The following is a 121,896-nucleotide window of genomic DNA, read 5'->3' on the forward strand; positions in this document are numbered from 1 at the left end:
TGCCTGAAAGGAGGTTGTAGGGAGGTGGGTGTTGGGCTCTTCTCCAAGTGAGTAATGACAGGACCAGAGGAAATGGCCTGAAGCTGTGCCAGGGGAGGTTCACATTGGATATTAGGAAGAATTTCTTTACCCAAAGAGTGGTCAGGCACTGGAATGGCTGCCCAAGGAGGTGGTGAAGTCACCATCCTTGGAGGTATTCAAGATACATGTAGATGTGGCACTTCAGGACATGCTCTAGTGGCCAAGGTTGTGGGCGTTTTGTGGGTGTTTTCTGGTGGAGTGTGTATGGTTGTTCATGTTTGTTTGGGGTTTTGTTGTGTTGATGATCTTGTCAATCTTGGAGGTCCTTTCCAACCATGATGATTCTGTGATTCTGTAATGTTCTGTATTTCAGTTTATGTCTGTTGTCCTGGCACTGGGCACCACTGGAAAGAGTCTGGCTCTTCTCCTTACACCCAGCTTCAATTATTTAGATACATAAATAAGATCCCTCAGGAGTCTTCTCTTATTCAGGCTGAACAGCCCCAACTCTCTCAGCCTCCCCTCAGAGGAGATATGTTCCTGTTTCTCCATCACCTTCATGGCTGCTGGTGTACCTGTTGCCTTCTTTGTTGCCCTTCATGTCCCTTGCCAGACTCAACTCTAGGTGGACCTTGACTTTCCTGATCCCGTCTCAGCACACATGGACAGTGTCTTTGCATTCCCCCTGCACTGTCCTCCCTGCTTCCACCTCTAACACACATCCTCTTCATACCTGGGTTTTGTTGGCCATGCCTTGTCCAAGCCCCCTGTTGCCTCTTCTTGATTCTCTGCTTATCAGAGTGGCCTAGAGGAGCATGTTTCCTGGACAACTTTTCTCACTAAGGCTGCATCCTGTGAGACTCTTCTAAGCAGATCCCTCAAGAGGCCTAAGTCTGCTCTCCTAAGCCCAGGTTTGTGATACTTGCTTCGTGCCTTTGATTTAAGGGTCCTAGTGGTTAAGGGGTTTATAATATTAGGGAACCTATTGATTAAGGTATTTTTAATGTTAGGAGTCTATGGATTAAGGGTTAACATTGTCTATTGATTAAGGGCTAATATTTTAAGATTAATATAATCTTAGAGAGTAGAATCTACTAATATTAATGTTTAATAGAGACATTGTACAGGAGCAGAATATCTTTCACCTGAGCCCATGAAACAGGATCCAGATGAGGCTGTGTCTGTCCGTGCCTATCCCTGCCTGCTTCATCAGTCAATATGCCAGAATGATGGACTCAACCTGCCAGAGTGATGGATTACACGGCCTAAGGTGAAAAGTGCACAGCAAGGAAGACTGTGAGCCTTCCTCCAAGAGACCACTGCCCACAACCACTGAGAGGCAGTGTGCATGTGGGAATGGGTGTTACTTTATGTTAATGATTTTGGGGAAACAATTTAAATATTATAATGAATTTTTGGAACTAGTATGTTTAATCCTGCCTATTTCTTTGTTAGGTATTACATATGTATATTTTTAAGGAAATAAATATGTACTGTCCTTGTCTGTTGATGTGTGTGTTTGGAAGAGTGATCCCCCATGCACCCAGCACTGCAGTAAAGAATACCTGCTTTATAGCTTCACAGGGCTATAGAGTCTATTTGTTTGCTTCACCTTCTTTCCCTTCTCTCAGGACTCTGAACCCCATCATGTCTCACTCTCTGCAGCCAAGGCTGCCCTCATCCTTCACATCCCCGATCAATTCTTGCCTGTTTATAGGTATCAGATCCATCAGAATGTCTTCCCACGTTGCCTCCTTGATCACCTGTGCTAGGAACTTGTTGCCAGAACTCTAGATGGCTCAAGTCCTGCTGTGCTGTCCCTCCAGCAGATACTGCAGAAGTTAAAGACTCCCATAAGGACCAACACCTCCCAGCTCCAGCACTGAACCTTACTGCCTTGCTGTCTCCATTTGGGCTTGTGACTGCATTTCACATTGAGAAGGAAACAGCTCTGACAGCTTATGTCTGGCTCTCCCTTTCTCTCACATATGCCTCTGTTTACTCTCTTTCTCTGGATTCTCATTCATGTCTTATATGTAACTCTTCCCTTGTTTCCTGGCAGTTTTGGTAGCTGCTCAAACATGGTTGCATTCCAAATGTTACATCTGCTTGTGTATTGCTTGTAATTTCCTGTTAGGTTCTGCCTTCTCTGAGCAGGACACAGCTTCATGCAGAGGGTACAGCTCTGCTCTGCTTCCAGTGTCACAGCTGGGGAGGTGACTATGGCCCAGGCTGGCCTTCCCCAGGCACATCCATCCCCTGCCTTGGGTAAGTGCTCTAGGGAGAGAAAGACCCATATGATTTTTTCCCTCAGGATGTGGCCTGTGAATGTGCAAAGTTTACACAGCTCAGACTTGATGCTTTCCATTGGTATTTTAAAATCAAGGTGAAGTTATGGTTCCTGTTCTGCTTTACTGGTGGAGAGACCAGTGCACAACCACTGTCAGTGGTTTCAGCCCCAGGCAGACCCCATTACAGCCTCGTTTTTACAGTCAGTAGATCACAGAACCACAGAATCATTCTGGTTGGAAAAGATGTTTAAGATCATGGAGTGCAACCATGACCTAACTCTACCATGATTAACCTAACTCTACCAAATCCAGTGCTTAAACTGTGTCCCTCAGCACCACATCTACGTATCTTTTAAACACGTCCAGGGATGATGATTCAACCACCTCCCTGGGCAGCCTGTTCCAGTGTTTAATTACCCTTTCAGTGAAGAAATTCCTTTTAATATCCAATCTAAACCTCCCCTGGTGCAACTTGAGCCCTTTCCTCTTGTCCTATCACTTGTTACTTGGGTGAAGAGACTGACCCCCACCTCACTACAGCCTCCTGTCAGACAGTTGTAGAGAGTGAGAAGGTCTCCCCTCAGGCTCTTGTTCTCCAGTCTGAACACCCCCAGCTCCTTCAGATGTTCCTCATGGCTCCTGTGCTCCAGACCCTTCCGCAGATTTGGTGCCCTTCTCTGGACTTGCCCCAGCACCTTGATGCTGTTCTTGTCATGAGGGGCAATGCTGCAGCATCAAGTCTCTTGCCTGGAACACAAGGATCTTTGTGCAGTCACACTCTCCAGAGTCACTGGAGAACAAATGCAAGGAACGGGCTGTGGGGACAGGTGCTTCTAACTCTTTTGCTCACCCAGACACCACTGGTGCAGGAACCTGCACCTCCTGCCCTGCTTAGCTCTCCCAAGGGTTCTGTTCCTATCAGCTTTCCATGGCCAGATTGTGTGTTTTGCTGTTTCCTTCACACCACCTGCACTGCTGGCTCTTCCCTGGCTCCAATGGTGGCACATGCAATGGTGGGTGAGCGGTGGCTCTGAGGCCTTCACAAAAGGAGGGAGGGACAACCAGGCTCACAGAGGCCACTGGCTCCTCAGCCCCACAGTGTGTGCAGAACCACATCCCTATGGGCATGGTGGGTTTGAGTGGCTCTGGACAGCAGTGGGAGGGCAGAAGAAATTATGCTAAGGTACCCTGGGTTGCACGGGGGAGCTCAGAAAGACACCCAGGCAGGTCACCCTGGGACACAGGAGCTGCTGATCTTGTCCAGCTGCTGCAAGAACACAGGCTCTGGGAAATGAACATGTATGTACACGTAAACGTGAGGAAAAACTCCTTTCCTGTTAGGGTGACAGAGACTTGGGACAGGCTGCTCAGGGAGGGTGTGGAATCTCCTTCTCTGGAGACATTCCAGACTCTCTGGACACATTCCTGGGTGATGTACTCTAGGTGACCCTGCTCTGGCAGGGGGGTTGGACTAGATGATCTTCTGAGGTCCCTTCCAACCCCTAAGATTCTGTGATTTTATTATTTATTGGCCAAGGACTCTGTAGCCCTGTGGGCATTTATAAACTTACCATCCATGGCAAAGTAGGGAGTAACGCCCAGCCCTGCTGCTGGAGTGGCTATATGAGCTGGGGCTTCTCCCCTGGGCTTTGGGAAGGGTTTTTTGAGTGTAGCAGCCAAGTTACTGAAATTATGAACATGATGTAGTAGCTATTTAAAGGTCATAGATGAAGTCACACCTTTTAAATGCTCTGCAGAGCAGCAAGGATATGGAATCCATGGGACACAGTCACACAGTCTAAGTGCTTGGTCTAGAGCTCAGGAACCAGGATCTGTCCCTGCCTGTGCTGCTGATGTGTGAACTGATCCTGGGCTTCCTGTTCAGGATCCCCAGTTGGGATGTCCCAGTTGGAATGTCATGCCCAGACACTGCTCAGACTTGTAGGATCTGCTGGGGTACAAATGAGGAATGACAAAGACAGGCTGCTGTTCCCTGCCAGTTATTACAAGCTCTCATTCTGCTGGTAGTGTGAGGGGCAGGGGCAGAGGGCAGGGTGGCCAGGGGGGCTGTGGCCTCTCACCATCCTCACCATTAGCCAGGGGCATTGGCCACTCCAGGCTATGGAGAGTTTTCTGCATTGAGCTGAGAGCTTAGTGTGAGAAATTCAGCCCTGGGGACAGAAACAGTCTCCTGTCATGGGCATTCACAGGAGAAAAGGAACCAGACTGTCTCCCAGACATGGAGTGAGCTGTGCCGAGGCCATCCTGGGCTCCCTGGAGTTGCATGGACAAAGGCCACCAGCTATCAAACTGTGGGACTGCGGCCAACTTGTCCCTGGTAATGAGCATCCTCCAGCGATAAGGGCATGTTCAAGATGATTCATCTACCAACTGCAGCCCACCAGGGACCCCAGACCAGAGCTTCCCAGGAGGTGTCACCCACTCCACAGACTAGGCAGCCTGCATGGCTGGGCTCGCACAGCTGCCTGACCCACAGTGGGAGCCTTATCTTTCTTGGCCTCTCCCTCCTTGCCCACCAACAATATCTCCCCAGCTCACAGGAGGTGGGTACAGCTTAGTGAGCACTAAGGAGGTGCTTTGCAGGGTCTGCTCTGTGCATGATCCAGACTGGGCAGCACTAAACCACTGCTGGAACTGGGGGTGCTCATAGCCTACAGCTCCCACTGCATGGTGGAGGGGCCATAGGACACTGCCTGAGGCTCCAGGTGGCCCTTCGACCAGCCTCCCTCCCGACCTGCCCTCAGCACCCATGAGTGATGGAGCATTATGGTAGCAGAGCTCCGGGTTTCGCCGTGAGCTGTGGTCCTCCTTACCCCCATGGAGATGTTTCACTGCCTTAGTTGCCTCTTTCTCCTGGCTCAGCCTGGTGCTGAGGGAGGAGTGCCCACCCAAGCAGAGTGAGATCCAACCCAAAAGGAGAAGAAACTGTATTTCCCATGACATCTGCTGGGGGATGTCAAGACAAGCTGGTTTGGGGTGTTCCTCATCTGTCACCAGCCCAATACTTTTTTTGCTCTCTCTTACTGATCAAGGTATCTCAAACAAGTTTCTAAGCATGTGAGAGTAATCACATACTGCAGACTCTGTCTTGCTCCTCCAATCAGGTAAGTATTCAGCCCAGCTTTTGCTGGACTTTACAAAAGGCTCCTGCACATTTCTACCCTCATGTACCATGACCTGTGTGTCACAGGAATGCTTTGATTTCCTAAAAGCAGGCTCCACCTGTGCTGTTGCAGGGACCAGCGTGAGAAGAGAAGGTGACAGTGAGAGGAGGAGGTAGTTCCTTTTTCCACACGAGGAACCTTGGAGAGAAGGTCCTGCACCTGGATCTGCAAAGGGGCCTGGGGGAGGAAGTGGAACATACAGAGTGAAAAGCAGAGGGTCCTCAGGATGCTGGTATTTCCAGATACTTGTAGCTCCCTACCACTGCACTCAGAAAGGGCTGGTGGCTGCAGGTCCTGGATCTCACGAAGCCTGCAGGGGGAAGCTCAGCCCTGCAGCTGAGACCCCCGGCTGGGGGTGTTTGCTGGCAGGAGCCAGCAGCAGGTGTGGAGACTTTGGTGGCTGTGGCTCTGGAAGGACACCAAGAGCCAGCACTGTCTGAGGATGTTGCATCCAGATTTCCAAGGAAGGAGTTTTAGAAAAATCATCTTTGATTCAAGAGCAAGGCTGATACTTACCTTTTTTTCTCTGCCCTCAGCTATCAGCTTAGGTGAAAACTGGTGACAGGAAAACCAGACAACCAGAGAGGAAAGGGATGAGCAGAAAACTGGAGCAGGAGCAAGAAAGCAGGCAATGAGGAGAGATATGCTGGAGGCTGGTAAAGAAGGAAAGCAGAATAGGACCTGAGAATGGAGGCCTCCAGCCAAGCCATCCACTGCTCCTCTCAGCTTTTCATGTATTGTAGCGTTTAGGTTTCTCTAAACCTAGAAAATACCCACATAAATAGTGTTTTAGCTCATCACCAAGACTGCTAAGTACAACCCAAACTAAGAGACACTACATAAGAGCAAATTCATAAACATTAAACCCACAGAATTCACAAGAAAATGCTGTATTTGTTATTTCTATATCCACCCCAGGAGGTCCAGTGATTATTTGAGGTAGCAGTGGAAAGGAACCAGCAGAAATCAAGAAGAACCTGGTAATCCTGGAAAAAAAGCCAGGAAGGAGAGCACAGCATGGGTACAGGACTCAGGAGAAAAGCAGATTCAGGTCCCTGCATCATCAGACACCCATGGACTTGCCAGTACTCACAGAAACAGAGTTCTGATTCTGCATCCTATTTACATATTTTATTTCAATCTAGGAATAGCTTTCTGTTTTTTCTAGCCTTAAAGGTTTAGTGTTGTTTGGTCATTTGCTGTGTGCTAAGTGCAATCCCTCTCTATTTACTGCTTTACTCCATGGCTCCCTGCATTTCCTCATGAACTGTATTCGAATACAACCAAAATCTGGTTTTCTTCCATGGATTTACTTTGCTGAGTGAGGAGGAGTTGCCATGTGGAAGGTGTCAGGGCAACTGGCATCCGCATCCAGAAGATCAGAAACCTGTGTGAGAGACACAGGTCCAGGCTCCAGGCTGCAAGCTGCCAGTCGCTTTGCAGTCTCCACCTGGTGGGAGCCATGGATTCTGGAAAACCTGATCTGTTCTACAGACACCAAATCCTTGGCCATGACCCTTTAGAAAGTTTGACCCAAGATGTCTCAACCTGAGTTTCTGAACTTGGCAGCAGACAATCTTTTGGGCAGATTCTTCCATCTTTACCCATTTTCATAACACTTCTCAGCCTGGTAGCTGGCACAACTCCCTTGGTAGGGCTCTGCTGTGGCATGCCTCCAGCTCCAGATCCTGCTGAGCCAGATGTGATGTGCAGCAGATGACATATCACCAGCCTGATCAGGCGATAATGTCTACTCACAGGAGCTCTCCAGGCTGGGAAGGGGCTGTGGTGCCAGTGTGGAGACACAGCCTCTGTGTCCCAAGAGCTGGTGGCAAAGTGGGATATGAAGGGTAAGGGATCACAGCTGGGGAGGTCTGACATGCTTCCTAATGTCTGCCATCCTGGCCATATCTGCACTGCCACCTCCCAGCGGATGTCTCATCTGCTGTGATGCCTGTCCTCACTCCTTGGGTGTCACAGCTGCCGGCAGTGGCTCTGGAGAGGAGCCTGCAGAAGGAATGACTCATTAGACACCCAACTGCAGAGCTAATTGCTTCCTCTTCTGGCTCATTCATTCGGGAAGAAGCCTGGAGCTGCAGAGCTCAGGTCCCCATCTAGCCATGAGTGTCTTCAAAATTCCAGAGCCAAGACCTGAGGATGTGCCACCCAGGCTGGACCAGTGAGCAGTTTTCTGGCATCACTCACCAGGTGCAGCTTTCCTGAGGGCCTGGTGGGGTCAATGTCCTTCCCCATTTCCTTGGGGAGATCTTTCCTCTTCAGTTCTGCCAGTGGCACCACAGCTATCAGCCATCCATGGTACCTGGCAAAGCTCAGCTCCTCCAGAGGGAAGGGAACTGCATGGGACCAGCATTTTTCAGCCTGCAGGAGCTCAGCTGATGAGTGGTACAGCAGAAATGGGTTTGCTGCTGTCCCATATCCCCCTGTTCATTTCCTGGGGAGCAGGAAATCATCCTACTGCATTGGACAGCATCCTTCCCTGTGCCCAGGTGCCAGAAGGTCTGGCCATGGTGGGGAGTCAGTCCTCAGTGCTGTATTGCTGGGCTGGTGTTATGGGCACAACAGCCTTTGCTCACCTGCCTGATGGACAGAAAAGCTGCCCTGGGGCCTTGCACCCACATACTTCTCTAGTTGCCAGACCTCATAGAATCATAGAATGGTTTGGGTTGGAAGAGACCTTAAAGATCAACTAGTTCCAACCCCCCTGCATGGGCAGGGACACTAAGCCAGGTTCCTCCCAAGCATCAGGCTCATCTCCATGCAGCTCAAGCCCATCTGCAATGAGGGGGTGGAGAGTCTGAAGCACAGGCAGGAAGCAGTGTCAAAAAAACCCTTGTCAGTGTTATTATGCTGGTGCAATCATGTCAAAACCAAAAAGGCATCAATCACCACCTGCAAAAGAGCAGGTACTGACTCTGACAGCCTTGGGGCAACCACCCACATCATGAGTCCTCCAAGGGACACAGGGATTTCTATCCTTCTGGATTTGTGCATGGAGCACATATTGCTCCTGGTGAGGTCAGGCCAGGTTTGAAGGGATGAAGTGCTTTGAAATCCAGCTGGCAGAGAGGAAGGTGAGCACCCCAACACACTCCCTGGGTGCCCCAGGCTGCTGGTGTTGTTGGGATACCCACTCTGCTGAGACAGTGCAGGGGGACCCACTCTGCAGGGACAGTGCAGCACTGCCAAACATCAAGGATATAGGTATAAACATTAATATAGAAGCAAACACAAACATGGAGAGAATAAATCAAGCAGACTAAGGCAGAAAATTAATTCTGACTGGATGTATAAGCCTAAAAAAAAATAATCTGTATGTTCAAGAAAGTTTAAGTTAAATAAATGGGATAAATAAGCAAATATCAGATGATATGTGAGATGGTTGAATTGTTTGATATGTTTTATGCTTTAAATATTTACAGAAGTGTTAACTGTGACCAGATTACTATTAGCAACCATAGGCTAGGAACAAGAACAGAAAAACAAGGTTGAAGACTGGGAATATTAAAATTATGAAGATCTGATAAAATTTCAGCGAGAAATTACTTGAAATTTATAAAAAGCAGCTCACTAAAGACCAGTGCAAACCAGGCAACCCTACAGAAACTCTGGCTGGAGAGCAGTACTCCTGCTGGGGATTTCTGCTTGGTGGTGGCTGGGCAGGCTGGGCAGCCACGGCATTACTCTCCATGGCCTTGGGACATTTCATCCAGAGGTCTGGGCTTGTGATTATAGGAGAAAGTCCAGAGGAGATGCTTTGATGGCTTGAAGTTTGAAGAATGTGAGTTGCAAGAAGAGAAAGAGCAAACTGAAACTGTCCAGGTATGAGAAGAGCTTTATAAAATGCTGAAAATCACTAGGAAGAGAAGTCTACCAAGAGGTATCCAAATCTACCAAGGATATTTTGTCCAGTAATCGGCTTTATTTGCATCTAGAGAGATTTAGGGTAGGGATTGGGATTGCAAGACTTTCCTTGGTCCAGAACAGCATGCAGGGGTACAGCATGCCAAGGAGCAGCTCCTTCCAGTCCCCTTTGTGGCTGCAAGGCATCCTGGAGGGACCTTGCTGGGCCAGGCACGCTGTGACTTCCCTGCTAAATCAGGGACAGGCAGGGACAGGGTTTGCAAAGCCACCTCCAAGGGGAGAGGGGAGACAGCAGCGGCTCTTGCTCCTGCTCCTGAGAAACTGCCTTCTTGACAGGAGAAGAAAAGGTCTTTGCCCAGAGGCAGAGGTGGGAACTGTTTTGGTGAGCTGCACCACTGAGCAGGAAAACCAGCTCCATGATGGTATGTCCAGTTCTCCCCTTTTTGATCTGTCCTGACACACTATCCTTTCCTCTCCTGCCTCTCCGTGCCTCTGCTTTGCATCTCCTCCTTCATGTCCCTGCTTCTGCACCCCTCCTGCTCTCCCTCCTGCATCCCTCCCTCTGTGCTCCTCCTCCTTCCTAGTCCTTCCCTCTTCATTCTCATTCCTTTTTACTCCAGCATTTTAATTCCAAAGTGTGACATTTCCATTCGAACCACTCACCTGTCTCCATCCAGGAGTGGAGCTGCGCCAGGGTGATGCCTCCTGCCCCAGCCCCATGTTCACACGTGTCACACGCAGCTGTCACCATGAAGCCTACACATCTGCTTGGTCCCTGCTCCCGCACCCTCCTCTGCAGGCAGTGCCCATCATGAGGGAGACACGGGGAGCAAAAGAGCAGCCACCGATTGCCAGGGGATCTGCTGGCTCTGCAGGCTGCTTTTCTGAGGGTACTAGACACACACCTACCCCAACTCTGTCCTTGAGAACAAGCCTGGGAGCCCCTTTACCAAATCATCAAAGCCTAGAATGGTTTTGGTTGGAGGGACCTTAAAGTTCATCCAGTTCCAAGCCCCTGCATGAGCAGGGACACCTCCCACCAGCCCAGGTTGCTCCAAGCCCCATCCAACCTGCCCTTCAACACTGCCAGGGATGAGGCAGCCACAGCTTCTCTGGGCAACCTGGGTCAGGGTCTCCCCACCCTCACAGGAAAGAATTTCTTCCTAAAGTCTAACTTAAGTCTTCCTTCTTTCAGTTTAAAACCATGCCCCCTTGTCCTCTCACTCCCTGCCCTTGTCCAAAATCCCTCCCCAGCTTTCCTGGAGCCCCTTCAGGCACTGGAAGGTGCTCTAAGATCGCCCCAGAGCCTTCTCTTTTCCAGGCTGAACACCCCAACTCTCACCCTGTCTCCAGAGCAGAGGTGCCTAATCAGGCACCATAACAGCAGAGGCAAGGATAGTGCAAGCTCAGGTGATCACATGTGGCTGGATGGGGCTGGGGGCTCAGCCCAGCCCCTTGGACACTCTCCCGGGGCAGGAACCTCCCTACTGACATCCAGCCAAGTCCATTCCTTCCCTAGGACCATCTCCACATGTTCCTGTTCATCTGGGTGCTGAGGGCACCGCTTTGTGTCAAAGTGGTTCTTCTCAAGGCCCTGTGAGCACAATCCTGTGGTCTGGGCACAGTGTCTGATTTTCTCCTGTTCTTCACAGCCATTGCCTTGTCCAGGCTGACACAGTGTGTGCACGTTTCCTGAGGAGCATGTCACGGAGCACCCTGCTCCCAGAGCCACCGTCTGCCCTTCAGTCACCCACCACAGTGGCTGTTTGTAGCCACCTCTGGTGAAACACCTGCCCCGACTGTCTCCATGGCTGGCACAGGATGCCACAGCCATAGGGGTTGGGGTTGCTCCACATTGCTCTGCTGTGTTTTCAGCCCCACCAGCACTCTGCCACAGCAGAGCCAGACTGTCTTGTCTCTCCCTCCTTCAGAGCTAGTCTCTCAGGCTGAGAGGTGCCCCCATGGCATTCTGCTGTCCCTCAAAACACACCTGTACCTCAAACACCCACTCACATACATGTGAATTCACTTACTGAACATCAACTCATGTGAACACTCATCAGGGACCAGGCCACATCGTGCAGGGACCATTGAACTGGACCTGGGACCCACTGTGGCAGCTAATTTGCCTCCCCTGCTTCTGAGGCTGCTGGCTTAGGCTGCCCAGTTCCTTCACCTGGAGGACAGAGAATGGGGAAATCCCATCCTCTGGGATGTGAGGAGCCCTGTTGTGGAAGACCCCAAGACCAGGTTCTGTCCCGAGGTGCATGTCCCCTGGGGTCCCTTGGGCTGGAAGGCAGTGCTGAGGTGGAGACCTGTGGAAACATGGCTGCCCACCCTCTCCACCTTGAAGTTCTCTTGAGGTTCATTTTGGTGCCCAATGGTGCAGAGGTCTACTGTCTCCCTTGTCATCTTGCAGTCTGCCTAAGCTAAATCAGATTTATTATCTCTCCAGCCCCAGGTGGACACATGGGCAAGTAGCTTCCAGCTTCGCAGGGTGTTTCTTTCCTTCTCTACCAGGTGCCAGTTAATGGTTAACTTTCAGGAGTTTTCCTCCTGGCAAACACAGAGTCATTCAACATTTTCTTTAACCTCTTGGTTAAAGAAAAGCCAAGAGCTGGTTTTTATCTGATGGATTTCTCTCCATGCCAGGTGAAACTGGTGCTCATTTTGCAGAGACCTCTGTGTGGGGCAACACGCCAGGCTGGCAAGGGCACCATGACACAGGAGAAGGTCCAGGGAGGCTTCAGTGTCACTTAGAGGATGTAGAACCTGGGCCTGATACAGCTGAGGTCAGGGGCTGTGTGCAGCAGGACCTGGCTGTCTGCAACCAGGAAAAGGGCTACAGTCCACCACTGAAACAACATCCCTCTCCAGGGGCACAGTGGGTGGGAACAGGGTTGAAGCTCTGGGGAGCCTCAAGCCCCCTGCCAGTGAATGCCCAAGGCACCCACAGCATGCAGGCAGTTGGAGCTGAGGCATCAGGTGCTGGGAGCTCCTCAACAGCTGTGGCCATGGGCTCCACCATCACAGGAGAAAAACTGGTGCCCGGGTTTCTGCTGGCTGCCTCTAAATCAGAGCTGTCACCCAGAAGTTCACCCGTTTGAAAGAGAGTCAGATTCTGCCAGTAACAGTGCAAAGGGGTAGAATATTTTGCAGTCTTTTTTGTGTTTCACTGAGGGCTGTTCCCTCACCAGGGACACATGGTGGCCCTGGGCCGATAGGGGCAGAGCAGCTGAGGATGCCCTTTGGGGCAGCAGAACTTCAACCCTGCACTTCTGGCAGGGGTGTTCACACAGCTCTTGATTTCCATCTGTCAGGATGAAAAAAGCAAACAGGCAAAAAGGCTTTGCACTTGGGTTATTAAATTTTCATGGCTACTTAGCAAGGCTGGTTGAGAGCAATTTTACAGCTTATTTCAGTTTCTTTGCACTGCTTCTGAGCTGCAAGGCCTGGGTGCAAATGGGACAGCTGGGAGCTGCTGGTTTGCATTTCAGGGTCTTGTCACAGAAAAAAGCTGCTCTGGGAAACACTGAAACATTTGATAAGAGATGATAATGCTAATTTTAGTCCTAAAATCTTTTCTTAATAGACATTATCAGCTCATATTTAGCCCAGCAGTTACAGGTCCAAAGAGCTCAGGCAGTTGGAGAATATCCACATTCTGCAGCAGAGAGCAGAGTCTATATGAGTTATGAGAGCTAATACTAAGGTGACTTTTTGAAGGAAATTATTTCTTTAGAGGATAAATCAGCACCTGGCTGTTAGAAATTGGTCCCTGTTCTCCCCTGGGACAGGATGTCCCACATCTGCCTAGGGGATGGATGTCTTGCCAGTCCCTCTAATGCATCTAAGGCTTTTGTCCTTGCAGGAACCAGGAGGTAGGACCTGGCTCTGCTCCAGTGACCAGTGTGCACTTGTGCTCAAGGTCTGACATCCTCAGTGGGAATTCTGAGCATGCCTGCAAGGAGCTTTTCCCAGAAAATATCCCTTCCAGGGCATCAGGCCTAGGTGGGCACATGCATCCCAGCCTACGCTTGAACCCTGAATCCTGAAGTGCAGCTATGTGCAGTGGGACCTGCTGAGGTGTCCACATACATGTCCCAGGGTGTGATTATTGCTTGCAGATATTGGCAGCCCACGTTTCTTATCTAGCATGTGTGCCCTGAAGGCTCAGCATGACACAAGACAGAGCACGTCTGGCTCCGCAGTTGGGATGCTGGAGCTTCTGCCAGTGAGCTTGTGTTTTGGGGGCACTTTGGAGCCTTTGCAGGGCACATCCTTACATTCTGCAGCAATGAGGAGAGATTTTTCCAGCCTGTTCCAGCCTTTGCAGCACTGCAAAGCACAGTCCTTGACTCAATGCAGCTCACAGACTGCTTTCTGTAGCACCAGCCACTAACCTTTCTCCTCTGCCCAAATAAAGTGTCTGTGCCCCCTTGGAGCTGGTGAGCACTGGTGGGTGGGCTGGGGCGGCAGAGTCAGGCAGTGCTGGGGGGGACTGCAGCAGCCTGGGCTGCCTGGGTCTCATCTGGCCCCTTGGTGATTTGACAGGCAGAAGGATCAGGGCTCTCCACCAGGCTGGGGCGCCTGCCCGACACGGGCCGTGGTGCTGGGCAGGGCTGGCACCAACACTTCTGCTACGTGGGCAGACAAAGAGACAAGGACTAAAAATGCATCTTGTGTGCAAGCAGCAAAGCTTAAGGGGACAGGGGAAAATCCCCAGTGTTGCCACAAGCCAGCCCAACTGGTTTAGGCCAAGAGGAAGTCTCAGGCATCTCTGTGTTGGTGCTCATGGCTGGTCCAGGTCTCATGTCAGCATGTTGTAGCTTCACAGGTCTTTCAGAAAAAGTGACTCTTGAGTGACTCCAGAAATCTGGACTTGTCCAGGTGAGCAACTTGAGTGTAAAGCCTGCCAGCACTGCCTGCTCACCAAGGCCAGAAACCCTCCTCTTGCTGTACCTGCTTCTGAAGGAAGGAAGCTGGTACCCACACTGGTCACCTCCAGCACATGTTGGGGATGATGTGGCCCTAAGCCAGGACCCTGCTAGGCTGAGTTACTTGCAGGGTCCATCCCAAGGGAGGAGGTGGGGACCTGCTGTTCTGCCTGACACCCATCAAACACTGGCTTTGCCAGGGTGATACACCAGGGGTGGAGTCAGTCCCCCTGGACCCAACTGGCCACTGGCACTGGGGATGCCCAGCCCTTCTCATTGTGAAAGACAAGAGCGTTTCCCCAAAAAGCACCTGGCTGTCAGATGTCAGCATCAGCTCGTGGTCCCTGTGTTACCCAGGCAGCTCTGATAGCCGCTGGGCTCCTCATCAGGCTCCAGCATCTGAGAGCAGCGCTCAGTGAGGGGCTGATCCAGACAAGTGCTGAATACTCCTGTCTGGCCCTCAAACTGACAGGAGCACATCCCTGAGCCCTCTGCAGCTGTCACCAGCACTGGGGTCCTCAGACTGTCACACAGGGCATGTGGAGCAGCACCAGGGAGCAGCAGAAGTTCCTCCTGCACTCTTCACCCTGCACAGTGCACCCTGCAGACCTGGCTCCTCTCCACCTGCCAGCACTGAACCTTGGAGGGGGACCAGTTGAAGTGTGGAGCCTCCATGCCCTGATCCTTCCCCACAGCCCCCTGCTCCCCACCCTGAGCCTGTGGGTGGCCACCAGCCCCCCTTCCTCCCCCCACTTCTGGTCCCATAAACCAGCATCAGCTGAAGCTGCAAGGGGGTTGGAGGGCTGAAAAAAAAACACTCCACTGTCAAGCCTGATCCTGTGCTGCTGGTAGAGGGCTCAGCTGGGTGCTGGATGCCCCTGGCAGGGGCTGGCTGTGCACAGATCTTTATTTCCCAAATATTATTTGTGACTCTGCATGTGATGAGCAATAGTAAGGCTGGGATCTCATTCTGTGCTGTTGCCAGGGTGCCTGGGCCAGGGAAATTGGCTGTGGAGGCATTTGAAGTGCTCCTGCAGTGTGTTGGGGGGCTGAGTCCCTGCACCACAGCAGGGGGGCTGCCTGCTGCTCTGTGCCCTTGGACATGCTGCAGTGGAGGTTGCTCAGAGTCCAGGGAGGCAGGAATCTGGGATAAAACAGGGTTTGAGGTTTGTTTCCCCAGCCATGACTTCTTTCAGCAGCTCAGCTGCAGGCTTGTGTTCCTATATCTCAGTGGAGTGGCATCCCCCAGGAAGATGCTCCCCTCATCCCACAGCATTTGAGGGCTGGAGGCCAAAGGTCTTGTGTTCCCCCTGGAGCCTTGCTGAAGACCTGGCAACCCCCTTCTTGTGCAGCTTGTGGGCCTGGGCCCCATGGGGAGAGCTCTCACCAGCCAGGGCTGCAGAGGAAGGCTCAGCAGTCCTTGGGGCATTGATGGCATCCTGCAGGGGGCTGAGGGGGGTGCAGGAAGGGATCCAGGGCCTTCTGGGGTCAACACTGCTGAGGGGCCACCTCCAGGCCAGGCTCAGGGATGCCCAGGATAGGTACCACGATGGGGAGGTGATGGCACAGCACTCTGCCAGCTCCAGGGGACCCTCTGGCTCAGGGGCTCCAAGAGGCTGCAGAGCTCCTTGCTGTGGGGGATCCACAGGCAGTGCCATGGTTCTGACTGGAAGCTGTGGGAATGAGGAGAGGGAGAAGGGAGAGGGAAGAGGGGAGGGGAGAGGTGCTTCCCAGGTTTGGCAGCAGTTTGGCCCCTGTGTTGCCCTCCCACACGTGGGCACAGACAGCACTGGTGGTACAGCCACAAGCCTGTCACAGGGGACTTGGCCACTAATCCTCTCTGGAAGGGATGGCTGTAATCTGGCAATATTGGCTCAGGCTTTTCTTATTAACTTCTCCCAGGCTTTCAGGTTCTTCTGGCCAGCACATCCAGCAGGGAGGGACTGTCCTCTCCACACCTTCCTGGGTATTTGGAGTGGGGAAGTGGGGTGAACCACACAGCCCTGGATGGGTGTCAGGTTAGTGGGATGATGCTGGGTGCAGTTTACAGGAGCCTCCCATCAGGGTTAGGGTTCTGATGACTAGCAGGGTGGTTGTGGCTGTTGGGAAAATATGGGAGGGTGGTGTCTTTTTATTCAGGGAAGTTTGGAGCACCCTCCAGCTACACTTGGAGCCCTGTGCTCTGCTTCTGATCAGTGTGACACCTGCAGGTGAATTTCTGGCCCATACTCTGGAATCTTTGTGAGGAGATAGGAACCATGTGTAACCTGCATCCAAACAGATGAGTACCTTGCCAACATCTAGACCTCACTCCAGAGTGTTTAGGATGACGTGTCTTTAGCAGAGGTTGTGCAAACTGTTCAGCCCTCCCCACATACTGATCCCAGGACTAGAGTGCTTCTGTAGTCCCTGGCAAGTCCTTGCAGCACAACCTTCACAAGCCCAGATGGGTTTATGTCATTGTACCAAGGGGAAAAGATTTTATGGCTTCCCTTCATTTGGAAGACATTCCAGGAAGACACTGTCAGTAATCATGAGGAGTGCTAATTGCTTTGAAGATACTAGAGGGCAGCCTCTGCTCCTTGTGATCCACATCTCTACAACTTCTGTGCCTCTCTGCATCAGCATGGAAGGGGGTTGTGCCCACCTCTTACCTAACTTCAGCCCAGGTCTGGAGCACAGACTTCTGGGGACATTTGGTAAAGAAAGTGTCATTCTTCCTACATCTCAAACCCTTCCTGGATGAAGCTGAGTCTCAAATGTGTATTAAAGCCACAAACATTCACTGGCATCGTGTATAAAGCTGCAAGCCCAGACAGGGTCAAAGGAACTTGCCTTGCAGCAGCAGACTGAAGAACTTTACCTCACTGGGTTTCTCCAGGAGAATGCCCAGAGGTGCACACAGGAGCTGAAGGCAAAGGTGTGGGGAGAGGCTTGTGCATAACAGTGCAGCCTGTACCCAGGTACCTGCAGCAAGACCTGGTGGCTGGTAGCTGGAGATACTTCAGTGATGGCTGTGGTGCTGCTCATCCAGAGGAGGTCATTAATTTCCTTAGGACCCAGCTCAGTTCACCATCACTCCTCAGCTGGGTGTCCATCCCACAGACACATTCCTGCTCAGCCACCAGTCCTGGGCCTCAAGGAAGGCTGTGGGGCTGGTTCTCCAGGATGTGCTGTGCAAGGCACCAAGCAGAATTACACTATTAGTCCTGCATGGCTTGGTGCCTTTTCCACCTAAAGAGATCTTTATGTCATTCTTGACCCTCTCTTGATTTCCTTTCAGCTGATTCAGACAATAGGTTTCACACTTTTCTGCTTTAGCTGTACCCAGAAGTGTTAGAAGCTGAGATTCTCACAGTCACCTGAGTCAATGAGCTAGGACACTGGTCTTGGAACTAGCAACTAGAACAGATGGCTTTTTTCTTTTTTCTTTTTTTCTTTTTTTTTTTTTTTTTTTTGTGTGTGTGTGTGTGTGTGTTCTCTTTATGCCCCTGATCCTTCAGAAAAAAAATCCATGCAGTCTCAAAAGGTTTGCACTGAGGAATAATCGCTTAGGCACTGCACCCTTCCCTGTGGCTCCCCAAGCAGAGCCATTCCAGAAAGGTGGGGTTAAGGACCATCCTTCTAATGAGGGCAGCTGAGCCTGAGGGAAGGGAAGCCATCCAGAGGGACCTGGACAAAACTGAGAGGTGGGCCTGAGCAAACCACATGAAGTTCAACAAGGCCAAGTGCAAGGTCTTGCACCTTTTAGGGCAATCCCCAACACAAACAGGCTGGTGAGAGAACGGGTTGAGAACAGCTCTGAGGAGAAAAACTTCGGGGTGTTGGTTGATGGGAAGCACAACAGGGAATTCTGTCCCTCTGTTCCACTCTCGTGAGACCCCTCTACGGGACGGCGTCCAACTCTGGGGTCCACAACACAAGAAGGACATGGAGCTGCTGGAGCAAGTCCAGAGGAGGCCACAAGGCTGGAGCAGCTCTGTTCTGGAAAGACTTGGGGCTGTTCAGCCTGGAGAAGAGAAGGCTCTGAGGAGACCTTAGAGCACCTTCTAGTGCCTGAAGGGGCCCATAAGAAAGATGGGATAGAGTTTTTACCAGGACCTGTAGTGATAGAACAAGGGTTGGTCGTTGTAAACTGAAAGAAAGTAGATTTAGACTAGATATTAGGAAGAGATTCTTTACACTGAGGGTGGTGAAACACTGGCCCAGGTTGCCCAGAGAGGTGGTAGAAGCCCCATCCCTGGAAAGATTCAAGATCAGGTTGGACAAAGCTTGGAGATCCTGATCTAGTTTCAGATGTCCCTGCTCTCTACAGGAGGACTGGACTAGATGACCCTTGAAGGTCCTTCCAACCTGAACCATTCTGTGATTCTAGGACTCTGTGAACCACGTGAGAGGACAAGATGCTTCGCTGGGGGATGCTGCCATCATCAACCTAATCTTTCGTGCTCAGAGCAGTGACATTAGCTGAATAGTTAGCAGAATGTGTTAAAGGACCAAATATAACTGTGTCTGCTCCCAGCTTTCCACCTTTTTCTTAATCTTTACCTGTTTTCTCTCTCTTTGGTGCCACAAGTGTCTGCTGGGAGTCTCAGCTGTTCTCAATGGGGCTGGTGTTACTAATTTTCCTTCAATCCCTACCATCTTCAAGCTGGCAGTTCATTAAGCTATCAGTCTTCCCTTTAATCAGAGCCTTCCCTTTAATCAGAGCACGTCAGACCCATGCTAGGGGCTCTGCTAAGGAGAACTGCACTTCCCTGGCAGCATTAGGATGGAATGACACAGGATATCCCATTGTTCTGCCTGTTGCAGAGCCTCAGACTTTTGATGGTTCATAAACAGGATGGGACAGATGCTCTCCAGGGACTGAAAGCCAAGTGTTGCATCAACTCCACCAGCTGGTGAGTGCAGAAAGCCCAGCTAGGGAAGGAGCAGCTCCACAGGAATCTCACCTACTTGGGGCAGGATGTGCAGTGTGGGCTGGGGCTGCATCTGGGAGCAGGACCTGTCTGGCCCTTTCTCCTTCCCCTCACAGCTCATGGTGGGAGCAATCCACTGCCAACACAATCACTCCCTTTGCTGGTGGCTCCTAACTCACTGGAGACCCTCTCTGGCCCACAGGTCTGCTGACATGGCCCTAGTGCAGGTGCTTTCCAAGGTTGCTTTGCACCTTGTTACAGATCTTTTGGGGGTCACTAGGCCACCCACATTCTGCCCCGTGGCTCAGGTTCCCCACCTGCAAAGTGGGAAAATATTCCTTCCTCCCTGTGTCACAGGGCTGCTGAAATTCTTTCCACTTCAATCCTCCTACCCATGCAAGCTGTCAAGGTGGGATGTGTGCTAACAGTTACACAGGTCATTAATCTCTACAAATTCAATAAAAACCTCTCATGTTTCCTACTCTTTTTAGCCCTAATTTTCCACCATGTGCCAATGATGTTATGCCTGTCTGAAGGTCAGTGGGCATAGATAGCATTTGGGCACTAGGTCCTGTTTCTTGCAAAGCAGCAGATTAAGGCAGTGGGAGGCCTGCTTGGCTTCAGGGTTCCAGACATGGAGGGATGATAAGGGCTCTGATGACATCTCAGTCTCAGGGACTTCTTTGAGCTTTGTATATTGTGCAAATAGCCTGGAGAAAGATGGCACCAGCAGCTGGAAATGTTTTCTTCACACGGCAACATTTGCTTGGAGGTCCTAGAGGTTAAGCAGCACAACCTCACCGCTGTCTTCCCATCATCCAGATTGTGTGAAGCGTGGAAAGTGCCCAGGAGCTCGAAGCCAGGAGCTGTGCTGTGGCTATTTCTGCCAGTCCTCCTCAGCCCCGCCATGCCCCCTGTGGGCACAGCTTTGCTGAGAGGGATGGAGCTGAGGAACACATAGGGAGCATCTCAGTAATCCCAGCTGGCAGCCAGCTCCCTGAGCTGCACAAAGGGCCTTTTCATGCTCTGCATAAACAAGCTAGAGGCATGAAAGGTTGTTATCACAGAGCATCAGCACTAGCAGCAGCTCAGGCGGGGATTCCCAAAATAGCCTTCTCCCAAAAACACACAGACGTGCACATCGTTTTTGCTGTGCTGCTTGGCTTGTGGAATAAAGGGTCTGGGTGCTCTCAGCTCCTCCACTGAAGCTTGCCCCTGAGAGCTGGCTCCCCAGCCCTGCCTGCCAGCGCCCCTGCAGGGTATGTGTCTGCACCCAGGTGCACCTCCACCTGGTGCTGGCAGGGTGGAAGAACACAATCATGCTTCAGCTTTTGCTGCATCCCTCTGCTTGTAAAGCCCGATGAAGAATACTTTGCAATACTTGTTAATAACTGGTGATGTGCTTCCCTGGCACTGGTACTGCAAGGGCTAATTAACAGTTTGCTCTAGGACTGGAAGGTGGAGTTCCAAGAGCTACAAGGTGCTCTTCCTTGGAGGGGGAAGCCACTTCATAGCTGCATCTATGAAGCTGGGCCCCTAGCTGCTCCACTGTCTCATCTGTCTTCTTCAAGGAGGAGCAGGTTTCCACTCTTCAGGGTCAATACTGGAGAACATGCTGGTCCATCCCATAAAGCCAGGCCAGAGTCACTGCAGAATTAAGTTGTAAGGGGAAAAATTGCTGGAAAAAAAAGAGCTTGGAGGCTCTCAAGAAGATCTGGCAAGAGCCAGGTGACTAAACCTGTCCTAACATTGAACCATGAACCATCTGCAAACCTTTGCAATTTCTGTCAGTCCTCATTTATCTGCACGAGTTTTTGTTTTTTTTTAACCTTGTTATTTCGAGTTGATTTTGCCAGACAATGGGAATCTGGCCAGGAGATCCTCACTTGGGTTGCAAAAATGACATGACTCTTGAGAACAGGTTTCCCATTAAGCTGCTGGCCAGCAGTGAGGTGGGCCTGCTGGCTCCTCTGGTGACTCTGGTGGTGTGGGAAGCTCCAAGGTTTTCCTTGTGCACTGCTCAGCAGCAAAGGTCTCCAGTGTCCAATGGGCAAAGGGAGAGGCATTTCCACCCAGCTGCCTAATGGTTGCTCTTGGTGTTTAAAACTACCAACTTTTCCAGAAATGTATTTGATTTCTCTGAAAAAATAACTGAACAAATGTCAGCTCTTTTAAACTTATTTAAATTATTTACATTTTCACTTAAGCTTCTGAAAACCTTGCAGAGTTTGCACTTCTTTAACATTTTCTGGGGAAAAAAGTCTCACTGTCCCCTCCCTGTCAATCCCTCTGTGATGTGTGGCTGGAACAGGTATTTCCATCACTGCCATCACTGCAGCAGCATGATGAAGGGACTGGAACATCTGTCATATGAGGAAAGGCTGAGAGACCTGGGGCTGTTTATTTAGTCTAGAGAAGAAAAGACTAAGAGGGGACCTGATTAATGTCTACAAGTATCAGATGGGTGGGTGTCAAGAATGGGCCAGTCTCTGTTCAGTGGTGCCTGTGATAGGATGAGGGGAAACGGCACCAAGTGACAGTACTGGAAGTTCCACCTCAACATGCAGAGAAAATTCTTTCCTGTGAGGGTGACAGAGCCCTGGAACAGGCTGCTTAGAAAGGTTGTGGAGTCTCCTTCTTTGGAGACTTTCAAGACCTGTCTGGATGTGTTCCTGTGTGATCTGCCCTGGGTGTTCCTGCTGCAGCAGGGTGGTTGGACTCAATGACTTCAGAGGTTCCTTCCAACCCCTGGGATTCTATGATTCTATGATCTGACAGGGATTCAGGAAAGCTCATGTATCTGTTATGAAGCAGAGGGTCCAGCAGATGTGGGGTGACCAGTAGCTCACAGGTGACTATTTTGCAAATTAAGCTCTTTCCCTCATTTCAGCAAGCAGAGGGCTGCAGGGCCAGGTATTGATTGCATTTTCCATGTCTTCAGGACCGTTGAAGAGTTTCAGGTTGTGGCTTGGTGGCAACTGGAAGATGGGTCAGGCTGGGCTGTTTGCACCAGGGTGAGAAGGGGAGTGAATGGTTCACTGGAGCAATTTCTTCTACACTATCCTCTTCTGGCTCCCTGGCTTCACGATGGGAACACTCCCTGCAGGGGGGTACTGGGAACTATACCAAAGATATTTGTGTTCATAACTGCAAATGTGGCCACTCACTGACTTATTTGACCCAAATTCACTTAAAAGTTAATTGAAAATTTAAATTTCCTAGATTTCCTTTTTAAGCATGACAGAACCCACTGAGCAGAAGTCACTATCCTTCCTTTGAATGATCTGAAAAATGAAAATTGACAGTCAGTGTCCTCAGGACACTGCACAGAACTACAATTGCACTTATTTTTGTAACAGTACGGTGTAAATGTACAAGTTCTCTAAAAATCCAGCGCAGCAAGACAGGCACATGATGTCACTCACAGCACAGCCACCCCCATGGTGAGGTAAAGCACCTCTTCAGCATCACGAGTGCTGCACAGCTGTGGAAGGCTGGAGGTGGAAACCATGCCTGAAAGGGAAGTGAGAGCAGCCAGTTGAAGTGTCTTTGGTAAATGAGTGCCCTCCCTCAGGCTTGGCTCCAATGTGCTGGGTATTTTTTTCCCAAGAGGTTTCTGCTATTTACCCAGCTTCGCAGCTGGGCTTCTCCAAGGCACAAAGAGGCAGGACCTGCCAGAGTTTGTACAGAGAGTCAACAGCTCAGCAGGGGATTAGAGCCCACAGTCCTGCTGGCATCGCTGCTTGGGCTTGAACCACTGGACCATGCAGCCTCATTTTGTTCCTGGAACTCCGGCTGGGATGTGGCTTATCAGGAGTAAAGCTTCAATGTGGCTACTAAAGGAGGCACTTTATAAAGCAGTGAAAAAAAACTGGCCTTGTTTTAGTGCTTCATCACAGCTGTGGTGGTGCAGGGGTCAGGCTCTCCTTGTGAGTGGGAATGGCAGGTTTCCCCTAGGCTGGTGGAGAGGAAGCTTAGGAGCAGCAGTCAGAGGAAGCTGGCACAGAGCCCTGGCACCCACAGCTGCCAGACAGGTGACCGTGTGCTGACACTGTGACCAGCTGCCCCAGGCCAGCCCTGCCTTGCAGAGGGCAAGCAGAGGCAGCCAGGTCAGACCTTCCCTGCTGGGAAGAAACCCCAGGCCTCCTCCTCACCACTGGAGACCTGCCTTTCCTGGGGTCACAGAATAATATCATAGAATCCTAGACTGGTTTGAGTTGGAAGGGACATTAAAGGTTATCTAGTTCTATGCCCCCTGCATGGGCAGGGACACCTCCCTCTAGACCAGGTTGCTCTAAGTCCCATCCAACCTGCCCTTGAACACTACCAGGGATGGGGCAGCCACAGCTTCTCTGGGCAACCTGGGTCAGGGTCTCACCACTCGCACAGTGCAGAATTTCCTCCTAATGTCCAATCTAAACCTCCTCTCTTCTGGTTTCACAGGACCAAGACAGTAATGATGGCAGATGCACTACTAGATAACAGAGCAAGGCAAAGGCCATGCCAGGAAGCCCAGAGGCACAACGTGCTGCTTGGAGCTCTGCATGATGCAGCAAGTGTCAGTGAGTGTTGGGTGCCAAGTCAGGACTAGCCACAGGCCCTAGGAATGAGGCCCAGCTCTAACCTGAGCATGACACGACCCCTCATGCTTCACTCCTCAGCACCTGCAAGGCAAAGAGAGCTGAGCAGGCAGCATACCTCTAGTATCAGTCTCCAGCTTCTAAGCACCCTGTGACTTCTCCAAAGCTCTCTCAGATGGCCATGGAGGCCACTGAAGCCATGCTGTGTATCCAGTGCATCCATGCACCTGGTGCATCCCTGCTGTGCATCCCTGCACCCAGTGCATCTTGTGCTGTGGGTGCTGGGGTGTGTGCTGGAGCAGACACCCTCATTTTCATCTGCATCTCCTGGAGGGGGCTGCCAGCCTTGGCACACCCAAAATACCCAGGTCATTGGATAACCTGGAGATCTCCTGGTACTGGCTATGGGAGTCCCACACAACCACAGCATGCTGCACACTGGGGCTGTGGGTGAGCAACCCTAGATACTGCAGGAATCATAGAATCATAGAATTATTAAGGTTGGAAGGGATCTTAAAGATCATCTAGTTCCAACACCCTGCCATAAGCATGGACCCCTACCACTAGACCGGGTCACAAAAAACCTCATCCAACCTGGCCTTAAAAACCTCCAGGGATGGGGCATCAACAGCCTCCCTGGGCAACCTATTCCAGTACCTCACCAGCCTTATAGTGAAAAATTTCTTCCTAATATCTAACCGAAATCTCCCCTCTCGCAGTTTAAGGAAGGGTCAGCTATCATTGGGGAGCTGCAAAACCTGCCGACATGTCCTGCCGAGGCAAAGCTCCTTCCTTGAGGGAGGAAACCTTGGCCCGGGGCTGCAGCTCTGGAAGAGGGGGGCGGCGGGAGGAGGCTCCGCAGGGCCGGGAGGGGAGAGCGGCCGGTGCAGCCGTGCGAGCCGAGCAGGGCAGGGAGCGAGGGGAGAGGAGACCGGGGCCCTGGGCACCTCTCGGGGTCCTGTCCGAGAGGGGGATCAGGCGGGAGGTGCGTGGGACCAGCCACGACGGCCCCGCCGCGCCCCCGGACACCCACCCGCGCCGGCCCGAGCCGCACCCGCAGCGCTGCCCGCCGCAATGCCGGGCTCCGCAGCCCCGGGGGGCCGGGGCGGGGCCGGGGCGGCCGCTCCCCCTGCGCAGCGGCCCGGCCCGCCCCGCGCGGCCGCCGCACGGCGGGCAGGAGCAGGCGGGCAGGAGCAGGCGGGGCGGGCAGCGCCGCTGCGGCTGGGGCCGCGCCCGGGAGGCGGCGGCGGCGCGGAGCGGAGCGGAGCGGGGCTGGCTGAGCCGAGCGGGGCTGGCTGAGCCGAGCCGAGCCGAGGTGAGGTGAGCGACCGGGCGAGCCGGGGATGAAGGGGGCGCGGGTCGGGCAGCGGCCCCAGGTGCGCTGCCTGCAGCCCTGCCTGCCTCCCTGTCCCTTGCAGGCAGCGCTGCAGGCGGGCTTGGCCCCGCTGCTAGGAAGGCTTTTCCAAGCCGGGCCTCCCCTTGGCGGCTGAGGTGGGAGGGGGCAGGGCAGGGCAGGGCGGGCAGCGCATCCCGCACCGTGTCCTGCCTCCTGCCCGCCGTGCGGGGCGGGGCAGCGCCCTGCGGGTCCGGCCGGGCCGAGGGGAAACCGCGATTCCCTCCCCTCGCGGAGCGCGGGGAAGCAGCCGGGCGGGTCGGGGCCCGGCCCGGCTCTGGGGGGAGCCCGCCCTGGGGAGCCGTAGCCCTCAGCGACGCGTGGCCGTGATAGCGTTTGACTGCCGGGCTGTGATTTCAGGGAGACGATTTACATTAGAGGGAGAATGTGGAGAGAGCCAGGAACAACTTGGAATGGATCCTCGCATATTTCTGTGGTTATTTTTGGAGTATCGTCATATGGCAGGAGGTGGGCTCTGGAGGTATCCATGAGCTCAGCATTTTCTCCATAGGCTGGTTACCCGGGAGATTGTACTAGGGGACCTGCGCGGCCCTTTGCTCGAGCAGTGGGTTCTGTGTGAGCCACTATTTCTCCCGCTGTTTCCACGGCGGTATTGTTTCCCTCCACATGCCTTCAGCATGTTACGGTGGGGACCCTCCTGTGGACAAATAATGGTCTGGGTATGCATGGTTGAGTATTCACAGTGTGTTGCAGGCGATGGAAAAGCTGTGTTTGATTCAACTGTAGATGGTGTGAGGTGACTCCTGATCAGCTCCTTTTCCATTGCTGTGGATGAGGTGTGGCTTCTCCAGCAACCCCAGACACTGGCCCATGCATCAGTCTCCTTCCTGTGCTTAACTGTCACATTACCTTCTGCTTTTTCATGGTAGGCTTATCCAAAGTGATTTTTGCTTCCAAACAATTCAAGATCTGCAAAGCATGTTGTTACCCAGGTTTGCTTCTTGGGGCTGCCTTGCAGATCTCGGCATCCTTTGTGGCCCACTGAAGGATTGTGTGTGTTTTATCCCTTTGACCATAGCTACACAGGCTGGAGAGCTGTTCTGGCAGCCTTCAGTTGCTTGCCTTTGTTTCTATGAAGCCAGTTTGGAGCTGAGGGAAGGCTGGGTTTGGGCAGTGATCTTACAAGAAGGGCTTACTCTTACTTGTATTTTTTATAGTCTGCTTTGGTGGGCATGGAGGCCTTCTTAGAGTGCTCAGAGCTGTGCTGTTGATGAGGACCTCAATCTCCACTGCATGCAGAGATGCAGGACATATTCTGGAAGCTGTGGCAGACCCTGGCTGTTGTAGTGTATGGCAAGTCCACACCACTCCCTTTCTGTGCTCCTCAAACAGGAGTAACCTTTGTGTTCTATCTCAAAGGACCATGGTGTACCCGGCCCTTGGGAGTGCGAGCCTGCAGTCTCTGCTCAGAGCAGATTGTTTACATCTTTCTTCTGTCTCTTCTCTTTGTGCCATCCTTGTGCTGTGTTGCTTTAGCTGCAACTTACTTAGTCATTAAACCGGACATCATCATAAGTGTCAGAGCTTTGGGTTGAGCTGCTGGGGTACAGGGTGTCTCAGAGGGCATCTCTGGTTTAGCTGCAGAAGCCATGTTTGTGCTGACAAGGGGCTGGCCTTGGCTGTAGGTGATGAGTTCTTCCCCTGCTGTTTTGATTGCTTGTTGATATTGTAGCTACAACCATCCAGGATTTTTAATTTTTATCAGTTTTAGAGAATTCAGCATTTTCCAAAACTGTCAGCGCAAGATGTTTTGTTTCGGAGGAAGCTTCTAAAAATTGTTTTTGAAGTCCAGTGTTGTATTTCTGGTCAAAAAGCATGAGTGTAGAAGAGAGTCTGTGTTCCTGGCATGTGGAGGGTGAAGGTTTTGGGATCTGTGCAGTGCAGGCATAGAGCTTGCTGGGCTCTTTTTCTTGGTTACCACCACAGAATCACAGAATGTTAGGGTTTGGAAGGGGCGCCTGGTGATCATTGAATAAGGCGGCCCTGCCACAGCAGGACCAGAATCTAGAGCAGGTCACACAGAAACGCATCCTGACAGGTCTTGAAATCCTCCAGAGAAGGAGACTCTACAACCTCTCTGGGCAGCCTGTCCCAGGGCTCTGTCACCCTCACAGTGAAGAAGTTCTTTCTCATGTTGAGGTGGAACTTCCTGTGCTCCAGTTTGAATCCATTGCCCCACGTCCTATCTGAGGGCATGACTGAAAGAGATTGGCCCCTCCTTCCTGACATCCACCCTGCAGATATTTATAGACATTAATCAGGTCCCCTCTCTGTCTTCTCTTCTCCAAGCTAAACAGTCCCAAGTCTCAGCCTTTTCTCATATGACAGATGTTTCAGTCACTTCATCATCCTTGTAGCCTCCATTGGACTCTATCAAGTCAATCCCTGTTCCTCTTGAATTGGGGAGCCCAGAACTGGATGGAGTACTCCAGGTGAGGTCTCACTAGGGCAGAGTAGAGGGGGAGGAGAACCTCCCTCAACTTTCTGTTCACTCTCCTCTTAATGCACCCCAGGATAACATTGGCCTTCTTGGCCACAAGGGCACATTGCTGCCCCATGGATAACTTCTTGTCTACCAGGACTCCAGGGTCTTTCTCCATGGAGCAGCTTTCTAGCAGGTCAGCTCCTAATCTGTACTGGTGCATGTTGTTGTTCCCTCCCAGGTGCAGGACTCTGCACTTATTCTTGTTGAACCTCATTTGCTTCCTCTTTGCCCAGCTCTCCAGTCTGTCCAAATCTTGCTGAATGGCCGCAGAGCCTTCAGGTGAATCAGCCAATCCTCCCAGTTTCCTACCATCAGCAAATTTGACCACCACTTCCAGGCTAAGTGTCTTCTGGCATGTATTTTATGGGGTGGCCAGGTCAGCTGAAGAAGTCACTACAGCGTAGAAAGGAGAAACTCTTAAAAATTTATTTTCTTCCCCCCCCAGGCAGTTGACCTCTCTTTTAGGCTCTGGGTGATGACCTTGGTCTTGATGAGGAGCTGGATGTCTCATTGATCTACAGAACAAACTCTCATGCTTCCTGCTGCAGCACTGAGGCCTTGTCCTGTGTGTTAACTCCAGCACTGTAGAACCACATTGCCTGCCTTCATCTCTCTAGAACTGCTGAGAACTTCTGCATTACTAGACATTTTTAGAGAGCCAGGCAGACCAGTCAGGTCCCTAAAAAAACAAATTCTTCCCATAGCTAATTAGGATTTCTACATGAGGAAGTCACAGAGAAAGGCCTGTTGGTTAAAGGTCGGGGGGTGGGCTGGGCCATCCCCGGGTTGCTCCAAGCTTCCTGCCCAAGGCTCACAGACATCATTTGAGTGTCCTTTGCCTTAATTTTATTTGGCTGTGCACCGGAGCTATTTCCCTATTTTCCTGCTGCCCTGGGGGCAGTGCTGCAGTGCCTGAGTGAGGGCTGGGTGGCGATGGGGAAGCAAGAGTGTGCAAGGAGATGGGCTGAGCACAGCCTGCAGCTTTGCAGCAGAGCAGTGTGGGTGACTCAAGGCCTGTGTTTAGCTGTGTAGTAGACTTTCATGCAGTGTCTGTCACTTGGAGGTCTGAACTGAGTCTGAAGCTCTGCTTTAAGCATAGATGCAAAAGAAGAAACACAAACCAGAAGAGGTTCCTGAGGCCTTTGTTGCTGGAAGCTCCTGTGCAAGGAAGACTTGTGCAGCTACAAAAACGTGACTACAGCATCTAAAAATGTGCTTGCACTGAGACTGTGACAGTGATGACTGTGTGGCTTATTGTTCTCATTAGAGCAGTCGGGTGGCTCTGAGTCAGCAGGTTTGGATTTGTCACAGCCAGGGCAATTGCACCCGGGAGACTTGTGAGGTTCTCTGGTGCCAGGCAGAGAGGCTGGTCCTGGCTGTCTGGTGTTGGGGTTGGAGCCTGGACTTGCACTCACTGACAGCTTCTGCTCTTACTTGAGCCTGGCAAGAATTATATGTATTTGTGGGTGCTGTAGGACAGTCTCCCTTGGGAGGTCCTTTCCAGCAGCTGCCCTGTGACATTTGGGTCTATCAAGTTGAGCATCACTACTTCTTTCTTATGCAACAGTCTTTGTCATGCACATCACCTTGTCTGGATTACAGGATATGGGAGGCATGGTGGGACAGACTGTCTTTCATGAGGACATGTTGCAATATTTCTTTATGGCTGCAGACCCATTTTTTCTTTCCTACCAGCCCTTGTGGGTCGTCCAGGACTTAAGAATGCTTTAAAGGGAAGAGGAGGAGATCTGAGCAGCCACATCTTCCACCATGGAGGCAGTGGCTGCTTTCTGCAGCAGCTCAACCATCTGCACAGTGCATCCCTGGTGCAGAGTGGGGTGTTGGGCCCAGGCCCTGTGGTTGTCTCTTGTCTGGGATGATAGTTGCTCCCTCTGCCCTGCCTTGCTCTGAGGAGCTGAACTGTTTGGGGGTGCACAGATGCATTTGTGCCAAGAGCTGCTGGGCTGAGCTTTTGTACAGCTGGGACAGGAGCCAAGGTTTGTTCTCCTTGTGCTAGACAGGGAGCTGTGGGACTGTGTGGAAAGGGGCAGTCATCCCAGATTTGGTACAAATACTTTGTCTGCTTCTCCCAGTATACAGCTGAGAGTATTCTGAATTTGAACTGAAAATTAGTCAGTGCCTTGCCTATCATTTGTGTGTGTCCATGTGCCTCCAGGTTTGCTGTCTGGGAGGGGGGGAGTAGCAGACAGAGCCTTAACATCTGGATAATACTGCACTGGAAGAGTATTTTCCTTCCATCTTTTGCCCTCCTAAGGGCAATACTAGCCCTCTTGGGGGCTTAGCAGTGGTCCCAGGCCTGGTCTGCCCTGGGCAGGAACTGGTGTGATCACAGAGTAGAGGAGACAGGGCTGACCTTATTGTGTTCAAAGCATGAGACAAATGAGGCTGAAGCTGCCAATCTACAGTTGCCAGCAGGTCAGCAGTTTTACTCGGGTACTTAGCCTCTTTGTCGAGGTGAAATGTGGTGGCAGTTCAGTATCTGCTCCAGCCCCTTTCAGAAACCAGCCCTCTGCCCACTGGTTCTGACTGGACCCTGCAGCCATCTTGCTGGGCTTTGCTGTCCCTGACTCCTTGGTCCCAAAGGCTCCTCTGCAAGGTCTTGGGGATGAGATGGAAACCAGGACCAAGTGCTGCTCTAGTGTGAAACACATCCTGCGTTTCAGGTGATGCTGGCTGAGGATTGGTGGCACAGCCCTGCTGCCAGGATCCACCCACCCACTTCTTCCTCCTGCTGCTCTTACTAACCCACTGCCTGGCAGCAGAGCCGAGATATGTGCTGGGATCCTTCCCCGAGCATCAGATGGAGAGGAAAACACAGGGTGGAGTCATCTCTCGCACAAAGGAAATATTGAGGTATCGTTTCTGCTTTTGGTGGATTTTTTTAGGTAGCTGAGGAGAGACTAAATAGGATTTTTGCACATTCACAATCCCCTTCCCACCTCATTTTCCTGTGAATCTTTTGCTGTAGTGTTATCTCTCAGAAGATATTTTTAGCTTTGCATTTTCTTTCCTCCCTCCCCCACCCCCTCCTCACCATATCAGAGAAACATGTTTCTATGGGAGAACAGAATGAGCCATTTCAGGAGACATTTTCTTATGGGCAGAAGGGCTGGGAAATCTGAGTGTGAGTTTTAAATGACACGTCCCCTTTGTAATCAGGTAATTGTACTTTCTGGGGTGAGTGCCAGCAGGAAGCTGTCCTGGCTGGGCCAGGGGCAGGCAGGTGCATTCCCTGGCAGCCTGCAGATGGGACCAGCTCTTCATGTCCTCTGCCTGCCCATCCACCCAGCACAGTGACAGCAAATGCTGGGCTGCAGTGCTGGGAGGGGTCTTGCAGGTTTTTCTCTTTAATGATCCTATTGGGGAAGAAGTACCCCTGTGTATGAGAGAAGCAATTAAATGTTCTAATTAGGTCCACTATTGATCTGGCAGTGTTTCTGCTGGCAGGAGCTCCTGTTGGGCATGGGATGGTGTGGCACCTGAGAAAGCTTTGGGTCTCTGCTTTGCTGGTGGGGAGAGGGATATGGCAAAAGGTCTCAGAGTGGGAGAGTGGTGCTGTGTCCAGGCCTAAGGGTGGTCATACAGCTGGGTCTGCTTCTCTCTATAGGAAGGTGCAGTTTTTGACAAGAATACAAACCCAACATTGATGGTGAACTTTGGGTGGGGAAAGGCAGCCAGAATTCTCAGCAGTGTTGCGTTTTCAGAGATTTACAAGTCCTGATAGATGTAAGTCCTGTGGAGTGAACTGGCCAGGACAAGAGAAACCTCCTTTGGAGTCTGATTTGGGTCTGGATATCTGCATGCCTCCTGAGGCAGGAGCCCTTACGTCTGCAAATTCATTGGGGCTCTTTTACAGGCAACCAAAAACTGCATCAGTATGGCATCAGTAAATCCCTGTTGGTCACCTTGGTCTTGTGTGTGATACACCTGTAAGAAACGTAGCTGACTTTAGGGTGACTGTTGGAGGTATTACAGGATGTAGTGTTTTGGTGGTAACTTCCACCATCTCTGTAAGCTCACCTTGCCTTTTCTGTGCTGCTGCAAAAGCCTTGGAGCTCAGTTCCCCCTGGCACAGCACTGCTGGCTGTGGCAGCCTGGTCTATGTGCAGTTAAGGAAACCTGGAGGGCCCATGGTGGTGTGGTTCATGGTCATCTCCTGCTGAGTGCTGGTTGGACTGTTCCTTCTTGGCTCTCCAGAGCTGTGTGCTTCCAGTGCAGGGTGGAGCTGTACACAGCTGGATCTCCTGCTTGGCTCAACTGCCCTGTTTAAGCTCCTGCTCTGGTGGACATCTGAAAGGGACAGTAGGAATCCTTGTCCCCTTCCGTTACCCCTTGTTGGACCTATCAGCATTTTTGCAACCTGCTGGCCTAGATCTGAAGGAGCTCAGGCTGTGGCTGCCTCCTGCCCGCAGGCAGTGGATTTGCTGGCTGGGCTCTGTCCCTGACTCCCCCCAGAGCCTTGGTCCGGTGGCTGCTGTGTCCCTGCATTGCTGCCTCGGCCAAGGCGCCCTGTCAGGGGCAGGTGGGGTGATTGCGGTAACACTGCTAGGACAATGTGGGTCACTGTGGGATGTTTTCAAGCCTGGGGCACTGTCTGTGGCTGAAATCGTGTGTGCACCATCCTGGCACCGGGGAGAGCTGCATGGCAGGAGATCCCGATAAAATCATGTATAGATTTTTGCTGGCAAGAGTGTTGTGGGGAGCTGCTTGTTTGCAGGCAGAGGTGAACAGGGGTGGGGGAGGGTCCTGCTCCTGTTGCCTGAATTCTGAGAGTACTTCATTGATATGGTAGGAATTGATGCAGTAGCTCAGATCCCAAAATATCTGTAGCTCAAACCCTGCTTTGTTGCAGCCAGCGCTGGTGGATGCTGCTGAAGCTGGGAAGGAGGGATGGTTGGTGTGTGATGGAGAGTGCAGGGCTTTGTTTGGCAGCGTTAGCACAGGCTGGGGAGTGCCAGTGCTCTGCCTTTGGTGACTGCATCCTCCATCCTCCCTTGCAGGAGGAACACAGTGCAGCCCTGGCAAGCCCTGGATGCTGGGGCTGCTTATATGATACCCCTTATTCCGGATCTGTTGAAGGCTGCTGCTCTTGTGCCTGGCTGTGCATCTCTTGACTCACCCTTGATGTGGAGAGAGCCAAGCATGCAAACCTGGGAGCAGCACAGGGCCCCGACAGAAATCATTGGGCTTGGCAGAGTAGGAGCAGGGCCATGGAGGCTGCACCAAAGCAGGTCTCCTTGAGCAGCCTGATCCAGTGTCTGACCCCTCTTGCTGTGAAATTTTTTTTCCTAATGTCCAATCTAAACCTACCCTGTTGCAGCTTGAAGTCATTCCCTCTTCTTCTGTCACTAATTATCTGTGAAAAGAGACCAGCACCAACCTCTCTACAATGACCTTTCAGGTAGTTCTAGAGACCTTCTCCCCACTCAAAAGTGATTTTGTTTCCTTGGCAGTGCTGAAGCTCTCAGCCTTATTGCATCAGGTTTTTTGCCTGGGTGACAACAGCAGATCCAGTTGCTGACTGTGAGGGAGTGGCTGGAGCCTCAGTGCAGTAGCTGTATGACTGTGGATCAGTTGCTGAGCTGCTGGGGGGCTCTGTCCAAATGGAAAGTGGAGTACATTTTTTGCCACAAACAAGCTCTTGGGAAAGCTGCTGTGACTTGGTGTAACTCAGGGCAAGCTGTGTCAGGCTGCACAAGCTGATGTTTGCTTGCAGAGAATGAGAGATTTTTGCTGAATCCATGGAGAGGTAGGTGCTTGCTTACTGTGCTGTGAGCGTCTTCCTTCATATGACTGTAGTGCCTGCTGGGCAGTTTTTCCTTCCCCATTAGATGCAGCTGTCATCTAAAAGGTGGTCCTGAAAGTGTTGTTGCAGGATCTGGGCTGTTCCTGTTAATACTGCTGATTTTACTTGTGGTTGACCAGAGCTGCTGGTCACTCCATGGACAAGTGAGTGGAACTGTCTGCCATGGGTCCTGTGTCACTGACCTGCACCGTTACCCAAGGTGAAGGTCCTGCTGACCAGATGTTGGCCTTGGCACCACCACAGGGTCTGTGCCTGTGAGCTGGAGGGACTGGACAATGGGGTGGCACAGATGGCCCTGAAAGGAGAACTTGGGCAGTGCCCAGCAGTGCAAGCCAAAATATCTGTTTCATTTCTTGGAGATGTGTTGGTTCTGCAGCACTGCCTGTAGTAAATATTTGCTTTATCACTCAAATGAGCAGAGCTGGCTCACAACACATGCAGCAGGCAGGCTGACTGTGTAAGAAGGTGCTGTGTTCACATCAGTCTTTTTGAGAGAAAAGTGGCATCTAATGTAATCTGGAGCTTACATTTTTCAGCAAGCAGCTTTGTGTGGAGCCTAACAGCCATGCTTGGGCTGTGCAGGCACCATCTTGTGATGAACTGCCCACCTAATGTCCCTCCATGCACTTACTGTCATCTCTGGGAAGGGTTTTTTAAATTTCTTTTTAACCAAATCTGGTTTCTTCTTTGCAGGTTCTGGGTTGTGCCCAAGCCGAGTGCTGAGAGCAGCCCCTGGAAGCAGTGTGAGTTTATCCTGAGAGCTTTTCTTCTCCTTTCCAGATCCCACATAAGGCTGAGTGTGTTTTGTTGTGTAGAAAGGGGTTGCTCACAGCAGAGCCAGGGCTGCAGGGTGGCTCATCTGCCAGAAACACCCAGCAGGACTGGAAATCTGGCCTGCTACTACCAAAGCACAAAACTGCTAGGCTTGGCCTTCTATGTCTTTCTTTATGTGTTGGGTTTTTTTCCTGGTTTAGTTAGGACGTGGGCAACAGCTCCTTTGCCAAAAAAAGGCTCTTACCAGCTGCCTGAGTCTCTTTGGTCGCTGATGGAGCAGCTCTGGGAGCTGCACTCAGCACTGAGCTTCTGTCCTCTCTTTTGTGTGGAGGGTTTGAGGAGTGCCGTCTGTTTGCAACCAGCCCTTGCATGTTGTTGGGTGTGGATCCCAGCCCAGGGTGTAGGTCCCCAAGCTCACAGGGCTGGAAACGGCTGCCCCGAGGCACCTCCCAGGGAGGCCAGCACAGGCGGGCAGCTGGGAACAGAGGGTAGGAGAGGACAGCCATGAGTCTGAGCTGCAGAGTTAAGTTGCTGGGATGTCTGAAAAAATTGATGGCTTGTGGTCCAGGCCTTCTCACAGACCCCTGGGATCCATCCAGCTAAGTGGGCAGGTCCGTTCCAGGGCTCTGGTGCACAGCAGGTCTGCACAGTGCCATCCCCGCAAACCCAGCTCGCTCTGGACCCAAGGTGGGAGGAAGGAATCGCCATCTGAAAGCTGGGGACATGGAGCCCCATGACTGCACTGCAGCCACCATCCTGGCTGTTTCCCAGGTGACAAGAGCACATCCATGTGGACCCCAGGCCCTGCTGCCTGCTGGGGTTTGGCTCCTGCCTACACAAGGCAGAGGCAGGCAGCACCCTGGGTGTGGGCAAGTGATCCATGTCCCTGCAGAAGGTGATGATGAGCTGCTGAGATGTGTTCCTTGGGGCTGGGGGTTTCTCTGGCTCTGAACAGGGCAGTTTGTTGCTTTTTATGAGCGGTTTCTCACCAGAGGTGCTGCAAAAACTTCAGGAGGGCTCTTTGCTGGTCTGGCAAGACCAGGGGCGTGTGTCTGTAGGGAAAGTAAGGAGGATGATAGGGTTTCTTGTCCCATCTCTCTGTGCTGAAGAGTTTGGATGCTGGAAGACCTGTTTTGGAATCAATGGGGGCAGAGGTGCAGGCCCACCTTCAGTGGTGGATGGCAGGGGATAGGCATTGCAGCGTGCCTTGGGGTGGGTCCCGGTGTGTGTGGGGAGGCTGGGCACTGGCCACCACCCGTGGGGGAGCATCCAGCTCCTGGGCAATGCCTAGTGGGAAGCTCTGCCTGTGCTTGGGGTTTCAGTCCTTGTCTTCCACCTTGGGGTGGCTTGGGAAGCAGGAGGACATATTCCACCTCCTTGATCACTGCTGGTAACTAGTCAGCCCCTCACTTGTGCTGGTGGCCTTGGTGCCCCTGGATGCAGCTGGGGATCCGTGTGTCTTTGGTTTTATGTTTCCCTCTTTCAGCTGGGTCTTGTGAGGCAGCACTAGGGCGTGGGGAAGCACTTGCACAGCAGGACATCTTTGTGGCTGTGTGCCCTGGACAGACTCACCCCACCATGTGCCAGTTGCCTGCGTCCAGGCAAGCGAAGCCTTGACAGCAGAACCCGGGCTGGCTGCTGCTTTGTGCTGAGGGAGGTGTCCTCCTGCTTCTAAAAGGGTTGGTGACACTCCTGTCATGGCACAGTGATGGTGCTGGTGATGAGCTTCTCTTTTCTCTGTATTTCTACAGCTCCCTCTCAGCTAATGTAATATCCTACCTCATGGATGTCATGAGGGGCTTGCTGCTGGGATTGGGTAGGCAAGGGTGAAGGGGAAAGGACTGTCCTCTTGGGGGATTGCTTGAAGAAGGTGTTCATCCATCAGTTGAACTGATTATTGTAGGTCCATTCCAACTGACCTACTCCATCCTGCTCAGAAGTGGAGCACAAAACACATCCATTACCTTGGGGAAAGTGGCATTTTGTAGCCACTGCTTGATGCCTTGAGCAGGGCTCTTCAAGGCTGCCAATCAGAGGATGATGACTGTGGGCAGAGAGCTTGGCCTTGCTTTGGAAGAAAGGATGGGAAAGGCAAGGACAAGTGCATGCCTGAGCTGGCCTTCCTTTGGCAGCTCCCATTGCGTCAGGCTACATGCCAGTGCCAGCCCTGCATGAGGGCATGCAGTGCTGGTGGTCCTGGTGTCTCTCTGGGGATCCTGGTCCCTGCCTGGGCTGAGCACTCCATGTGGCCCAGGCACCTGTTGAACAGCCCTTTCCCTATCCAGAAAAGCATGGAGGGGGCGGTGGGGCCCAGCCAGCTCTGCAGTGGGCAGCCCCATCCCAGGCAGAGCCCCCTGCACTGCACTGAGGTGATTGATCCCTGTAGCTCTGCTCACAGGCAGTTTCATCACCTAGATGTACTCCAGGTGATCCTGCTTTGTCAGGGGTCTTGAACTAGATGATCTTTTGAGGTCCCTTCCAACCCTTAAGATTCTGTGATTCTAGTGACTGCAAAGCACAGATGGGCACAGACCTGCTGAGATCCCTCCCAGCACCCTGGGTGGGACTAGCTCCTTATTTTAAGGGTTGGCCCAGGGCACTGCACAGATGGCTGAGGCCTGAGGAATGCTGTTGGTCTGTTTTATGGAGCAGTTGGGAAGATGAAGCTGTTCTTTCCTCCCTGCCCATCATCCCACCAGTGGTGGAACCTGGCACAGCTGGCAGGAGCTGGCAGTGCTGCTTGTGCCAGGTGCTGAGGCAGAGATGTGCCTGTCCCTGCCCTAGTTCCAGGCTGCTGCTGCACTTTCCTCTTGATCTGGAACCCATCCGTGCTGAAGAACATGCCATGGTCAGTGGAGCTTGCTCCATGCCATCCCAGCTGCTGTGGCGTGGGCTGAGCAAACAGGTTTGTGGTATGTGGCAACGTACACCCTGAAGGCTGGTGAGAGCTGCCAGCTCCCTCAGACTCAGCCTGGGAAAGGCTGGCTTTTGGCCCACTACCCTGATGACTTGAGCTGATGCTTTTAACCTCTTCCACATCATGTCAGTCAGGAGCTAGGCTTCCCCCAGGCTGCATTACAGCTGGGGGGCTGGGATGCTAGCCTCTCCCTGACCCCTCTGCCTGGCAGCTGAAGGCTTCTATTCCAGCTGGCCATGCTGGGGCTGTGATCCTGCCCTAGCGTTGACATGTGGTGCTCTCTGCTTGGGTGGCAGGAGATGGGGCTTTCCTTGGGAGATGCAGCTTTGCTGCTCCAAAGGCCAAATGCACTTCTCTGAGTCCTTAACAGGTCTTGGTGGTAGAGAGCTCTGTTCCTGTGTGACGTACCACTGGCTTTGGCCAAGCATACGAAGGGCTGTGATAGCCTTGCTAAACTGGTGATCCCACCAGGGCTGGGTGGAAAGGAAGAGCTGTCCACTCTCAGATCCCTGCAGAAGAGGACTTGTCACCCAGGACTGGCATTTCAGCAGCTTTTTGGCACAAGAGGACCTCAGGGATGTGGAGCTGTAGTAGTGTCTGATCAGGCACAATGTGTGGTGGGGATCTGCAGGGCTGACTCCCAAGGGTGGGCGCAGAGGCTGGACCACATGCAGTAGACCACCTGCTCTGACAGAGCCATGCTCTGGGGCATCATCTTCTAACAGGTGGGTGCTGGTGGTGGCACCTCTTTGGGCTTCTTCCAGCCTGGCTCCCCACAACCCTTGCTGGAACAATGACTATACTGGGACAGAGGCTTTTGATTTTCCTTTCTTGGCTTTCCTCCCTGTCGCTGCAGGGGTTAAACTATGTTTGGGCCACTTCCCATCCTTAGCAGCTCAAGAGCAGGTGCTGAGAGCTATTCAGTGGGAAGCCAACACATTTGGTGGGGCATGATCTGCTCCCCTTGTTGCAGCTCGCCAGGCTCAGCCCCATCCAGAGCACAGGTCTGGGGTGCTGGGGCTCACCTGCCTCCCTGGTGCCTGCCTCCGCAGGGGATGCTTCTTCTGTGGGAACTGGGTGCTTGTCATGCCCCCCTGTACAGCATCTCAGCCTGTGGGCATAGCTGGTGTTTCCTTTACTGTGGCATTGCTCAGGGACCTCCGGAAAGGGCCAGTTCTTCATGAAGCCTTGTGCTACCCTGGGACTTGGGTCTTGGCTTGTGTCCTTTGCCACCACAAAGAAGGCAGGACGCTTGGTAGGGCAATGGGGAAGCTGGCAGGTCATTGGAGGGAACTTTTCACTGTGGTGAGAAGCTTTCAGAGCCTCTGAGACCACCAAATGTAATCAATGAAGAGTGAGGTTGGGTCTCCTTACCACTGGTGTCACCTGAAGGGTGCTCATCCTGCTCACAAGTGCATGTAAAGGCCAAGGCCATTCAAGGTAGCTGCCACTGAGATGACATCCATCAGTCTGCATGTGGCTGCTGCATGAGGTCCACTTTTCTCCAGCCAGAAGCCCAGTGGTGTCCAGTAAGCCCCATGATGGTGGTTGGTGGGATGAGCAGGAGCACTGCTGCTCCTTGTGCCCCTCTATGTTGCTTCTTGTTCCTCCCTGCAAGGTTTTTTTTTAATGATGAATTTTGGATGGGAAGGGGAAGAGAGTGAGGGAAGGAGAGGGTTGCCGTGGTCCTGCTGTGGGTTTGGTGTGGCTTCTGATGCACTGGACCCCCCCAGCTGTGAGCGAGAAGGTGCTGGTGCCCAGGTTGCCAGGGAGATGGAGCCATGCTGCCGCTGGGGAGGTGGGGAGATGTGGGGGGCCATGCAGAGTGGATTGCTGTCCCACCCCTTCACTGCTACAAGTGACAGCCCCAGTGGCTGTCACTGATGCTGTTGCAGGGGTTGCCGTGCTGAGTGGTGTGTGCTTTCATCCCCAGAGGCACTGGTGATGGAACCACCACACCAGTGCCCTGGATGGATGCCCTGAAGTCAGGGGAGAGCCAGATGAATGTGGTTGCCTCTGGCTCGGATCAGATCCCTGAGCTCCACACCTGTCTCAAGGTGGGTCCTATGTGCTGGCCTGGTGGGATGATGCTGATGGGGGTTGAGAGACTGTCTGGGGTGGCAGGTGGCCTTACTGCTGCTCAGCTTGTCCACCTGGTGATTGAGACAGGCAGCCCCAGCTCTTGGAAAGTCTAGACTTCTCTTCTAGAAGGCACCCATCACAGCCCACCTTCAAGTCTCTGATGAGTGACCAGGGACCAGCGATCCAGCCCAGCAGTGGGTACAGTGTGTTGGTGCTCTGCCATGGCTAGCACCCTGCCTGTGTCCCCACTTTGCTGTTGCCCATCCAACACCTCTTCCAGGCAAGACCACTGTGCCTGCTCCCTGCGTGCCCTGCCCTGGGCAGCTTCCAGCAGCTGCCTGTGCTATTCCTCATGGACCTTATTCCCAGCTGGAGGATGGGTGTCTTACCCACTGTCTGGAGACCACAGCAGATGGCTGCCAGTTATAAAAGACATCTCTGTCTTGCTCCACTCGTGCAGTGGTGAGAGTGCTGGAGCTTTGTGCTTGCTGCAGCCATGTTGTCGCTGCCCTGTGACCAGGCTGGGCCGTGTAGGACACAGAGGCCAGGCTAGGGTGGACCTGTCTGAGCCTGGACCGCCTGGGAGCTGTCACTGGTTTTGTGGTCCTGACTGAGGGTGCCCTGGTTTAGCTGGGAAGGCAGGAGCCATGCCAACCTGTGTCCAGGTTTGCTTGTCACAAGCTGTGTGCTGAGGAGTGCTGCCACCTCTGCCAGCCAGGTCCTGGACACAAAGTTCTCCCTTGGGTTGTGCTGTGGCAAGGCCAGCTTTGCTGTGGCCGTGGGGTCCCTGCTCCCTGCATTCAGGCTGGCCACAGGACCCTCCCATGCCGGGAACAGGGTTTTATGCCCAGGGTGCCTATGCTATGGATTGGGGCCTTCCTCTCCTAGCACAAGAGCAGGAGTACTGGTGGTCACCATGAGCTATGCCCATCTTGGTGCTCTGCCTTTGGGCACGGTGGGGAGGAAACACTTCATTTAGGTTTGCTTTTCTTTCCCCTTTATTTATTAAAAAAAAACCAACACAACTTCTCCAGCCCTTCCTACTGTTGTCATTTAGTTGTCCTAGTTCCCTGAATATCCATCACCAGCCTGAGGCTAGAATTTGAGACACGTCAAAGCTAGATGAGTTTTTGTAGGCGCTAAGTGTACATCCCCTGGGAGCTGGAGAGAGATTAAAGAGCTGAGAAAAACAACTGCTCAGGATGAGAGGTAGAATGGAAGAGCTGGGGGAGAGGAGGGCAAACCAGCAGTATTTGCTCCCCAGAAAATGTCAACCTTGTGCATGGGGGGCTGGTCAGTGCGGTGGGTTCCCCCCCTGAGGGGGCACCTGGACAATGGTGGATGGGGGCACACCAGCTGGCGCAGTTCTGCTGCAGTAGCCGTGGTCTCTGTGCATCACTCCCAGTTTTGACTCTGGCAGGGGTTTGTCCAGCTACTTATCAGGGTTATTAGGTGTACATCATCCAAGTAAGGTAGATTCCTGCCCTCTGGCAAAGCCGGCATCTGGTCATATGGGAACAGAGGAGCTGTGCCAGGGTTGGAAAGGGTTAAAATGAAGTGGGGAAAATTGGTACAAGGGCTGGATTCCTGAGTGGGGCCTGTAGGCACAGTGTGGGCAGATGTGAGGCCAGGCAGCAGGAATGGGACTGGCACCCACCCACTGCCTGCATGCAGGTGCTGCTGCCTGCGAGTGGCAGGGACCTGCTGGCTCCTCAGCTGTAGATCAGGCTTAAATATTCAGTTAAAGAGGGGGGGAAAAAAGGGGCATTTTAAGCTTTATATTTGTGAATAATATAAAGCAAATGGAATAAATCTCAAGTGGTGACATTGTTTGTAGTCTTAGGACCACATCAAGGCAGTGCTTGAAGAGGTGTCCATGGCTCTGTCTCCAGCACAATCTGTCTGCCAGGGAGCACAGGGGAGCATGGCATGGGCTGAGCCAGAGTAGCTCCTTGTGCTTCCTGGTTGCTGCCCTGGGCCTGCTGATGCCTTTGCCCAGTCCTCTGTGCCTTATTGAACCTGCAGTCGAAGAAAAAAAAATTGGCGGGGGGGTTTGTTTGTTTGTGTTTAAAAAAAAACTATAGTAGTAGTAATTTTGTTGCATAAACTATAACCTTCTTCTATCTTAAAAAAAACAACAAGCAACCAACCGAACAATACACCTAGGATATTTTACTCGGCTTCACTGAAAAAACATGGGTTTTGATTGTGCTGGTGAGTGAGCTGGGTGTAAGACACCAGGCTGGCATCTCCCCTGCACCTGGCATGGCCTTTGGGGTGAGGGAAGGTGGGGAGCTTTTGGAGAGCAGCCTCTGGGAGACCCAACTGCAGGTGCCTTAAGCTACTTCAGTGGATGTGGCCTTTGCCTTCTGCAGTGCTGGCACCCAATGCCAACATGCAAGGAGGCTGTTACTGCAGGGTTGAAAGTTCATGGAAGCCCCTTAGCCCATTTAATGATACTTTGGGTCAATGTGCTTGTGTTTGCACTGATTTCTTGCAGCACTGATGATTAATCAGATTTTCATATGCCAAGTCAAAGGCAAAGCTTGATTTGCTGTCTACCTCTGACCCGTGAGAGGTCTGACCTCTGCTAGAGACACCAGTGGTGGGTATAGTTTAAGGAACCCCAGAAGGTCTATTTTCCAGTCTTGATTTTCTCTGGTTAATATTGCCATTTCCTCTTTCTAGCCAGCTAATCTGGCTTCACTTAGAAGTGAGATGAACAGTAGCATAAATTGCAGGCAGTGTCCAAAAATATGTTTGCAAGAACAATTCTCTTCCTTGAGCTCCAGCTCCTGCCTGTTTCACTACTGATCTGCTGCTTTTCTTCCTGAGAACTTGTAGAATTTTCCTCCCTGCAAAGGAATTTTAAGATGTTTGGAGGAATTTTCCCAAGGGGATTGGTATCTGTCAGTTGGGAAGCAACAGCAATGCTGAGGCTTGGGATTTGCCCTTTCCATCTTGGGGACTTGCTAGGAGGGAGCTGATCTGTGAAGGATGATGCTGACCAGAGCATAGGGTGCTCAGATGCACCAGGGTCCTGGCAGAGAAGATGCTGTGGGAGATATTGGTTCCTGGTCAGCTGGGCTTGGCTGCTCAAGAAGGACTCAGATGGTGCTAAGTTGGTTTCATTTGTCCTTTTTCTTTCTCAGTCCTGCATTTATCAGCTTCTGGAGGCAGCAGCTGGACATGGGGTGGGAGGTCTGTCTCATCTGACACTGTTGCTCCCTTTCCTGTAGGCCTGGGGTCCGAGTCAAGGCCAGGGGCTGAGATGTGGGGACACATCCTTGTGCACCAGGCCTGGGGCTTCAGCATGAAGGGGGAAGCTGGTGGATACAAGGTGGGGATTTCTGGTCTCACCTCCACTGCCAGAGCCATTGCAGCAAAGCTGGTGCTGCTGGCAGGGATGCAGACGAGATGGCTCCTGTGGGATGCTGGTTGCTAGGCAACCAGCAGAGGTGGAGCTATCTGGGCACCATCCCCAGCACTGCTGCCTGCACCACTGCCCTGTCTGCTCTGGTTTCCCCCCTGCCCTCCCTGCGCAGCGTAGTGTGAGGTCCTGCTGGCCACTTCACTGTCCCAGGGCAGAGGGCATCTCTGGGCATCACTGAACCCTGACTGGGGGTTGCTCTGCCAAGCTCACCGACACCCTCACCCTGGGATGAGGGAAGTTGTCTTGAAGCTCTTTGACCCTTTTGTTTGGTGTTGTTTCCACATCAGTGCTGCATCCATGCCTACTTCTGCCATCTTGTTCTGAAACAGGGTGAAAAGTGGGGAGCTCCAAGACTTCTGCACCCTGTGGCTTCCATGCAGCCCCTTGATTGGGCTGTGGATGTGCAGGGTGGGCTGGCTGTGAGATGCTGGCAGAGGTGGCTGGTGTCTGGGCTGCACTTTCACCTGGGTAAGCAAATCATGGCTTTCTTGACCCACCAGTTGAGAGCTCTTTGTTTCCTTGTTAGTGGCATTGTGTGGAAGGTGTTTCTTGGCTTCCCAAGCTGTCTGCTGCAACAGGTCACGTCATTTATTTCTGAACTTACTTATTCAGCTGGGAAGTGTCACTGGAAAGGGTAGGAGTGAAACCTTGTTTAGTATGTCCTGAAATTGCCCAGGCCTTGTAAGAGTGTGCTGTGGTGCATTGCAGGAGCAGGGCAACAGGGAGGAGGGCATCCTGCATCCACATCCTGGTAGGTCTGGAGGAGCAGGTGCCTCAGCCCCAATGCAGCAGAGGTCATGTTCCTCTTCAGAGTTCATGGTCCTGCGTCTTGTGTGCAGATGTGTTTGCTGGGCAGGAGAACCAGGTCATTGGGAACTGGAGGGTGCCTGTGGTATGGGGTGAAGGAGATACTGCTTTACTGTAAATGGAGAACATAGGAACGGGTGATTGTCTGGAAAAAGACAGATGCTAGAACATCCATCTGTGTGACTGATTTAAGGAACAGAGAAAATAGTGGGACATGAGGGAATGTAGAGAGGGAGCTTGAGCCAAGTGTCCAGGTATGAAGGATCTTCAAAAGCTGTGGTTACACACCAGATGGCAGATCTCTGTGCTGTGATCAGAAAGCTTTGCTGTCCCAGCCAACAGGTGTCTGCAGAAGCCAGGCAGAGATAAGAGGTGAACCCCAAAGTCCATCCAACTATGGGCACCAAGATCACATGGACTAGCCCCTCAGGGTACAGCCATGACCCTGATGGCAGCAGCTGTCTTTGCCTTGGTTCACTGGCTCTGCAGACCTGCTGTTTTTCAAGAACCTTCAGATTGTCTCTGGGGTGGATCATGGCTGGAGCCTGATGGACCTGAGAAGACACTGTCCCGTTGGGGTGGATACAGGTCCTGCTGTTTGGTGGCCGTGGAGAGTTGCAGTCCCTGGTCTGAGTGAGCTGCCATAGGTGTTGCTGTCTCTTCCATGGAGGGCTCAGCTGCTGTTGACACTGGCTCTGTGTGGGGTTGCTCCTGTGGAGGAATTACAGTGGCCTGCAGACAGTGGGGAGCTTCAAAGCTTCAAATGGTGGCAAGGCAGACAGACCTCTGCCCTGGCCCCTTGGGACAGGGACAGCCACAGCCTGAAACTACAGGGAAGGAGGTTTGGTGAGATGCTGGAGAACACCTCTGTAATGTCATGAGAATAAAGCTCTGCCAGAGGCAGTGAAGCAGGGAGAGGAGATCCCACCACTGGAGACTGTCAGAGCGCAGGTACGGATGGAGCTGCTCCTTGGATTAAGTGAGCTCTTGAAGCATCATCTCCCTGCAGCAGTGGAGGGCTGCCATGGCCTCCCCAGGCTCTGCAGAGCGGTGTGAGGGCATGGAGGAGGGTTGTGAGGAGCTTGCCGGTAGGAGGCTGTGGGGGCCAGGATGGCACCAGAGCCTCCCTTCCATGAGTCAGCGTTTGGCAGTGGTGATTCACAGCAGCACTGTGAGGCAGCCATGGGCTGCAGGGCTGGAATTAATTGTCTGGAAGGAGGGCAGCACGAGAGGTGGGAGAGAAGATGTTTTCCCTCATTTTATCAGCATTTCCCAAGCCTGGCTGTGAGGTACCTCGGCACCAAGCAGGAGAGATGTGTTCTGCCTGCGAAGGAAGCTCTCCACCTTTTGGTGCTCTCCCTGAGAGTGACCAGGGCACAGGGTCTGGTGTCCTGGTACCTTCCTGGGCTGGTGACTGCATCCGGCCATCACTGTCCTAACCCAAGAGCCCAGTCCTCTGCTTGGTGGGCTCCCTGGTGTGGTACTTTGGTTGGGGCAGCCCCTGCCCTCCCATGACCTGGCAGGGAGAATGAAATTACTTCCCTCCTCCTTGTGAGTGCATGGAGATGCACCTCTGGTCCCTGCCAGCAGCTCTGCACGGCTTCTTGCTGAGCAGGTGTTTCTGTAATTCAGATTAAAAGTGGGGGTCACCTGCCTCCCTTTTCCTGGTGGGAGCGTGACCCCCAGCACATCTGGCACAACTGTAAATCCTTTGAGCTATTCCAAACCAACTGGAGGATGATGGACAAATGCCATTGTTATGCTTCAAAAATATTTGGGCATCTTTCTGTGTCTTTTCTAGCCTCTGATATCCCCAACCTGAGATGCGTGTTGTCAGAACTGCCCACAAGTGTAAACCTCTCGAGAGGCTTCACCCCATCCTCAATGCAGGGTCTCACAGCTGGGCTGGAGGCTGAAGTACTGTGTTCTCAGTGCATGTGTGTCCAGCTCAGTGCTTTCCAGCCCCTGTTTGCCTTGGTTTTGCAGAGCAGGTGCCCTGCAGCAAACTGGAGCCTGATAGAGGTATTTTTTTTTTGGTTACGTTTTGCAAGTCATTAGTGAGTTTTCTGTATGTCTGTGTTCTGGGTGTCTGTCGTGTCTGGGCACTCAGATGTGGGAGGATGGATTTTCCCCAGCTCTGTGGGGAAACAAATAGTGTTTGCAAATGTATTTGTAGTATGTGTTGAAGTGAGACTAGAGAAGTACTTTTTTTAGCAAAGCAGAGTTGGAGCTAGGTAAAAAATACTGTTGAAGGCTGTGGACCTCTTGCCATCCGTCTCCACTGAGGCACCCATTTGAAGGTTTTTTTTTGCTGATGAGCTAGTGTCTGGCCACCCTTGCTGTGATCCTTCCCAGCACATGTAACCCAGGCTCCTGACTGCTAGTTTGAGTTCCTTTGACACCTTGTTGGTCCTTTTGCATATCTGTGAAATGCCTCAGGGCATGGAAATTTCCAAGTTACTGCTTCTCCTGCAGCAGCTGGAATCCCGCTGTGCTGAACGTGTATTTTAGGACTCGGATGTAGGAGTGGGCACTGCAGTGCTGGTCACTGCAGGCACGACTGGGGACCAGTGTCACAGTGGCTTTGGGACTCAGACCTTCTGAAGTGATGGTGCAAGGTGCGTTTGACTGCACAGTGATGACACTGCATTAATGTATATCATACATACATTATGTATTACCCAGAATCTAAAACAGGCAGGGAAAGCAACTTGGGCAGAGCTAGTGGCTGATGAAAGACAAATGGGAAGAATAAAGGGTATTAAGCAGGAGGAATCAAAGTACATCTACTCTCAGAAAGGTGGTTGTCTGGTGCGTGGGCACTTCTCATGTTGTGCTGGGGCATGGCTGGGGGGAGATGGTGTCCCAGCTTCTGGGGGATGCCACCCAGTGGGGAGCCAGTGGGAGAGGGGGTTTGGAGCATGTGAGGCTCATGGAGATGGGCATGGAGCAGCACAGGGGCTGGGGCAGCTCTGCTGCTCCTCCAGTCTTGGTTGCATGGCCTGGCTCCTCCCTTTCTCCTCTGTAGTGGGTGAGGAGGGCTGGGGGCCCCTTTCTTCCTTGCCCTCAATGCTTTCCATACACAACTGAGCCCCAGCCCAGTGAAGTAAGGTGCTCCACCCACTGGGTGCCTGCCAGAGCCCCAGATCTGGCCAGCACATGTCCTGGTGAGCTTTGCATTAGGTCCAGAGGTGCCCGAGGGGGTCTTTGGGGACCCTAGGTACTAGGGTACTGTCCTAGGCAAACTAGAAAATGTGAGGATAGGCAGGATCAAGCCTGTCTGGTAAGAGAGGCCCCTGGAGGCTTCCTCACCAAGCAGGACACTCCACGGTCCTGCAGGACCCAGGGGCATGGCGTAGCATCTCCTGCCCTCCAGGGAGGTGGGAGGTGGCAGGACCCCAGTGTGGGCAGTGCTGCTGGGGGCTGGGCTGGGGTGCACCCCATAGGGCAGTTACAGCTTGGGGGCAGAATTGAGGTACCTTCTCCTCAGCACCTTTTCGCTCTGCAGTAGCCCCAGATCTGCCTCCATAGCCAAGTCACCACTGTGTCCTCGTGTCCCACCGCATCCTCTATGTGGAAGGTCAGAGCTGATGAAGGAAGCCTGTGTGCTGCTTCCCACCCCCCTGCGGCTCCGAGCCAACTTGCTTTTTCTTCTCCCCACTGTCTGTCATCCCTCTTCATCCCTTCTAGCTTTTAAAACATTAGTCTCATCTTTGATAACATCCTTGTGGCCTCAGAGCTGTCCTTGCCTTGCGAAAAGCTAAAAAGCCTTTGCAGATGCCCAGGCACATGAGAAAGAGGGTGTGTGTCCTCCTCTGCAGCAGCCTGGGAGGCCATGGGGGATATTTCATAGAATCATAGAATCATAAAGGTTGGAAGGGACCTTAAAGATCATCAAGTTCCAACCCCCCTGCTACTAGATCCTACCCCTTGCCACCAACCCTACCACTAGATCAGGTCACACAAAACATTGTCCAACCTGGCCTTAAAAACCTCCAGGGATGGGGTATCAACAACCTCCCTGGGCAACCCATTCCAGTTCCTCACCAGCCTTACAGTGAAGAATTTCTTCCTAATATCTAACCAAAATCTCCCCTCTCTCAGTTTAAAACCATTCATCTGTGTTCTCTCACTATCTTCTCTGATGAAAAGCCTCTCCCCAGCTTTCCTGTAGGCCCCCTTCAAGTACTGGAAGGTGCTATAAGGTCTCCCCAGAGCCTTCTCTTCTCCAGGCTGAACAGCCCACACATAAGACAGGGTTCCTCCCCATTTGTCCTCCCACTCGTGGTTAGAGCTGCAGGTCTTCACCAGTGGACAGGCCTCTTGCTGGTTTGCTCCTGCCCAGCTGCTCGCACTGCCCCGGCACAGTTGATGGCCCCAACCTGGCATGTGCTCCTCTTGTCTGGTGATGCTCTGGGGTTTCTTAGGGTCCTGATCCTGCTTCAGTCTGTTTTCACTGGCGGAGATGTGGTTCATGGCTGCGCAGCCACAGGGGTGCTGTTGCTTCCCTCTCCTGGACGTATGTTTCTCATGGTAGAGAGAGGGTTGGATGCGAAGAAACCAGAGAGGAGCCTGTGCTGGTGTCTTGAGGCATTCAGGAAGCATAAGCCAGGCATCCAAAAAGCAGGAGAATTTGGAATTAAAACTCTCAAACACTCTTAAGAGCAGCCCCTCCAGTGCTGGTTTCAGCCTGTGTGAGCCTCAGATGCCAAACTCTTTTTTGCTAATGGAAGGACAGAGCTGAACAGACAGTGACAGGACAAGTGGAGTGTTCCAGGAAAAGACTGTTTTGGGCATGGACGAGGTGGGCCATGCTGCAGCCCCTGCCCCCTCAAATCCTTCCTTCTGCTCAGGCTGTAGAGGGCAGCAGGGGCAGGTACAGTCCCTGCAGAGGGTGACCAGCTGCCTGGTGCCAGCGGGTGTCCCTGGAGTTAGTACAGAATGATGAGCACTCACGGGGGTTGAAAGCACATGGAGGATTAGTGATGTGTTTTCTCCTGTGCCTGCTCCTCTGTGCCCTTCCTGGGACAGTGTCAGGCCTAGGTTGGCAGCTGGATGCAGGCTTTGGGTGGGGGAATGGCTACAGGATATGGCCCATCCCCAGTGCCTACATACCGCAGCAGATGGGGAGGCAGGAGAGAGCATCCCCATGGCTGCTGTGTGACCAAGCCCCCTGTGCCTCAGTTTCCCTGTCAGGAGCCAGACAAGCTCCCAGCCTGGGGAGGGGGCTGGCAAGGGGTGCAGCAAGGCTGTGACACAGCCCTGCTGCCCCCCTCATCTTGCCTGAGCCTCCTGCTGTGATGGGTGCCAGGTTGCCCTGCTCCCAGTGGGCAGGCTCAGGGTGGGAGGCTGGACCCCACAGCAGAGCAGCCCTCGGCGACACTGCGTGGCAAAGAGCTTGTGCTGCAGAAGCACTTGGCAAGTTGTTCCCTGCAGTTCCTTCACCTCATAGTCCGCTTTCCAACTGGGAAAGCCATTGTGTCCCTGTGGGCCAGAGAGCCAGGCACCAGTGTGGGTTTGGAGCAGCCTGGGGCCTGACTCCCTGCTCCCACTGCTCTGTATAGCCCTTGGCACTGGCCTCCAGCTGTGCTGGCCCTTCTTCAGCTCTGGGGCTGTGAGGGGTTGGGCAGCTCCTTCCTGGGCTGTCCCATGGCCCTGGGCCACTCCCCACTGCTCCCCTCCATTCTGGCACATATCTATTAGAATGTGGGCAGAGTTGTCATCTGCCAGCCTTCCTCATATGGGGGATGGACCAAGTTCTAGTGGTCATCAAAAACTACTTTTTAATAAAAATACAACTTTGGGTGAAATTTTTCAATGGATTTCCTAGCATTTCCAGGGCAGGGATTGGCTTTTCCAGCCTTTTCCTCCAAGTTTAATTTCTACCAGATTAATCCAAAAATGTTTTGATGCTCGAAATCAGGGGTTTTATCTGGGATTGAGGGAAACATAGAACTGCTCCATGCAGCAGCCCCCTCCCTGTCTTCCTCTAGGTGTGTGAGTGTCTCCAAAATAATACTGTAATCTGGAGTACTGTGTCCAGTTCTGGTCTCCCCAGTTCAAGAGGGACAGGGATATGCTGAAAAGAGTCCAACGGGAGCTACAAGGATGATGAAGGGACTGGAACACCTGCCTCAAGAGGAAAGGCTGAGACGCCTGGGGCTGTTTAGTCTGGAGAAGACTAAGAGGGGACCTTATTTATGTCTACAAGTATCTGAAGGGTGGGTGTCAAGAACAGGCCAGTCTCTGTTCAGTGGTGCCTGTAATAGGACAAGGGTAAATGGCACCAAGTTACAGCACAGAAAGTTCCACCTCAACATGAGGAGAAACTTCTTTCCTGTGAGGGTGATGGAGCCCTGGAACAGGCTGCCCAGAGAGGTTGTGGAGCCTCCTTCTCTGGAGACTTTCAAGACCTGTCTGGACATGTTCCTGTGTGATCTGCCCTGGGTGTTTCTGCTGCAGCAAGGGGGTTGGGCTTGATGATCTTCAGGGGTCCCTTCCAAGCCCTGTGATTCTATGATTCTGTGGTTGGCAAGCAGCTTTGCCAGGCTGCGGTGGGGGGATGTAAAACCAGTGCCCCTGTGCCCCCATAGCATTCTCCTATGGGGTCTAAGGACATATTGTGGTGCTGAACTAAAACCTGAGTCCAGCTTAGCCCCAGCCACTTCTAAGTTAGTTGTGTCCCACTGTGGTCAGAGGGAGCTGGACCCGTTTTGTTGCTTGAGCCACCAAAGTGCATTTCAGGTGGGAGCAGGGAAGGTGAATGGTCACCTCCTGCTCCAGAGGGGATCACAAGGATGAGGAAGCTGTTGTAGAATCAGCAGGGGTTGTGGAAGCAAGAAGGGACTAACCAGCAACTGCCTTGGCAGGAGCTTGGCTCATGGCATGGCTCAGGGGGGAATCTCTGCGGTGGGTCCCCAGGTTGCTCCCTCCTCCAGGAGGGATCTTGTTATGATTTTTTGGTGGGTGAGGCGGTGCAGAATCAGGCCCAACCTGTAAGTCACATGTCTGTGGGATGACTTGGGCATTACCTGGGTCCTTGCTGAGCCTGGTGGCACCATGGCAGTTAGAGACGCTCTTCTGTGGGGTTGGACCACAGCTGGCATCTTTCTGCTGCCCTGAACACTGCACTGAAACTCACAAAGAGTTCTCCTGGGCTCTGCTGGGACTCTGCCATCTACTCTCTTTTAAAATGAAAAATGTGTTACACAAGTTGGCCTGTGCCACCCTGTGGAATTCATTTGCCTTTACTTAAGAGTGAAAAGTGGTGGAGCTCCATCATGAGGCAATTTCCCCCTGCCCCCAGCATCAGGTAACATCCGCAGGCACTGCCAGGACTTCCTGAGCAGTGATGATCAGGGACAGGACCAGGAGCCATGGGCCCAAACTGGAACACAGGAGGGTCCCCCTGAACATCAGGACACACTTCTTCACACTGAGGGTGACTAAGCTCTGGCACAGGCTGCCCAGGGAGGTGGTAGAGTCTCTGTCTGTAGATATGCTAAAAAGTCACCTGGACATGGTCCTGGACAGCTGGCTCTTGGTGGCCCTTATGGAGCAGGTGGTTGGACAATGTGCCTTCTAGAGGTACTTCGACCAGCCTGTGATTCAGTCCTTGAGCACAGCATGCTGGCCTCTAGGCTGGGCAGCATGGATAGGGTTCAGCAGTGGGGTCCTCAATGAGGTGCATTGCAGGCACTGATGCCACAGAGACCAAGGCACCAACAGGACCCTTTTTGAAACCCATTGCTGTTCAAGTCTCTCCAATGCTTTGTGGACCCTTGTGGGCCTCACCAGTGGCAGATTGGCACCCTGAAAGTGTCCAAGGCTGGGTTGGACAGGGCTTGGAGCAACCTGGTCTAATAGAAGGCCTTGCCCGTGGCAGGGAGGTTGAAACTACATGATCTTTAAGGTCCCTTCCAACCCAAACCAGTCTGTGATTCTGTGGTTTTGGAGCCAGGAAGAGGAGTATTTCCTCCATCCCTGTTACAGGGTAGTGGCTGCAGTCAATCCCTTCCAGCCCAGTTACCCTGGGTGCATCATTGCATCTTGCCAGGCATGCAGGGAAAATCCTTTCAGTTCTTGTTTTCCCTGGGCTACCTGATGGAGCCAGGACAGGGATTTTTCATGGGGTTCAGAGCTGGTCAGAGAGGAGAGATGTCCCATGGTCACTGCCTGCCTCCCCCTGAGCAAGGAGATGTGGGACAGGGCAGCTCCTTCTATCTCCCTCCTTCTTTGAGCAGTGCTCCCCAGGGCTGAGGAGTTTGGTCAAGACAGGAGGGTTTGCATGACACCAGAAATTAGGTCTTTCCCATCATGTGTCAGGTTCAGTCTGAGGCATGGCTTGGGTCTCAAGGTCTTTGCCTCTGTTTCTCTTCTTTCCTCTCCTTTTCCTGTCTCTGCTTCATGTCCTCTCTCAGCTCTGGGCTGACTTTCCCCCTGCTTTCTGTGTCTCCTCTTTGTTCTTCTGGTGGCTTCAGACAGGGAAGTTTTACAGTTGTGGGTGCTTAGAGGTTGGTGATGCCAGCCCTGACCACACGGGGAGGGGTGCAGAGCAGCAGAGAACTGGTGGTCCCCAGCTAAAATGGACCAGTCAAGGATTTTGGAAGAAGGAGGCTTGCTGGGAAGTGTCAGATGACTGGTCCTTCCCTGCTGCAGACTTCCGCATTTTGTTGGAGCAAGAACCCCCTGGGCTGTCCCACTTCAAGGGCTCAGGATTGCCTGGGAAGGCTGATTTTGCCCCTGCCCACGTGGCACACATGCACCAGGCTGGCTGAGTGGTGCCCACCTTCACAGGGGGCTTATGGGGAGGGGTGTCAGGGCTGCAATCTGCTCCCTGCCCAGCCAGTTCTCCCAGGGCTGAGACTCATGGGTGGGGGTGAGCAGGGTTTTCTCCTTCTGCATCAAGCACAGTCAGGCTCTGTGTGGCTGGGTGGCTGCACCTCAATGGCAGGAGCCTGCTGGCAAGTGCTTTTTCCCCTGGGGCTCCTGACAGCTTGATGTGCTTTGGAGTTTTCCTCAACATGTTTCCAAGCTGGTGGGTGCTCCCTGAGCATCGCTCCTCCCAGCAGACTGCCTTCACCTGCCCAATATCCCTGGAACTTGCCTGCAGGCTGTCTGCCTGACAGCCTGCCCAGCTGCAGCCAGCCCCCGTGCCCACCCCTGGACTACCCCACCATGGGGTGCTGGGCTCTGCCCATGTCTCTTCCTGTGCTTTGGGGCAGGATCTGTCCCTCCACTGTGGCAGTGTCAGGGTTATGCTTTATGGACACTTTGTGCTGCTGCATTACAGGGGTACGAAGCACTTCTGGTATGTCCCAGCATTTGTTGTGTGGTGTTGTCCCTTCCAGAGAACACGGGGGCAAAGGAGTCACATGTCCTGTGGGCAGGGATGTGCTGAGAGTCACACTCTGTGCTTCACTGTGGACAGGGACAATGAAAGAGATTCTATTCAGGTCCTGCTGCTGATGCATCTCCAAGCTGCCTAAGTGCAAGTGGTGTGCTTGGGTATGTGTTTGCTGCTCTAGGACCTGTGTAAGAAAGACATGGGGGGATGGTGCAGGAAAGTGCCAGATGAACTTGGGATGAAGGTGTGTATGTATATTTGAACATAGATGAAGATGTGCAGGTATAGATGTGTATAGGTCCAGGTCATTGCTGAGCAGCCAGTGCAGAAGCTGAGCTCTCCTTCCCTGCTGGTGCAGGCATGGGGAAGGATCCTGGCAGGATCACACCCTGCCCTGCCTCTCTGGTGCCTGTCCTAGTCCTGGTCAGGTGTTTGCAGACCAAGAGGGTGGATGGAGCAGGCACCAGCATCCTTATGGGACTATCCTGCTGTGCGGGGGTGCTGTCGGGCGAGCACCAAGCTCCTGGCCGTGGGGAGCCTGGTGGTGGGTGGGCAGGCAGCCCAGTTCCCAGCCGGGCTGCGGCTGCCGTGTGCATCACTCGGTGTGCGGGGGTGTTGGGGCTGGGAGGCTCTGCAGAAGGCGCTGCCTGGGATGCAGCAGCAGCCTGGCAGCGACGAGCTGTGCTGGAGGCATGGGGAGCTGGCACCAAGGTAGGGCCGGTGGGACCCTCCAGGCTTTAGCTGTCAGCATGGGGAGCACCAGCCTGGGTGGGATGTGGGTCCTGGAGCCCAGGTTGGGGGGATGAGGCAATTTTCCAGGTGGGGAAGGCTTCGGGGTAGTGCCAGTCTCTGCTGCTGACAGTCCTGCATGAGGAGTAGCAGTGTGTGGTCTCCAGGAGCTGGGAACACCCTGCGTTTCTGATCCCCTCCTCATCACCAAGCACAGGGCAGCACATGATTTGTTGGCCTTGCTGGAGAGCAGCACAGGAGAGCTCTCCAGGCTGCCTGCTGCAGCGTGCAGTAGTTTGGGGATCTGCACATCCCCCAGGGCCAGGGGGTGAGGGCAGAGCTCAGGGGTGCCACATGTTTTTGAGGCTTTGGGGACCACTTTCCTTGTTGGTTTTTTATATGTCCCTTGAGGATACCCAGGGCTCCCCGCTGGAGCTCCTATCATGTTCTAGGATGGCTGAAGGCAGCCTGTGCTGCCTGTGTCTCATCCTACCTGTCCCCAGCCAGCTCAGCTCCTGCCCCATGGCAGGGGTGCTGGATGCACAGCCCTGGTGAGCTCCTCTGTTGTTTTCGAGGGATTGGCAAGTACCTGGTCTCCCTGCCTCGTGTCATGCAGTCACTGCCACCCCCAGAGGGTGCTGCTCTCTGTGCCCAGCTTGCTCCACATCTCTGGCTGTCTCCATGGCAGCCATCTGTCCCGCAGTAGCCGTCTGTCCCGCAGCCTCATGGGGGGCTCATCTGCCAAGATCAGCCTTGCAAGGCCCTCAGCAGCCACTGAACGCAGTGGCAATGGGAAGAGTGTTTGGTTGTTCCCTAGTTCTGTGCACCCTAGTGGCACTGTAGCCCATGAATACATGTTTGGGCACTCAGCGTGGGGCTTTGCACAGACTTGCTTGCCCATATCCATGATGCTCCAGAAGTGAAGCACCATGAATGGGCACCATCCTCAGCAGAGGCAGAGTCCAGCAGCTAAGGAGGATGCTCAGCCTTGAAAACCAACCCAGCAGCAGGGAGTGAATGAACAGGGAGAAGGGGAAAGCAGGCTCAGGCAAAGCCCCATTTGGAAGGAGCTAAAAAGTCAGGGCTCTGCAAGGGGAATGCTGTGGAGGATGAGGCTGGAATATGCTGGGGAAGTGCAGGGGCAGAGTGTCTGGGAAAACCGTGAATCCACACTCCAGCTTGAAGGAGGGGAAGAGGAAAACACCGAGGGAAGGAGGAGCAGGCAGGGAGGTGATGGGAGGAGATTATAAGCATGACAAGCAAGTCTGCCTCTGATCCTGCTTAGACTTTCTTTGCAGTTGCAGTTTCCCTGTGCCTGTTTCAGCAGTCTGGAGCTCCAACAAGCTCCAGCCATTTCAGCTGATGTTTGCCCTGAAGACAATATCCCCCCAGCCCCTTTTAGGTACAGCTGCAGCAGAAGCGAGCCAGCCCTTGCTGAAAACCAGGGTTGTGCTTGGTACATGACACCGGGTACTGTGGGTGCAGAGGAGTCCTTCAGCCAGCAGCCTACACAGAGAGGGGACTGGGGAGACGGTGCCTGCTTCCCTGCTTCTGCCAGCCTTTGAGGGGCTGCTCTGGCCCTAGCTTGCTGCATGAGCAAGGCTAGATGCCTGCAAGGGCTGGGACAGCACAGGCTGCCTGGCCTGCAGGATCAGGTCCTGCTTCTTCTGTGGGTAATATTTAGAAACAACATTATTTGGTACAGCGTTTCCACTGACCTCAATGAGGTTTGCTGCAGTTGCGGTCTAAATCCCTTCTAAAGGTTTGTAATCGCAAATACATTGGAGAAATTGTCCCTATGGCAGCATGCCATACCTTTCTCAACCCATGCCCCACCCCGCACTGGCGTCTCCTGGGGGCTGTGTTGCAAGGCAGGGCAATTAGAGCTGAGTTTTGCATCCGGGAAGTGCTGTGTGATGGCAACCACTGCACACAACTGGCTTCTTGCTGCCTAAAAGTGTGTTTTCTGCCCTTAAACCAGGGGCAGCTCCTGCTGAAGGCATGGAGCTACTCCCATAATAAACATCTGTATCTGAAGTCAAGAGTTGTAGGAAAGTCTGGGAAAATGTCTCACTCCCTAGGGGGAAGAAGGGGCTAGGACAGGTCTCGCCACTGCTGCAGGTGGCTCCAGGGTGCTGAGCAGGCACAGTCTGGCAGAGGGGTTGGTCAGGGTGCTGTTTGCCATGCTGGCCTCCATGGCCTCCCGTGGCTGGGCCTGCAGCAGTCCCAAGTGCAGGTGGCAGCCAAGTGCCACCTTCCCCAGGCCCTTGGTGCTGCCAGGCTAAGGCTGACCCTCAGTGCCCAGCCAGTCCCAAGCCTCCCAGCCCTACTGCCTGCAGCACTAGGTGAGTGGTGGTGCTGGAGGCAGCCCTGGCTCCATGCAGCATGGGGAGAGCCCCAGGCAGCAGCAATGCCTGCAGGAAAGCTGGGGAGGGACTTTTTAGCAGGACCTGTAATGATAGGATGAGGGGGAACAGTTTCAAACTGAAAGAGGGGAGATTGAATGAGGTATTAGCAAGAAATTTTTTCCTGTGTGAATGGTGAGACGCTGGCACAGGTTGCCCAGAGAAGTTGTGGCTACCCCATCTCTGGAAGTGTTCAAGGGCAGGTTGGATGGGGCTTGGAGCAACCTGGCAGGGGGTTGGAACTAGCTGATGTTTGTTGTCCCTTGCAACCCAAACCATTCTATGAGTCTTTGATTTTATGGATGTGGCACAAGTGCCTACCAGCTGAATGTGGCCATTGTGGCTGTGCCAACGTGGCCCCCCTGCCTGCTCTGCCTATGCCAGGACTATGCACATCTGTGGGACCAGCTGCAGCAGAGCTGTGCCCCCAGGCGCTGCTTTCCCTGCCAGCCCCTTCTCCCTGGGGGCATCTCCTGGACCTTTTTATCCTGGCAAGGTGTTTGCAGCCCAGTGCTGGAGACTGGAGCCTTCCCAGCATGGCTGCAGGCCCAGAGACCTGCTTATTCTTCCTGCACCTCCCAAGCCCACCCTGCCCCACAGAGCGTCTTATTCCTTCCTTCTCTGTGTTCCATGCTACTGGGGCTGGAGCAATGCCACAAGGTTGGGCCCAAAGGCATCCATCAGTGCTTGGGCTTCCTCTGTCTCCCTCCACCAAGGCATGCGGCCAGGGGGTGCTGGGGAGCCAGGAAGTGTCCACAGCAGGGCAGGAGGGACAGTGAGTGGCAGGGCTGAGGCACTGGTGAAGGGGGACAGCACCTGACATCCCAAAGCAGGGTGGCAGAAGAAGCCAGGCATGGTGGGAGCAGGGAGATGGTTCTGCCAGTCCCCAGCCCAAGCATTCCTGTGTCATGCTGTCCTGTGCTTCAGCTGAAAGATGGGGTTCCTGGATGAGGTGCCTTGCCCATTGTCAGAAGGTCTGAACTGGAGCTTAACAGGCAAAAAAGCAGGGCTGGCTCAGAGAGACGGGATGAATTCCTAGCCTGCCATCCTTGAACAAGCCACATCACTTCCTCAGGGATCAGTGCTTCCCAGAGCAGTGAAAAAATAGTTTGAAAGAAAGTTTGAAAACCTTAAGTAGAAAAACTCAGGGTGTTTTTGGCCTAAAGTGGTGGTTGTTATTTAGACATTTAATATTGATTCAAAAATTCACCTGATGATACCAAAATGGAAGTGGTTGGAAATGATCCTCACAGGGACTGGAGCTGGGAACAAGTAACTCCTTGGATTTGCAGTGGAACAAGCTCCGTTTCCTCTGCAGAAAAAATAGAGCATTGGTGACCTTTGAAGTCATCCTGTGCCTTCAGTCAAGCACTGGGGTCTGCTGGGAGAAGCTGAGACTGATTTTTCTCAGGGGTTGGTGGCAGGATGTCCTGCCTGTTTTGGCCAGGAGAGCATGTCCTGGGGCAGGGAGGTGAAATCCTGGCTCTTTTGGTATGAACTGAGTCCTTCTGTGGTGACAGCACAACAGTTGCAGAGCCAGCAGCAGTGTCACTGTCCACCTGGCCACAGGGCAAGGCTGCTCCAGCCCAGGCTGAGCCCTCTGCAGGAGGCACAGGCTGTCCTGCAGGGAACTGTCTTCTCTGCCCATCCCTGTCCTTGTCTCCTGGCCCCTCCCACTCTCAGAAGCCAGTTTTAGCAGTTTTTCTGGATAAGGTTTCATATCTTCCCATGGTGCTGAGGGACACCTGAAAGGCAGAGGTGGGACATCAGCTGTGGTGTGAGATGTGTTTGCTTTGTAAAAGAAAGAAAGTCAGCAGGTCTGTGAAGGGCTGGGTGGTGTGGTTGGTTTGCCAGAGGGATAGGATGCCCCCACAGGGACCTTGGCAGGCTAGAGGAGTGGTCCCATGTGAACCTTATGAAGTTCAACCAGGCCAAGTGCAAGGTCCTGCCCCTGGGTCAGGGCAATCCCCAGCAGCAGCACAGACTGGGGGGTGAGGGTTCTGAGAGCAGCCCTGCTGAGAAGGACCTGGGGATACAGATGGGTGACAACTGGACATGAGCCAGCAATGTGGGCTGGCAGCCCAGAAACCAACCATGTCCTGGGCTGCATCCCAGGCAGCGTGACCAACAGTTTGAGGAAGGGGATTCTTACCCTTTACTCAGCTCTTGTGAGAGCCCATCTGGAGTATTGTGTCCAATTCTGGAGCCCCCATCACAAGAAGGAAATGGAGCTTCTGGAGCAAGTCCAGAGGAGGCCGTAAAGATGATGAGAGGACTGGAGCAGCTCTGTTCTGGAGACAGGCTGAGAGAGTTGGAGTTGTTCAGCTTGGAGAAGAGAAGGCTCCACGGAGACCTTACCAGAGCCTTTCAATACTTAAAGGGGCTTATGAGAAAGACGGAGCAAGACTTTTTACCAGGGCCTATAGTGATAAGGGACAAGGGTTTTAAACTGACAGAGGACCGGATTAGAAGAAGTATTTTACAATGAAGGTGATGAGACAGTGGTCTTAAGTTGCCCAGAGACACTGTGGCTGCCCCATCTCTGGAAGTGTTGAAGGTCAGGTTGGCTGGGGCTTGGAGCAACTTGATCTAGTGAAGGATGTCTCTGCCTGTGGGGTTTTTGAAGGTTCATTCCAACTCAAACTGTTCTGTGATTCTAAAAGGGGTCTTTCCCTGCCTTCCTTTGGTCATGGTTCTGACCAGGCACTTGCTCTCCCATACCTTCTAGAACATCATTTAGGTGATTGGGATTTACAGGAGGTAATAATGGTGGAATGTCATGTCACCAAGCAACTCCTCCAGCCCCAGGGTATCTGGGTCCCGTGGCCTGGAGCTGCACTGGGACCTCATCCCTGCCTTAGTGCTGCCAGGCTGGGGCAAAGCCTGGGATTTGGCAGCTCAGAGAGAAGCTCAGTCTATGCCACATGGGCTGTCATTCCAGAAACAGGGATCAGAAGGATCATGTATAGGCTTCCACACTCCAAAGAAGTGCAGTTTTTCTGGTGTTGCAGGTGTTGCTCCGGGCTGCTCATGTGGCTGCTCTGTGGGCAATGTGGGTGATGTGACTGTGGGCAGATGCTGCCGGCTGAGCCAGCTCGTCCAGCTGGGCATCCCTGCCTTTGGGCACGCAGGTGGTGGCCATCCCAGCTGGATGTGGCACGGGCAGCCCCGCAATGAGCAGCTGGTGGGGCCTGGGCAACCCAAGTGACCATCATAAAGGGTGTGTGATGACCTGTGCATGTCTGGACTGTCCCAGGAGTCCCTGGCAGCCCCATGCTGCAAACATAATGGTTTAAAAAAGAGAAGAGTTGCAAAAGCATGTCACTGAGCACACCGGCCAGAGACATTAATAATGGAAAGAGCCTTCCCCTCCCCTGTTCTGGCCCTGGGTTGGTTTTTGCATCTCACACAGGACAGGCAGCTGGAGCTGGAGACAGCTTTTGTCCTGCTGCCCTGCAGCGTCCAGCCGTGGGAACCCAGCATGCTGCTTGCTGCTGCTGGGAAGTCCAGAGGGGGAAAAAAACAGCCATCCCGGAGATAATATGTTGTGGTGTCCATATTTGTAATTTCCTGTGTCAGGGTAGCCCTGACACAGGAAAAACCCTAAAAAAAACAGACTCGCAGCCTGGTTTTTTTGTCCCACAATAAGCCCTTCCAGTGAAAAAATACTGGGGAAGGTACTGAAGGCCCCAGGGCTGGGGAAGTGGGGGGTTATGGCTGCCCTGCTCCCTTCTGGGAGTACAGGGAAGTGGTCCAAGCCCCACACCTGGCTGCAGGGGATCCTTGCTGGTGGTGGTCCTCCACACACTGCTGGCTCTTCTCCTCCAGCCCAACTGGGGGTGAAGCCCTGACAGCGGGTGTCCCTGGCGGGCATCCTCCATCCTGTGTGCCCAGTGACACCTGTCTCTGCATTGGCAGAGCGGGGTGACCGGCGGTCATGACAACGGAGACAGGCCCTGGTTCGGAGGTGAAGAACGAGCAGGAGGAGGCTCCGCAGCAGCAGCTGGAAGTAGCTACACAAGCCCCCAGGGCTGCCAGCCCCGCCAGCTGGGACGCTGAGAGCAGCGAGAGGTCTGCAGCACAGCCCAATGCCCGGAACATGGAGCCAGTGAGTGGGAAATGGATGGGTGCTGGGAGTGCAGCAGGGGGAGAGGCACAGCACAGGGAGAGGATGTGCCACCTCTGCCTGCTGCCTGTTGCCACGTCCTACAAAGAGGCTGTTGGGAGCCTGAGGGAGGTGGCACCTCCCTGCTTCTGTGGGCCACAGGGGAGCACCCAACAACTGGGGCAGTGTCTGGACTCTCCAGGTGCCTCCCAGCTGGCAGCCTGGCTGCTCACGGGCAAGACAGGCAGAAGGAGCAGGATAGCAACCCAGAGTTCTGACTATATGTGGCACCATATTCCTGCACTGAGCTGCCCCTGACATGGCTGGAGCAGCATCTGCACCCCAACATCAGCCTCAGTGCTGTGCTGCTGCCAGCAGGTACAGTGCTGCCCTTGTCCTGCTTGCTGCCCTAGCCTAGCCAGCTGCCCTTGCCCTGCCTGCTGCCCCAGGCAGTTGGGCACAGAGATTTTGGGTACCGAGCTGACCTTGGGCTCGTGGACATTCACTTTCCATTGTACTAGCATCATGGAGTGGGGACCTATGGCTATGGACTCCCAAGAGGTTATCAGCCTTAGCCCCATCAGCTGCCCTCTTCTGCCTGCCATTGGAGGGCTTGCCCCATCTGTCTGCTTGTCCAGCCATTATTTGTGGTGCTGGGTAACGCTGTGCATCCCCCACTACAGGGTACAGAGATGGAGGAGAAGGACTACAGCGAGACAGATGGGCTCTCTGACAAAACAACCCCCAGCAAGACCCAGAAGTCACCCCAGAAAACCACAAAAAAAGTGAAGAGTGCCCTTTGCAGAGTGACTCTGCTTGATGCCTCTGAGTACGAGTGCGAGGTGGTGGTAAGTCTAAGGGTGCTGCACTGACACCAAGGAGGGGACTCATCTCAGCATGAGGACGCTACCCAGCCCAGCAAGTTTCTGATACCAGGGCTGTTCCAAGGACAGCTTTGTAGTACCTCGCTCCTAGGGAAAAGAAGCCACAGAAATAGCAGTTTAAGTTGAAATTTCAAACTAAGGAAAAATCTGGAAAGACAGACCCTGGCAGGGAATTTCAGCCCAGTAAATCCAAATTTGGCAGAAAACAGCTAAAAAGCAGAAGCTTACTAGCTGGGGGATAGAGTCTGCCTGACAATATGTACATGACATCCCTGTGCCAGCCTGTCTGCTGACTCCTCAAGTGCGCAACATGTTGGCTGTCCCGCGTGCAAAGGGGTTTGTGCACATGTTGGGGGCTGAGGCTGACATCATGGACCCACACAGCTTCCCCAGGCAGGTTTGCCTCCGTCCTCTGTGTTCAGCTCATCCCTTGCTGTCCCTCCCCTTAAAGCCAGCAGGCCAGGGACTGCTTGAGGAGGTGTGTCAGGGCCTGGCAGCACTACCTGTGTGTGTGAGTATGGAGGGGTTGTAGCTGTCTTCTTGTGTGTGTGGGCAGGGCAATGGCCTGGTAGGCACCCAGCACCCTGCTCTGGATGTCTGCTCTACTCCCTCTTAGTCGCGTGGCTGTGCACAAGCACACACAAGTGTGTGCCAGGGAGCACGTTTGCTGGTAGTGGCTGTCACCCCAGAGAGACACTGAGAGGGCTGGTGCCTGTCACGGGCTGCCATGGCACTAGGACATGCTGCAGGGCTGCTTTGGCCATGATGCTCGTCCAACTGGTGGCCTACTCCTGGTGGGAGGGACATTTTAAAATTTGTAAGGACTTGCAACTTTGCTTAAAAATGCAAAAGCTGAGGATGTTGAGGAGCAGAAATCCTGCAGCCTTTGCCAGGGAGACCTTTGGACTTGCTGCTGGTGAGCAGTAAAGTCGGGGTTTTGTTGGCAGCAGCTTGGAGCTGGCTGAGCAGAGCAGACCTGCATCTGTATGTGGGTCCTGCCACCTGGGCCCAGCTGTGCGGGAGTGATGAGTGACTGGAGTGTAGCTGCCTGTGTATGGGAGTTCCCTGTGCATGGGAGCTGCATGTGCGTGGAGGCTTCCTGTGCGTGGGGGCTGCCTGTGTGTGGGGGCTGCATGTGCGTGGGGGCTGCCTGGCATGAGTGAGCATCCTGAGGCAGCCAGGAGGTGGGTCTGTCCCCCTGCTCACAGTTCAGGCAGCAGGGCCTTTGATCTCCACAGTCCAGTAGCCCTGACTGTCACTGCAGCAGTGAGATATTGTCATAAAGATGTGGAAAGATTGGTTCTCATGAAGATGAAAGCCTTTCTGAAAAAGAAAAGGAGCAGAGTACCCCAGGGCCTGCAGGGGCTCACAGCACAGGAGCAGCTCAGTGTGCCTGGGCAGGGTTGGCCTTTTCTCCCTGGTGACTAGAGATAGGACAAGAGGAAATGGGGTCAAGTTGCACCACTTGAGGTTCAGATTGGATATTAGGAAAACTTTCTTCACAGAAAGAGTGGCGAAGCCTTGGAACAGGCTGCCCAGGGAGGTGGTGGAGGCACCATCTGTGGAGATGTTCATAAAATGGGTGGATGTGCTGAGGGACATACTTTAGTGTTTGGGGGTTGTGGGGTGAATGGTTGGACTTGATGATCTTGAAGGTCTTTTCCAAACTTGATGATTCTGTGATTCCCCTGCTCTCCCCAGCTCTCCCCAGCAGCAGTGGCCTGTCAGTGGGACCCCAGGGTGCAGCCTGGCTGGTGGCCTCGGGGGCAGAGCAATGCCCCTGGCTGGGCAGGGGGAGGGACCAGCCTGTGCTGCTGTGGCACAGAGGATCGGGTCGATTTTTAGAGAGCTGCTGCTTGCTCAAAAAGCCACCCGGGGCGCAGTGGAGAGGGGTTAGCACAGAAAAGCTGGAGTTGCATTTCTTCTTTCTTTCCGCGTGGGAATAGTTGTGCCCTTCCTGCACGCTTAATTAAAGCTGAATTCAGTGGAAATCAAAACAGTGAGTCCAACCATTCAGTGTGACACCCTGGCACGTGCCTTGGGTGAGCCCCTGCCTTCAAAACCCTTGTCAGCAGGAGTGGTGAGACCTAGGAAGGGTGACTGCAACTGCTGGAAAAGCTTTGCAGGGCATAAGGAGCCCAGGGCTGCAGCTGAGGGCAGGAAACCTCTGCTGGGTCTGTGCCTTCTGAGGCCTTGGGCTGCCAGCCCTGGGGTGCCTGCTGAAGGTGCTCCAGGAAATGCATGCCTTGGCAAGGGGAGATGGGAGCTGCTAGGCTGGAAGGCTGTAAATAGGGGACAAACACACATGGGAAGGGTTGTTATTCCGTCTCCATGAGATGGCCTCACTGCCACCAGAAATCAGGGAAACTCGAAGGAGCAGATAATGAGGTGCCTTCCATCCCTGTGCTTGGCTCAGGCTCTTTGTGGCTCTCGTTTATTAGGCTGTGCTTCAGGACCAAGCCACCACTGCCACCAGCATTGTTGGGAAGGAGCTTGTCCCATGGGCAGCACCAGCTGCAATGAGCTCTGGGGCGTGTTTGTCTGAGCTTGCTGGTCTGGAGCAGAGGTGCTTGGGCTGGCTGGACACCTCTCTGATTTGGCATCGCTGTTCCTTGGTGTGATGGGGGATGAGCCAGGTACAGGGCACCGGGTCCCCCTGGCCTGTGAGACCTGCTGCCTGCACCACATTCCTCTTCCTCGACTACCCCTGCAGCCCCAGGGCCACCTGGGTGTTCCCAGAGTGGAGCTGCTGGGTGAGAGGGCTGCTCTCAGAGCAACCACCTTTTGGTGGTTGTTTGGAGGGCTGCCCTGTGACCCTCCCCAGTGTTCTCTGACTGCAGCCAGCGGGTGCTGCCTGTGCCTGCTGGCTCTCTGGGAGCACAAGTCAGCCAGCTCACTGTCAACCTCTCTGTGTCCCTGGCAGAAACATGCCCGAGGTCAGGTCCTCTTTGACATGGTGTGTGAGCACCTCAACCTCCTGGAGAAGGACTACTTCGGCCTCACCTTCTGTGACTCGGACAGCCAGAAGGTGAGCCCGGGGGGATCCCTCTGCAGCCGCCCCCTCCATGGCATGGGGCCCCCCTCACCCACTATTTCATTATTGCAGAACTGGCTGGACCCCTCCAAGGAGATCAAGAAGCAGATCCGCAGTAAGTGCCCAAGGAGCTTCCATCCCTCCCAGCCCCGGGGTGTCCCACAGGGCTCCCAGATGGCTTGGCATGACTGTCCCTCTAGTGGGTCCCCTTCCCACCCTCCCTGGCCTGGGAACAGGAATGCTGTTGCTCATTCAGCTGCCTGTTACCCATCTCTCCTCTCACTCATGACTGGTGTCAGGGGGCAAAGACCCCATCCATGCCATCAGAGAGCTGGCTGAAACCTCATGCATCTCTTGGTGCTATCTCCACCTGCCCTGAGTAGGGAGGACAGGGCTAGGGGAAAGAGTGGGGGGCTTGCTGGGACAGGTATTGGGGTGCCTTTGCCCATGGTGTTGCATTGATGAGGCATCACCTTCTGGGATAAGTGAGGCTTTTACTATGACATTGGTAATCACACTGAGCTGATGGCTTCTGAAGTTGTGGTGCTTTTCTCTCCCCAGCTGGGATTAACCAAGCCATGCTGGTGTTCCCATGGCTGTTCTCCCTGCAGATTCTATAGTCCCCTTGTCCCTGCCCTGTGCTTGGAGGGAGCTGTGGGACCCTTAGTAGATGCCTGGATGCTCCTACCTGTCTGCGTGCAACCAGCATAGGTGCTGCCCTTACTGCTCTCCCCTCTTTAGGTGGGCCCTGGAACTTTGCATTCACTGTGAAGTTTTACCCTCCAGACCCTGCCCAGCTCACGGAGGACATTACAAGGTGAGGATCAGCCCTCCATGGGCACAGCTGCTGAGGCATCCCCCAGGGAACTGGCTTTGAGCATGTGGAGGGGCAGGGCTCAGGCATGGGAATGTCTGGGGGCTCGCTGCCCTCCCACTGCATGTGCCATGTCCAAGTCATGCCATGTGGGTCCAGGAAGGTGGCTGTGGGAAGTGACAGTCCCTGTGGAGTATAGTGTGGGGTGGGGTGTGTGCTGCCACTCCCTGGGGAGCCCCAGCCTACCAGAGGGCACACACTTCTGGCCTGCTCTCACCCTCTGCCCCCTCCTGCAGATACTACCTGTGCCTGCAGCTCCGTGCAGACATCATCACGGGGCGCCTGCCCTGCTCCTTTGTCACCCATGCCCTGCTGGGCTCCTACGCGGTGCAGGCTGAGCTGGGTGACTATGATGCCGAGGAGCATGTGGGCAACTACATCAGTGAGCTGCGCTTTGCCCCCAACCAGACACGGGAGCTGGAGGAGCGCATCATGGAGCTGCACAAGACCTACCGGTGAGCTTCGGGAGGTGATGGGCTGGTGGCAAGGAAGACACCAGAGACCTGGCCTGCACCTGGTGGAGCACCCAGCCACATGTCCTTCTCTCTGTCTCATTGCAGGGGAATGACCCCTGGAGAAGCAGAGATCCACTTCCTGGAGAATGCCAAGAAGCTCTCCATGTATGGGGTGGACCTGCACCATGCCAAGGTATGGGGCACTGGCCAGTACCACTTAATCCTGCCCTGCTGTCTACACACCTCTCACTGCCCAGCCCCATCCTTCCACAACAAAGATTCAAGAAGGACACAGTTTTGGGCTCCGGGTGGCCCTGCATTAGAGTAGAGGACGTTCAGAGGTCCAACCTCAACCAGTGTGTGATTTGGTGACCTCGCTGTTAGCTCATCCCCCATAGCGGAGCACTGAGCAGGAGGAAGCATGACACTGCTGGCTGGACTGGTTCGTACTGGGCAGCTGAGCAGTCCCCTCCTGTCCTTCTTGCCTCCTCTAGGACTCAGAGGGCATTGACATCATGCTGGGCGTCTGTGCCAATGGCCTCCTCATCTACAGGGACCGGCTGAGGATCAACCGTTTCGCCTGGCCCAAGATCCTCAAAATTTCATACAAGAGGAGCAACTTCTACATCAAGATCCGCCCAGGCGAGGTTGGTGCCATGAGCCAGCACAGTCCCAGAGTGTGGCAGGGTGCCTCCTCTGCTGGGCTGGGGCTGCCTGGTGGGGAGGTCATTGCCTCTGCCCCAAGGGTCCCAGGTGAGTGACCATGCTGGCCAGAAGAGCACATCTGGGGTGCCTGAAGGCTTTCAGTCAGTGCTTTTTTGTTCATGCTCTCATTTTTTCTCACTGGCAAAGTGGCCTCAGCAGGCTGCAGGCACCCCAGAAACCATGACCCCACTGGCATAGGGAGGTCACCCAGGGAGGAGGGTTGAAGGTAATTTTTGATGTGTCTTCCATGCTTCACAAAAGGACATCAGGAAGCTTTTTTGTTCCTTGTCCAACTTTATTTTCACTCTTTTCACTTTTACATGCACTGATGGGAGAAGGCATTTCCACCCACGTTTCCTAGCAGGCAGGAGGACAAGGACAGTGCATCTAAAATGGAGAGTGATGCTTTCTCACCAAAATGAGCTGTAAAAGGTTTTGCTTTCTTGAGGGAATTTCTCTTGCATGGTGAAGCCATTTACAGCTAAGGAAAGTACTTAGGTGAGAAGAGTGCGGGTGTGATCCTACCACCCAGTAGGGCATGGACCTTTCCAGCACTGCTTTGAAGATGACTATTTTTAGCATGGTCATGGCTCCTGCCAGGGGAACCTGAGGGTCTTGGCAGGGCAGATCCCCTCCCATCGTGTCCTCTGGGGCAGGATCTGCATGTAACAGTATGTCTCTGTCTCCCCCAAGTATGAGCAGTTTGAGAGCACCATTGGCTTCAAGCTGCCAAACCACCGCTCTGCCAAGCGTCTCTGGAAGGTCTGCATAGAGCATCACACCTTCTTCAGGTGAGGAGACCTTTGCCAGACCTTCTTCAGGCCTCCCTCCTCAGAGGCAAACATGCTCCTGCCTTTGCCACAATGTGTATATGTGGGGTGCAGCCCCAGGCGGTATGTATGGGCCTCACTGATGACACCCCACTTCTCTCCCTGCCCCAGGCTGGTGTCCCCGGAGCCACCCCCTAAGGGCTTCCTGGTGATGGGTTCCAAGTTCCGCTACAGCGGGCGGACGCAGGCGCAGACACGCCAGGCCAGCGCCCTCATCGACCGCCCAGCCCCCTTCTTTGAGCGCTCCTCCAGCAAACGGTACACCATGTCCCGCAGCCTTGATGGAGGTATGGCCCAAACTGGGGAGGGGGAGGGAGATTGGTCCACTGGCGGGAGCGAGGAGAGTGCAGCTCAGCTTGCCCCTGTGGGCAGAGGGCCCACAGGGTCAAGGCAGCCATTCAGCTTCCTTCTGGAGTCTGTCCCCAGCCACGTCCCCATGGCAGAGGGTCCCCACCTCAAGTGATAGCTCAGACTGCACATGAGCATGGGGAGGTGGCAGGTCTGAGGTTGGGCAGCTTGGTGCCCTCACGGGGATCAGCATCAACACTCTGGGGGGGGCTCTCAGGGCTCCCCAACTCTTGTGTAGCCAAGAGCTGGATTCCCCACAGTGTCCATCCAGCCCTGGGCTTCTCCCAGCTCCCTGTGCCCTGAGACTCCTGGGACCAGCTGTCCCTGCCACAGGACATCTGGGGCTCCTTGGCCCCTGGGTCTGAGCTGGCAGGGTGGGGGACAAGGGCTAGAGGCTCATGTGAGTGTTGGGGGTGGCAGGGCCAGGGTGACCTGGGCTCTCCCCCACGGGCAGAGTTCTCGCGCCCAGCCTCTGTCAGTGAGAACCACAGTGCCGGGGCCGAGGGTGAGAAGCAGGATGAGGATGGTGAGTTTGGCAGCAGGAGACGGTCTGAAACGGAGGACGAGGAGGTGACCACCCCGACGAAAATCAAGGAGCTGAAGGTACAGACGATGCGGGCAGAGGAGGGTGGAGCTGGAGGGGTAGGCTGGCTCACACCTGGAGCAGGCAGGCAAGCGGGCACAGGCAGCAAGGCTGGGCTTCAGGCAGGGTCACATCATGGCATGGTCCCCTGCAGCCCTTTCTCCATCAGCTGTGTTCCAGGCTGGTGGGACCACTGGGGCATTGCACTTGGCCTCACTGGTGGAAATGGGGCTGTCACAGGGGTTTGGCACAGCTCTCTGATTCCCAAGCACCCTCCAGGTTGTCTCGTCTTGACCCTAGGCAGGGCTGGACCTGGGAGCAGCACTGCTCCAGGCTGGGGATGGAGATGAGTACAGGCCAGGCACACTTGATGACCACCGGTGCCTGCCACTGCCTGGGCACAGCCCACCCTCTCCCTGCCCCAGCCCCTGGCTGGCCCAGGGACACCCCAGCCCATTTCAGCCCCATGCTGTGAGGGGAGGGGGGTCCAGTCCTTTGCCTACCAGCCAATCAATTAACTGTGATATGTGTAACAAGTTCCCTCAACTGACCCTGCTGGTTACTTTTAACCCTCTCTTTGCTGCCAGCCGGAGCATGAAACAACCCCCAGGCACAAGCAGGAGGTATTTTCTCTCTGGAGTATCCTAGTCTTCATTGGTGCATCATATTGTCCATCCCTTCCAAAGCAAAACTGTGTGTCACCCTATTTACTGGAATATAAGATGCACTGGGGCGAGGGGTTCATTGCTAGAGTAGCTCAAGGAGCAGACAGCTGGGATCTGCCCCAGCATGTACAGCATCTTCTATCCCACTAAGTAAGGTAGTCCTGATTGTCAGTGTGAGTAAGAGCCCTCCCAAGGTGCCAGGTGTCCATGCTGAGTCTTTGGCCCATTGGGAAGATGTGGCTTCTGCTCGTGTTACTGACTCCTCCATGTCCTTGCCTCATGTCTCCTCTCTGTCCAGCCCTGCAGCTCTCCTGTGGAAGCTGGTCCCATTGCTCCTGCCAGCACCCTGATCCATGCTCTGCTTTTGCCTGCCCTGCCCTGCCTCTGTCACTTGCCCTGCCCAGCAGCTCTGCTCTTGCAGCCCCCGCTGCGGCAGCATAATCCTCCGCAGAGAGCCGGGCTGCAGCTCCTTGCAGCGCCACAGCTCGTCCCATTGTGATGGGGACAAACAGGTCCCTGAGTTGCTTCCAGTGCCTGCTTGGCTGCCAGTGGGGGCAGGCAGTGGCACCAACCCCCTATGCCAGAGGGCAGCTGTCTCCATCTGCCCAGTCTCAGAGGGGGCTGTCGCAGAGAGGAGGGAGGCTGTCCTCTCCCCTGAGCAAACTCCCATGTCCTCAGTGGCCTCCCATCAGGAAGAATTCATCCCAGCCTAAAACAAATAGCTGCTCCCTAGGGGTTTGCTCTCTGCTTGCAGTGGGACATAGCTCCTCACTGGAGGTGCTGATGGGGCAAATGCAGCCAGGCCAGGGGGTTTCTGCTGCTGGCACCACACTGTCCTGGCTGTCCTACTCAGCACCTCAGGGCAGACCCCTCCAGGGTGGTGGGCCCTGGGCCCTCCCCTGCCCTTCATTGCTTACCCTGCTGCATGTGCATGTGCTGCTGCCCCAGCCCACCCCAAGCCCAGAGGTGGGCAAACTGAAGCACTTCTCCATGCTCAGACCATGGCAGGAGTTTCTTCATGAGTTGTGCTGAGCCTTCAGCAGCTGGAAAATCTCCTAGGGTTTGTTACGGGACTCTCTCGGGTCTCTGAACTGTTCCTGAGGAGAAATACCAGGAAGGTATTTTAGGTGACTCCTTTTGAACCTCAGAAGAGGTTTGAGTTTGAGTTTGAAGCAGAAGACAGAGTTCTTGCTCTTGCTGGTTCTTGCTTTGAGGCAGTTTGCCCACCTCTGGGGCAGGACAAAGGGAGCCACCCTGGTGCCTGTTCTGTCACAAAACAATGCTCTAATGCCTAAACTCCACCTTGCACTTGAGCACTTTGAGCTGTGCTCTCTCCACAGAAGGCCAGACTCCACCCCAGGTTGCTGCTGGGCCCAGATTGGTCCATGGTGATCCAGGCTTGGATCCATTCTGAAGATCTCTGACCAGCTTTTGACCTCCTGCCCTTTGGCAGAAGCCTACTCTGAAGGAGCTCCATTGGAAATACCAGTGACCTACCCTGCTGGGACAGAGGCTTGGGTTCCCTTTGTGCCTGGCACAAGTGAGCAGCAGATAAGGTTGCTGGTATTTCTACTAGGAGCTGATCCCTTGCTGATCCCAAGGTTGAACCTATGCTCTTCCTCCAGGTGGCTTAGCTTGTCCTTGGCAGGCTGTGCTGCAAGTGCTGAAAGATTGTAGCATGCCCTTCATGGAGGGAAGCCTGTTGTGCACCTGCAGCCACGTGCAGCCTTTTTGTTGCTCCCTGCAGTGGTCTGAATGAGGACTGCAGACCAGGGTGCTCTTACATGCTGTTAATTTGGCTCTTGAGACCCTAAATTCCAGCCCAGCATGAAGCAAACCCTCCCAGTGCCCCTGCTCATCTCTTTAGCCTTGGCTGGTGCTTTAATCGCAGTTACCTTCCTCTCTCCTTCCCTAAGTTTTTAGACAAGCCGGAAGATGTTTTGCTAAAGCATCAGGCCAGCATCAATGAGCTGAAACGGACCCTGAAGGAGCCCAACAGCAAGCTGGTTCACAGGGAACGGGACAGGAGGCTGCCTTCCTCACCAGCCTCCTCCTCACCCAAGCATGAGGATGAAACACCAAAAGGAACCCCAGAAAAGGCCAGCGAGGTTTGTGTCACTGCGTCTCTTATGGAGTGAATCAAGTTGTTTGCAGAGAGGTGTACCTCAGCTTTTGGGCTCTGGTTCTCTTGCCTCCTGTGCTACCCTGGTGGAGCATGGTGGAATGTATGTGGTGGGGACAGGGAGGGGGCCTTTGGCCAGGCTGTTGTCTCTTAAGTTTTGTAACAAACCAACCATTTTCACACTGCTGATAGTGATCTCCCCTTGTGCTCAGGCAATGCACGGGGTTCAGCTTCTCATTCTTCTCATTCCCGGAGGCTGTGTTTTAGGGGTACCTGAGGGTTGGGCTGGGCCTTTGTTGGCCCATGAGCTGGGGCTTTCCTCAACCCTCATACTTCAGTAGGGCTGCTGTGGAGTGGTGACTTGCCTGTGCTGTCCCATGCTGCCAGTAGCTCTTGCCTGAGAGCTGTCCTCAGCAGAGCAGGACCTGGTGTCCCATGGTGCTCTCACCTGCTGGGACCTGGGTGGTGGGAGCAGGTGGAGGGGTGAGCAGTGCTGCCCTGGCATCCTGCACACACATCCTTCTCTCTTGGCATTTTGCCTGCTGGCTTTGTGGTGGGATCATGAATGTGAAGGCAAGGTGCCTGGGAGGCTGGAATTGAGGGTGCCAGGACACACAGAGCCCCCAGTGCTGCATGGAAGGTGCTGGTGGGATACAGCTGGGTGCTCCACAGCACTGGGTTCCTGGGTGCTTGGTTTGGGCGGTGTATGGCAAGGGCATCTCCCTGCCAGCCTGGGTGCCCTCTCCCTGTCTGGGACCCTCCCTGCTTGCTCTTCCCCCTGTAGTGCTCACTCCCCTATGGTGGCTCTGGAGCTGGTCCTGTGCCCACACTGGGAGGCACAGCTCCAAGCAGGTGGATGCCAAACATGGGACGCATTTGCCAAGGCTCCCTCCCAGGACCTTCTTGCAGATCAAGGGAGACGTGGGGCTGGGCTGTGTGGAAGGCCTGGGCACAGCAGGGCAGCCAGGCCAAGGCTCTCTGTGGGGACTGGTGCCCATGTGCCTGCAGGTTTCCAGCACTGACCAGGGGCTACAGGGTGGCTGGGGCTCCTCGCCCCACATCAAGGCACTGAGCTGGGAAGAGGGACTTCACCCCACATCTCTTTTACAAGCAAATACATAAAGTGCAGAGATGTAAATGGAGCATCTAGAGCTGGCATAGCTGTGACGTCTCTTCATTCACCCATCCTTCCATCTACCACCCACCTACCCACCATTTGTTTCTTCATTACTTCTCATGTGCACTCTCTCTCTCCCTCTCCCTCTCTCTCTCCCTGTGTCTCTCTCTTTCTCTGTGGGTGTTGGGGTTTCCCTGCTGGCACAGACGATGGAAGAGGATTCCCTAGACGATTTTGCATCTGAGCACGGAGCTTCCCTAAGCATGGAGTCTTTCACGCAGAAAAGCCTTGTCTCCTCTCCTGAGGTTGTCACCATCCTCCTTCTCTCCCTACTCCTTGATCTCACAGTCTGCTCCCCTGTGGGCCCCACTGGCCTGCCTTTTGCTGGCCCCCCAGAAAGGTCCCCTCTCCAGTAATGGGCAGGATCCCTCACCAGGACAAGGGTGTTGGTGAAACTTGCTCCCCCGAGTGTTTCTTCTGTGCTGTGAGACAGAGTCCTGGGAGAGACCTTCCAGAGGAGCCCTGCTGTGCTCCTCAAGGGCTGGCTGTGTGGGTGAGGGGGCCGTGCTGGAGGCCAGTGCTGGGGGTCCCAGGGTAGGGCTGACTCTGTGGCACTGGCACTCTGCAGGTGTCTGCTGCAGGTGCAGACAGGCAGCTTCAAACTCTCTTTAGCAATCCCTTGTGCTTCCCTGGCCCTCTGGCTACAGTTGCAGTTCCCTGGAGCCAAGCACTCTGAAGCAGGGCATCTCTGGAGGCATCAGGAATGTTGGACTTAGGACTTTGCAAAGAAGGGTAGTGCTGCCTGGGGTGTTCTCTCGCAGTGTCCACGGTTGAGCAGTGTGGGCCCTCAGCAGTTCTGGCATGCAGGGTTTATCTTACATGATGTTGGTCGTTTCCCAGAGCCAAGAGAAGATACCACTGAGCAGAAGAAAACTGGTCTTTGGGAGCTGGTTGTGGTGTGGTTGGATGTGGCCATGCTGCAGGGTGGTGCCCAAGTGCAGTTGGGTGCACATCCTGCTGGAGTGACCCCAGGGAAGACGGTGGAGATGGAGCAGTGTCAAACGGGGACAGGCAAGGCAGAGGCAGGGGTAGGACTAGTCCCACTCTCCTTCCCTGTCATTTCCCTCAGTCAGAGCAGAAGTTGGCAGCATTGGCAGGCTGGGCCTGAACCTAGGCTGGTTGGAGCATGTCCTCTGGAGGTAGAATGGGTATGAGTGAGGGCTTGGCCACAGCCTTGGCCTTCAACAAGGATGCAGACACCTTCAGTGAAGCTTGGGCTCTGCAGCAGCATCTCCTGTTCCATGGTGGGACTCTCTGTGTGCCAGTATTTAGGAGCTGATAGTCAAGAACAGCAGGAGTTGTACACACGCCTTGATTCAGTGGATCTTTGCCTCCACCTTCTGGCGACCCTCAGGGTGCCAGGGCTGCACTGGGGTGTCAATGACAAGGTGCCCTCACCAGTGTTTCTCTCAGGTGTTGGTGGCTGAGACTCAAGAGCTGGTATGTGGGAACTTGTCCTCTCCTGGCCTGTGGTCACCATGAGGAATTTGTGGCTCCAAGAGGGTGACAACATGAGGACATCAGCAGAGCTTGGAGCTCTCATCACACTCAGCCAGTGCCCATGGCCTTCAGACCTGTTGAGGTTGGGTTATCTGTCACCTCAAGCTACACATATCTTCACCCTTCTCTCAGTCCTGATGGAGGACCAGAATGCTGGGCTGAGAGGTGCTGGGAGTCTCTTCAGCTTTGGGTGCTTAAGCAACCCAGCATGGTGTCTCAACATCTCAGTTTCAGTTGTTGCCCCCTTGTCATATGGCTCATGCTTTCCTCTCAAGTGAGCTGGGTCTCCCTGCAGAGCAAAGAACGATGACAGGGACATTTAAGGACACCTTCTTCCTACCTTGGGCTCAGCCAAGGTCATGGTCCGTGCTGACAGGGCCAGAGGACTGTCTGCTCTGTGCCATTGTTTCTTTCCTTTCTACCAGCTTACTCTCTCTTGTGATGTGTAAGCCATAGTGAGAATGACCTTCCCAAATGCTCCTGCTCCTAGAGCTGATGTGTTGGGGGATGCAGGTCGAAATGTGAAAGTAAATTATCCCTTAGGAATTCAAGGTTGCTTTATGAACAGACCCTTCCCAGCATCATCTTGTCTTAGACTCCTCTCTTGGTCCTCACTCTGTTCTGCCAGCCTACTGACCTCCAAAGCTTCAGAAGTTCACTTCTTTCCTGGAGGACATACCCAAGTATCCAGATACTCTGAACATCTCAAGTTCAGGAGACATGAGGGCTGCCATGAGCTGTGGAACCAGAGCTGTGGCCAGAGCTGGTGTTGAGCCCTCCAGAGCAGAGTTCAGATCACACCCCAGAGTAGTTGGCTGTTCCCTTGGAGTGGGCTGTGCTCATCCCAACAAAGTTTGAGAAGGAAACTGCTTTGGAAAGACATCTGGAGCTTTTAGGTTTTCCTTACTGTTGAGAGGTGCTGCCATGGATGAACATATTGTTCCAGGATTCAGATTTGTCTTAAGACTTTTTGATTTACGACATGTATCTAAAGCTTCAGCTCAGAGAAGGAGTCTGAAAAGACTTAAATATTTGTCTAGGGAAGATCTCCTCCAAAGGACTCTGGTTTGCAGCCAGAAAAGGGGGACGAGAGGGCTTCACTGAAGAAATGTGTACATGTGCTCAAAACCTGTCCATCCTTTCCTTGGCTATAGAAAGGATTCAGGAATGTGACCACAATGTAAAGAAGAGAAGCTACTTTGCCTTCAGGAAAGTAAGGTTGAATCACCCACGACTTTGCTACTGAATGGGAAGACTGGTGCTGAGGGAATGCCAGAGACCAGCCTGGGCTTCCCAGCAGGCCCAGTGCAACTGCTGAGTGAGAGGGAATGTTGCTTGCATGGGTAAAACACAGCTGTGAAGGACGTAGGTGCAACCTGCCTCTGTTGTGATTTCTGTGGACTAGAAAGGAAAAAAACCTGCGTTGAAAGCAGATGTAGATGAAGGGAGCTGGGGAGCAGGCAGTGCTGGGGAGTGCAGGGTCAAGGGCTGTCTGAGGGGCTCATGGGAGTAATGCTGCAGGGAGCTGGTAGGGGAAAGGTCTCTGAAGAGCTGGCTCCTCCAGTGTGGGTGCACAGGACTGCCTCGCCACGGAGGGTGCAGGTGTCATGGCAGAGTTTGGAGGAGGGTGTCCCTGCTGCCCTGTGATGGTTTGCAATGCCCAGTTGCCATCCCGGCAGCTGTCCTAGCCCTGCAAGGAGTCAGCACCACCTCTTCCCTGGGTGGCTTGGCAGCCAGACCCACCCACAGCCCCTGTGATGCCCCCACCCAGGCACAGCTCTGAGGGCATTTGGAGGGTTGTTCAGGGACAGCCACACTCTTGTCCTTGGGGGCAGGGGGCAGGCAGAAGGCTGCTGCTTGCCTGGGTGCTGCCAGGGGCCCTGGGCCTAGGGGGCTTTGCCTGGTGCAGGCAGGAGCTGAGAGACAGCAGTTTTCTGCCCAGAGCTTTCACCAATTGCTGATTCCCCTCCTTATGGAAGCCCTTCCACTTGTAACTAGTTTTCCTTCTTTCTCTCTCTTTTCTTATCTGATCTCGTTTTCCTTTCCCTCTTGCTCTGTTTCCCTCTGATTCCTTGTTTCCCCTTATTCAGGATCAGTTATTAGGTTTCCATTTCAGGTGCAACTGCTCCAAACCTTCACTCTGTGTCCCCTGCCTGGGTCATGGCTCACGTTCTCACATTTTTTCCCAGCTGGAGTGGGGAGCAAGCAGCCAGCCCTTCCCAGTTCATGTGGCTGGGGTGCACACTGGTGCTGCAGAGGGTCAGTCCTGCCCGCAGGCTGGTGCCCAGCAGCCTGTGTCACATTAGAGCCCATGGTGATCATCCCCACAGAGAACTCTGAAGGACCGTGCTCACAGCACTACCCTTCCCATGCCTGCTTCCTTCACTGGCTGGCTGGGAAGGCTGCTGGGCTTCCTCATCAGTGTAAATGTTTTCCTGCAGCTGTCTTCTAGTGGGTTATTTTCTACCTTCTGTTCCAGAAGTGGTCAAATTTTAGCAATGCCTTGTTCTTGGCACTTGTGAAGCCTTTAGCTGTCTTGATGACACCAACACCAACACGTGGATATACAAAGTGTACGAGGCAAAGGCAGCTGAGTGTCCTGCCCTTCACAGCAGATACCCCTGTGGGGTGTCACATTCCCATGGTGTCCTTACTGCAGGATGCTCCACAGCCTTTGCTTGGTCCTTGCTGCAGCACCTGTAGCTGTCTCAGCTGCCAAGTCTGTGGTCTTCTGTTACATCTTGTAGGTGACCTTTTACAGGTGACATTCTCTGAACTACTTGGTTTCAGCATTGCTAGAAATCTCTCCTAAATAATTGCTTTTGAGGAGATTTTTCTGGGGTGTTGGGAAGAAAGATTTTGGAGTGAATCTGACCTGCAGCATCTGATTCTGGGGAAAGGAATGGGAAAGGGCCATTCTGATGCCTAAAGGCAGTTTCTTTTCATGCTCATGCTCCTGGCAGTCTGACATAGTCTAGGGGCACCATGGATGAAACTGAGAGTGAAGCCACTCAGAACACAAGCCATTGCCTACAGTGAAATCTCACCCTTTGGTCATGGAGATTGATTGAGCCATCTGAAAACAGGACTCAGTTGGGGGGGTCCTAGTTGGGTTAATTCATGAGAGGTGCCCTGATGGCTGTTAGTGTATCTGCTGGGAGCATTGCTTCCACTTCTGTACTTCCAGCGAAGCTGCAGGTATTGTAGCTGTGCCAGTGAGCCATCACCCAGAGCAAAACATGGTCCCTGGAGACGATAGAGGGGCTCAGTCCCCTTATTTTCAGTCTATTTTCTCCATCAGTGAGTTGCCAGAATCTTTGTACAGACCCTGCCTCAACTCTTGCATGAATAACAATAATCATCATGTAGTCAGCCCTGTCCAAGGCAGCTCAGGTTTCTGTGACCCATGCAAGCAGTTACTAGCAGGTAGGTAAAGTATGTTTGATGCTAACTCTTCTTGCTCCAATTGCAATGCAGGGCTCGGAGCATTGGGTATTTATAGAGAGAGAAACTCCTAGGCTGGAAGCAGTAGCTCTAAAGAAAGCTCTGGGAGTCAAGAAAGAAGAAGCATGCGCAGGTACCTCAGAGGTGAAACTGAGCACAAGCATGTCCAAAGTGGAGATTGCACTAGGGAAAGCCAAGGAGGTGGCAGGCCAGGAAGAGACAGAAGATGCAGCCCTGGATACCCAGATGAGAGCAAAAATGATCGCTAGCCCAGAGGATTTTGAGTCTTTCTGGGAGGATGAGATCCATGAGGAGACCAGAGGGGAGCCCAGCCAGGAGGCCGAGAACCTGCCAGCTGAGAGCACAGAGGAGGAGCCCCAGGAGCAGGGCAAGGAAGAAACCAGGAGTGAGCCAGGTCTGCCCAAGCCATGTCAGCAGCCTCCAGAGAGGCAAAGGGCCAAGATTTTGGGGCCAAAGCCTCCACAGGGAGAAAGTGAGGTGGTCTCCAAGGAGCATGCTTCTGCAGCCTCCAAGAAGCAGGAGGCCAGAGTGCCAGCTACAGCCACAGAGCTCATCAAAATTAAAGTGAAGGCTAGTGACAACAGCTCAGAGACTTCTGCAACCCAGAGGATCATCTACTTAGGAGATCTAGAGGAAGAAGAGGACAGTAAAACACACCTGCTCTTGGAGGCTGGTGGACAGCTTGACTTGGAGGAGAGACCAGAAGCCACTGTGAACATATCCAGAGAGGGATCCAGGCATGCAGCACCTTCAGCAGAAGGGTTCCAGCCCCCTTCCTCAGCAAGTCAGCAACATAGGGCAGTGTCTGGAAAACCTGCTGAAGCTCCAGCGCAGCCCAGGACAGGTTGTGATGGGACCAGCCCAGCAGGACATCCCACCTCAGAGCAGGAGGAAGGGCTGCAAGAGAAAGCATCTGCTGGGCTAACAGGCTGTAAAGTGCCTGAGGGAGGTGAAGCCCAGGAGGTGGCACCAGAGGAGACGGATGTGCAAAGCCTAGTGGGAGGCTTAAAGCCACATAGCCTGGGACGGGACATTCATGGGGCTGAGGAGCCCAGAGGGAGCCCAGACATCTGCACACCAGTGGAGGGGCTCTCAGGAAGGACTGGAGCAGACAACGACAAGGAGGAAAGTGCCAGAGTGGTTCTTCAGATGGAAGACATAAAGACCAAGTCACTTCCATCAGCTGTGCCTTGGCAGGGCCACCCTCACACCACTGTGGGGTCAGGGGGGGATGAACCTGTCCCTGTGCCTGTTCCCCAGCAATCCAGCCCTGTCCCTGCAGAGCCAGCCCTGGGTGCTGAGCCTGTGGGCAGAGACTTGTCCCAGAGCACCAGCCCTGTGAGAGCTGTGGGCATACCCACAGGTGGGGACCCTTCAGCAGAGGTGGCATGCAAGGAGGCAAGTCCTGTAGAAGGCAAAGGAGCACCCAAGGACATGAGCCCTGTAGCAGAGGTGGCAAGACCCAGGGGTGTCAATCCTGAATCTGAAGAACGACCCCAAGGCGTGAGCTTTGCTACATGGAAACCACACCAAGGTGCAAGTCCTGCTGCAGAAGGATCACCCCAAAACACAGATGCTACAGCAAAGATGATCCAGGTCAGAGACCCAGCCACTGGGGAGGTGGCCCAGGACACAGATGCTGCCACAGGAAAGGCAACCCAGAGCAAAGTCCCTGCCACAGAAGAGCCACTCCAGGAAGAGAAGCCCATGAGAAAAGAGCTCTCCCAGGACTCAGGACTTACATCAGGGAAGCTGACCAGAGATGAAAGCTGTGGAATGGAAGAATTGTCCCATGACAAAAGCCATTGCATGGAGGAGTTGCCTCCCAAGGCAGAAGAACCAGAACAAGACACTGAGACAATAACAAAAGACCTGCCCAAAGAGGGTCCCGTGGCTCGAGGGATACTTCACACTGCAGATCCCAAAGCACAAGAGCCATCCTGGGACTCAGAAGCAAGCCCTACAGTAGGAGAAGCCACCAGGGACAATGATCTTGCTCTGGGCCAGCCACTGCAGGATAAGGCTTCTCCCAAAGAAACTGCTGATGTCCCACACTTCGATGCCCCTGTAGTAGGGTTGTGTCAAGGAAGCAAGACATGCCAGCTCTCCACCTTGATCTGTAAAGGCAGGAGAGAGCTGCCAGTGAGCAGTGGGACCCATCAAATAGAGTCTGGGTCATTGATGTGCACATCTGGGATGACTGGAGTAGTGTCGCAGGAGCATGGAGTTGTCACTGTGGCCCCAGGTAGCTGGCAGGACAGTGAGAGCTACAGGAAAACCTCAGTGGCCTCTAAGATAAGGATGTTTGAGCAAAGTGAAGTGGAGCAAAGGGCAGCCCAGGAGGGACAAGCATGTGTGCCTGAAGCTGAGGCATCAGAAAAAGCAAAGGAGAAGACTGGCCTGGAGCAGGACATGCTTTGGTACACAGGCTTTGCCTCACCACCAGCAGTGCCTGTCAGTCTGGTGGGACCTGTGTCCAGTGTGAGCTCCTTGGCCCTCAGGCAAGGGGCTGGTTCAGGAGCCTCCTCCCAGCCTCTCCCTCTGAAGGAAGATGTTTCTGTTGACCTGGAGCACGAAGGAGAAGACAGTGCTGACTTGGCCTCCCCTGACTCTGGCTGTGAACTCACACTGGCAGAAGCCGTGGTAACTCTTCCAATGAACTGTCCAGCTGGAAAGTTCATGCGCATGTTGTGTGGCTCTTTATTATGTTGAGTGGCTCCTCCCACGCCCATTGACCGAGCAGCCGCTTTGCATACCCTGTCCTTTTCTGTATGTCTGTGCCGTCAGGCTTCCTCGCTGAATGCAGACCTGCTGGCCAGTTGGTTCATCAGCTTTTGTTTTGTGACCTCCCCGTGACATTTTGGCTCCCAGGAGAATGGCCCTCACTAAACCCAAGGGCACCCAGCTTCGTGTCCAGTAATAAGAAGGGGAGAGGGGGGAGCTGCGCCTCGGTCACAGACACACACACACACCTGCCCATGCTTCCAGCTTCACCCTGGCACTTCTTACGTTGATGTCCCTTCTTGCTTAGCTCCCCAGCCTCCCCTGCCCTTCCCTGTCTACTGCAAGCTGGTGGCTGGATGATGAAGTAGCTTTCTTTGCTCATGTAAGTGCTAGATCAGCTCCTGTTGAGTTAATTTCCTTAAAACTAACCATTTTCTCTAATCCAGAGCAAATCTCAGGAACCAAGTGGGGAAGAAAAGGATTTAGCTGACCCATCAGTAAAATCCATCCTGAAAGAAGAGAATTTAAAGAGTGCTGGTCCAGTGGTCTTCCAGGTCTCAGTGCTGTTTTCCTAACTGCTTCTTACTGTAGTATGAAAGCTCCCCTTGAGCAGCAGAAGGCTGTGTGCTTCCAGCTCCTCCCCCATTGCAGAGCTGTTATGTATGTATTTATACATACACACACACACAGCGCCATGTCTGCAGGCATGTTCCTCTTGAGTTTGTTTGACACCCTGTTTCTTATACCTCTCAACCTCCCAGCAGTGCCAAGGGAAGGTTGTACTGGCACAGCCTGGCCCACTGCGGGATTGCTCTGGCTGTAAACCCTTGGACGAGGCCCCAGGAGGTGGGTCTCCTCTGTCATCAGCTGTCTTAGAGCTGTTCCTAAGCAAGAACAGCCTCCAGTTAGATACAGAGTCCAGCAATGGGTCTAGATTTTCCATGGCTTCATGGCAAAGTGTGGCGAGGGGAAATGTACCCTCTGATGGCAGAGTTGAGAGGTATGCCCATGTCTGGAGCAGAGCTAACGGAGGGAGGTCATCCCTTGGCTCTGGTTGTGCTGTCAATTACACTGACCAAACACTCAACCAAGTCATCCCTAAGACTCACCCTCAGCTGCGTGAGGCCTCTGGAGGGTGAGTGTGGTGTTGGTGGGGCAGATCCCTCTGGTGCAGGGAGTGCTCCAGCAGGGCTGGGCCTCCTCTCCCTGGGGCAAATCTGCACAGGGCCCATGTGGGTGTTCAGTGGAATTGGCACACTCCTTCGCTTCTCCCTCACCATGCGTAGCTGATGGGGCCCTTTTCTTTAAACTCTTCTCTCTTCCCCTTTCTTTGTTTGGTTTGTGGGTGCCAAACCTTACTGCCATGTGGTAGCACTGGTGTCTGAGCTGTTTCTGAATGTCTCTTAACAGACCTGTTGTTTTGCATACATCTGCTTCCACTGGGTGCACAGATGTGCCTCCAAGCTGGTCAAGCTTCTCTGTATGACTGACTCTTTTTTTTTTTGCAATGATTAATTACCAATAGACTCGGCAAAATCAGATCAAATAACTCTCCTCCCCCCACCCCACCCTGCAAAGTCGCTGCTGTCAGAAAGGTTTCAGTCTCCATGCTTGAGTTGTGTTTGACTCTACTCTGCAATGTTTGCTGCAGTCTTCTTTCTCTTCCCTGTCCCTCGTGGGCACAGCCAGCACTGCTGTGCCAGGTGGTTCTCACCGTCTCCATCTCTCTCCGCCATTGTGTCTCATTCAGAGAGCAGGCTTGAGGGAGGGAGCTGAGGAGAAATCTAAGCCACCTCGGCACAGGGCTCCCGAGAGTGACACCGGCGACGAGGAGCAGGACCAGGAGAAGGACTCGGTCTTTCTGAAGGACAACCACCTGGCTATCGAACGCAAATGCTCCAGCATCACAGTCAGTTCAACCTCCAGCCTGGAAGCAGAGGTAGACTTCACAGTGATTGGTGACTTCCATGGCACAGCCTTTGAGGACATCTCCCGGAGCCTGCCTGAGCTGGACAAGGACAAGAGTGAAACGGAAGATGAAGGCCTGGTTTCCTTCCAGCATACTGGCAAAGTAGTTGCTGGATTGGAAGAAGATGTCAAGGGCGGGGAGAAGGTCTCCCAGCCCAGCCCAGATGTCTCCCAGCTAGAGGTACACAGGGACACCATTCCACCGAGACTGTCTCAGTGCCACCATGTCTCCATGTTCCTTGTTCTGGTGCCTGATACTGCCTCACTGGTGTGCACTCCCATGTGGGTATGGAAGAGCATGCTAGCTTTCAAACATCCCCAGGTTCCTGTCTGGTGTAGGTGGTCTCCCCCAAGGCATGCTGCCATCTGTGTTGCATGGCTCTGTTGTGTGTGTTGTGCATCTGCTAACCAGAAGAAGTCACTGTCATCTCTTAATCCCCTGCCTCTGGCTGCTACCCTGTCTCTTGTACCATACAGCATGTCAGCAGCTGGGAAGGGCTGTGTCACTAATCGATGGGTCTGTCCTTGTGTTTTGCATGAAGTCAGTGATGGGTTTGTGTAGCCAAGAGAAACATGCTGCCGACTAACTTTTCTGGGTATGTGAGGCCAGGGGGGATGCACGGGGCAGCTGGTGGGAGCCACTCTGAAGCTCATAGAGGGTCACTCATACGCCGGGAGGGATTATGACTGGGCTAAGGAAAATGCATGTGAGGGGTGTGTGGCAGCTGAGTGCACACCATGAAGAGAGGACAGCAGAGCCAGTGCCAGTGTAGACAACACATATCTTTGCCTCTGCCAGGGCCATCTCCTGCCCCATGAGTTCTGGGGCAGCCCTCCAGCCCTGACAGGTAGGTCCCAAATGCTGCCTGGACCTGCCAGGGTGAGTCCAGACCTGGAGCCAGGAAAAAGCAGCAGAGTTAGAGGGAGCTTTCTCTGAGCCAGCCTGGAAACCCTTGTGTGGATGCTGTGGGCTCCAGGGTCACAGCAGGGCCATGGGCGTGGGTGATCAGCTCTGCAGTGCCCAGTGGCCAGCACTGGGCAGGGGAGGCCTTTGGCTCACTGAGCCAGTGCTCAGCATCCCCTGGGCAGGAGCCTGAGTAGGAGCCCTGCACAGCTCCAGTTTCCTGTACTGGGGAGTGCTGGACACCTGTCTCCATGGGAGCTGGTGCAGATCATAAACCTGCTGCCAGGGCATAAGTGAAATGGATTTGGTGGGTTTCACCCACCTTTTGAAGAACAGTTTGACCTAACCCATGGTTTCTGTAAATCCATCCAAAAAATCCCTGGAAACCCCAGGGACAGAGCACCAGGTCTGATTTGGGCCATGTCAGTTCCACAGGACACTTTGCATGGTGGCCATCTGCCCAGGGCAGCAGCCTCACCTCTGCTCTTTGCCCAGGTGGGGGTGAGCATGACACTTGCAGGACGTCATATGTGTGTGGTGTATTTCAGAGGAGCAGAGCAAGGACACTCTGCTCCTGGGGGTGATGTACAAGGAGCACTCAGGACTGTTTGCATCGTGTCCCAAAGCCTGACTTACTGTATTTTTTCTGCAGTCATCAGCCCTGAAAACAGATGCTGTGACCAAAACGGATGCTGTGACCGTCAGGTTGGGGCCAGGCACGAAGAAACCTGAAGCAGATGGCTCCACTCCCCACCAGGTTGGCACCACAGGCACGGTCCAGGTGATGTGGTGGCTCTTTCCTTGTGTGGCCCTGACAGCTCTGCTGAGCCTCAGTCCAGCAAAAACCTGTTCCCAGCAGCAGCACTGCGAGAGCCAGTGGCTGAGTGGGGTGGTCAGAGCCTCTGTTTACCCTTGTCTTGCTGATGTCCCCAACACATCAAACAAAAGCCCACCAGAAACACTCTGTGTGCACCTCTGGCCATCTCTGCCATGCTGCTGGGAGGGCTGGGTGACTCCAGAGGGGGACAGCCACCATACACACTGCACTGCACATGTCTGTGGCATCATGACCATCACTGCCTTCTTCTGGCTGCACTGTCCCTGCCAGTGTCACTCCTCCCTGGCATCTCCAGGCTGACCTGGTCTCCTTTGTCCTGGCAGGTTGATGGAGGCAGCCCGGGCAGCAGGGATGCTACAGCCACAGCTCACACTGGCACTGCAGAGACAGCACAGGTGACCTCAGTAAGCAGGGCTAGCCCCTTCGCAGCTGGGGGAGCCACTGTCCCCCGCTGTCCCTCTGAGCCAGCAAGGGCGACCAGGGCCAGCTGCTCTGGGGGCGGGTCCCTGCCCCATCGGGGGTGTCTGTGGAGAGTGACCTGCCATGTTTGTCCCCGTGTTGCATCTGAGCCAATGCACCCATCTGCTCTTCTTTCAGGATCACAGCACCAAGGCTGGGAAAGGGGCCATTCCCACCACAGACCTTCGCTCCCTCTCACCGGTGAGGGGGAGGACGTGGTCCTACTGGCCAGGCTGAGGGGTGGGGAGGGGTGGAGGAAGGGATGCAATCTGTGGGCTGGGGTGGTCCTACAGGGTCCCCTCCTGTGTTCCCAGCACTAGCACCCTTGGCTTGGTACTGGCAAGAGCAGAAGGATGCTCAGAAGGTTGGGGAGCGAGATGGCAGGGGACCCCCTACCCATTGCCTTTCTCCTGTGTCAGACACACACCTTGAGCATCTGCTGGAGGAGGATAATTCCTGAAAAACAGCGCAGTCCCTAGTGAAGTTTCATGGTGGACTTGAGATACCTTTAGCTCTGGGTGTCCTGCCTGGCCACCCAAGGTCACACTCAGAGTCTGCTGACTCCCAGTGTAGGTGATGGCCATCAACATCCCTGTCCAGCAGCAGGCCTTCATGTGTGAAGTGTTTCCCTTCTCAGTTGCCTCATTTTGATGGAGTCAAGCATGGCCAAACACCCCGTGCTGCCTCAGGCTCATCACTTGGTGCAGCAGGAGAACATGTCCAGCACAGCATGGCTGGGCACTGACTGTGCCAGCCTCACCATGCAAAGTAGCACAGGCAGTGGTAGATGTAGCCTGAGAGCTCTGCACTTAAATGGTCCTAAGAATGGATGGGGAAGAGTGAAACACAGCCACAAAATCATCTCCCTGCTGCAGAGGCCCTTTCCTGCAGCTCTGGGCTTGGGGTAGCTGTGGAAACCTCTCCCTAGCCCCCCCAAAAACCTCGGGAGCTGGGAGCCCAGGGCAGCGTCTTTTCTTCCCTTGCCACTCTCTCCCTTCCCATGCTTGGCTGACTAGGTGCATCCTGGTGGGAAGGTCCTAGCTCTCTGGGACTCTGGGGGCTCACCTGTGGTGGCCCTGCTGACACCACTGCTCTGTCCCGCAGATCACCAGCAGCTCTGCTGGGAAAGAAATGCTCACCAGCATCTTCAGTGCCACTGCAGAAACCCTCTCGACTTCCACCACTACCCACGTTACCAAGGTAAGAGCAGCTCTGAAGGGGACAGAGAGGAGGTTCCTGATGGAAGTCATTGGAATTTGATGATGGGTGGATTTATGTTGTGGTTGGTGGTGTACAAAATGCCCCTTTCCTCCTTAAAAGATTAAGAGGTGTGTGCTGTCCCTGGTGAGCCAGCACAGTGCTCCATGCTGTGCCCACTTCAGCCCTGTCCCGTCCAGCCAAGAATGACAACAGGGGACTGCAGGCATTAGGTGTTCATCACCTGCCTGCCACGAGTGAGGACTGTGAACTGTGTTGTGCCCGTGGCTACTTGTTGTTAAACTGGGAGGGCAGGAAGTCTTTGGGGAGAGAAGGAAGAGCAGCATGTGGTGTTGCTGACCTGAAGCCAGATGGGGGAAGAGACTCCAAATTAGGCTGCCAGCCATGTGCATGTGAGTGTGGGTTGGGTGTTCCCAGATGTATCTAGAGCCACATCCCAGGTCCCTCTGGCCCAAGAAGCCCAGAGCATCAGTACAGAAGCATCTTCCCTTGTGTCATCTGTAGTGTACTGGGTTTATTGGAGCTGGAGTGGCTCAGGCAAAGGGGAGTGGTGGTAGGAAATGGAGGGAGATGAGGCTGCATCAGAAAACCTCATCCAAATTATGTGCACATAAATGAAAGCAGAAGCTCAGTGAGGTACCTGAGCAGGAAGGAGGAGTGCTCAGTACCTGCCAGCTTTCCTCCCTGCCCATGGCCAGCTGTGCCTTGCTGGTTCTAGCCACTGCATTGAGTCAGGGGTGATGGGAGCTATGCTGACTGTAGGGGGAGTTCCTGAAGTGACGGTGCATTGTCCCTCATCCAGTGGGCAGAGCTACGAGTGCCAGGAGCTGGTTGGTGGGACAGCTGTGGGTGAGTGTGTTCCTTCTTGTCGTGCAGACTGTGAAAGGAGGGTTTTCAGAGACCCGGATAGAGAAGCGCATCATTATCACAGGGGATGAAGACGTGGACCAGGACCAGGTAGGAGCAGGATGCCCGGGCTCTGGCTGCCGCTGTCTGCAGTACCACATGCTTCTAGTTCTGGCTCATACCTGTTTACTCCTTCTTGCTGAAAACTGACCTCTGTCTGGCAGAACAGGAACCCACAGAGTGCAGGGGCTCCCATGTAAAGTCCCAGCCCAGCTGCCATCAGTGCTCGTTGCAGCAGTGAAGCAGCAGTAAAGGTTACATCCAGCACAAGGCTCAGTGATGGAATCACATTTTTTTCTTAAAACACATTTCCAGTTCCCCTTTATGTGTTGAAAAACTCCACGTGACCCAGGTTATTCATCTTTTTTCCTGCATAGTCTCACTCCAGATGATGGTGTTTTACATCTGCTTCCATGATAGAGGAACAAAAAGTGTCAAACTTTTATGATGGAGGCTGCAGGCTCCTTTTCCTGTGGCCTAAACCTTTGGGATTTTTTGCTTAAAAATAAAAATTAAAGAACTAAAATATTTTTAAAGCTCAGAACATAAATTTTAGGATTTTTTAGAGTTACTAGAATAAATCTAATTATATTATTATAATAGATTTTTCTAGAGTTTTGCTGCATAGAGAGTTGCTGCTGTTGCTTTGCTTGGGTTTCAGGAGGGAGCCTGGGACATAGTTCATATCCACAGAAAAAAAAAGCAGGAGAAAGGCAGTGCATGAGGCATCCCAGTGGTGTGCAAATCCCTGGTCAGTGGTGAGCTCCAGCCTCTTCTGCTAGGCTAGGGTTCAGCTTGGAAACTCTGTATCTGTGTCCTCTGGGATGGTGGCTGATGGACAGCTGCTTTCTGTCTGCTGGTTCTGTCTGGTTGAGAGCAATCCACCAGATTTCAGAGAAGTGACAACAAATTCTTTCATCCTTCTGCTTTCTAGGCACTGGCTTTAGCAATCAAAGAGGCAAAACTACAGCATCCCGATATGCTGGTAACCAAAGCTGTGGTATACAGAGAAACAGAACCTTCTCCAGAGGAAAGAGACAAGAAACCTCAGGTAGGTGGAGAAGTGACCAGACCTGATTTCTCTGTGCTGCAGAAGGGGTGGATGTAACTGGGCAAGTGTCTCTGATCCCCACCAGCTGCAGGTGCTGGCAGGTGTTGCTGCTCCTTGGCACTGTGTGGCAGCTCTCAGCCAGCAGTTCACTCTGATGGTTGCTCTGGGCATGGCCACCTGGTTGTGGTAAGAAAGCCAGTGCTGTGCTAGCAAAAGCAATGCTGCAGATGTCACCTCGCTGACCTTCTCAGCAGAGGGGTCACAGTCATTTGCATGTAAAGAATACAGGACCTGCTTGTCCCCACAGCAGGGAGGGAAAGAGATGGATGGGCTGAAACTTGACTACAAGTCCTGCAAAGTCAGTCCGAAGTATCAGACCAGTATCCACAAAACCAGAAGTTTCCTTAGTCCCATAGAATGGTGAAGGTTGGAAGGGATCTTAAAGATCATGAGGTTCCAACCCCTCACACTAGCACAGGCTGCACAAGCCTCATCCAAACTGGCCTTGAACACCACCAGGGATGGAGCTTCCACAACCTCCCTGGGCAACCTGTTCCAGCACCTTATTTACCCTCATGGTGAAGAAATTCTTCCAGGTGTCCAGCCTAAATCTCCCCTCTTTCAGTTTAAAACCATTACCCCTTGTCCTATCACTACCCTCTCTGGTGAAAAGTCCCTCCCCAGCTTTCCTGGAGCCCCTTCAGGCACTGGAAGGTGCTCTAAGGTCTCCCTGGAGCCTTCTCTTCTCCAGGCTGAACACCCCAACTCTCCCAGCCTGTCTCCAGAGCAGAGCTGCTCCAGCCCTTGGATCATCTTTGTATCCCTTCTGTGGACCCTCTCCAACAGCTCCTGTGCTGAGGGCTCCAGAGCTGTGCACAGCACTCCAGGTGGAGTCTCACCAGAGCAGAGCAAAGCAGAGCAGAGGAGCATAATCCCCTCCTGGCCCTGCTGGCCACACTTCTTTTGATGCAGCCCAGGACACAGTTGCCCCTCTGGGCTCCAGCACACACCGGTGGCTCATGTCCAGCTTGTCGTCTCCTCCCACCCCAAGTCCTCCTCCTCAGGACTGCTCTCCAGCCATTCTCCCCACAGCCTGGATTTGTGCCTGGGGTTGTACCAACCCAGGTGCAGGATCTTGCACTTGGCCTCGTTGAACTTCCTGAGGTTGGCATGAGCCCACTTCTCCAGCCTGTCAAGGTCCCTCTGGATGGCATCCCTTCCCTCTAGGGTGTCAACTACTCCACACAATTGGTATTGGCAGCAAACTTGCTGAGGAGACACTCAATCCCAGTGTCCATGTCTCCAACGAAGAGACTGGTCCAGCACTGGTCCCAGTACTGACCCCTGAGGAACACCACTCATCACTTGCCTTCACCAGGACACTGAGCCATTGACCACAACTCTCTGGGTGGGGCCATCCAGCCAATTACTTCTCCACCAAGTGGCCCATCTGTCAAACCCACGACTTGTCAGTTTGCAGACCAGGATGTCATGTGGGACAGTGTCAAATGCTTTGCACCAATCCAGGTAGATGATGTCAGTTGCTCTGCCATTATCCACCATCTCTGTAGCCTTGTCACAGAAGGCCACCCAATTGGTCAGGCATGATTTGCCCTTAGTGAAGCTGTGGTGGCTGTCACCAGTCACCTCCTTATTTTCCATGTGCCTTAGCAGATGTTCCAGGAGGATTGTTGCATGATCTTGCCAGGCACAGAGGTGAGACTGACCAGCCTGTAGTTCCCCAGGTCTTTATTTTCCGCCTTTTTAAAAAGAGGGGCTGTGGGACCTTGTTTCCAATCAGCAGGAACCTCTCCAGGCCCCCATGACCTCTCAGATAAAATGGAGAGAGGCTCAGCAACTGCATCCACCAGCTGCCTCAGGACCCATGGATGGACCCCATCAAGTCCCACAGACTTGTGCACCTTCAGCTTCTTTAGATGGTCATGGACCTGTTCTTCTCCTACAGTGGGGGGTGCTTTGTTCTCCCAGTCCCTGCTGTCACCTGCTGTGGCCTTTGCAATGAGCCTGGAGCACTTGCCAGAGAAGACTGATGAAAAAAATTCCTTGACAACCTCAGCCTTCTCAATGTCTTGCATAGCCAGGTCTCCCATTTCCTTCAGAAGAGGGCCTACACTTTCCTTGGTTGTCCTTTTATCCCCAACATACTTACAGAAGCTTTTCTTATTGCTGTTTACATCCCTGGCAAGATTTAATTCCATCTGGGATTTGGCTCTCCTGACCTGATCCCTGATCCTTGGCTGCTTGGACAGCCTCTGTGTGATCTTCCCAGGGTACCTGTCCAAGCTTCCACCCTCTGGATGCTTCCTTCTGAAGTTTGAGCTTTTCTAGAAGCTTCTTGCTCATCCACACTAGCCTCCTGGTGTTGTTACCTGACTTTCTCTTAGTTGGGATGTATCGCTCTTGGGCCTGGAGAAGATGGTCCTTAAATATTAGCCAGCTTTCAGATCCCAGGTTGTCTTTTCATACACACACAGGTCCAGGCCCTGCATACAAGGTTTGCACCTAACTGCAGATGTCACAAATTGGTCCGAGCCCCAGATATTTTTCGTCAGGACAAAGCTGTCTCTGAGGAGTCCTGCCCCACTGTAAGCCCCCTCCTCGTACCCCACTGCTCCCCCTCCCTGGGTTGCTGCAGCTCTTTGGTGGTGGCACAGCCCAGCAGACCTCTTTGAGCAGCCGAGGCACAGAGGAACGTGGTGGAAGGGAGAGGGGGAGCTTTTGAAGGCAGCTGCACTGCTGAAAAATGGATGAGGAGCTCTGTCGCCAGCCAGGCTGCAGGTGCATTTTTATAGGCCTCCTTTGAAATCTGATTTTATGTTTCATTATCATATGAAAATTTTTTTTGGCAGCCTTTAAGCTCGGAAAAGCAACCGGCTCCGTTGCAGCTTGGAAGGTTAGAAGAAGCTGTTGCATCTGCCTAATCTTACCTTCTATTTCACAGTACAAACAAGTAAACCCAGACACTTCTGCATGACTTAGGGAGCCACCCAATTTTAATTGAATGGCTTGAAGGACAGAAGCAGTGACCAATTCTCAGCTCCCCCATGTATCAACAGCAGTCCAGTGATTTAAGAGTTCCTGCTAATTAATCAGAGGTCCTGGTAATTAAATGCAAACTGTGGCCTCAGGTGTTTGCAGATTGTTCCAGTGCCCTCATACAAATTAGTGCCCTTTTATAGTTGAAGGGATCAGCACCTCCTGACTGGTCATTTCCATCTGTCTTGTACAGGAATCTTGACCAACATGTTCATGGAAGTTGGCATCTGGATTCAAACGTGGAAAACAGCAGAGAAGGAGCCTTCATGCTGGATTTGTCAGCAAGACATAGACATCCTGGCTGCAGCATTCATGGCAAGAGACAAAAATTTTAAAAAAGGAATAGCAAATATGTATATTATATATATATATATATACACATACATACATATATATATATATAAACAGGAAATAAAATGCATCCATGCACTGCTGCTATATGCTGGAAATGAATAGCAAACAACACCACCAACAAACAAAGCCAACCCTCTTTGCAGATAAATTGAAGAATTTACTGGATTGGAGATCAAATAAGATTTAAAAAAATAATAACAACAATAATATTGTTAACAATACAATAAGCCACCATCTTGCATGTTACATTAAAGGATACACAATCATGAGTTCATTTGTTGCACACTGAATGGAAAGGAAAACTGCTTTGCAACAAAGCAAGGAATAAGCAAACTGAAACAACAAACCACAAGCAGAAGCAAAACCATTCCCCTCCTCTGGAAGGAAGAGAGAAAAACAGTGAATTTATTACCTTAGAGTTATTTTCCAGTTCACAAGTGTGGTTTTGCCCTTCTCCTCATTCCATGCTGGGTTTTTGCATCTTTTTTTGGGTTCTGTTAACTTCTCCCTTCTGTTCCTTATCTTCTACTCTGTGCACTTGTTCAACTTCTTGTCCTCTGAAGGTATTTAAGAATGGATTTAATTTCAAACAACAACAACAAAAAGATATGTATATGGTTTCTCATTTATAAAAAAGCAGCCTGTAGGGGTTTCATATGGATGTGCATTTAAATTATGTATATTATTATATCTAATGAGGGGGGAGGGAGGGAACAATACTGAAATGATTCAACAGTGCTGGTAAATACTATGACAACATTTGAAAATTATTAACTCTTTGATTGATTGTGGTTGGTGTATTTTGAGACTCTTAGATCATATGTGGGACTCTCAGTCCTGCAAGAAGAGAACAGGGAAGGTTTCAGCTCCTGCTGTTTTGGAGGGGAAGGGGGAGAGGGGCAAAGGACAGGAAAGGTCCTGCCAGCTGATCTGCCGTGGTTGGTGGTTGGATTTGGAGGGGCAGAGAAGGCGGTTGAGGTTGTGGCTCTGGCAGCTGGCGGCAGGATTGTCTCTCCAGCTGCCACCCAGAGCTACAGGAGTCAGCTGGGAACAAGGTCTGGAGCTGAGCGCTCTCCTCCAGCCCACAAAGCTGTGCCAGTGGTTGGGTGGTTTTGCTTTGTTTCTGGATCCCAGTGATTAAGTTACTCAAGCTTTGTATTAGGGTTCAAGGCAGAGGGGTTGTTTCTGCCCTTTCTCCCTGTTGCGCAGGGTGTGATGGCAAGGGCTGCCCAAGTACAGCAATGGCAGGTGGTGGCAGTCCTTCCCGTGGCCTACCCAGGGATGGGCAATGGAGAGATTGTGCTGTCCCCAGCAATGCAGAGCACCCCCAACATCCCAGGTTGGACAAGAGAGTCCAGGCCCTCTGCATAAGAAGGTACATGTTGAGGAGATGTCAGTGGAGCTGCCTTCCCCCAGCTCAGCCTTGAGACACAGGCTTCCTCTACAGCTGCCTTTGGAAGGGGATCGTGGGCCAACCCCAGGGCCTCATACACTGTGAACCAGGCAGTTAGGGTAGACTTGGAACCAGAATCAGAAAGGAAAGGAAATAAACAGCTTTCCTTCTTGAAATTGTCTCTAGCTTCTGCAGAAACAGAAGGGCCCATGATTCTGCACCATTTTGCCTTTAGTCTCCCACCCGTCACACAGACTGTGCACAGAAATAGGTGTGTTTTGTCAGGTCATGCAATGGCTGGGAGGATGCCAGCAGGTAGGAGAGCCTGTGCTGTGAGGACATAATGGGCAGACTCTGCTCACAGCCTTTGCTATCCTAGGAGAAACCTGGCAGCTTTACTTCACCAGTTGCTTGCTAGTATGTCCCTGTGAAGTCTGTTCTTGTCTGCCAGAGAGGTTTCTCCTGCAAGCATGAAAGGCACGAGCACAGGCTGCATGAGAAGTAGATCGAGCTGCTGGCTGGCACAAGTGCTGCCAGGTCATCAGGGTCTTCCCAGCTTCCACCCCAGCACCTTCAGCTATCTTTAGAGAGCCAACTCCCAAACAAAAAAGCGTTAAGGCAGTTGCAAAGAGGCTGCTTTCCTCTCTTTTCTTTTTTCAATCCACCTCCCTTTCAGATAGGCAGGGGGGCAGAGGACCTGTGGTCCATACACAGTGCCAGTGTTCATCAACAAGTGTGTTTCATCCTCAGAGGAGCCCACCTGGCTTTGGCACCTGAGGCTACTGTGAAACTAGATACTTGCTTTTGACGAAATTGAAGGTTACTGTTAAAATTAGTGGCCTTACAGAGTTAGACTTGTTATGTGCTTGGACTGAGGTGAGTTACATTTGGAGTGAGCAGATCTAGTCCCTGGCTTCAGCAGCATGTGGCAGTGTTTAAAAACCTTTAATAAAAAAAAAAATAAATAAAAAGGAAAGAAAAAAGCTGACTGCTTGTTTGCCTGGTGAGGCGTGGGTTTCTGCTGCTCAGTGACAACCGAGGCCCTGTGGTGGGCTGAGCTCCCCCAGCCTGCCCATCACCTCGCTCCATTTCAGATAGTTGATCACTGCTTGTTTTCTTCCAGGGACCTTTCTGTGGAAAGGGGTGGGAGACACGAGTGCCTGTTTTTACCTGATCCCACAAATCCATTCCAAACCTGGCCTGCAATTGCACGAGTAATAACAACTGTAATAATAATATTTATTTTTATTTGAGAAGCACCTTACCAACCAACTGCGATGCTCTGTTGTTCCTTCACTAACTCTCCCTTTCTCTTTCCTTGTTCTCCCTCTCCCCCCTTCAGTCATATTCCTTTTCAGTGCTTGGTGGTGTATGCGTGTGTGCTCACTGTTCTTGTATTCAGTAAAAGTGAAATAAATGTGTTTGATGCTAAATCAGCTTGGAGCCTCAGTAGACTCTTTCCTACCAGGAGGATGGAGAACAGAAGGGAAGCCCAAGCACCCAGGGTCTGCACATGGAAATGCTGGACTCTGCCTTGTCCCAGGCAAAGATGCTGCCAGAGTGGGTATCACAGGTGGTGGAGCTGGGAACGGCATCGTGCTGCAGCCACCAACCCTTGGGCACACATTTGGGCAGCAAAGGTGGTTGTGAGGATGCTCAAAAGGCAGGAGGTGGCAGCTGTCCCTGAGGAGTCTGCCTGTGCTCCTGAGAGGGAGGATGCTGTGCTGCGAGGGCATCGTCCCACAGCCTGTCCCGCTGCAGGGCTCTGTCACGAGCCAGGTAGGGCAGCCCAGGGAGATTCAGATTGGACCCCCGTGCTTTCTAAACTCCTTCACAGAGAGGATCCCAGGTGTCACTGGATCCAACCTGAGTCTCAGACCTGGCCCTTCCAGGGAGAGCGATTAAAATGTCACAATCTAAGGAAATGCTTGACTGTCTGATACCTTTTGGTCAGATTAAGGTGAAATGACACTCAAGGTCTGTATTTGAATATTAGGTTTAATTAAAACTATAGAAGAAATATGGATACTTCAATTATCTTACGCTGCACAATCATAAAGGCTCACATTTAGATCACAAGAGCACAATACATGTTTAAGCTGCACAACCTGAGAAGAAATCGTGGTTAGGCCTTTTGTTACTTAATGATGTTAGGAAGGCAGAGAGAGAGAGAGAGAGAAGGAGAAGAAAAGTTTAGAGATAGGTAAAAGAAAATCCCCAGTCCTGCATCCAGCGCTGGGCCAACAGGGTAGAGCTGGTATCAGTGAGGCTCCCCAAGCCCACCATTGCAGCCCCCTGCTTGATAGGCCTAGTTTCCTTGTTTCGCAAGCATAAGCAAGAGTGATTGAACCATAAGCCTGAGCAGCTGGCGTGGACCTGCCCCCTCTGCCCCTCCATCCTTACCTCAAGCGCAGTTCCCGCAGCCTCAGGCCACATGCAGGCCCTGGGCGGGCTCCATCCTCCCAGACAAGCCTTTCGGGATGCAAACGAGACTTTGTTTAGGGGTTACAAAGCAGTTTCGACACCAATTCCAGCACGTATAGGTCCTGAGGGCTGGTCCCTCCCAGGGTCCCAGCCCTGGAAGCACTGGGGGCCCAGGGGAACAGCTGCGGCCCGCCGGGTCAGGGCACCGAGACCATCTCTGGGGGACGCCGGGTCTGAGCGGAGCCGCGTCTGCGGCGGCGGGCCCGGAGGACAAAGGGGAGCAGCTGCAGGGGCTGCGCTCTTGGCAGCCAAGGACCCGCTGGGGCAGGGGGCGCGGCCGCTGCGGTGCGGGCCCCAGCCCCGAGACGCGGTGAATCCGCCCGGACCCGCGCGCCGCCCGGACCCGCGCGCCGCCCGGACCCGCGCGCCGCCCGGACCCGCGCGCCGCCCGGACCCGCGCGCCGCCCGGACCCGCGCGCCGCCCGGACCCGCGCGCCGCCCGGACCCGCGGGGCGGAGCGCGCCGGGCCGGCCATGGCGGGCCCGCGGCTGGAGCCCGAGCTGGCCAGGCAGCTCTTTTTCGAGGGCGCCGCGGTCGTGGTGCTGGGAGTGCCCGAGGGCACCGAGTTCGGCATCGACTACAGCAGCTGGGCCGTGGGGCCGCAGTTCCGCGGCGTCAAGATGATCCCGCCGGGCCTGCACTTCCTGCACTGCAGCGCGGGGCGGGCGGGCGGCGGCCGGGAGACCGGCCCGCGTACCGGCCTCTTCCTCAGCCTGCAGCGGCGGGAGGTGCGGGTGCTGCGCTGGGACGCGGCCAGCGAGGCGCTGGGGCCGGCGCCGCCCGCCGCGGGGCAGGCCGAGGCCTTCCGAGAGAACCTGCGGGAGATGGACCCTTTCCTCGGGCCCTACCCCTACGAGACCCTGAAGAAGTGGGTGTCCCTCACCAGCTTCATCAGTGAAGCGGCCGTGAAGGAGCTGCAGCCGGAGAGCGGGCAGATCTGCGCCTTCTCGGAGGTGCTGCCGGTGGTGGCCGGGCGGCACAGCCGGGACCGGGCGGAGCAGCACCTGCCGCCCGTGCACGCCGAGTGCCGCAGCTACGCCGAAGGGCTGGCGCGGCTGCCGCTCATGGAGCCGAAAGCCGGCACCGAGATCAGGTTCACGGAGCTGCCGAAGCAGATGTACCCTGAGGGTGCCACTCCGGAGGAGATCACCAGGCACAGCCTGGACCTGAGCTACGCTCTGGAGAAGGTGATCAACCAGCGGTACGCCAGCCAGCCCCTGGGTCTGCTGGGTGAGTACCACGAATGTCCCGCCGGAGCCCTCGGGTTCTTTGGAAGAATAAAGCCATAATTGCTGTGTAAAAGGAGAGCCCCGGGATGAAACCCGCGCTGTTCCCTGCGCCCTAATGCATTTCTTGTCATTGTGTTCCAGAAGTTTGGAGTGGGTTTTAGCAGCTATAGGGCCTGTTGCAGTGGTGTGCGGGCTGTGCTGCTCGGTGCCTGGAGCTGCCACCCGCCAACATTTGCCTTTCTCACTCCTGGGTGCTGCCCTTGGAATCCAAATTGCCTCAGAGTGAATCGAAAGCAGCAGTTGCCGGTGGCTGTGAGCTGCGTCTTGTGCAAAGGAGGCACCTGCCTGGCAACATCGGCGTCAAGTGAAGCTCTGAGGACAGAGCTTAGGAAGTCCTGGGAGCTCTGAGTGGGGCTGAGCATCGTAACGTTTATATTCTTCTTCCTGCGTGGGTGCTGAGGTGGTGGCAGGTCCCCAGCAGCAGCTGGTCCCCACCCGGCTGGATCAGTGGGCGCTCTGCTCTGCAATGCCCTGGACTCGGTGGCAGGTTTGGGGTTTGCCAGCCCTGCTGCAGGAGATATGCACAGTCAGGGCTGGGGCTCTCGGGCAGGTGGCAAGGTCTCCAGGACTTGCCAGTCTGTTTTGATAACTTGTGATAGGAATAAATACCAAAACGGTGGAGGTCCTGACAGGTGGTTTTGTTTTGTGGTAGGATGAGGGAGGGATTGGGAATCTAGCTGAGCTGGAACCTCCAGGCAGCTGAGGTTTGGAATAAGCCTTTGTTTTTCCCTTCTTCTGTTTTTTCTATATTAACATTATACAATTTATTTTTTATCAAAATTATCAAAGACAACTGGAGGATATACAGAAAGTTAATTACCTTAAGAAATGGTGATGTCATCATTCTGGCAAAATAGCTGATACTAAGTGTGTCGGTGAGATGAACCCTGGCGCTTAATTCAACAAGGAAAAAACATATAGTGTTTTTTGTACAACGTAGTGCTCATCTCTCCCAGTGTTCCCACAGCCCTTGTGTTTAAGGACAGTGGCATTTGCACTCCCATGTGGCTCTGGAAACCTGGGCACAGGCAGAGGGGAATACTTGCAGGATAACAGCCATGTCTGGCTTCTTGAGTGAGTGCTGTTTTGAGAACACTGGTGACCCTGGCAGTCATGGTGGCTGTGTGCTCTGAGAGCTGGTAAAGTCACTCTCTGAATATGATAATTAGTTGCAGGTGGACCTGCCTAATTATGCTTTGCTTTTTCTCCAACTGAAGAGTAGAGCATTAGGAAATAGTGTTTGGAGTATTGATTGCTTTTAGCAGAATCACTGGAAGGGCAGAATGTATGTGCAGAGGGCAAAGCCAGAGTTTTATGCAATCATTTACAGAGTTTTTGTGAGGACACGTACCTTGGATATGTTTCTAGTCTTATATGTGCTTTGTTTTGTTTTCCTGAACACGTGCAGCTGAGTTGCAGTTTGCTTTCATCTGCTTCCTGATCGGGAATGTGTATGATGCCTTTGAGCACTGGAAAAGACTCTTAAACATCCTGTGTCGATCTGAAGATGCCATAGGGAGATATCAAGACCTTTACATCAATCTCATTTCTGTGCTGTATCACCAGCTCAGTGAAATACCAGCTGATTTTTTTGTGGACATTGTCTCCCAGGACAACTTTTTAACCAGCACATTACAGGTAGGTTTGAAGGTATTTCTTAAAAAATGGGAATGGGAGGAGAGGACATACAGGGCATCGGAGCAAATTCAGGGAGAAGCTGCAAAAGGCATTAAGCTACAGTTGAGCTGCATGGGAGATAATGACCCTATGTAAGCACATGCATATTTTCCTTTACTTTTCTCCATGTTTTTTACAAAACAATGCCATTTGCTTGTCATCTCAGGGTTTTATCTACTCGGCTATGCCTAGAAGAGTCTCGTGCAGTAGAAGATGGAGTTAGTGTGCAAGCAGAGAGGGCAGCCAAGTGAGGTGATGAGAGGAAAAGCTAATGAAGCCTAATGGCTGCAACAGAGAACGGGGACTGCATGGTCTTTGTTTTCCTTGCAAGTAATGCTGGAAGTCACCAGCTACTTGGGCATAGCTGGAGAGTTCAGGAGTGGCCAATGTGACCAGACTACATCAGCACACTTTTTCTGAAGAACAAATTAAAGGCATTAAACTACATAAAGCTGGATAAAACTTTGACTTAAAAAACTGCTGCTGCTGCTGCCTTTTGGTCAGTTTGATGAGCTTTGTATACAGAGAATGCAGTGAAATAGTATTGAGTTTTGGGCATCAATAGTATTTAAGAAGCTTTTCCATTCCTGTTAGCCTTAAACAAAGCTGAATATTTTCTATAATCATGTTGTTATCCAGAGGAAATTTTTTGGTTAGTTCAAAATGCAGAAAATGCTGCTTCTACCAACACAGGCATGGGCAGATCTGTAATTCAGCACCAGTAAAAACAGTTACTCCCACTAACTGTAACCATGCTACCAGCTCAGCAACCAGACTGATCAAAACTTGGTTAAAAAAAAAAAAAAAGGAAGCCCAGCTATGCTGGTGAAGCTCAGCAATGAAAACCTAATCCCAGCAGAAAGAGTAGTAAGTTCTATTGCAGGTGCTTGATGGGGATTGGTAATGCCTTCTCCTTTCCAGGGAGTAGTTGCATTTCTCTACTTGTAACTGCAAGGTTTTGCTGTAGATTGAGGGGGAGAGGTGTTTGTTTTTAATTTGCTCGGAAAAATGTTGTGGGAAGCATTGCTTTAATCAAGTTACATTCTTTACTTTTTTTGGAATGTGAAAGTTTTTTTGGATTCACAGAAGTCCCAACACAAGAAGAACATGGAGCTGTTGGAGTGAATCAAGGGGAGGGCCACAAAGATGATCTGGAAGAGGCTGGAGAACATGAGCCCCTCCTCCCCTATGGAGACAGGCTGAGAGAGTTGGGGTGTTCAGCCTGGAGAAGAGAAGGCTCCAGGGAGACATTAGAGCACCTTCCAGTGCCTGGAGGGGCTCCAGGAAAGCTGGGGAGGGACTTTGGACAAGGGCAGGGAGTGATAGGATGGGGGGAAACAGTTTCAAGCTCGAAGAGGGGAGACTGAGATGAGATCTTAGGAAGAAAGCCTTCTACTGTGAGGGTGGTGAGACACTGGCCCAGGTTGCCCAGAGAAGCTGTGGCTGCCTCATCCCTGGAAGTATTCAGAGCCAGAGTGGATGGGGCTTGGAGCAATCTGGTCTAGTGGGAGGTGTCCCTACCCATGTGTTTTTTTCCATCCCACTACAGAACTGGGAAGCCTAGCTCTATTTGCAGCACGAAGAATACACCAACCAGCCATTCTTTCCATCTGATGGGAATTTTGGAAGCAGCCTGTCTTGCTGGTTATCTTTCCTTTTTTCTTTACCTGAGTATTGTTCATCCTCAGATTTCATCAGTTTGTGCTTTTTACTGAACGTGCAGAAGCTGATGCCTTTGGGTGGCTGTGCTGGCCTGAGCCATCACGGTTAAGCTGTAGCTGGAGTCAGCAGAATCACTGGATCATAGAACATGCTGAGTTGGAAAGAACCCATCAGGATTATCAAGTCCAACTCCTGTCCCTGTGTAGGGCATCCCAAGAATCACCCCATATGCCTGAGAGCATCATCCAAAGGCTTCTTGAACTCAGGCAGGCTTGGTGCTGTGACCACTGCCCTGGGGAGCTTGTTCCAGTGCTTGACCTCCTTGGTGAAAAACTTTTTCTTGATATCCAACCTTAACCTCCCCTGATTCAGCTTCCTGCCATTTCCCCCAGTCCTGTCCCTGGTCACAGGAGTGAAGAGATCAGGACCTGCAGTCTTAGTAGCAAAGAATAAATTTGAACTGAGCTTCTCTTTGCCAAAAGTTCCCTGTTCCTCTGCTCCTGAGGGATTTCACTGAAATAGTGCCAGGGAACCTCTGGGACTGCCTTACCCAGTTGCTTTACGTACACAGCAGCCAAAGTTATCTGTCTTCCCTGAGTGTGGGCAGGTGGATCAGAAGCAGTGCAAAATGTGTGGGGTGTATTATCTGTGGGGTGTATTCCTCAGCTTTTAATATAGCTACTTTATTTTTGGAGTTTTGATCTAAGGCAAGAAGAGTACAGCATAACTTCCACTGAATATGCAGCCTTAACAGTGTTTAAAAAGAAAAAAAATATTGATGAAATCACTAATTTAATGTGCAATTCACTGAGGAGAAGTGGGAAGTATAATCTTTTAATCTTTTTTTATTTTATTTTGTCAATAGCAGTCTTGCTATGTAAGGGAGTTCTGTTATAAAGAGGCAGTTTCACGGTAGAATAAACAAGGAAAAGGCAAATGATCATAAACAAAGCAGTGAACTTTGCTGCTCATTGTCAGTGTTTTATCCAGCTGTCAGTAGCTGCTTTTTCCTCAGAGGGCTTTCCCCTCACTCCCATCCCCCAATCTTTTGGGTTTTTTGCCTTTGAAATAGAAGTTTCTTTCTATGGAAATGAATTCCGAATCATGAGTTTAGAAGAGGTTCAGAAAGTGGCTGATGAGAAATGGGCTCTGAGGCTAAATGTCCTGTTTATTCATACGAGGTGCCATAACTGTCAAAATTACAATTCTAGCAGAAGCTGTGAATTTATAAAAAGTTAATAGATTTGTGTGTATTTGGATGATGGAGAAGAGCCACCCTTAGAGACTCAGAGAATCATAGAATGGTTTGGTTTGGAAGGGACCTTAAAAATCATCTAGATCCAACCCCCTGCATGGGCAGGGACACCTCCCACTAGATCAGGTTGCTCCAAGCCCCATCCAGCCTGGCCTTGAACACTTACAGGGATGGGGTTTCCATGACATACCTGGGCAACCTGTTCCAGTGTCTCACTATGCTCATAATAAATAATTTCCTCCTACTATCTGATCTAAATCTCCCCTCTTCATGTTGCCCCTTGTCCACTCGCCACATGCCCATGCAAAAAGTCCTGCCCCAGCTTTCTTGTAGGCCCCCTTCAGAAAGTTGCTATAAGGTCACCAGGGAGCCTACTCTTCTCCCTCTTGGCTGAACAACCCCAACTTCTTCAGCCTGTCTTCACAGAGGAGGTGCTCCAGCCCTCTGATCATTTTTGTCACCCTTCTCTGGACTCGCTCAAGAAGTTAGTCCACATTTCAGTGCCCTGCACTCAGGGGAAGGGTTGAGCTGGGGATAACTGTATTATTTACACAGAGAGCCCATTCTTTTCTTCCCTTCAAAGTCTCTTTACAAAGTTTCTTCTGTATCCTAAGGTGTTGGTGATACTTTGGGGGATCTCCTGGTCCATCCAACCATGAAAAAGGAGTTACCTGATAACACTGGCTTTGTGGCAAATGGAAACTGATAGTCCTCCTCTTTTTTTTAACTTCTGTTCAGATATTTTTCTTTTCTGACACTGAAGAGTATTTCCACAGTATGTATTTCATTATGTATGTACTTCTGCTTGAAACAGAAGTTATTGCCTCAGTGCAAATATTCCTCAGGCAGACTCAGTGGAGTGGAGGCAGGATGTCTATCTTGGCTGTGGGAGGAGGGGAGAAATGTAGTCTTTGGTTAGGTAGCTCCAAAGCTGGAGTGGTTTCTAGGGTATTAGATCCCTTACCAGTGGCTTAACCTGAAAATTCCTGGTGTATCCTGTTAATGATGTCTTTGCAGGAAATAGATGCACATCTTGTGCCGTGGCTGGGTCCTTACTGACCTCTGCTCTGTTCTTTTAGGTGTTTTTCTCCTACACGTGCAGTTCTGCTGTTGATGGGACCCTAAGGAAAAAGGCTGAAAAATTCAAGGCTCACCTAACAAAGAAATTTAAATGGGACTTCGAGGCAGAGCCTGATGACTGTGCCCCTGTGGTGGTAGAGCTACCTGAGGGCGTGCAAGTGGACTAAGCAAGATACTCAGAAACAAAAAACTTTGGAAGTAACTCTTTCTCCACATCTTGTCCAACCTTGCCAGCTTCCTAAAGTCAGTTTCTGAAGACAACTCCTCTTTCTGCTGTAGAAGCAGATGTGGAAAACCCAGGAGGATTCCTGACTTTGTGAGGAGACCAGAATTATTGGAGGAGTTCGAATAATCATGCAGCTACTTTGGACACCTTGGTTTTTCTCCTAGCTCTTCTGCAGGATCTCCTTATTCTGTCCTCAGCTGACCTCCACATTCCTGGTCCCTTCCATCCTCCTGGGCTGGAGGTGACACCCTCTTTGGACAAGCATCTGTTGTTTACACTTGAAGCCTTTGCTGCTTTGATTTGATGCCTTCTGAGCAAGGAGTGTAGGCCCACCTGACTGGTCATGGCAGCTTCTGACAGCCTGAAGCCAGGCTGTGGATGGAGAAGTTCTGCTCTTCCAGGGCTTGCATTACAGCCATGGTACCACAACTTTCAAAATGGTGTTGGGTGCTTCTGTTGCTTACTATGATTTATTGCAATGATGTCTTGTGGAGGAGGACTCTAGGCCATAGCAAAATGTTTCCCACATCATACCACTAATACTGAGTTATCTTACTCCTCCTATTTTGTAAAAAGCCTTTTGTGTATCCCACTGACACTCTTTGTAGCCTGGTGGAAAAGAAAGTTAACAGTTTGGTAACAGAAAGTAGAGTTACTGGACAGTAGTTACCCAGGCCTTGAAGAAGAGAGCCAGCAGGAGATCATGAGATAAAAGGTCAGATTTCCACATGACCTGCATCCTCTGTTTTGCTGTAACTGGAAATCTTGTGTATTTTCATTGGTAATAATCTTCTTTCTCCTCATTTCCCACAGGCTATAAGGCTATAAGAAAACCTGTGGTGCTTGTTCAGAGCTACACAAAGACTTAGTTCTACCACTTGTTACTTTCTCAGCTGTTAGACTCCTTCAGAAATTTGTCTAAAAAGATAATGCTGTTTGTTAGTCTTTTATAGTTAAAAATAAATCTCAATGAGAATCTTGCCCACAGAAAACATCTGTACGAATAGTTTCTTAGTTATTTAGCATAAGCTCATGGTCCAGTGAAGCTGCCCTCTCTCTTTGGGATGTCCAGTGTCCCCAGAAGTAACCCCAGAAGTGGTGGTATCTGTGATAGCCAAGGAGGACTCAGTGAAATGGCACAGAGCATTCTGGGAAGAAGGAATGTGCTGAGGTGTTTCCAGATAATCAGGCACTTACCACAGGAATGAGCTGCCAAAAGCCCTCCCTGCCTGGTGCGTGTCCTCCCTTTCCTCGAGGGCTCTGCACACCACTGCTCTGGTGTCTTGGTTTATCCATTTTAAATGTGCTCCATATTGTCCATGGGCTCACAGGGGAGGTTTGGTGAATGTTTTGTTACTAAATCTTTTTTCCATGTGTCCTTTTCTGTAACACCCTTAAGATGTTTTGTACAGCACTTTGCCTGTGCTCTCCTTGTCTTCTTGCTCTTTGCACCCACTTTGCAATTTCCAATTGGACAAATTGTTTGTAAGGAGTGGTCCCAGTTTTGATGAAAGATGCGTTTTGGGTTTGTTGGCTCTTTGCACCAACCTGATGTCTGGTTCTGTTGCTTTGGAGCAGAACAGCAAGCACTGGTGTAAGTAGAGAAGACAGCAGGGAGTCTGGGGCCTGCCTGTCTGGAGGGGAGCAAGGAGCAGGGCTCTGTGTCTGCCTATCAGGCTGGCCAGGCTGGGCCAGCAACATTTCCACTGCTGGATAGGTTCATTTGAATGTGTTTGTTAAATCTCAAAAACAGTAACTGAAAATAAACTCCCAAAGTGTGTAACTGTCAGGTTCCTATAATGAGTGACATTTTTAGCAACTGAGAAAAGGGAATATAATTGTACTTCCATTGTGCTTTTTATCTTTTTGCAAGGTTGTAATAGGGAAAGGTAATGTCTCTTAATAAGACACACAAAATAGGGGGGGCAGAACCAGGCCTTTGGGGACACAGTCCCATTGTTAGATGTGAAATAGAAGCAGCCAACTTTCAGCTAAATACAGGTTGAGGTGTTTAGCTTTCCCTGTTCTATGAATCAACTGCACACTTTGAGGGAACAGGGAAGCTGGCATATATGACACAACTATGCTGGATGTTTCTAAGGAGGGTTATTAAATTTTGGGAGGGAAAAGAGTGCATTATTCCTATTCAAGTCAGCAGGAATGAGGATATAACAGGGAAGTGATAACATGTAATAGAAGGACTATGTTTCCCTGCCCTTATCTAGCCTCAGTTCTGGCTCTTGACAACACTGCCCTGACTTTAGCTAAGATGAACACAATGATCTGAAAGCAAAAGAGAGATTGTGCCTGTGTAAATATGTATTACTGCAAGCTAATGAGGTGCAGTATGTGATATGTCTGCAACACTGATTCAGCAATGAATTAGGGCAGGACAAGCAGCTTTCCCTGCATTGTGAAGTGGTACTGAAGCATGAGGTCCATTGGCCTCCTGCTTGCATGGAGAGTTGCCCAGCTGCCAGAGTTGTGCAAGGGAGGCAGGTTGGCATCCATCCTGCCCTGGGATATGCTTTCAGTGCAGATTGTGTTGGAGCATGGGCCCTGCCTAGCCCTGGGTGAGGCTGGTTACTTGTTAATCAGCAGGGGCATGAGCTGACCACTGGATACCCACAAAGATGCTGAGCACACTGCAGTTACCATTAAAACCCCAGGGGGAGTGAGTACAACCCTGAGAGCTGTTCTTTCATTCTTTTGCTGGCTTTTCTCCTGGGCTCAGTAACGTACCAAAACCAGAACTGTGGGACACAGTGATGTTTATCCTGTATGGGGCCTCTCTGTTAACCTTCACCACAGAGTTGCTTCTTGTTTCATCCACCCGGCATATTCAAAGGTGTGTCACCTGAGGCTGTAGAAAGCTGCTTTCCCATCCCAGTGTTGCAGCACAGCCTTTTTGGATTGCGAAGAGAAATGGCAAATCTTGCTTTGCAAGTTCAGGTGGCTTCCTTTGTGATTCCCACCTCCTCCCCAGCTGCCAAAAAAGCAGACAAACCAAATCTTTTTTCAAGTGGACTGCTGCCAGTGGCTACATCTAATGTCACTGATGGACACCCACAATGTAGTTTTGCAGTTCAGGTTGGTTTTGTGGGGCAGCAGTCTCAGCAGTGGTTTAACCCTTATCACAGCAACGCTTAGAGACCTTGAACAGCACCAAATTAGTGTTGGATGTTGCCCAGACACGCAGAGCAGTTCTTGTCCCACAACTCTTGTCCTTTAAATGCAAACTTAAAGATGAAAGGGAGCAGGTGGAGAAGCTGTAGAAAACAGTCACTCCGTGAAGCTTGTTAATGCTGTGGTGTTAAACCTGAAGTGAGCTTAGGGTTAAGTACTGTTTGAACAGCAACTCTTCCTTGGTGTTTTCCCTTTTACTGCCTATGGGTAAATTGAATTTTTGGTTATTTGCTCCATGTTTTCTGGTGGTAACCCTGGCCTTTCTGGGTGTGTCTTGTTTCAGTTCAAGTCTTTTTCTATTTTTGTTAGGTTTTTCTAGTGTTGCTGATATTGTACTCTTATTTTTTCGTAGCCAGAGATAACAATTGTTAGATACCCATTTGTGCCTCTAACAACTACTAGGAGAGAGACATTTTTCAGAGGCTTTTAGATATATACCACCTTTGGAGCAATGTTTATTTCTGCTACTGTTTTGACAGCTGGACATGGCCTATGCCAGCTGCTGCAGATGGAGCTGCTGGCACTGAGCTCCTGGAATATGAAAAAAGATGAAATGGAACATCTCGATCCCTTTCTCTGAAAAAGGAAATAATCTTCCCCTGACATTGCTGTTCATTGTCCAATGAATCTGTGACAGTGGCTCATTCTGCAGGCCTGTTACTATAAAAGGGCTGTGCTGGTCCTTCCTCCCTGATGTGCTCTGCTGTTTCATCACTATTTCTGCTCCCCCCTCAGGACATGCTGCTCCTGCACCACTGTGGGGGGGCTGTTGGGCACACCATGGCTGGGGCTCAGCACTGCAGGAGCCTGTCCCATGGAGCCAAGTGGTGTGCAGAGCACCCAGTGGAGCTGGAGCAGGGTGGTAGAATGCTCCCTCAAGCATGGGCTGTGCTGGAGCCTGTAATTAATGCACAGGAGGCATCAACCCCACAGGGGCCTCATTAGGAGAGTGTAGATGAGCTGCAAGGCAGCCTTACTACTAATAAACTCCAAATGGATTGATCAGTGGGAGGAAAAATCCATATACACTGACTGACATAGCTGCTGCTTTGGATGTGTTGGCCCAGCTTGCTGCCCCACCTGCCTCCCTGGACCTATTCCAGCTTGCTCAAAGGACTTTGTGTTGGCAGGAAAAGGAGCTGCTTGGGGCGCAGCAGGAGAGAGGATGCAGCTGCAACCTAGGCAGGGGGGTGCCAACTCTGTGCCTTGGCTTGAGCTCCTCTGCTTGACAAGGGTTCCACGGGTTTGGAACAAAAACGCATGCCTGACGTGGTGACAAGCCAAGGCAGCCTGCCGGGTCTCAGCTCTGGGCAGACAGAAGATGAGAGGGAGAAGGAAATGAGGAGGGGGGATCACTTCTCTCACCAGCCCTCAGGAGGGCGGTGGCAGGGGCCTGGCTGGCAGGTGGTGACTCCAGTGGAGCAAATGGGATGTTTAGCTGAGTTGCAGAGAAGTTTCTCAGGCATCAGATCCCTGAAGCCATAACACTTGCATGTTTTCCCCTCCACGAGGCAGTCTGCAACTCGGGCCTGATAGGTACCATGCAAGGCTGGCCTGGGAAGAGAAACATGCCAGGAACTGGAAGTGCTCCTGCCAGGTCCCTTTGCAGTTCACTTACTGTCTCTTGGCCTGTAAAAATTGTCTCTCATTAAGTAATTCAGGAAATGAACTGGTATTTGTAAAGGAAGAGTGATGAAAAATGCAGGCATTTAGCAGTGAGATGCTGGGCAGGGAGCAGTGGGAGCTGCCAAAGGCCTGGAGGTCAGGGGCCAGCATTTGCCTGGGGCATGTGCAGGATTCCCCAGAGAGAAGTTAGTTTTATCCTGTGCTGCAGGTTTCAACCCTTTCAATTTTTTTCCCCCAAAGGCAGGTTTAGCCACATTTTATTTCTTTCAGAAGTTGATTTTTAAAACCAAAAGTTGCTTTTCCTCCCCAGCTCTGATAAGTGTGCCCATTAGGATGAGAGGGCAGCATGAAGGTAATGACTGTGATTTTTATACATTGAATTTAAACCATAATACAGATGGCAACTTTCAAGCTCAAAGGTATTTCTAATAAAGGAAATTTTCATTGGTTTATATTCAAAAATTCAGTTGTCTTCCTCTGCTGGGATGCAGCAGGAAGTGTGAGGAAGAGCAGGTGGTATCCATGAAGGCTAACCCAGGGGTAGCTGTGGTCTCACTGAAGGCTGCTGAGATTTGGAAATGAGGGACGTTAGAGATGCTATTGAAAAAGCTGAGTTTGGAAAAGACATTCCCTCTCAGGCATGGTTTGACCTTGCTTTGGAGGTATGGAATGTTGCATGAAAAAAAGCTGTTTCTTTTTACTGGACAAAATCTGGAATTCTTCTTGCAGTTGAGTAAGCAAAGAGTGGCCATGTCTGTTGGGAAAGGATCTACAAGACCATGAATTTCCTTCATAATCTGACCTGGGAATTTTTTATTTTTTTAAAAAAAACTTATCTTTGTTGAAACAGTGGGAGTTCCTGTTACTTGTTTTTCAGGAGCCTCTGCTGGATACCCCAAGCTAATTGTGTAGCTAGAAGGGAAGCAGTGGCCCAAGTTGCCTGTGAGACTCTTTTCTCACTGTGGAAGTTGCTCATAACTTTACTGACTGGTAAGCAGCTTTGGAGTTAGTGTTCCAGGAGCAGTCCTGTTAACGAAGAGAGCTTCCCCAAAGCTGTAGTTCTTACAGCTTCCCTCAAAAACATCTTTACTTGTGTTCTGGGAGGGAAGGCCCACTTGCTCTGCCTTTGCTGTGAAGGTTCCTGGCTGGAGCATGGGCTTCATTATGTGTTTAAAAAAACAACTTTGCTGTTAAAATTAGTTTGGATCGAGAAAGCTGCTCCTTTGCAGAGAAGGGGTTCAGTGAACGAAAAGGACCTCTGGGTGGCTCTATCTTCATAGGTTTGGCACTGGGTAATTTCACTCTGCATGCCTCCTACACCGTCAACTTTGTTTTCCTGATCCACCCTTATGTGTTAAACGCACAGCAGCAGTGAATGTTCACACGTGGCTAATGCAGGCAGCTGGAGACAGGCTTGTTCCAGTCAGTGCAAGGAATTGTCTCTAGCAGGCAGTTACCCGGGGAGTTCTGCCTCACCAGGGAGTGGTGCTGCTGTGTCTCAAGTATGTTCTGGCTGGGAAGGTGGTAGGTCACACACGTGCCCTGCAGTCACACCTTGGCCTGGAAAGGGGCTGGTTGCTCTGACCCCAGGATTGCCTGCTCCACAGAGCAACAACACAGGCTTTGCATCCTGCAGTTCTGCAATGACCTGCGTTTCAGGGATGGTTGTTCTCTCCAAGCAGAGGTTGACTGTTCCTAGTGACAGGAAGGCAAATTACTCTTTTAAGGAGGTTTGCTGGGGGATTTTATCTGGCTACAGTAATAAATATTCTCTGTGGTTCTTCTTGTGCCTTCCAGGCTGCTGTGAGCAGCTTCCACAGGTGGGATGGTGGGTGAATTGAACCCATTTGGGGGGGGTCACTGAGGGGACCCTGAGCTGGTGGTCGGCCATCCTGCTGGTGGGGCTGGCTCCCTCCCAGGGAAGGGCAGCAGGGCTGGGACATGGGACCAGCCCAGCTCCTGCTGCAGCACTGCCTGTTCCCACTGATCACAGCTGCTGGATTCACAAATCCTGCTGAAGGGAATTCCTGGCATCTGGGTGGGAGGTGATGGCACATGGATGAGCTGACAGAGCTCCCCGCAACTGAGGAAAGATGATTCAGGCAGAAGAAGTGCTGGGCGGCCTGTGGGCTCAGCTCTGCCATTTTTGCCAACCATGGCCTCTTGTCTGGTGGTATTTTTTGCTGGAAGTTCACACTGCCCAAGTGTGTTCATTTCGGGAACTGATTTTCTTTATAATCACAGTATCACAGTATCACTCTGGTTGGGAAAGACCTTCAAGACCATTGAGTCCAACCACTACCCTAACTCTGCCACGTCCACCACTAAACCCTGTCCCCTGGCACCACATCTGTCTTCTTAGATGTCTCCAGGGATGGTGGCTCAACCACCTCCTTGGACAGCCTGGATCACCAGGTCCAACTCCAACCCCAGAACAGGACGACCCCAAAGTTCACATCATGTCCCTGAGGGCGTTGTCCAAATGTTTACTGAATATTGCCAGCTTGGTGCCATTCCTGCTTCCCTGGGGAGCCCATTCCAGTGCTCCACCACCCTCTGCATGAAGAATCTCTTCCTAATGTCCAACCTAAACCTCCTCCTGCACATTTTCCTACCATTCCCTCAGGTCCTATCATTGGTCGCCAGAGAGAAGAGGTCAGCTCCTACTCCTCCTTCCCTAATGAGGAAGCAATAGCTGCCATGAGGTCTCCCCTCAGTCTCCTCTTCTCCAGGCTGAACAGACCAAGTGCCTTCAGCCACTCTTCATATGGCTTCCCCTCTAAGACCAATAAGACCATTAACCAGTGTGATCTAGTGTTCCTTCTAGGGCTCTCACTCACTTTATCCCTCAGAATAAGTAGACAGGTCAAAAGCTCTCCTGCATGAGCAAGAAGATATTCCACCTTCCTTAATTTCCACCATTTCCTGGAAAGAATCCTTTAAACTCCCAAATAAAATGCTACCTTTAATTTACATTTTTTTTCTCCCTCTTCATTTGCTGCTTCAGTGACAAAATTTTCTGCTTCAAAAGACCAGACGACTTCTCTTGTTGTGTCAAAAGTCCTAGCCCCATTCCAACATGACAGCTCCATCAGCTTTCCTGTGCTTCAGGCCTAAGTGAACAATTTTTTTTTCCATGTTCCTCTCAGTTCACCACCCAGTAAAAACATCTTCTGGCTAGCTTTACCAGTGCCACCAGGGAAGGTCCCTCGGAGCTGGCTGACCAGCTGGTGTCTGTGAAGTTGAAGGGGTGTGACTGCACATGGAGCTGAGCTACCAGTGTGTGCACCACACAGCTGAAGGTTCCAAGAGGTTGGGTGGGTTTGTGCCCTCTGCTTCTTCCCCTAGCCAAGGAGTCCCCCTTCACAGGGGACTCTCCCACTTTTTGCGATACCTGTCGTGTGCTGGTGTTCTGTTGCATCTTGTGGGCCTTGCAATTCCCTGGGTAGGGCTTTATCAGCATCCTCGTTTCCCTTATCCTTTATCTCCAGAGCCCCATATCTATTCTGTAGGGGCACCTGGGAAGGTGGGAAAGGTCTGGATCAGACTCACCTGCTGCCCCGAGCAGAGACCGCCTTCTGTTTCCCCCATCATCTCTTAGGTCCCCTTCTTCTGCCTGATGACACCCTCTTGCTGGCTAGGAACATCCCCTCGGGTAGTGCTCAGCCATCAGTCCCCCATGCAGCTGATGTGCCATGAAGGCTTCAGGAATTAATCCCACTCCCTGTATCCTTGCGAGCAAGGAGTACAACAGGAGGAGCTTTTCCTTCAGGTCACTTTTCATGGAACAGTTCTGCTTTCCTTCTGATCCTGCCTGGGCAACATCTGTCAGGTTTTCTGTTCTCATGGCAGAGATGCTGGCCTGAAGATGCTGGGTGGAGAAGAGCTGTGCCCACTGGTCGTGATCCTGATCAAGGCCAGCTCCAATTATTCCAGAGCAGTGTAAGGCACAGCGTGGGTGGGGTGCTGTCCTCAGCCTGGTCCCCTTCCCAAATGTCAGCACAGCTTGTAAACAGCATCGCTTCTGACAACCCCTTCAGCACGTGCCTTCACAACATGTTCCTTTGTTTACCTGTCCCTGAACCCTGGTACCAGGCAAGGCAGCATCCAGCACACTGAGGCCTGGCAAAGCTGGAAGAAGGTGGTGGCCACCTCTGCATAGGTAGGACTGAGCTCCTGCAGAGCCTGATGAGGGTTCCTCCACTTTATGGGCCGAAGATAGCTCCAGTGAGCTGGCACCAGCTGTGGTGGGCTCTATGAGGTGGATGGAGTTCCCAGCTGTCCCTGGAAGGTGTTTTGAAGTGGCCTGAGCACTAATAGTACTGCCTGTCTCGAGCTGGCAGAGTTATGGTTGTGTTTCACCCCAGGATACTGGGTGGAATGATCTCAACTTGCACAGCAAGAATGTGGCAGGGCCAGGAAGAGACTCAAGCCTTCTCCAAACATCTTGGCTTTTCCACCCACCATATGCCCCAGCCAAGGCTGCATCTACCTGTTGGGGCAGTGTTGGTCCCTGGTTGTCTCCCAGAGCTGGTGCGGTGGTTGATGGTGCTGAGACAGGCAGCAGAGGTGTGGAGGTTTCGCTAGCCGGTACTGAGGGGCTACCGGTGGTCAGGATGCCTTTGTGGGGAAGAAAAGAACAGTTTCCCACAGGAGGGAGCAACCATGTGCACTTAGGACTGTGGTGGCATTGGGGTGCAGATGGAACAGCCTGTGGCCAAGGGATGATGATGAGTGGTTGAGCCCTGAGCTCTCAGAGCTCCCAGGCCTGGCTGGCTGCTGTGCTGCCATCCATGCTTGCCTGCCTGGCACGGCAGGATGGGCCAGTGTCCCCTTCCCATGTGTAGCAGCCCCAGGTGCAGAGGAGCAGCTAGCTGCTGTGCTCCATGAGAAGGAAAGGAAAGGGAAAGGGAAAGGGAAAGGGAAAAGGGGAAGGGAAAGGGGAAGGGAAAGGGGAAGGGAAAGGGAAAGGGAAAGGGAAAGGGAAAGGGGAAGGGGAAGGGAAAGGGAAAGGGAAAGGGAGGGAAGGAACCCTGCCAATGCTGGGCTGTTGGTCTAGTCTGTCTCCTGCTCTGTCTCCTGCTCTTCCAGCATGTCTCTCTGATCCTGGGGGACCCAAAGGATGCACTCACTCTGCAGTGACAGGGCTGTGGTGGGGCTGGGGATGGTGACGAGATGAATGTTTGGAGATGGTGGGGATGTGCTTGTGTCTCAGGTACAACAGCCACCACTGAGCACCCTCTCTGAGAAACCAGTTTGGTGTGGAGGAGAGGTGGGACCTAGGGCAGCTTCTATAGAGCTACTGGGAAGTGTCTGATGACCTTTAAGCGATCCTCCCACCCAGCACCTGATTTGCTTGTGAAGCAGCTTCTTGCAGGGTGTTGTAAAGACCAGAACTATAAAAAGATGTTCACAAGAGAACTGAGCAATTATCTGCAAGCTGAGGAAACACCCCAAATGTGGCTGGCCTGGAGAGTGTAACTTCTGTTTCATTGCCATGCTGTGGGTCCTGGTGGAGGGAAGTCTGTGGGGTTTGCAGGTGACAGTGATAAGTCCTTGTCCTTCCCTACTAGGTGTGCTTCTGGGAGCTGGTGGAACAGGAGAGCTGTTTCTTGAAGGTGGTTGTCCACTATGGACTAAGCAGGTTCTTCTAGATACCTCAGTCCCACACAAGTATTTATCTTTGCATTTTCTGCATCCTAATAATCTCTTGATACCCTTTGCCACTGACACCCATGTGAAGCATCTGGAAATGTGGAGCTGAGGTTAGAGACTGACTCGAGAGGCTGCTCCTCCTCAGCTGTGAAGTCCTTTCTATCTATGTCTTCCATCCTTGTTACAAGTCAAGCAAGGAGGGAGCTCCAGGGACCTGAAGTGGCCTCCCCAGCACATGGGGCAGGGTGGCCCCATGGCCAGCGGGGTGCCGCTGTGGTGTTTTTTTCTCCACATAGCATGTCTTGGTTCTGGTCCTTTGCAGGTGCCTCCAGAAGCACAATCACAGCACTGATGGGAAGGGAAGGGAGCAGAGGCTGGGGAAGGAGCAGGGAAGGCTGCTCTCAGCAACACAACCCTGGTTGCTCAGGCTGAGGCTCTGCAGTGATGTGGGGGACACACAGCAGAGGAGCAGCTCCTGGCAGCTCTCCTGGAGCTCCCAACCACCGTAAATCTGTGTTGGTGGCTAAAGAGTGACGGCTCAACATGGCCAGTCTGGACCCCCGTCCGCAGACACGCAGTGCTGAGCAGGGTGCTGGAGAGCACATGGCAGATGCCACCTCAGAGGGAGTGTTGCTGAGCTCATGGCAACACGATTTGTTTGTCGGGCACCACAGGAAGCATGGAGCAAAGGAGCTGCCTCCTGAGGAGAACAGAGTGTACCAGCAAATTAGGTGCATGGCTTGATAACAATGTGATGATACAATTTGGGCTCATACAAGCCATAAGACAAGGCAGCAGAATTCAAGGAGCCAAGGATGGCTTGAGAAAAGAGCTAGAGAGAGACATGTGGGAAGCAGATAGGGAAGACCAGATCATAGAATCATAGAATGGTCTGGGTTGGAAGGTACCTTAAAGATCATCTAGTTCCAACCCTCTGCCATGGGCAGGGACACCTCCCTCTAGACCAGGTTGCTCCAAGCCCCATCCAACCTGCCCTTGAACACTGCCAGGGATGGGGCAGCCACAGCTTCTCTGGGCAACCTGGGTCAGTGTCTCACCACCCTCGTAGTGAATGATTTCCTCCTAATGTCTCACCTAAATCTCCCCTCTTCAGTTTTAATCCATTACCCCGTGTCCTCTTGCTACCAACCCTTGTACAAAATCCCTCCCCATCTTTCCTGCAGACTGGGGATCTAGGCTGCAATAGGATTGTTGTTGCCTTTAGCTTCAGGCTACAGCTCTGTCCATCCTGGGGAGAGGATGGTTGAGCAGAAGATGGCCCTTTCCTTTACCCTTCACCTGGCATAGTGATCCTACTTTTGGCTACTTCATCACAAGTGCAGGAAGGTGACAATTTTTTGGTTTGTCCCTCTTGTCTGAAGTTGGCTTTCTGTAGGCAGGAAGAGATCTGCTCCCCATGCCAGGCTGGTTTCACTTTAGCTTTGAGTTTTACTTTGAATAGAATGCACCGTTTCACCATGCAGGCATGGATCCCGGGAGCAGGCTGGTGGTGCTCGTGGAGCCTGGCTAACAATGCAGGCAGCATCACCAGGAATGCTTCATGCAAATGCACAATATGTATAATTTACTGAGAAATTAATAGTGATCAGTGTCGCTGCAGTTGTGGGGAGGTTTCATTTTTCCACCAACACCAGCTTCTACTTCTGCCTTGTGCTGACTTGTGTCCCCAGCTCCTCCCTCAGCTCAGGATGAGGTGATGAACAGCAGCTTTTAACACCTCCTTACTGCTTTCCAGAGCCATACAGGACACTTGTCCAGTACCTCTGAAGCAGCCTCAGAACTCATTGCCCTAACTTTTCTTCCAGACACAGGATAGATTTTCCCAAAAGTGTTTTGGTGACTATGGTTGGTTGGTTGTTTTTTTTCCTTCATCTTGTGCCCAGCTTATCCTGATGCCTCTTTTCCACACTGCTGCTATGGAGCAGCTGTCTATCACTTGGCAGTCACAGTTCAGATTGTCTCAGCTGGCACAATATGGTGTACAAGTCAATGTTGTGGCTGATGTCTCATGTAATGAACCTCCATTCCCATGTTCAGCTCTATTCAGACCTTCATAGGTTGCTTCCCTGAGTCCATCCCAAAGAAGATGGTTCCAAGGAAGTGGAGCCCAGATATGACCCCAGAGCTGGTCAGTGGCTGTGCCACCAAGGGACAATACCATTTAGGAAACAGTTTCAAATTGTGGCCATGTCTGGAGTCAAAAGCATCTGAGAACTTCTCTAACAGCATCTATAAGGAGCCTGGTCCACTTAATAGCCACAGCCTTGTGGGATGACCTCCCTGCCTCTGCCTGTATAGCAGTACCCTGGTGTTCTGGAAACATTCCCCCACTTCTGATTCCCTCATCCCCAGGATGTCTCAAGTTGTGGCACCTTCAAAGTTTAAGAGAGGTTGGCAGTGTGGAAGGAGATGGGAGGGACTGAGGAAAGAATAATGCACCAGATTCTTTCCAGCCTGCGCTTCCATCAGTAAGGCAGAAGGCCAGCCCAGACTGATGCTCAGATGCCTCTTCCAGTGTATTTATGTACCTGCACTTAAGCTGCAGGAAGGCACAGAGAGGGCTCTGCAGCATGTGGGTTGGGCACTGGCAGGTCCCTGTGCACAGAACAGAGCTTTACCCGTCAGAAGGGTTAAAGGTGAAGCAGTCATGTCCCCTCAGCACTCCTCTGACCTCTGGCCTTTCCTCTCTGCAGGTACCTTGGCCATCTTTGTTGGGTTTTTTTGTAGAAACTCTTGAGTTGTTTAAACCTGAGTAAGCCTTCTAGTTTTGTGGTAGGAATGCAGGAACTGCTCCTGCCTTTAATGGCTGCATTTGAACAATCTTTCATCCCAGAAAACAGGAGACTGGATGGAGAGCATCAACCCAGAAACACAGCCTTTCTTTCTCCTGTTAGCGCTTGGTCACTATTGAGCAAGGAAGCTCTTGGCTCCTGCCAACCAAGTGATGCACTAGCAGTGAAACTCGGAAGCAGCAAAATGTTGACGAATATCTTTGAAGCGCTTTCCAGAGCCTGGAGTGAAATCTCACATCTGCAGCACAAGACTGAGCCCACCAGATGCTTGGAGGAGCCCTCATTCCCTAGCTCTCTACCACCAGATGGGGTAGCCAGGACTTCTCTCCAGCCCCAGGTCCAGACCCTCCTGGGGGCTTGAGCTGCTCATGGGGATAGGAGATGTCCCCAGAGGACCCTTGGGAAGTGAGCAGGCAGATTACTGTGTTGCAGTCAGGTTTGTGTTTCACTGGCAGAGCTGAACATGCACTGGGATTTCTCCATTTATCTCCTAATGTTTTGAACCAGGTCGAGGGACACTTTTGGACTGTGATGGTACAAGCTGGAGATATTGCTCAGTCATAGGATCATAGAATCACAGAATTGTTAAGGCTGGAAGGGATCTTAAAGATCATGAGGTTCCAACCCCTCACACTAGCACAGGCTGCACAAGCCTCATCCAAACTGGCCTTGAACACCACCAGGGATGGAGCTTCCACAACCTCCCTGGGCAACCTGTTCCAGCACCTTATTTACCCTCATGGTGAAGAAATTCTTCCAGGTGTCCAGCCTAAATCTCCCCTCTTTCAGTTTAAAACCATTACCCCTTGTCCTATCACTGCCCTCTCTGGTGAAAAGTCCCTCCCCAGCTTTCCTGGAGCCCCTTCAGGCACTGGAAGGTGCTCTAAGGTCTCCCTGGAGCCTTCTCTTCTCCAGGCTGAACACCCCAACTCTCCCAGCCTGTCTCCAGAGCAGAGCTGCTCCAGCCCTTGGATCATCTTTGTATCCCTTCTGTGGACCCTCTCCAACAGCTCCTGTGCTGAGGGCTCCAGAGCTGGTCACAGCACTCCAGGTGGAGTCTCACCAGAGCAGAGCAAAGCAGAGCAGAGGAGCATAATCCCCTCCTGGCCCTGCTGGCCACACTTCTTTTGATGCAGCCCAGGACACAGTTGCCCCTCTGGGCTCCAGCACACACCGGTGGCTCATGTCCAGCTTGTCGTCTCCTCCCACCCCAAGTCCTTCTCCTCAGGACTGCTCTCCAGCCATTCTCCCCACAGCCTGGATTTGTGCCTGGGGTTGTACTGGATGGCATCCCTTCCCTCTAGGGTGTCAACTACTTCACACACTTGGTATTGCTGAGGAGACACTCAATCCCGCTGTCCATGTCTCCAACGAAGAGACTGGTCCAGCACTGGTCCCAGTACTGACCCCTGAGGAACACCACTCATCACTTGCCTTCACCAGGACACTGAGCCATTGACCACAACTCTCTGGGTGGGGCCATCCAGCCAATTACTTCTCCACCAAGTGGCCCATCTGTCAAACCCACGACTTGTCAGTTTGCAGACCAGGATGTCATGTGGGACAGTGTCAAATGCCTTGCACCAATCCAGGTAGATGATGTCAGTTGCTCTGCCATTATCCACCATCTCTGTAGCCTTGTCACAGAAGGCCACCCAATTGGTCAGGCATGATTTGCCCTTAGTGAAGCTGTGGTGGCTGTCACCAGTCACCTCCTTATTTTCCATGTGCCTTAGCAGATGTTCCAGGAGGATTGTTGCATGATCTTGCCAGGCACAGAGGTGAGACTGACCAGCCTGTAGTTCCCCAGGTCTTTATTTTCCGCCTTTTTAAAAAGAGGGGCTGTGGGACCTTGTTTCCAATCAGCAGGAACCTCTCCAGGCCCCCATGACCTCTCAGATAAAATGGAGAGAGGCTCAGCAACTGCATCCACCAGCTGCCTCAGGACCCATGGATGGACCCCATCAAGTCCCACAGACTTGTGCACCTTCAGCTTCTTTAGATGGTCATGGACCTGTTCTTCTCCTACAGTGGGGGGTGCTTTGTTCTCCCAGTCCCTGCTGTCACCTGCTGTGGCCTTTGCAATGAGGCTGGAGCACTTGCCAGAGAAGACTGATGAAAAAAAATCCTACCTTTCATTGAGAAAATAAGGCCTGCCACATGCAGGACATGTATGGGACATGCTGGGGTGTTGGTTCATACTTCTGGTGGTGTTTGAAGCTGCCCGGGTCTCTGGGGCATGGTGCAGGGCTGGCAGAGTGGCACAGGGCTGGAGGAGGGTGGGTGCTGGCAGGAGGTGTTGGGACCAGGGGTGCTGGGGCCGGGGGTGCTGGGACTGGGGATGCTGGGACTGGGGGTGCTGCACCTGTTGGAGCATCTCAGGGACCCGACACAGAGCTGTGGGTCTGCACTCCAACACCCCGCACTGCCCCCTGGGCACAGCGCTGCTGTCCCTGTCTCCCCCAGCCCCGGTTCCTTGCACACCCCTCGCTGTCCCGGAGCAGGGCGGGCGGGGGCAGCAGAGCTGGGACCAGCGGGGCACCCCCTGCCCGGCCCGGGCCGTGCCGGGGGCCCGGAGCGGTGCCGGGCACGGGGCATCGCTCTGCCTCGCCGCATTGCATCGCCGCGTTCCTCCTCCTCCCTGCTGCTGCCCTCGTTTGGCTGCTTTCTGTAAGTGGAAAGTGGCCTTTAAAATATAGGACAAGGTCACCCGTCCCTCCCCAGGCGGCAGGCGCGGCTGTGCTGTGCTGCTCGGTGACAGCAGCTTTGCGGAGATGCCTGCGGGTGCTGCAGGCTGCCCGAGGGACGCGGGGCCAGCAGTGACGTGTGCCCCTTGGATGGGCTGGCAGCACAAGGGTGCAGGTTGGTGCCCTGCTCTAGTGCCACCAGGCAGGGTGGCACGGTGCGGGTGGCCTCGGGGCTGGAGCTGGCACCAGCTGTGCCACTGCTGCTCTAAAGCAGGTTTCTTTGCATGGTGCATCTCCTCCACCCTCTCCTTTGCCCATCACTTCATGTCCTGCCAAACTCCTGCTGCTCACCTTGCAGGAGAGATACCCAATCCATCCAGTGAGCCTGAGGTGATTAGGTTGGTCACTCCTCGCCCAGTGAGAGCTACTGCGGGTGGAAGTTTGTTTCCACACAAGCCCAGAAGGTTCCTCCTGCTCCCCACTGAACCTTGCGTGCTCCTCCCAGCGCTGCCTGTTCTGCTGACAACTTTGTTGCTCTGCACTGTGGGGTGGACCAGCAAACCAGCAGCCAGCAAGGGTTTTAGAGTTGGTGCCTTGCAAGCCAGTGTCTGATGGGCATCCTCAAGTGTTCTTACAAGGTGCCAGAGTAGAACCCAAGGTTGCTATCTGGAAGGGGTCATCTGACTCAGGATGGTGTGAGTCCTTTTTATTGTGTGTTTCTGCTCCCTTCCGTAGCTGCTAGACATGGTGCTCTGAGCTCCTCAGCCCTGTGCAGTTGGGCCTATCACCAAGCCAAGGCAAAGTGTGCAAATGAACTTCCCTGGGAGAGGTCCAAGCCTGAGAGTCCTCTGCTCTCCTTCCAACCGTAAAGATGTTGGATATAAACAGCCTTGTTATTTAAAGGGAAGACAGGGATCTAAAGCAAAGCCTCAGAGAAGCAAATGCTGAACGGCAGCAGCCTTTCTTGATAAGAAGTTTCCTCATGCCTGATGGCTTTCCAAGTGGATGCCAGCACTCCCATAGTGCTTTTAGTTAATGTAGAAAGATAATCCTGATGTCCTGGCCAGCACTGTGTCTGTGCAGTGCCCAGGGCTGTCCAAGCTGCTGATGACTGTTCTGTTTCTTTGGGCTGCTGTGTGCTGCCAGGATCTAGCAATCTGGCTGGCATTCCTGGTGCACCCAGGAGAGGACAAGCTGCTACCCCAGGCCAGGGAACCATCCTCTTCTCAGGGGTGCCACAGTGTGCAGGTGGAGGGACAGGAGGTCAAGGGCAGCACTGGCCGGGGCACTGAACACACTTCTGCACCCAGATATTGGCTGGGTGCCTTCTACCTGCAGCCCTTCCATTGCAGTATCTTGGCAAAGAGAAGCTATTGCTGAAGAGAGGAGGCAGGTGATCAACCCAAAATAACCAGATGGTGCTGGGCCTCTGAATGTAGGACAGGGTGGATCTGCAGCTCTCAGTGGTCTTGAATAGCGTCTGAAGCCCTCCTTTCAGATCTCTAAATACAAGTGCAAAGCTCAGCCAGACGCTGTCAACTCTTGCCCCAGAAGAGGATCCAAAAGACCTCCAGGGCCGTGTGGGTCCACAGTAGCACCTGTGCCGTGCTGGAGGCATGCTGGTGCTGCCACAAGGGGGAAATTGGCCCCCTGGAGTCACGGAGTTATTCCTGTCACAGTGGCACAGCGGACCGTGGTTTTGCTGAGATTATTTCCTACTTAATTTCCGAGAGACAGTTGCCAGTTCACCAGACCCTAGTGCAGTGGCTGCATGTGCAAGACCTGGGGGAGAAGGAGGAGGTGGGATCTAGCACTGCTGCTGCAGGAGGAGTGTGCTGGTGGCAGGGCAGCCTGTGGACAGGGTCCCTCCTGCACTTGCAAGTCAGACTTGCTGTAACAAAAGCACTGGCTCTGCACACCCAGTGTGGATGTCCCCATCATGGACCTGGACGTTTGAGAGGTAGCAGGTGAAGTTCTTTAGAAGGGACTTCCTGTGTCTATCTGTGGCTAAGACTTGGAGATACACCATTTGAGAAGAGTCTTATCTGGGAGATACTGGAACAGCCATAGGAGTGACTGCCTTTGACACTGGGCATCTAACTGGTTCTTTGCCTTGTGCATTTCTCAAGGATGCCTTTTGGTCCTGCAGCCCAGAGGCAATCACTATTTATACCTTTCAAAGCCAAGAACTCTTGATGCAACATTTATAACTCCATTAGGATATTTTGTTTATTCACTTGCTATATTATACTGAGGTGTGACAGGCATCCTTCCACCTTTCTTCTAAGGAGATAAGTTCACTGGAAAATATGCCCATGATTAACTGCTCATCTCTTGGCTCCCTTGGCAGCACAAAGCTGATTCCTGTTCATCTACATCCCCATGGGTACTGACAGTGGAGCAGTGGTCCTCGGTTTGTTCCCCAGCTTGGGCTGTGATTCCAGCCATGGAAGGGAAACAGATGCCTTGAACCTCAAGCACTGGCTGCAGGTTTGGGCATCACAGGATAGGAAGGACATGGAGTTGCTGGAGAAGGGGAAGAGAAGGGCAACAGGGCTGATGAGGGGTCTGAAGAACAGGTCTGATAAGGAGAGGCTGAGCTGGGGCTGTTCAGCCTGGAGAAGAGGAGGCTGAGGGGAGACCTCATTGCTGACTATAACTACCTGAGAGTTTGTGGTGAGGTGGGTGTTGGGCTCCTCTACCTTGTGACCAGCGATAGGACAAGAGAAGATGGGGTCAAGTTGCACAGGGGAGGTTCAGGCTGAGTATTAGGAAAAAATTATTCACAGAAAGAGTGTTGAGGCCTTACAACAGGCTGCCTAGGGAGGTGGTGGAGGTACCATCCATGAAGGTGTTCAAAAAATGGATGGACATGGTGCTGAAGGAGATGGTTCAGGGGTTGGGGGTTGTAGGACAGATGGTTGGACTTGATGATTCTGTCATTCTGTGATTCTGTTCCACACCATTCTGCTCTCTGGCTTGATGCACTGGAATTTGAAAATAGCAAGCTTGGTGTCATCCCAGAACCCTGGCTGGTATTTCTTATCCCAGTGGCTTCCAATCTCCTGAACATGCAAGGTCTGAGAGCCCATTTCACTCTTAGATCTCAGACTGCTGACTGTCAGATCTCAAACTCGTGGTGCCCAGAAAGGCTTGTCTCCTTAGATCCTATCGGAAGAGCAGTCCAGCTCATCAGACTGGGTTTGGAGTAGTTTCCAGAAGCATTATTTAGTCTTTCAGGCATGCACTGACAGAGGCTGTTGCAATATCACACCAGGTCTTTGTCCTGGTCAGTTATATTGGTCTTACCCACATCTGCTTGGACCAGCCACCTCCAGATGTCTCTGAGTGATGGTAAGAGCATTTTGCTGTCTGAGCTCTCTAACCCAGACTATATTGGTTCAGAAGAAAATTCAATAGTATTTGGTTATAATACCTAGCAAGTATATTTTGGCCATGCTCACTCATAGACACAAAATATCCACAACTGCAGGATGGCTGATCTGCTGTCTCCCAAGTACAAATGCCAAATGTCTCACAATAGCTTGTTCTTCATGCTATCAAGTCAAATGAGGAAGACACGTGGGGACAAACTCTTTCTTCCACATTCTCTCCACCAGGGAGTCTGCAGAAGGGCTCTGCTGTGAAGTTCAAGCACCATCAGCCTTTATTAAATATCATTAAGCTTGTTCCAGCAGACTGGCAACATGAAAATTTCATGTGGCTTTTAGTAAGGCTGGGTGGAGCTTTGAAAACCTCTACAACTTGAGAAATATGCAGGAAGAAATCTGTGCCAGGCTGCCCAGCGGGGAGAAGTACATTGAAACCACACTAGTATGGTTTCAGGATGGGTGGTGACCTGTAGTGGATCTCTGATGGCTCAGTCAAAACCCTGCTTCTTTTTTAAGCATCTGTCTGATTTTAGGGCAGGGATTATAGGAAGTAGCTGCTTATTGCAAAAGATCATAGAAACTCTGACCCAAGATGACCCTTTTATTCCTGTACCTGTGAGGGCAGAGGATCAATGAGAAGAGTTTTAAGGAGACTTGATGTCCTGGTCCTACTGCTTCTCACAGCAACAGTTGGAAACAGGGCCAAGCCCACAGCAGATGTTCGCTCTAGCCTGCTGCAGTTCAGTGCTGCAGAAACAGGTCCCTCTACACCAGCCTGGCAAGGACCCTTAGTTCAGGGAAACTGGGAAGGACAAAATTTGCAGCAGAGGTTTTGTTACACCGGGCAACTTTGGGCTGCCAAACTTGCTTCTTGTGGGGTATGAGGAACGGGCTTTGGGAGTGGGGAGGGAACACAGGTGGCCCCTGTGAAGAGATTGTAGATGCTCCCCTGGCTCCAAAGCTGGACCCGCCTCTGGCCAAGGCTAAGTCTATCAGCAACAGTGGCAACACCTGTGGGATGGACATGTTTCAGAAAGGGAGAAGGTTAACTGCTAAAAGATGTGCAGGGGAGATGAGAGAGGGAGGTGAGAGCAATACCTGAGACATACCCAAGTCAGTCAGGAAAGAGTGGGAGGAGCTGCCAGAGCAGAGAATCCCCTGCAGCTTGTGGGGAGTCAGCAGCCTTCCCCCTGCAGCCCATGGAGGGGGGC

At 52.6% G+C, this 121,896-nt stretch overlaps 2 protein-coding genes across 21 annotated transcripts; both read left to right on the top strand.

Annotated features, from left to right (window-relative positions):
- The first annotated feature begins 25,061 nt into the window (after positions 1 to 25,061).
- EPB41L1 (erythrocyte membrane protein band 4.1 like 1) lies at positions 25,062 to 90,962 on the top strand. 20 transcript variants are annotated; one of them, XM_051632858.1, is made up of 27 exons: positions 25,073 to 25,135; positions 30,399 to 30,588; positions 34,235 to 34,284; positions 59,953 to 60,142; positions 60,823 to 60,987; positions 63,947 to 64,051; positions 64,130 to 64,172; positions 64,799 to 64,874; positions 65,168 to 65,386; positions 65,492 to 65,579; positions 65,881 to 66,033; positions 66,785 to 66,882; positions 67,033 to 67,208; positions 67,724 to 67,872; positions 68,440 to 68,475; positions 70,434 to 70,625; positions 71,963 to 72,061; positions 76,794 to 79,424; positions 79,952 to 80,059; positions 81,256 to 81,654; positions 83,030 to 83,158; positions 83,539 to 83,619; positions 83,813 to 83,875; positions 84,779 to 84,874; positions 85,769 to 85,849; positions 86,733 to 86,849; positions 90,100 to 90,962. In XM_051632858.1, the coding sequence occupies exons 4-27, from the start codon at positions 59,972 to 59,974 to the stop codon at positions 90,106 to 90,108; spliced, it is 5,484 nt and encodes a 1,827-aa protein (XP_051488818.1). In that variant the 5' UTR covers positions 25,073 to 25,135; positions 30,399 to 30,588; positions 34,235 to 34,284; positions 59,953 to 59,971; the 3' UTR covers positions 90,109 to 90,962. The 20 variants fall into 20 exon arrangements, with proteins under 20 accessions (XP_051488823.1, XP_051488818.1, XP_051488817.1 ...); XM_051632857.1 differs by having other exon boundaries at positions 25,073 to 25,130; XM_051632865.1 differs by having other exon boundaries at positions 25,073 to 25,130; positions 83,539 to 83,610.
- A 3,619-nt stretch (positions 90,963 to 94,581) lies between these two features.
- AAR2 (AAR2 splicing factor) lies at positions 94,582 to 102,318 on the top strand. Its single transcript, XM_051633255.1, has 3 exons — positions 94,582 to 95,367; positions 96,835 to 97,064; positions 101,100 to 102,318. Exons 1-3 carry the CDS (start codon positions 94,611 to 94,613, stop codon positions 101,265 to 101,267), a joined length of 1,155 nt encoding a protein of 384 aa, XP_051489215.1. The 5' UTR covers positions 94,582 to 94,610; the 3' UTR covers positions 101,268 to 102,318.
- Positions 102,319 to 121,896: the final 19,578 nt, after the last annotated feature.

Source organism: Apus apus, chromosome 15, assembly GCF_020740795.1.
Source record: "Apus apus isolate bApuApu2 chromosome 15, bApuApu2.pri.cur, whole genome shotgun sequence".
Classification (NCBI taxonomy): domain Eukaryota; kingdom Metazoa; phylum Chordata; class Aves; order Apodiformes; family Apodidae; genus Apus; species Apus apus.

Coding starts and splice junctions, on each gene's coding strand:
- EPB41L1 (XM_051632863.1), top strand. CDS start 59,972: ATGACAACGGAGACAGGCCCTGGTTCGGAGGTGAAGAACGAGCAGGAG. Junction 67,873..68,439: donor CGAAAATCAAGGAGCTGAAG/GTACAGACGATG, acceptor CTTTGCTGCCAG/CCGGAGCATGAAACAACCCC. Junction 81,655..83,029: donor CAGATGTCTCCCAGCTAGAG/GTACACAGGGAC, acceptor TTTTTTCTGCAG/TCATCAGCCCTGAAAACAGA.
- AAR2 (XM_051633255.1), top strand. CDS start 94,611: ATGGCGGGCCCGCGGCTGGAGCCCGAGCTGGCCAGGCAGCTCTTTTTC. Junction 95,368..96,834: donor CCAGCCCCTGGGTCTGCTGG/GTGAGTACCACG, acceptor GAACACGTGCAG/CTGAGTTGCAGTTTGCTTTC. Junction 97,065..101,099: donor TTTTAACCAGCACATTACAG/GTAGGTTTGAAG, acceptor CTGTTCTTTTAG/GTGTTTTTCTCCTACACGTG.